Source organism: Gordionus sp. m RMFG-2023, chromosome 3, assembly GCF_954871325.1.
Source record: "Gordionus sp. m RMFG-2023 chromosome 3, tfGorSpeb1-WG-v2, whole genome shotgun sequence".
NCBI lineage: Eukaryota > Metazoa > Nematomorpha > Gordioida > Chordodea > Parachordodidae > Gordionus > Gordionus sp. m RMFG-2023.
Genome location: NC_088777.1, coordinates 38,076,924 through 38,221,102, shown reverse-complemented (window position 1 = coordinate 38,221,102; position 144,179 = coordinate 38,076,924). Strand labels below are relative to the sequence as shown.

The window sequence follows — 144,179 nt, the reverse complement described above, 5'->3', positions numbered from 1 at the left end:
CCCTCATGCCCGAAAATAGCGATGGGTAGATCTTAATCGAACTTTCCCCACCCCATAGTTTGGGGAACCTGAGTATTCCGCCCCGAACTCTTTACATATATTTAAAAAAAATGACAAGATATTATAATAAAAAAAATGTGATAAAATAAAATATTATTATGAAAAGAATTAATGACTAAAGAATAATTATTAATCAAGGACTAAAAAGTATACTACTAAGGTAGCAGTTTATTTTCATTTTTATTAACCAAACCATACAGAATTTTAAGAATTATAAATGAGCAGAGCTCGTTGTTTTTGAGTAAAATTCCCCCAATCTAAAATGGTTAGATTTTAACCTTTTCAATAATTTTTTTTCAATTAAGATAGATTAAAGAAATGATATTTCTATTATTTTTAAATATTAAAATTTAGACTCTGTGCTTGCGGTTATTGAAACAAGGGATTTAGAGACAAATTTTTACTGAAGTCTTTGACGTAGGTAAAGTCATTGGGATTTCCGATATTTGCAGCCATTTTTCCCTAATTATTTGATTAAATAAAGGGACTTACCCCCGAAGCTTTGATAAAGTAATGATAATGATGAACAAATATTTTGTTACTTAGGATAGAAAATTTAATTATTAAGGATTTGTCTTGAATTAAGACCAGACAGATGTTAATAATTCGTCTCGTCATGAGAAGTGAATACAACTGTAAACCCAATCCTGGGAAGACATTGGATGAGGTTTTAGGGTAATAGTCATAGGCGTACGCAACGGGGGGGGGGCAGGGGGACAACCCCCCCCCCCCCAAGCCAAAAATGCAGATGCCGGATATATTTTTTAAAAATATTATTGTTTATATTAATTTATATTTGTTAATATTTATTCGTATCTCATAATAAATATATATTTTATTACATTTATTATCACATTCATACGTTATTTTATCAATTAATTTCGATTTCAAGTTTTCCAGCTTAATATTTACTTATTATTTTCAAATTTTTAGTGGCGTAATATTTATCTACCATTTTCAAATTTCTATTCCAATAATAATTATTTCTGAAACTTCTGGTCCAACAGGGAAAAAGAAATTGCAACCTTGTCCAACAAGATAGAGCCTCTTCCATCAAGCACTAACAGCAATTAAGGAGTTAAAAGAGCCAATTATTTGCTATTACTGAAATATCACAATGGCCTGAAAGAAATATTTCTTCAGAAGCAAGAAAATTATTGGATTCAATGCTTATTCCAAATTTTATTTCTCATTAGAATGTATTATTTAATTATACAACTATTTTAAGTATTACTTTTCAAAAACATGACATTGATTTTATTAAGATGAGAATAGCCGAGAGCATTTTATCAGAACTCAAGGAAATTAGGGCTAATGTTGTTAAAGAATTTCATATTTTATTGTTGAGTCATAAGCAGATATATTACGTGTTTAATATTTGTCTCCCTCGACTTGTAGCAAGGCAAGCTCATCATTAAAACATTAATATAGGGTCAGTAGAAGAGTATATCTTAGATGCAGATACATTTATAACCCAAATAAATGAATTTTTAAATCATCATGCAGCACTTACATCCAAATATTTCCACAAAAGCCTTCCCAACCTTTCTCAGATGGTGATAGAAAAAAAAATATTTGTTAGATTTTTATTATGAAGATGTTAAAGTATCTTATGATGCCTTACTAGCTGAATAACTATGTTTATAAGATTAACTATAGTTGATATAGTCCCAAAAAATGCTATGGATGCTCTGCATTATTTTAAACACATTTTAAATTACCAATGTATTAAAAGGGTTTATAAACTCTTCCCATTGGTAAACTAATAAGAGAACACACTCTTTTTTAAGAAGAATAACAGAGGCCTGCAGAAGTACCATTTGCAGGGCACGGCCCAGATTTTTTTAAAATATTTTTAACGGCCCGCCCTGGGCTTTTTTTAAAAATTTTCAGGCCCGGCCCAGCTTTTTTAAAAAAAAATTTTAGGCCTGGCTCGGCTTTTTTTTAAAAATTTTTAAGCTCGGCCCGGCTTTTTTTAAAATAAAATTTTCAGGCCCAGCCCAGATTTTTTTAAAATAAATTATATTTATTTTTGATTTTTATAGCTATAACGATTTCAAATATAAGCTGTTTTAAAAAATATAGCCCGGCCTGGGTGTTTTTTTAAAAAAATTCAGGTCCGGCCCGGGTGTTTTTTTAAAAAAATTTCGGGCCCGGCCCGGATATATTTAAAAAAATTAAAATACTTTCCGGCCCAGAGGCCGGGCCTGCTGGTCGAAAAACATAACAAGAAGTACAACATTGAAAGTAGATTGAAAGGTTTGGATCTTTTGAATATTTATAGGCATTTGACGACAAGCAAGGATGAGATAATTGAAAAATTAGATCAATCCCAACGAAGATTGGATTTTACATTAATATATACAAAATACAATTATTTCTAAGAAACTTCTTGTGTAAAGGCTCAAATAATTCAAATTTCTATTTTGGGTCATTTAAGTGATTATTTACATATAATTTATTTATAATTCACATTAATTTAAAATTGTGTATTAGGAATAGTTATTAGTCCTAATAAATTTATCCTTGATATTTTTAAAAAACAATAATATTTCTTAAAAAATTTTATTCCCCCCCCCCCTTAGACCAAATTCCTGCGTACGCACCTGGTATTAGTAGATCGATATTTTAAAATTATCACTGAAAAGATCATCTGGTTCTAGGATGGAAGCATGAATCAAATTATTTTAACAATTGTAATATATTATACCTTTATATCACACTAAATAAAATGGTTTAGTTTACAGTATTATATTACTTTTTTTAATATATCATTCTGATTACACACGTTATGTTATCTAATATTTTTACTTAGTCTAAGTTTAATGTAATTCCTCAATGATCGTCTATAGGACCGGCCTGAAGATAGACGTTTCAAAAACAGCGTTTTATTTTTTATACAAAGATAATTTTTATTTTATCTAAACCGAATATTTATAAAATACACAAAATTCAATATTGGACGCCAATCACTACCCTTATACATATGTTTCATGTCATCATACCTAAATGAATGAACCAAAACCCAAGCACGGAAAGGTTCTTTTTGCAACCGCAGGTTATGATCACACGATTCGATTTTGGAACATTGATGAAGCTAATTGCTACCATATATTACAGCACCCAGATTCGGTTTGTTAGTCACTATAATTATTTGATCTATTAATGATTTAGCAAGTGAATGACCTAGATTTTTCAAGTGATAGAAAATATTTAGCAGCTGCAGGTTGAAGCTATAATTCTTTGCTTAATGATTAAGTATTTAGGTTACAGACATATAAGAATATATGATAATGAAAGCACTAACACCAATCCAGTTGTTAATTTTGAAGGACATTCAAAAAATATTTTCAAAATAGGGTTTAACCTCAATAATAATTGGTTATATTCGATAGGCGAAGAAGGAAGCCTGTACATTATCGATTATAGGTTTCATAATAAATAATATTTTAATAATTTTGCTATATTAAGAGTCAATACAAAAATTCAAAGATCAAAGCAAATTCCAAATGCACAGCTAAACTGTGGATTCTTACATCCAAATCAGGTATTCTTATTAATATATGATTATTTTATTTATTTGTATTTAAGATATACCTATTAAGCGGTTCTAAAGAGGGAAAACTCTATATTTGGGATTTACGAGCTGATGAACTACATTCATTTGTAAAAAATTTATGGCAAACTTTTGCCAATAAACCTTAAAATATGATTTTTAATTAATTAATTTTTTTAAAATTTATTCATTTAAATATTTTTCATGATGCAATAATTGACTAATTAATTTACACTTGGATTTTTTAAAAAACAATAAATCACATTTAGATCCCTGAGCCTATTTTACCAATCCTTAGTATTTCAATTGATAATATAGGAACTAATATAGCTGTATCTAATGATCAAGTAAATATTAATTTTTTCATAATTATCCCACAATTATTAGTTTTGATAATTTGTTATTTTGTTGCCATATTTTTGTCAAACTTAACATTTTTATATTTATCATTTTGCAAAAGTAAAAATCATTTTAATGGATTTGGTTTCTCCAAAATTAATTTTTTATAACCATTTGTCATTAATGTATTTGATTATATGCTTAATAAATCAAATGTATTAAACCTTGATACATTTTTTATGCATGAAAATTACAAAAGATTTTGGCATTTTTAGGTAAAATTTGATTTAAAAATTTCTCTTGTTCAAAATAAATCTTCAAAGATTTAGGCTAATTTTAAAAAATTTTTTATATCTCAATTATAATGTAAAGTATTTCTTCATTATTAATCGTAATATTTTAATAATATTGTAATTTTGTTGGTTGAAGTAATTTTGCAATTAGAAATGTCATTGTATTCTTTTTCAAAATTAAATTTGAACCCAAACAAGCTGAGGTTTTTAAATTTTTTTAAACCTAACCCTACACTTTTGCTAAAAGGGATTATGTTCGGTATGGCCTATAGATAAAACCATTCTAACCCAATCTGAGGTGGATCGCACTTTAACGGCTATCGTAAAACAAACTGCCACTACAATTAAGCAAGAAGCAGACAAAATGGATGCAATTACTAAGAAATTTATTGACACATCGCAGAAGAGTTTTAAAAATTAAAGAACTTATATATAGTTTTTATAAGCTATGTCCAAAATCTTTTTTTAAAAAAAATTCGAAAATGTTAAAACTTTAATGAATAAATTTTTGAAAATTTATAGAATTATATTTTGGACATGTTTATATTTTTATATTAAAAAGCTTATTTCTTCATTTTGGATAAAGCTTCGAAAGTTTATGAGTTGAATCTTTTTGAAATTTCAGATACAACCTTAGCCACATAGTATCTTTCTCAAAATCATAGTTACATCCTACTTATTTAGATTAAATAAAGGGGCACCATGTTTTTTTTTAAAAAAGTCTCTATTATTCTGAAAAAGGAGAAACCTGTATAATAAAATTATTTAAAATGTAAATATAACACATTATTCTATTATACCCAGACACACAGACACAGTTAGGACTAGGAATTTAATTGAGCTGCGTGTAATTTTTTATATGATAAATATTCTAAAATTTAAAATAAAAATTTGGAGTGACTTTTTGAACATATAAAAATTAAAATAATATGTTGGGGAAAAAAATAAGAAACATAATACAGATAATAAATTGATTTGCTCATCCATATATAGATTTGAACTATCATTATATTAATGATACTACATTTATTTGTGTTGGTTGATAAGACGGTCTCGTTAACGATGCTGATTCCTCACCTAAATTAGCCTTCGTTTACCCACCCGTTTATATGCCCTTGCACAAGTCTACTCAATTCAAAGCTCACAATAAACGATACATATTGAAAACGGAGCTTAGTCCAGATTCTCAGTTTAATATATTTTTTAAAGTGTTATATTTTAAACACAAGTTGGGCAAATCATAATTTTTTGAGGAATTTCTATTTGACGAAACAAATAATTATATATTATTAAAAAAAATTTTTTTTATCTCAATGGAAAATAATATAACCCTGAAAAATAAAGCGATCTAAAAGAATATTGTTCATTAATTAATTTTTTAAATCTTCAACTATTTATTATATGAATAGGTGTAAGTTTAAATTAAAATTTTTTAGAAATTATTAAAATCATAAATCTATATTTTTTTAACAAAAAATATTTATTTTAACAAATATTTATTTTAATATCATTTAATATGCTTTCTCAGAATCCTTACCATAATATATATATTTTTAAAATTAAATTTATAGAAAAATATTATCGAAAAATATTCGATACTTCTCTAATTGAAATTTACGAATACGAATAACAAAAAAATCTCTACGAATAATAAATTTAAATTATTCACAAATTTGAATATATATTCGAATTATTTAATCCTGCATTCATAGTAAGCACAAATTCGCTGCAAAGTATACAAAATATATATTAATATATAATAATTTTTTTATGAATTTTTGAATAATTAACCGCGAATTGACGCTAACTGCGAATGCAGGTAATTTTCAAATTATATGCAAATTTTTAGTTTTTTTCCTTGGAATTTACTTGATATTTTTTTTATTGTAGTGGTTACTTCTTTTTTAAATTTCCTAATACTAAATTCTAATAAATATTTATGAATGAAAAGATAAGGTTCAGAAGGAGAAAATAAAATAAGACACTTCTATATCTTGTGAGCTTATATTTTTATAGGCAAAAATAGGAGTACCAAAATGGCGCATGTCTCTAAAATTATGAATAATTAGGAAAACTTTAGGCTTAAAGAATTTTTATAAATTTATTTTAAAAATAGTTATTTTTTTTGTATTTGCATCTTACATGTGATTATGAATTATAAAATGCTTGAAGTTTATCTTTTTTACTGTATACTCTACAAAATAGCAGAAAAAATTTAGTTTGAAAAAAATCGAATTTTTCGCATTACATTTGCACCTTTCTTTATTCAATACTTACTCTATAAATTTTAGACAATTTTAGAAAAATTAAATATATTAACTAAGTCACATATTAAACTAAATAAAATACAAGCTTTCGTCAGCCAAGGCAAACAATACATATGCTTAGCTAAAAGTTACATTAAATTTGTAGCTATAACGAAATATTATGTTGCAAAACACGTAATGATTAATTACGCTAATTGGTTGCAACATATGGCTATGGTTCTTTTTCAATGTCCACACATTATAAAAGTTCTAAAAATTGATTAACTTTAAAATATTGAAAATTTTAATAATGAATTTTATTTTTTAAGATTACTGGCCACTTGTTCAGACGAGGGAGATTCCGTAGTTTGGAACGTCAAGGAAAACAAAATATTGCAGAAATTTAGTAACCCTAGCCGCAAATGGGTATGGGACGCTGCTTTTACCAAAGATAGCCAATACCTTATGACGGGTAATTTTAACCTTTTTAAAAAAATAGTTAAAATTAAGAAAGAAAAGAAAATCAAAAGAATAATAAAGAGACTTGGTTTACAGGTCAATTCAATTATAAACATATTAGGGGATAAATCAATAGATTTCTTAGTCATTATTTTGTGATGATATTTAAATCACTCTCATTGACCTAATCAACTTACAAATTATAATGCACAATAAATTTACGATCTTGACACAAATGTAAATCAATTTAAATCAAATATTTTTTATTCAAAAAGACTTATCCTTATTTTCTTTCCTTCACTTTTTGTATCAGGTTTTTTTTATATTTTAATATTTCAATTTTTTAAAATTTTAATAACAATATTATTGCAAATTTTATGATGAGTTTCACACTAATTTTTTTCTAAGCAGTATTCGTCTACTTTTATATTCAAATTGATAAATCTAGAACTAATGTGGATTCTGGAACCAGAACCTTTAGAATTAATAAATTCAAAATCGGAGCCCGAACCTAAAACACAAGTCTCAATCTAGTATTCTTAAATTATTTTCTTTATCGTTAACTCGGCAATTGAAAGTCGGGCCAGCAGCTTACTATCTCATATATTGCTAAATAATTCCGTTATAGTTTACTAAATTTTTAAAGTAAACTTCTCGCTATTGTTAACTAAATTTTGTTAACTATGTTTATCCTATAATGTGTTATTAAGTTAACTAATATTTTTAATGCAATAAATACAGCAGTAGTGTCACTAAGGGGGAGGGGCTGCTGACTCGAGCAACCTGAAAAATTTAAAGAGAAATTTTGAATTTTTTTATATCCCAAAAATGTCATTTTGTAAATAATTTAAAATTATTTTTGAGCCCCTGGATTGTAAAAGCTAGTGACTCCCCTGCAATATATATGTTACAGACAAATGCGCATAATCAGGAAAAACGTGTAATATCTTATAGCATTCCTGAAATGTATATGAATATGGTAAGTATTTTACTACACGCTAGAATACATTTCCGGCAAATTTTTTAAATTTAAATAGGCCCTAGTTATTTTTAATATATACACTAAAATTACACGCATCGACTAAAATATTAAATCAAGCAATATATAAATACACTTATTGTTTGATTACGCACATTGCCGGTAACAGTAATATGGTGTCTTATTTTATCTAAAAACTATTTTTATTTTTGCCGATTTGAAGTTAAAATGACAATTTATCTATATTAAAAAATCTTTATTTTTATAAATAAGCGCCTATAATTTAACTTATAAATGATTTTATTCGTTTATAATTGGATAAAATAAAAGTAGTTTTAAAAAACAAAAGTTAACGGATTTTATCTCAAATATTTGGATTTAATTGATCTAATTTATACATTTGTATATTATTTAATGATAAAATTTATAATAAATTTTTTAAAAAAGTATTAAAAATTAAAATTAAAAAATAATCAAACGAATATTTTTTTGGCTATATAAACTATAACGTGTATAGAATATATATTTATATAGTTAACTAAATTTTCTGCCTCTCCATGGAAATTAAATAATGAGGTATAACTGTATTTGCATCGTTTATATATTTTTTAAATACTAAATATCTTAGTAGAATTTAAAACATATAAGACATTATTTGTCTCTTAAGTTTTATGGAGATGAAAAATGATTCTCAGATTAAGCATCCAGCAAATAATAACGCTCTATAAAAAATATTTTTTTATTTGTTTAGATTTCGTATATATTTAATCTTTTTTCTTAAAATGTAGCGTCTTCAGATTGTAAAGCTCGTTTGTGGGAAATAAAGACAGGAAATTTGAAGCGGGAATTTTCCGGTCATCAAAAAGCGATCATATGTTTAGCTATGAAGGATTAAAAGAAATATTTTGATATGCAATAAATTTAAAAAAATACAGGGGCGCCTGCTAATCCATTGTGTCAAAAAAGACTAAAAATTTATTTCTAGAGGGGGAATTAAATTTACCTTCCTTGCGCCCCTGTATATATAATGTGATATCTATTTTTGTCGACTTATTTTATGTACTAATATATGTGTAATCGGTTTTTAATATAAACATATAACTTATGTATGTATATGTCTAAACATTGATATTTGATGTGTAGAATTGAACATAGATATAATTAATTGTATTTATATAGGCTAGGTCTTAATTCGAAAGCCTTTCAATGTTAATTTTCAAAATTTGGTCAAATCTGACATTAAAACACTCAAATGCTACAATTATGTTTTAGCTATTATAGTAATGATCTCATAACAAATGATTACATATAATTTTCAAAATTGGTTAAATTTTTCTAATAAATTATATAACATTTGTTACATTAAAGAAAAGTTATTGCAAAAAGAGGGAATTTTATTAATATTAATAGATCAGGCACTGCTCCCTCCAAATGGGCTTCCGGGCCGAGCTAAAAATAAATACAAACCTGTGCCGGACCACCCATATCAAGACTTAGAAAATCTTATGATAGATAATTTAACAGTCAATTTTTTCTTAATATAATCCAAAACCATTTATAAAATACAGCCAAAATTATTTAAAATGACGAAATAAAAAAAAATCTGGATCATAAATGATCAAAATTTATAAAACCGGGGCCGGGCATAAAAATAATAAACCAGTACCGGGCCAATTTTTTTTTTTGAAAATGGGGAAAATTTTTTTAATCTAGACTGGGTCTAAAAAATTGACTTCTGTAGATCTCTCTTTGATATAATTTTAATAGAGTAATTATTTTTAGGGAGTAATATTCTATGCTTAAAAATAAATGAAGAATTAATAACTAGTATATTTTCGAATAGAGAAAATGGAGAGGTATTAAATTTATAAATGAATGGGAGAAAGTAGGAAGGAAAATGTTTTCAAACCTTCTACACGCTAATTAAATTCACAAAGCGAATGTTCGAAGCATTGCTCAACCTTTTCTCTCAAAATATCTTTTTATCGCAAATTTGGAGAATATGGCTGAAAATGGCACGTTAAAGGCCCCGTAAACTAGAGGATTGAAGCAAGAATTAAAAACAGCAAAAATGAATAGTATCCTTTGAATGATAGGGTTCACCTAAAATATATTTTAAAATTATTTTTCCAAATAGAAATTAAAATAACTTAATTTTATAATATACAAATTTATTATATAGTAATTATTCTAAAATTAGATGATATTATTCACTAAAAATTCGATCGTATCGGTTAAGATTTTTTAAAGAATTATTTAACTTAAAAATAAGTAATGTAATAAAAAAAATATATGCTAAGCCGGATTATTTAACCGTTTGAGCCGTTTCTTTTGAAAAATAGTACCAAAAACTCATCACATAATAAGGAGTCCAGCAGAATAAGAAAATGGCTATGATTATAGACGTCATTTTCAGCGTTTTAAGACTAGTATTGAGTTTTACGTTGAGTCGCTTTAACTTGAATGTCGAGGTCTTGAAGGATTCGAGGAATTTATTGCTAGTATTAAAACCTTTATGGTAACTTTTTCCACCCCAAGAGTACTTTGGGCGATATTTTATTTTCGGTTCCTGGCTGTTTGTCAAAGCTTGATGTTCAAATATAATCGGTTTGAACGAACTTTTTTTTAAGTAAACCTTATTGGAATAACTGTTTAAATTACTCATATTTCCTTTGCCTCCATAAACATTAAACGCGTAGGAGTTCTCATTCAATTTTTTGGACGGTTTTTTGTTGTAATGCGGCGTTAAGTACTGAGAATAATGGGTGCGTTCTATGTACTTGGGATCCTTAAAAGATATGCTTTTATATTTTTTATTCTGTTGGTGTGGTAATATATCATTCTCGGCAGTTTGTATTATTTGTTTTTGGAAGGATTGAAGATCGTGAGTGGCTTTGATTTTTTTATCTTATATATTTAAATTTTTTTAGTTTAATATGTTTATATTGCGGATAATATCGTAAAATGGAAAAATTTAAATTGTGTTGTGAGATTGAAACGTAATTTAGACTATCAAAAATGCTAGTAATCTTAAAGTTTGGATAATGAAATTTTTTCTACATTTAAGGAAAATTTTTTGGCATTATAAATATAATTATATATTTAAATTTCTTTTACATTTACTATATCGTTGCCTGAAATTAGGAGATTCTATCTTCACTTTTTGTAGTGTTGTAAACATGAACGAGTTCGTGAACGAAGTTCGTTTTTTTGAAAAAAGGTGATAAACGGCGTTCCTTTTTTTTTGACGAACTTTGAACGTGAACGCGTTCCTTTTCTTTGATGAACGCGTTCAATTTTACCTTCGTTCAATTTTAAAAACACTTTTTATTTTTATTTATTTGAAAAATTAATATTTAATCCAATTTTTTAACAAAAAAGTCTTATATTTTTTAATCAGCTGTTTTTACTTTTTCCTCTTTCATATTGCAATTAACGTACCATAACGTGCTACTGCTAGAGAAGATAAGATTAAAGTTTATTAATTTGAATATTTTATATTTTAATTTAATAGATTAGCATTTGCATGGATATAAATATTTCATCATCAGATTCTGAAAATCAAAATTCAATATTAGATGAATTAGAATTACCATGGCCCAAATATCAAAAATATTTCACTGTTTTAAAATCAAAAGGTAATTCAATAGTTACCAAATGTAAAATGTGTCCAAAAAGTATTATATCAGTGTCAACATCTTCAAGCTCCAATTTAAAAAGACATCTGATTGTAACATTAATTATTTTATATTATATAATAGTATAACTATATAGCCAGTTAATAATTTATTTTAATTGTTCTAAGTAAAAATAATTACATAATATATATATATATAGTTAATTATAATAAGGCATTTTAATATAAGTATTTAAGAAAAATTTTATAAATTTATTTTTTTATCGCTCTATTATATTGTATTTATAATTATATTATCAAAATAAAACTAATATTTTTTTATCATGGCTAATATATTGTGTTGAAAAATATAAGGCATTTATTTATATTAAATTAAATTTAAAAAAAAATTTATCATAAAATTTTGAACGCTGAACGCGTTCCTTTTTTTGAATTTGAACGTAAACGTGAACGCGTTCGATTTTTGTCAATGAACGTTGAACGCGTTCGATTTTTTTAAAAATGTTTACAGCACTAACTTTTTGTAATTTTATAGGAGAGCAATTTTAAAAATTTAAGATGGTATAACTTTAAATTGGTCATGATTTAACTTATTTTACAAATATTTTGATTTTTTTTTATGTAAATAGATTGATAAAGTTATTTTCGTAAAAGTCATTTTTGACAAAAAGTGGATAACCTAATTCTCAGGCGTATTAAACCGTTGGTATTTCCTTGATTATACTAAGTTAATATTTCTTAAAATCGTTTAAAATTTAAAATATATAATATCCGAGCAAATTTATTATCGTTCAAAAAATCACCTTAAAGAAAATAATTGAAATAAAATTGATGCTAAATTCCATTTTTTACTTTAATGCCCAACCACAGGCAGAGTATGAGAAAGTAACATTTCTAAATAAAATATGTTATTCACATGAAATTTACTATTTACCATTGGCAGGATTGTAATTGCGATTTATATTTTTGAGGAAAACGGACGACCCTCTTCTTTTTACCTTCCATACAATGATTGTGTAACACGTTATAACTATGAATAGTGGAATTATATACATTATGCTGGCGGAAAACAAGTTGTAAGCCAATTCATGGTTGGTCGATGGGTAACTATTGAATGTGACGCATTGTTGGAACCATCTTTGTTCAGGATGATTCTCCACGTGAAATATGAAACACTGTAGAATAAAAAATGTTGAATAAAATGATTATTACAACAGTTATGATCGAGGTTGTAAATAATTTCTTTTCAAATGCTAAATTCTCATTGTATGCCTCGAAAATATATCTTATTTGAGAACTAAGAATAAGGGGACACATCTCTTAATAAGAATAATCAATTAAATTGTATTAATGGGTAGTTATGCATCACGATTTGAGCTGATTTTTAAAAGCGGTTAACTCAATATTTCACCCAGAAAAATATTGCCTAGCACGAGATTTCGGTAATAGATATACAAACTGCCACCTATGAGCAAAATCGGGTTGCGTAATATTTTTCTGGATTAAAATACTGAGTTAGCCATTTTTAAGAATCGGCTCAAATGGAGCGATTTTGCAATCTCTCATTCTTATTAAAATTATTTTTAATATAATAATATTTATAATTAAATCTTTTCTATACTCCTTTATTCCCCTAAAATTGTGTCAATATTAATGTCGTGAAAAATAAATTTTAAAATTATAATGAGATTTCACATCTCAATCTCAATATGGAAAAATTTATTTCTTAATAAAATCAAACATTAAAAGTATATTTTAAATTTTATAAACATCGATTATTCTCAAGGTGCAAGATTTGGAGATATAACACTTATCAAGGTTATGCTCCTTTTTAAATTTTAAACCCTTTTTGAATATCTGGGAGAATAAAGACCCCCCCCCCCCCAAAACAACTGATTTTTATAAAATTTAATCAAAAGCTACAAATACTTTAAAATATAAATTACTATATAAATAGTAATCTTTTAATATTAATAAAAATTTGCCTTTCCAAAAGTGGATTACGATAACATTTTCCGAAATTTAATTTCACCAGTCAAATAACTAAAATTAAATTTGATCTTATTATCAAATCTAAACTAAATAAAATAAATTTTTAGGTTAATAACAAGTATATTTTCGTGTTGATAAAGAAAATGAAAAGTTATAGAAAAATTAGACCAATGTCACGAAATTATAAAAAAAAAATATTGTTGATAAAAATTCAAATATATATTTATTTATAAATTAAAGATGCCCAATTATATAATTACAATCTTTGCCCAGAAACTGGAAGTTTTGTCAACAATATTTTTCATTTTCGTGATTTTGGCTTTTTCTATATTTTTTTGGTTGAAAACGTTTTCTATATTTCTAGATTTTGAGGTATAAACCATCTGGTTAAAAAATCGATTGTGAAATATTTTTATATTGATCAAATATCTATCATAATGTCGATATAGTGAATAAAAATATAGGAAGTGAATATATAAAATTTTATTTATAATATCAATATTATATTCGCTTCACATATAATATTCATCGACTGACCCTATATTAATATTAGAAAGATGGGTTTGCCTTGCTGCGAGTCGAGGTAGACAAAATTCAGACAATGAGATATAATTTATGAAATTCATCATCTACATTTGCCCTTTTCTTAAGTTCAATGTAATGCTTTCAGCTATTCTCATTGTCTCAATCAAATCGATGTCATTTTTTAAAATTTTATACTTAAGTTTTACAGTGAAAAAGTGTCAAATGATTTCCTAAATTTTAAAATGGTAGATAAATATGCCAAAATTTTAAATCAATAATTCATAGAAAAGATTAGTAGCCTATTATTTCGGCTGTGAATGATAAATAAATGTAAATTGTAATATATAAGGAATAGTAATATATTTGGAAAATATTTTATCTCGCATCTGCGTTTTTTGACCCTGGGGGATTAGTTTTCTGACCACCACCCCCTATCTTTACACCAATGCTGCCAGTATTTAATCCGGGTCTGTAGTTCTTTAAAGATAATTCAATTCGTCAAACCCTATTTTCTACTTTCTTAATAATAAAAATGGTAACAACACTCTTTGAGACTAGACTAAGCTAATTTTGCTTAAACTAAGTTGGATTTTATTGAAAAAGATATCATAGCATAGGGGATAAGGTGTGTCTATATTAAATTAAGTGAAATGAGGAAAAAGTGCATGTTTGCCTTTTTAAGACTCTTTTATACGTAGAGAAATGAGCTTTGATAATGTTCACTTTTTAAAATTTTGTCTCATACGTTTATTTATAAAAACAAATTTTATTGTATAAAAGATTTTACAGCCTCACATTATATAAATAGTGTAAAGGATTGCCATGATTAACAAAAATACATTAATAATAATTAAAAAAAAGGTCCACGAATTTAAAATAATTTAATCGTCCAAATTTTATATTCATTTCAGTAAAAGTTAATGTTACAATCATTCACTGTGGCAACATCTACTACCGTATTTTAAGGCCATAAAAAAATATATTTATTTTAGTTTATCTTACCTTTTACCAATGATTTTTGGGAAAGGTTATTTTTGCGACAATGGTAATCGTTAGGAATGAATCTTATCTAAACATTTATTATTCTTAATTTAAAAAAAAACATATAAATATCGTATTAGAGAGAAAAATTTCCAAATTTTCAAGCTTTCTCACTTATCAGATTCGTACTGTATTTGAGTGAAGTCTTGAAATCCATTTTTAATACAATATTATTGATGTAAATCGCTTATTATAAATATAAATCATAAAATAATTTTTAACTTATTAGCATCCTCATGGTTTCAAAAAATGCATATTTACCAGAGATACATAGGTACCGAGTATCTGTGTCTAGCAAAAGTTCACAATAGATTTTTTTAAAATTTAACTCAGAGCATTCCCATTCTACCTTTACCTTTCTTTTCCCAAATTTCCGGGTGATATTTAACTCGAGGGGGCCTTTTCTTGACTTTACCATCCTTATTTACTCACCTATATAATATAAACTTCTAACAAAATTTTTTAATTTATTGATTTTATTTAAAAAAAATATTTTTGCAAATTGTATATAATTTTTTATTATGCAATTTTTTTTTAATCAATCTTCACAATTATTATGATCTAATTTACAAAAAAAAATTTTAATATAAATATTTACACTTTGTTTAATTTTATTTATTAAATATATTATACATTTATAATAATTTTCAATAATTTTTAAATTATTATTATTATAAAAAAAAATTATGTTTTTTTGAAAGAGAAGATTTGTTCAAATTGAATGAGTTCTCCTCTAGTAAATCATTCATTCTTTGGGGAAAAATGTGTCATAAGTTTTTTTGAGGAGGGAGGGGGGGGGGGGGTCAGAGATAATTTGGGGCATCATTACAACTTTTAAAATGTGAATATTTAAGATTTTATAATGAATAATAATTTCCTTCAAAAAAGTTAGTTGAATCCAATTGCAAAAATAGAAAAAAATGTACAAAAAAGACCTAAAAGTTCGCAGGGAAAAAAATAGTCCAATTGGACAGGGGTCAAAAACGAGACCCTATCTCTTAAACAAAAAATCCAATTCGAAATCCTAAAGGGGAACTACAAGTGTTTCTTCGAAATTCTCTCTTTTCCCTCCTAGTCCACACGCATGGTGTTCTTATTTTATAAAAATACAAAATAAAAATAAATATTACTGAATTATATTATTATTATAAAAATATTAAATATTTAAAACATAATTGTTTAATTATAACGAAAAATATTTTTTTGCGGTTAAAATCTAAATATAGTTGCGATGCAAAATATAAATAAAATTAACAAAACAGTTTTTAATATATAATAAATAACTATATTTGATAAACTAGGAGGGAAATGGGAGTGTTTCGAAGAAACATTTGTAGTTCCTTTTTAGGATTTCAAATTGGACTTTTTGTTCAAGAGATAGGGGCTCGTTTTTGACCCCTGTCCTTAACGAAATTCTTCTACCCAATTGATTTAAGAACTTTAGGGATTGGGGACCGGGGTTTCCAAGGACGCTAAAAATTAGGGGAATAAATATAAAAGAATTAGGGAGGGATCTATATTTATTAAACTTATTGGTTTCTTGTAGTTCCAAGGGGTCGGTATTTCCGTTAGCCGGAAGGAAGGTAACACAAGAGACGTCCCAGACAAGTCTTTTGCCGCCGTGCCAAAACGTTAAAGACATGCCGTCGGGGCACTTACCGTCCGCATTTAGGAAACCTAATGGCTCCAAACTATTGGGGAAACCGGCCGAAATCAAGGCTTTGCCGATTAACCTATTAAGGTTGTCATGCTTCAGGAAACGGCCACTGACTTTGAGGCACGAGAAACAATGTCTAGAGAAAGGATCAACCTGTTTGTGACAGGCAGCACAGGTGTCCACAGAAGGGATAAGGCAACCAAGCCTATGGCCAATGGCAGTTTGAAACTTATCGTCTGTGAGTAACGTTTCCTTTTTACCACTCGGAATCGCGTCTAGCCATTCATGGCCGTTAGAGTTTTTTTTTGCGTTTCTGAGCAGTTGAAGGTTAGTTAGATCGGGATACATACAAAGTTTTTCAAACGAGCATTGAAGCATAGGGACCAGGAAGCTCTTTAGGTGACAGGAAATTGGCTGCTCGGAGCCTTGCGTGATTAGAGTAAGCCACTCTTGTTTAGCTGAAGATAGAAGGGGATCGTCCAACTCGATAAGCGAGGAAATAGAATCGGTAAAGGATATTCGAGATGAAAGAAAGCACGCAATTGCCATAAGGAAGGGGGGTGAAAATCCCAGTCCACCCCGGTAAACGAGCATAGAGGCGAGGGACCAATTGAAATCGGAAAAATTTAAGCCTAAAAGGGATTCGATAAAATGTTTAAATTTTAATTCGAAGACCTTAAGGAGAGTATTGTACTGGAAAACGGGGGAAGATTTAAATAAATGTAAGAATTTCGGTAGAAAAAGACATTTTTTGGTGAGAAAGAAGAACTGATGCTTGGAGAGATGAGGAAGATTCTTGAGTGAATTGGAAAGGGACTGGATCAATTCGTCAAAAGTTTTTTGACAAAAGGAAGTTGAAAAACAGATAGGGGAACCTAAAAGACAGAGTTCCTCGTGCGGAATAATTGTAAAATCTAAGGGAGGAATAAAATCCTTATTGTTGAGGGAGGAAATTTCACACTTTTTCCTATTTAGGGAAAGACCAATTTTCGAAGCTTCCATTTCAACGTACTCTATGGCCGACATAACATTGGATAAAGAACCGCCAAAAGAGCCATCGTCGAGATACCATAAATTAATGTCTAATTTGAAATCAGACTTTAAATTTTTGATAAAATCATGAATCCCTATAGTAAAGAGCAGGGGACCTATCACCTTGCTGAATCCCCTCTTCGGAGGATATGAAAAATTTCCCGAATTTGAGTAACGAAGGGAATCCACAGTAATTAAGGAAATTCCAGTATTTTGGGAAATGGTGTAAAAAAGATGGTAAGAATGCCCTCCTATGGATGGTGTTGAAGGTATTTCTGAAGTCTAACTTGCAGAAAACCTTATCGGTCTCTGTATTTATAAAAATACGCGCAACATGTGAGGCCACTTCACACCCACCTCTCACTCCAAATCATAACTGTGAAGGAAATAAGAAGGAACTGGCCTTAGGCCGAATCCTATTTACAATAGCCTTGGCGACTAAACGACGAAAGAATGACCCTATGGCTATGGGTCTAATGCCACCATCCGGTTTGGTTAAAGAAACAAGACGTGAGCCAAAAATAATAGGACGAATACAAAGAGGAACTTCGCATACGGGGATATTATTGCAAAGTTCAGTTAAAGCTTTCAGCAAAGGGTCAATAAAACCACTATCAGAGCATTGAATTAAATCCACAAAGAAACCAGGTCTGAAGCCGTCCAACCCACCTGTCGTCCCTTTTTTAAAGGACTTTAAGCACTTAAGTACTTCATCACAGGTAAAAGGAATAGGGGAAGAGGCATGCGGGTGAATGTTAAAAGGGGACTAGTGGATGTTTTTCAAGAAGTTGTTTAAATATAGTAACGTTGATAGGTGAAATAGTATCATCGGAAGACAATATTCGGGCAGCACCGCTAATATCTCCAAGATCTAATTTTCAGAGATCAATTTACAACGGAAGGAGTTGGGATTTAAAGAGTTAGATGGATAAAATTCATCGATAATCGTATTTCCAAAATTGGACACTTTTTCCTTAATTGAGGCAGATAAGTTATTTATTTTATTTTTGGGTTTAACTAGGACTCGAAAACAAAAATTAACCAGGTCTAACCATAAGGGTAGTGAGGAGAAATCTGAATTCAAATTATTTATAAGTGACGTGAGGAACCTTGAGATAGACTCTCGAGCGGCTATAGGGATCCTAGAGAGAACTGGGGGCTTATGCGAATTAAGGAATAAATCAACAGAGCTTGAGGAACAAGGTGGACTGGGGTCATACGAGTGAGGAGCGTTAATAAAAGGATCTGGGCCGTAGGAGAGGGGAAATTTTCCAGAATTGTGGCAAGCGTGTTCTATTATATAATTAATTTTCTACATTTATTATAATATGAATTAATGTCAAAATAATTTTCATATCTTATATATTATCAATAATATTAAATTATAAAATAAAATTCTCTAACAAATATATTTCTATTTTTTTTCAAAAACCAAAAAAAGACGAATCGATTTACTGTAACAATATTAATTAAAATAAAAATATACAAAAAATATTTAAAAAAAAAAATAATTAAAAGATATATATAATCCTATAAGTTTGGTTAAAAGACTGGTGGAGGAGGGGTTATATCGATTTTAGGAAGAGGGGAAAAATGATAAAGGATAATCTTAAAAATAAAAAAACTCCAAAACGGTGTACTTACTATATATGAATGGTTAGTAAAATTTTAATTGTAAAGAAATGGCATAGTTGCCATTAGTTAAAAAAAATGAAAGTGCACAGACTTAGCCAGAATTTTCCAAAGGGGAGGGGAAAATTAGGTTAAATTTTATTAGAGGGTTTCAAACTTTTGTACATTATTTTTAAAAAAATAATTTTGGTTATATTGTAAAAATTTTTTGTGAAAAGTTTAATTATTGTCATTATTATAGACCGGGCTCGTGGCCCAAAAAATATTAATGTTATATTATCTTCCTAAGATTTAAAAAATATGAGATGGGAAATATTTATAAATTATCCATGTTTATTTCAGGTTTTTTAATAAATGGAGTATAATTGATAAAAATCATTAAATTATAGTGCTGTAAACATTTCTAAAAAAATCGAACGCGTTCAACGTTCACTGACAAAAATCGAACGCGTTCAACGTTCATTGACAAAAATCGAACGCGTTCACTTTCCAAAAAAAAGGAACGCGTTTACGTCGGTAAAAATTTTATGATAATTTTTTTTTTAAATATAATTTAATATAAATAAATGTCTTATATTTTTTAACACAATATATTAGCCATGTTAAAAAATAATATAGTTTTATTTTGATAATATAATTATAAATACAATATAATATAGCCAATAAAGATATTTTTATTTATAAAAAATTTTTCTTATTAAATTTTAATAACAATTGTTTTTCAAAATTTTTATCTGATAGACAAGAACACTTGGCAGTTAATACGGCATAGCTATACTAAAAACGCGCTCTACAGGGGCAGATGAGGGGATTGCGGTATTATACTTAATAAGCAGTTCTTTTAATATGGGGAATTTATTAAAAACATTTATTGTTTTGTCCTTTGCTTCAAAAAATTGAGATAAGTTATTCTCCTCTAATTCATCCTTTACTTACTCGTCAAAAAAAAAGAATATATCGAAATTAACAGTTCTTGCATTATCATTTTTAGAGTTTTCAATGTATCTTTTCAATAACGCTATAAATTTATTTTTTATAGGTTTGTTCTGTGGAAGTTTTATCCATGGCCATTGAAGCTTGAATATTGACTGTATAATTGCAGAAAGAACATATTGATCTTCATATATATGTTCAAATCTTTAAAAAAAATAAAATATATGTAATTAATTTGATGATAGGTTTAATACTTTTATTAATCCCATTGAATAATGCGTCTATCAATAATTGACCATAATTTAGGCCACTAATTTTTTGATTTTGGTCAAATAACCTTAAATGCATTTTTTTTCAAATTTAATTATTTAACTAGTTATATTATATAAAATAAAATAATTAATATAATCAAATGTCATTTTAAATAGGAACTTGAAGATTTTGAAACTGATATAATACTTTTTGGGCACATTTTACATTTGGTAAGTATTGAATTAGTTTCATTAATATAGGATGTTACTGTAAAATATTTATCATATTTGGGCCATGGTAATGTTAATTCATCTAATTTTGAATTTTCAGAATCAGATAATGGTGATGAAATTATAATATACATGCTTATGCTAATCTATTAAATTAAAATATAAACAATAATACTTAAATTAATAAACTATAATAATGGTGTGTTAAAAAAAATTGAAATGTGAAAAGGAAAAACAGTTGATAAAATATAATACTTTTTTCTTAAAAAATTCGGATTTATTAAATTTTTCAAATAAATAAAAATAAAAGGTGTTTTTAAAATTTAACGGACGTTAAATTCGAAAGCGTTCATCTTAAAAAAGGGACGCGTTCACGTTCATCGTCAAAAATGAAAGGAACGCGGTTAACCATATTTTTCAAAAAAACGAACTTCGTTCACGAACGCGTTCATTTACAATACTATTAAATTATGAAAATTAATACTTAATATTTACATATATTATATAATAATAGTATAAAATAAAATAAATGTTTTAGGTTTGAAATAACAACTCTATAAGCTTATTTAAAAAATGAAGGAACAGGGGCCAGGCCTAGATCTAATTTTTGCCACCAGACCACGAGCAAGATCGGGCTGAAAAAATCGATTTCAAGTTTAATACAAGAATTTGTTGGTTGAAGGACATTGTAAATAAAACAAATAATGAATTTAGATGATTTCGTAGAAATTCAATATAAACATTTTTTTTATAAATATAATTAATAAGCATACAATCCCTGTGTGTTTATTTTAATAATTATAGCCCTGACTATACTACTTAAACATACATAATCTAACAACTTTTTGCCAAAAGTAATACACAATGATTTTTATATTTTCTTCTTTTTTTTAATTATAAAAATAATTATTTCTATACTTTTTCATCCTTCATCCCCCATTTTCATGTTTTAAGACATACTATTAAATCTCCAAATCAACCTAAAAAAATGCTTGAATATCCTCAATCTTACATTTTCATCACTCCCCTTAGATGCAAGCCTCGCTCTCATCAAAATTAGGTGGCTTCAGTTTACTTTCACCAATATCACTCAGTATATAAACTTTCATTTAATTATTTGCAAAATTTAATGAAACCCTTGAAAATCATCAATAGAACTTTGAGAACCACAAATATTCCTTCCTCACTGGAGTCCTTTGACCTCAATCCTGATGAAAATCAAACCAGAACCGATCCTTGCTTGGGATGACACTTTTATGGAACCTTTTGCGAGATCATTTTCTACCAACTTAATCACGAGTTAAAAACCAATAAATACAGCCATCCACCAAATAATCTATTGTTCATGGTAGTAGCGTTTTTAAATTGCTATATTTCGCACATTTTTTAAAACAGCTAAATCAAGTTTTAGCCAAAATATTATTAGCTTAAAGATTTCTTTCTGAAGGAATATACGTCAGCGCATTGGGATTCAGATTATAAAATTTAAAATTTGTTTTCTGAGTAACCTGATGTAAAGACTTAGACCCTTTTCCCTTTTCTAGTTTAGAATATGGCTCATTCATACATATTCATTTTTTTTATTTTCTTAATTCCAGCTTGCTTCACGTAGAAATATTATTGTGCATTATTTACTGTCATGTGAATTTTAGAATTAAAATTGTACAAAAATTGTTTAAATTCGTATTTGAAGTAATTTTAACTGTTTTATTATTAAATTAATATTGTGTTATATAAAAGTTTTAAATTTCACTGTATAATATTGTTATCTTGCACAAATATAAAGAATAATTTTTAGAAAATGTTTTAATTAATACTTCATACATTCATTTAAACTAACTCGTAACTCCCCCGGGGTAAACATCAGGGGTTGAAATGGCAAATAAAAGAGCATTAAATTGCATAAAAAATTATTAAAATTTAAAAACGATAAAAATAAAAATGATAGGAATTGTTTATGTGTAATATAACCATAGAAAAACGCATAAAGCGTACTAAATGTCCCGAATGGGCACATTCAAGTTGTGCTAGCAATGTTCCATTTTATATGTGTCCATATTGTGAAGATTAAATTTTTTGAAATATTTATCACTTGTAAATAATATATTTTCATTATAACAATGAAATTATTATATTTTATGTGTTAAATATTATATCTGCTCTCACGACAAAGGTCTTGCCAATAACTCTAGGTCGTCGATAAAAAGTACAAATTATACTTACTCCTTAATAGCGCCAATACTATAAAAGGAAGGATGCTCGGGTTTTTTTAATATTTTTTAGTTTAAATGATTAGGATATCTAAAGATATAATTTGTTTAACTTAAAATTAACTTAAAATTTTATCGCAGAAGAGTAAAACACCTGCCGTAAATCCGATCTCCCCTATAATAAAGTAGAAATAAAATAAAATATTTTTTAAAGAACGCGTTTTGAATCGTTCCAAAATATGGAACGGGACGGGGATAGTAGATATTTTTTGGCCGGAACACGCAAAAATGGCTTAGTACCGGGCCCCTGGTTTTAATAAATAAATTATATTTTAATATTATAAAATTGCAATTAATAATCATTATAAGTATAGTTATAAATATGATCTACATCGGATCTAATTTTTCAATCCCGGTCCAAAATTTTTTAAAAATTCTGGCTTGGGCCGATCTACGAATTTTTTTTATTTGTCCTTAAAAGCCCGATCCGAAATAAATTACAGGGAATTCGTCTGCCCTGCCTGGCCCGATTGCATAAAAATTTTTTTCAATAGAGCTTTACTATTTTACCCTAAAAAACATAATTGAGTTTTTGATAATTCTACAATCGAGTGTTGTTAATCGGCTCGATTACGTTGATTTTAAATTAAGATTTTAGCCATTATAATATCAAACATCGTGCTTTCGCTGATAGATGTCCAAAACTTTCTGCCATCTATGAGCAAAATCACAATCTTATATATTTTGGGTAAATATTACTTTAAAAATCGAGCCAATTAATAAAACACTACTATAAACATATAAAAAATAATGCGCCTTGTTTCTTGTAAATAAAAATTTTTTCAATTTTATTTAAAATTTTAAACTGCCTCATCCCAAACCGATTTAAAAAAATAGTTCCTTAGTTCGGGCCCGGTTTACTTTTGCAGATCTCTAGTATATAATATAATTTTTGAATTATCTCATTATATTTCAATTTGTAAAAAAAAAAAATTGAGGAAAATAAGTGGTTTATAAAATAATCAAGAATAATTAATCTTTTCTTCAAAATAACAATTATTTTTAATTTATATAAATTTTAATTATGTAGAATTTAAATTTTTTATTTCACTAATTTTAATTTATATAAAATTTAATACAATTTTGCATTTAAAAAAGATGCGACTATAATTTAAGACAAAAATTATAATCATAGTAAGTAATGACTGGATAAAATGTAGCAAATGTCGCAAAGGAGCACATTCAAGTTATACTAGGAATGATCCATTTTATATGTTTCCATATTGTGAAGATTAAGTTTTTTGAAATATATCACTTGTAAATAATATGTGTTCATTAGAACGTTAAAAATGTTGTGTTTTATGTGTTAAATTTTATATGTGACATCTTATCCCAAGGGTTTTGCCATCTTATTCCAAGAATTTTGCCATCTTACCTAGGGTCATCGGTAGTGTTGTTAAACGGCTCGATTTGAGCCGATTTTTAAAAACGGCTAACTCAATATTTTATCCACAAAAATATTAAGCAAGCTTGAAGATTTCGCCCATAGATGACACAAAGGTTTAGACATCTATTAGCGAAATCTCGATACTTGGACAATTGTTTTCTTGTTAAAATATTGATTTAGCCTTTATAAAAATCGGCTTAAAACAACCCGTTTAACAACAATAGTCATCGGTAAATAGTAAGAAACGCGACTTATACTTACAGCTTAATAGCGTCACAATGATATAATTAGTTTTATCATCAAAAACAAAATTAAAATTTTATCGCAGAAGAGCAAAACACCTGCCACTCTAATCTTCCCTATAATAAAGTTGAAATAAAATTAAATATTTTTCAAAGTTGAAACGTTCCAAAATGTAGAATGGGACGGGAAAGGTAGATTCCTTTTGGGCCGGAACACGCTAAAATGTCTTTGTTCCGGGTCCCTGGTTTTAATAAATAAATTATATATTAATATTAAAAAAATGTTGAAATTAATAATCATTCAGTGATCTACATCGGGCTTAATATTTTAAGCCCCGTATGAAATTTTTAAAAAATTTCTAGCTTGTTCCAATTTATTTTTATTTGTTAAAATTATTTGTCGGTCGTGCCTTGCCCTAATTCATTTAAATATAAAATTAATTATTTTTTCAAATATAGTTTTATATTTTTACACTAAACATAATTGAGTTTTTGATCATTTTATATTAGAGGTAGGCGCGGGCGGTGAAATTACGCGTGATCCATCGTGTCACGGTGGGTCACGGCGTGAGTGTGAATAAATTTTATTCCAAGGCGTGACTGGCCGTGATGGGCCTTCCCAAAATTTTCCCCGGGCGTGATCGGGCGTGAACATAAATTTCCCGAGAATCACGGAAATTTTAATTTTTAAAATTGTTTTTTTATAAATATAAATTTGCAATTTTATAAAAATTAATTTCCAATTTTTTAATTATATTATATATTTTCTTATTTAATTTAGTTCTTTTTTAAAAAAGAATAATTTATGAAAACTAAAAATCTTCCGCATCTTATAAACAACATCCGGTATCATTTTTTCAGTCCTATTTTCTTTTTATCTTTAGGTGTTTTTTATCGCGAGACTTTATGCTAAATTTTGCTTAAATTTTTACAGAAAAATCAGTTATATTTTATTTGTAAATCTTCAATCTTTAAATGCAACAGAAAGTGAAGGATTTTAAATCTAGGCCACGAGATAAATGCTGGTGTTACATATGGATAACAAAATATAAAATTTGTGAACCGGAAAACTCTCATGAATACTATAGATCCAAAAATATACCATAAAATAAAATTTAAGATTAAAAGCATGATCAATAATAATTACTTGTCCATAATCACTGATATTTGACGGATGACTATAAAAATCTAAGTTTTTTAACCATTACAGGACATATTATCATTAAGTATTTTAAATTAAAAACATTTGTTTTGGCCACAAGGGCATGGATGAAAAAAAAGTCAAAATTAAAAGTGCAGTCAATTCAATTTTAGGAGAATATACAGAAGTAGAAAATAACTTAAATAAATGTATAGTTGTGAGGGATAACGGAGCAAATCTTATAAGTGCATTCAAAGATGACGAAACGCTAGCATGTATATGCCATATACTAAATAATATTATGCATTATATTTTTGACAATTGTTTAACTGAAATAGCCTTAAATATAAATGGTGCAAAAAAATAGTACAAAATTTCAAACAATCTACAGCTAATATCAAATTAAGCCACACCCTTAAACAGGATGTAATAGCGAGAATAACGAGATGGAACTCTGTTTATATCATGATGCAGAGTTTTTTAAAATCATATTCTGAAATACAGGTGTACTTGTTTAGCAAGCAAAAATTAAATAGATTAGCCACAATTGATATCAGTATCATACGCTAGTTAGATAAATTTTTATCAATATTTAAAGAATGCTCGGATCTGAGAGCAGATTCTCGTCCCACAATAAATAAAGTTTTTTTATGGAAACAAAAATTAATAAAATTTTGTTAACCTTCTAAACGTGATACAATAATAATCAAAACCTTAAAATACAGAACAAGATTTATTAAGATTATTATGCAGCCACTACATAAGGTAGGCTTAATTCTAGATCCAAATTTCAAAAGACTTAAGTTTTTAATAAATGAAGAAAATGATATATATAAAAAAAAATGCTAAATGATATAAAATTAGATGATATACATAAGTCGATGCCAACTATCATTTATAACTTTCCTAACTTATCCTAAACTCATAAAAAACCGTATATTCTAAATGGTCAATACCAACTAGAGATCTGCAAAGTTAGGGCCCGGCCCGAGCCCGGCCCGAATAATATTTTTAAAAAAATTTCGGGCCGGGTCGGGTCGGATTTTGGAAATTTTATTAAATATATCTAAATTTATCAATTTTATATTGAATTTTTTATGTAAAATAAAAAATTTTTGATTTAATTTTTTGAAACTAAACTCTATATAACATATGTCTTTTATTTTAAGTAATTATAAAAATTAATTTCTATATTTAAATAAATTCGGGCCTGGCGGGGCCGATTAATTTATTTAAAATAAATTTCGGGTTAGAGCCGGGCTGGCTGGCAAAACTTTTTAAAAAAAATTTGGGTTAGGGCCCGGCCGGCAAAACTTTTTTAAAATCCTACACTCATAAAAGACCGTATATTCTAAAAAATTTTTTAGAGAATTTCTAGATGATTCTGATGAAGCATCAACATCACCGATGAAAGCTCTGAGGATGAACTTAAAAGATTCATATAAGATAAATAACGACAATATTTTGAAATTTTGGAAGCGGGAATATTCATTTCCTTTTTTGAGAAAATTATCGAGTAAAATTTTGTCAGCTGCAAGTTCGGCTTCTAGTGAAAAGTTATTTTCTGTAGCCAATCTCTTATTAGAGGAAAGGCGTACACAATTGAAATTAAAAAAGATGGACATTCTTCTTTTTCTAAATAAATTTCGATTTATAGATTATATTTATTTGTTGTTATTAATATGGATTATGAAATTAGATAAATAATAGAATGAATTCAAAAAAGTGTAAAATTATATAGTTTTGAAAAATTTAAAAACACCGTGAATTTTCAGGCGTGACGGGCGTGAATCAAAATATTGCTTGTCGTGAGCGGGCGGGTCGGGTCGAAAATTTTTTAATGGTAAGCGTGAATGGACGTGAATTTTTTTTATAGCCACCGTGAGCGGGCCGATCGTGAATGAAAAATTAGGCCCGCGCCCACCTCTATTTTATATACTAATTTTGTTAGATACTCGATTACTCCGATTTTAAATTAAATTACAGCCATTAAAATATTGCGCAAGCCTCGAGCTTCATTAATGAAGGTCCAAATCTTTCTGCCATCTATGAGCACAATTTCCAGGCTTGCCTAATTTGGATAAATATTGGGTTAACCGATAATTATATTATCAAATAAAAGACATTTATTTAAAAAAAAATTTATCATTAAATTTTGAACGAACGTGAACACGTTCCTTTTTTTGAAAGTGAACATGAACGCGTTCGATTTTTTTAGAAATGTTTACAGCACTACAAATAAAAAATAACGACGCCTTGTTTCTTGTAAAAATTTTAAAATATTTGTCAATTTTATTTAAAAATTTAAACCTTTCCAACTATGCGCGTACGCTGGAATTTGGTGTGGTGGGGATTAAAATTTTTTAAAATAAAATCATTGTTATTTAAAAATATCATAATTTTTTTTAGGACTAATAACTATTTCTAATACAGAATTTAAATTAATGTGAATTATAAAAAATAAATATATAAACCGGCATATAGAAAACTATAAAATAAATGTGAATTAAAAAAATATTAAACGGATATAACCGGCAGCATATGAAAAACTATAATATAAATGTGAATTATAAAATGTTAAGTAAATATAACCAGCATATAAATCAGAAATCACTATAAAATAAATGACCCAAAATAGAAATTTAAATTTGAGCCTTTAAAATTTATATATAAAGTATAAATTATACACAAGTTTCTTAAGAATAATTGTATTTTGTATGTAATAACTTAAAAAGTATTCATGAAAAAATATAATTAAAATATTAATTCGCACATAAAATAATTAAGAAGCATATTATAAATTTATATGTAAAATCCAATCTTCATTGAGATTGGGTTTATTGTTCAATTATCTCATCTGTGCTTGGCGTCAAATGCCTACAAATATTCAAAAGGGCCAAACCATTTAATATATTGTCAGAAGTTGTACTCCTTAGGTATGTTTTTATTCTTCTTAAAGAAGGGAATGTTCTCTCATTAGTTGCAGTACTAATGTGAAGTGTTGCTAATATATATAATTTATTATACATTGGGAAAATAATCTTAAAGATGTTTGAAATGATGCAAAGCATCCATAGCATTTTTTGGGACTATATCAACCATAGTTCTTTTATATACTATAGTTGGCATTCATATAAGATACTTTAACATCTACATGAAAAAAATCTGATAAATATTTTATTTTTTTTCTATTACTATCTGGAAAAGGTTGGTAAGGCTTTTGTGGAAGTAATATCTGCAGACTGCTAAGTGCTGCCTGATGAATTAAAACCCGTTCTATTTGGGTTATAAATGTATTTAAGAGAGGGATAAAGACATTTATTTTATAATACTCTTCTACTGACCCTATATTAATGTTAGGACGATAAGCTTGCCTCGCTGCAAGCCGAGGGAGCAAATGTTAATCTCATATAGCTCTGCTTTTGACTCAAAAATAACATATAAAATATGAAATTCTTCAATAACATTAGCCCTAATTTCCCTGAGTTCTAATAATATGCTCTCCGCTATTCTCATCTTTTCAATCAAGTCAATGTTATGTTTTTAAAAATACATAATATATATACTAATGAGAAAAAAAAGAAAGTATTGAAACCAATGATATGCTTGCTTCTGAGGATATATCTCCTTCAGGTGTGATTTTTCAGTAAGAGCATAATAATCAACTCTTCTAACTCTATAAAAGCTGTTTTGATGGCAAAGACTCCATCTCGTTGGACAAGCTTTTTGCAATGTCTTTCTCCTTGTTGGACAAGGAGTTTCAGAAATAATTCTGTTTACAGAATCTCCTAATGCTTGAAATTTTACAAGACCACGAAAATTACCTTCATTATAATTATTATTGAAATTCAAGCTTCCTGAATCCAAATGACCATGTAATTCTGGGCCCTGCAATCCACAATATAGTATAGCCTCAATAGTTATCTTGATCTCATTCTGCCACAACCATCTAGTAAAATAGCTGTTTTGAAATTTTAACTTTCAATTAGCACATAAAGTTTGTGTGAAATTTGAGGGGTAGAATATAAATCTATTATTAAATAAAATATTAATCTTAGGTATCTTTATTACCTTTTCAAGAAGCTTATGTTTTACTTCTAGGCTAATTATGAAATGTTATAAAATTATTTGTACTTTTTTGCTTTTTTGTAAGATGACTAGGATTTTCATCATCATCAGTATGTTTAAAAAATTTCTTATGTCCATAATTATTATTTGACTAGATAGATAAATATTACGCCAAGAAAAACTTGAAATTGAAATTAATTGATAAAATAACTTAGATGAATGTAATAAATAAATGTAATTAAATATATTTAAAACGAAAGAGAATGGATTAAATATTATAAAATACAACTTAATATAAACAATAATATTTTTGAAAAATTTATCCGGCATCTGCATTTTTTGGCTTTGGGGGGGGGGGGGGGGGTATTTGATGTTCCCAACCCAATTTGTTAAGAACTCGAAGTAATTAATTTTTTTCAAAATAACAATTATTTTTAATTTGTGCTTTTAATTATGTAGAATTTAAAAAAAAATTTATTTCAATAATTTTAATTTATATAAAATTTTATATATTTTTTTATATTTCATAATTTGCATTTAAAAAAGATTAGACTATATAAGACAATAATTATCTAAAATTTATCGATTTTTTGATATAGATAGGTAAAATGCATGGTAATAAGACTAAAATACATTCAAATTTAAAAAATCTCGCCTATGTCTTTCAATACAAAGAAGAAATGGTTTCTGATACAACAATATCGTCTCTATAACGTATACTTTAACAACTCACTCTAACGTTCATCAAAGAAATTTTTTTTAATTTTATAATTAAAATATTCCTTACGAAATGTTAAATTTTTAAAAATTCAAAAAAAATAAAATAAATATTAGTCCGATAAAAAATTAATATTTCGTATTTCGTATTTAATAATATAATAATGTGATATAACATGAGTTAAAATTTAATGTTTTTATGAATTATGACTGTAAGAAACATGAAAATATTTAAACCTTCTAATATAAGAGAGAAATACAAAATTATAAATATAGTTTTAAAAAACATTATTTATAAATGGTTAAATGAATACTAGAAATGGTATATATATTATAATTTATGAATTTGAAATACATTTTTAAATAAAGATAAATGACTTGTTCTAAAAAGTTTCAAAATATAACTTTTCATGGTGATAAATTTCCCTCTTATATCTAAGTTCCTCATAAATCATTTATAATATAAAGTAAAGGCCTTATTTAAGTTACTAAATTAATGATGGTAAGGTTATAGTGATTCAGAGCCGAAGCTTAAATTTTTTGTATGGAGGGGAAAGGGGCACTTTATTATTTTTTGCCTCGATCATATTTTTAGTATTATTTTTTCCTTATGCGTTAATCAGTGGCGTATACAAGAGAGATTAAAATCATGATTATGTAAAATTTTTCCTTTTTATAATTCACATCTAGAGTAAAATGTACTTTCATTTCTTATTGATAACACCCCCTCTTCTAATTCTATAAAATCATCTCATTCTATTTTAAAAATTGTGTGAAAATTTAAAAAAAAATGTTTTAATTCAAACTTAGTTACATATCTCAATAAAAGATCAGACGTCACTTTTACGCCTTGGTCGAAGAGGTCAATCTTTGGTTTAGAATTATACCTGTATAGATGCATTTGCAAAATCGAACGCACAATTCGTATCCATTGCGACCGCCGAATCTTCAAATTAACAAATATTCCCAATAGAAAGCGTATTTTTAGAGCACTTCGGCGAAGAAACGATCTTTTTTTTAATAACTGAAGGGGAGATACCAAGGAAAATTTATACCTTAGTTAAAGAATACTCTCGAGATATGGATCCAATTTTATTTCCATCCTCGGTTCTATGCCAGACATTATTTACAATGCCTATTTTTAACCACCCCCCCCCCCTCCCGTTTTTTGATATTTTAGTTCATTTTTAATATATATATTTTAAACATTTATTTTTAAAATTTTTTCTCTCCCTACTATAAAAGTTTTAATATATTTTTTTAATATGTATTTTTTTTTAAATCTTGTGTTTGAAATTTTAAAGGAATAAAAAAATTTTAAAGAATAAAAAAAAAATTTTAAGAAAAAAATAGAATTATATTTTTAAAAAAATGTAAAACGGGACTTTTTCAAAGATGCTATCTATTTCCTAAAGAGCACTTATTGTTAGTAATACTTTACTAAACAATCGCTCAACCATAGATAGCACTTGAGAGTAAAAAAATGTAATTTTATCTTATTTTGGTATCATATTTTTCAAAGATAAATTTTTGACTAACTTTTAATGGCACCGCTAATAAATTATAAAAGTATCAAAGTTACATTGTTAGAGATCGAGTCTCATATTTTAAAATGGGATAAAAGTTGATTTTTTTTAATAAGAGAGTAATTTTAAAATTTTACTAATTGCTCTTTTATTTATACTGTTTACCAAACGGTCTGAAGCTTTAAACTTAACATGTATTTTTAAGAATTTTATATTAGCTACTTTAGAATTAGTACTATCAAAATTGGCAAAGTGTCATATGAAATTTAGATTTATATCAAGTTTTTGAAAATATAACTGGATTCAAAATATAATGAGTTATCTTCTACATCTATTATCTCCTAATGATCTGCATCGGGCCTAATTTTTCAAGCCCGCCTCGGCCCAAAATTTTTTTAAAAATGTTTTGCCAGTCCAGTCCAAATTTATTTAAATTTAGAAATTAATTTTTATAATTCAAAATAAAAGATATATGTTATTTGGCGTCTGGTTTCTATAAATAAAATAAAATATTTTTATTTTACATAAAAAATTGAACATAAAGTTGATAAATTTGGATATATTTAAAAAAATTTCCAAGGCCCCACCCGACCCGGTCCAAATTTTTTAAACAAATATTAGGCCCGGCCCGGCCCGGCCCACTGAACCGGATTTTTTTAAAAAAAGGTCCAGCCCGTCGGGCCGATTTGCAAATCTTTATTATCTAAATAATAAATCGAAAAAAACAAACAATATTCTTAAAGATCGTAAAATTCAAATATAATTTAATCAGAGAAAAAGAAAAGAAACCTCAATGTATTTAACGTAATTAATCATTGAATAGAAATTTAAAATATGATATTTGAGACCCAGCTCATCCTAAATCCGTTATAGTTCCTAATTCGCTTACAAAGGTATAATTTAACTAAAAGTAATTTTAAAAACACTATTAATTAATGTCGCAAAGGTGATGAAGTTCTAGTCTATATTAAATATCGAATTATTTATACAAGTTTCAGAGATAATGTTTTCTAAAATAATGCGTGAGTGATATCATTATTTTTGGCTTGAAATCCGGTTAATTTTTGTGATTGAAAAAATGGATGAATTATAAGTAAGGCACTAATATTAACGCAACCCAGATATTTAAAACTTTTATATTCACCGTTCGATACAATTTTCAGAATAAATGCAGTAGCATTTTAATCGTAAGGTTGACCAAAATTCTGTTGCTAATAATTTCTTCCTTTATTAGCAACTATACTTGAGAACTTTTAACTAGGTCAAATGCTTATCAATTTATTTAATTAAATAATCATTTATTACATGAAATTTTTATATTTCATGATATATTTTTATTTTATATTTTATAAATAAATTCATAATAAGTTATTATAATTAAATTAACCCTTTAAAGTCCAACTTTTTTTAATGAGTAAAAAAAAAATTTCAAAATAAAATCTTTATTTATATACTCCCTAGATGGGAAATTTCTAGTTTAGATTTTATTTTACAATATATTTATAAAAAGATAATGATTCCATTTGGCATCTATGGGCGGTAATAGGAAAAAAAACCCCTGGAAAAAAACCTCCGGAAAAAACCCCCGGAAAAAAACCCCCGGAAAATAAACCATCAGGAAATAAAGCCCCGGAAAAAACCCCCCAGGAAATAAAACCCCCGGAAAAAAACCTCCAGGAAAAAAAAACCCTTGGGATTATTTTTATACACTCTCATATTTAAGTATAATCTAGCAATAATTTATATTGAATTGGTATTTAGTCAATTGCAATTTATAATTTGTTAAAAATATTATTGTTCAGCAACTAGTTAAATGAACAGATATTAATCACCGTATATAAAGACAAAAAAAAATTTTTAATTTACAAAAATATTTTATTCATAAAATTTATATATGACCGCGGTTAAGAGTATCATTGGTATGATTATTAATATGTTTAATAATTTATATTTATTTTTTCAATTAGGGGATCACATCGTAATTAGAGGATGTTTTTACCATTTGTGTCAAAGTACCCATAGAAAAATTCAGAAGCTGGGTCATGAAAACGAATACAGGACCGATGATACTCTAAGTTTTTTCTGTGGTATGATAAACGGCTTAGCATTCGTTCCGTTATGTGATATGGGCAATGCAATGACATTCCTGAGATCGGTTACTCCGAACAATGGTAAGGATATTCTTGATTATTTCGATAAAAATTATGTCAATGGAGTATCAAGGGAGGTCATAAGAAGCAATTCTAAATTCCAAACACGTCGAATTGAGCCTCAATTTCCTCCAGAAACCTGGAACGCGAATCAGAGCTCTCTCTCTCAGATGAAGAAAGAAACAAATAACCAATGCGAAGGTTGGAATCATCGTTTTTCTAATCTGGTTGAGAATAAACACCCATCAATCTGGGTACTCATTAAAAAATGAAATGCGAGGTGGCTGCCGATGAAACCAAACTTGAAAAATGGCGCGTAGGTAGTTGGACATCGAAATCAAAATCGCAGAGTTCTAACAGCCAGATTCAGCTAAAGAAACTTTGCGAAGAATACCGTGATGGGGTGCGAAGCCTTCCAGATTTTATAAAAGCGATTTCCTTCAATATTCGATGTCAACTTATATAATATTACTAAAATTATAAAATTTGTATATACATAATCATGATTTACCAATAAAATAAACATTTCTTATTATGTCAAATTTAGTCTATTTAATATCATATTTAAAGATGGTATTGTATTTTTTACTATAGCAAAAATTTTTTACAATTCATAGTTATTTTACTGAGGCATTTTTTCCCAGTACCAATTTAAACATCAGTTTTTCTTATTTAAGAATTTTTTTATGAAGAGTAGGCCAAATAAAAATATACCTATATTATTAGGTCTTAAGTAAATTCTATAAAAATGGAAAAAAATTATGGGGGTTTTTTTTTCCTGGGGATTTATTTTCCGGGGGTTTTTTTTCCTGGGGGTTTATTTTTCGGGGGGTTTATTTTCCGGGGGTTTATTTTCCGGGGGTTTTTTTTCCGGGATTTTTTTCCAGGGGTTTTTTTTCCGGGATTCCTATGGGCGCTAAACATAAAAATAATATTTTTAAATTTTATAATAAATATTGTCAGATTCTATGTGTAATTCACTAGTAATAGAAGGTATATCATAAAAACTAAAGAAATAAAATGTAATTTGGCCAAAATTAGATAATAAAAATGAGGAAAAATTAAAACGTAGTAAAATACAAGCAAAAGCCTATATTCGCATGAAAATTAATAAAAGATTGAATATTATATAATTATATTGTCCTCGGTCTAGAATTGGAGTGCTCCACTCGATATTTTCAAAATTTTTGAGTTAGAAGTGGATAATAACTTATTTATTCCCAAAATATATAAAAATAAAAACTAGATTAAAAAATATTAATTTTTGTCAAATTTATAGCTCTGTCAAAAATGATCAATAAGCTCTTCCTATATTTGATTTTAAACTTTAATGTTGATTTTCTTATTTTAAACATTTGCGCGAGTGAAGCATTCCAATTCTAGGCCGACGCTATATTATATCATTAAGCATTCTTAGTGGTCATAAAATAATACGCAAGTTATGATGTTAAATTAGCTCACAGGACAGGACTTTAAAGAGTGATAAAAAATGAATATAAAGTGTGGGGTGAAAGATTACTATCTTCAAAATATACTATTTTTCTTACAGGTAAAATATTTTAAATATAAAACTTGGAGTAAACTGGCCAATGTAGCAATGACCCAAGAGCCCGTTATCATGCCTTTGATGAATTTGTTTTGATCGAATTTCAGAGGGTTGCAGATGGTATAGCATCTATCTATACTTATTACTATTAGAATCAGCGAAGATAAGTACAAGCCGAAGATGCGGAAAAATGCAAATATTTTGCAGGCCACGTTGCCGGCTCTCCAAGAAATGGTTACGCTCCAGCCTATTTCAAGAGGGACCATCAAGAAGATAACTAAAAGATCGGCTAGACAGAGATGAAGTATTAACAATCGCACCCTGGAATGTAGATTGAAACGAGAATGATTCTTTTGGATGTAGGAATGTTTTGGTTGACGATGAGCCATAATATTGCTCCTTTTAGCCCTCTTAAGGTTAAGACCCTCCATATTATGAATATTTATATTACCATAATCATTGATGGGTTGTGACTTAGGTGAAACGGGTTTATAAATATCTTCTTTTAAATTAGACAATTTATTTAATGAATAATTACGGGATCCAGGGGAAGTTTTATGCCCGCAATATGAAATTAAAGGTGTGTCGTGAATGATCAGAGAACTTTTATTTGACGGACTCGCCACATGTTTCATAATAGAAGAATGGTTAAAACTTCTGAGATTCTCTTTTTGCGCAGATCCTTCTCCCCATTTAGCATGTTTACGGGAATCGAACTTCGTTTTATTACCCCTAGATGTAGGAAATAAACTTTTAAGGACGACCAGGTTCGCTGTTGCACCTAAGACGAATATGAATGAATATGCTATTATAGACATTTTCCGAGCCGATTTCAGATTTGGATTTTTATCTAGTATGCTTCGAATTTGTAGAAATATATTATCCATATCGCTCATGACCGAAAGGCTAGAGTTCAGAGAATGATATGAATCGTCATTGGTCACAAAATTAATGTCCGCAAACGATTTGTCTTCGAGAGTGAGGAAAGTAATGTTGCTTTCATACGATGTGAGGTTCGATTTGGGAACCTCCCTTTTGTTGACAAGAAATTTCGAATTCTGCGAGATATTATTTAAATTTAACCAATCATTCGTGATTTCTGACATCGAAGAGAATTTGTTTTTGTAATTTTTATCTGTTTTATAAATAGTAGCTACTGATATAGCCATGATACTGTCATTCATTACACTATTTAGAAGTATTATGTTATAAATAATTATCAAAACTCCAGCGAGTTGCTCGATTAGAAATTTCCGCATTTTATCATAATATCTTTATCACCCCTTCTTCATTATATAGATGAAACAGTAAGGTATAAATTGGTTAAGGGAGAAATTATATTACATCTTTAAACAAATTATTTGATTATTTGTTTTTTAAATCAAAGTTTATTTTATTATTTATATCAAAATGATTTTTCTGAAACTTATATCGATAATTTTTTTTTAATCAAAATATAGTTCAAAATAAATATAATATAAATGTAAAAATATCCAAAATAGAGTGATCAATAAAAATCTGAATCAATTTTTTTCCCCCTACTTATAAAAAGCATAAGTATTCAATTTCATAACAAAATTTTAACATTTTTTTTAATAAAAAGGAAATATGTAAAGGAAAAAAATTGATAGTAAAAAAAAAAGAAAAATATTTTTAAAAAAATCTCTTAACACAAATGATTAGAATAACGAATAAATATCAATATTTTTTCAAAAATAAGAATTTTAAAAATTTTGAAAATGTTTATTATCAATTATTTACATAATGTTTTCATTATTTAATATTTTCTTTAAAATTTAAAAATTATTTGTATAACAATTTAATTAAATTTTTATTATAATAATAGTACTTAAAATAAATCCACTTTACATAATATAAACGAATTATAATTATAGATCTTAATTGATAATTAATTATATTGCTAATTTTCACTTTTATGCAGGAAATTAAAATTAAAAACTTATATATATGTTTTCCAATGAGACCCAAATCAAAGTATCCCATTTTTGATATATTCCTAAAAAAATGAATCATATCCAACCTAGTCTTTTTTGAAGCTTGGTTCAAACCAGGTTCAGTGTATTTTATATTAAAATTTAAAAATTTAGATAGTAGGGAGATTTAAATAGTAATATTTAAAAAGTTATTCTTATCCAAATTTTCGATCAAATTCCAAAGGTATATACTATAAATAAATGGAAAACAGATTAATTTTAACATTTATTAGTATTTAATATATTTACAAAAATTATTAAGCGAAAAATAATAATGTTTATAAGTAAAAAATTAACATAGTTTATTTTATTAAAATCGCTTCAGAATTAGAGTGATGTATTACTTGATGTTGCACTATATTTCAAAATGAGAAAGATGCCATTAAAGTTTTAGATTCTAAAGATATTATACCCAAATATATCAGGCGCGTACACAGGAATTTGGTCAGAGAGGGGGGGGGATTTTAAAATTTTTTAAGAAATATTATTGTTTTTTAAAAATTTCAAGCATAAATTTATTAGGACATAATAACTATTTCTAATACACAATTTTAAATTAATGTGAATTATAAAAAAATTATATGTAAAGAATCACAATGACCCAAAATAGTAATTTGAATTTTTTGAGCCTTTACACAAAAAGTTTCTTAGGAATAATTGCATTTTGTATGTTATATATTTACAATGTAAAATCCAATCTTCGTTGTGATTGAGCTAATTTTTCAATTATCTCATCCTTGCTTGTCGTCAAATGCCTATGAATATTCAAAAGATCCAAACCTTTCAATCTACTTTCAGATGTTGTACTTCTTATGTTTTTCAGAGACCTGCAGGCCCTGCCCCCGGGCCGGACAGTATTTTAATTTTTTTTAAATATACCCGGGCCCGAAATTTAAAAAAAAACAACCAAGCCGGGCCTGAATTATTTTAAAAAAACACCCAATCCGGGCTGTATTTTTTAAAACAGCCTATATTTGAAATCGTTATTATTAGCTATAAAAATCAAAAATAAATATAATTTATTTTTAAAAAATCCTTACCAGGCCTGAAAATTTTTTAAAAAAAACCCCGGGCCGTAAAAAATTTTTAAAAAAAATCCGGGCCTTGCCCTGCAAATGGTACTTCTGCAGGCCTCTGTTATTCTTATTAAAAAAGAGAATGTTCTCTCATTAGTTTACTAATAGGAAGAGTTTATAAACCCTTTTAATACATTGGAAATTTAATCTAAAATGTGTTTGAAATAAAGCAGAGCATCCATAGCATTTTTTGGGACTATATCAACCATAGCTAATCTTATAAACATAGTTATTCAGCTAGTAAGGCATCATAAGATACTTTAACATCTTCTAAATAAAAATCTAACAAATTTTTTTTTTCTATCACCATCTGAAAAAGGTTGGGAAGGCTTTTGTGGAAGTAATATTTTTAGATTAGTAAGTGCTGTATGATGAATTAAAAATTTATTTATTTGGGCTATTAATGTATCTGTATTTAAGATATACTCTTCTACTGATCCTATATTAATGTTTTAACGATGAGCTTGCCTTGCTACAAGTCGAGGGAGACAAATATTAAACACGTATAGCTCTGCTTTTGACTCAACAATAAAATATAAAATATGAAATTCTTCATCAACATTAGCCCCAATTTCCTTGAGTTCTGATAAAATACTTTCCGCTATTCTCATCTTCTTAATCAAGTCAATGTCATGTTTTTGAAAAGTAATACTTAAAATAGTTGTATAATTAAATAATACATTCTAATGAGAAATAAAATTTGGAATAAGCATTGAATCCAATAATTTTCTTGCTTCTGAGGAAATATTTCTTTCAGGCCATTGTGATATTTCAGTAATAGCAAATAATTGGCTCTTCTAACTCCTTAAAAGCGGTTACTGCTTGATGGCAGAGACTCTATCTCATTGGACAAGGTTGCAATTTCTTTTTCCCTGTTGGACAAGAAGTTTCAGAAATAATTATTATTTGACTAGAAATTTGAAAATGGTAGATAAATATTACACCACTAAAAATTTGAAAATAATAAGTAAATATTACGCCGGAAAACTTGAAATCGAAATTAATTGATAAAATAACTTAGTAGATAAATGTGATAATAAATGTAATTAAATATATATTTAATATGAGATACGAATAAATATTAACAAATATAAATTAATATAAACAATAATATTTTTGAAAAATATATCCGGCATCTGCATTTTTTGGCTTTGGGGGCGGGGGGGGGGATTTGCCCGCGTACGCCAATGAAATATATACTACCTAAGCGAATATTTATTAATTAGAAACTCTTTAGCACTATAATAATATTTTTTAATTTGATTTTAGTTATAGTTATTAATTTGTAGTCTGTTAATTTTTTGACATATAAATTCATTGATTAATAGTGTAATTCCCAAAATCATTCTATTGACGAAATAAAAATTTAAAAATTGAACAAATCACTTTTTTTATGCTTCAAATTATTTTTAACCTATCCAAAAAAAATTAAAAATTTTTTGTTTTATTTCATAGCTCCATAAAAATCATTTCATACATTTCTTTACAAATATTAATATTTTGCATATGAAACTCATTTTTTTTGGCCAGGCCAGCATGTTAACTAACCATATGCCATATTTTAACTGCTCATACTATTTTGTTTAAAAAGTTTCTCACTAATATTTTTTATATAGGTGTAGCATATATTCCTAAAATTATCTAAGCCATATCTGAACTGTTATTTTTAACTGAGCTCGAACATGAACTGGTATTTGTTTAAGTTCAGATCCAGGCTTGAATTAATCATGTTTACTTTATCAAACCCCTGCAGGCACGGCCCTAAGCTTGGCCCGGATATACGGGCATCATTTTAATTTTTTAAATAAACCCGGCTGGACCTAAAAAATTTTTAAAAAAAAATCCCTGGCAGGGCAATATATTTTAAAACCAAATATTTTAAATCTCCCTTATTATCTATAATAATTAAAAATAAATATATATTTTAAAAAAATTCTGCAGATCTCTGCTATTTATACATATTATAAACCTATAAAAAATATTTTAAATATTATTTAAGAAAGGATATAATAGTCATTTCTCATTTATAATTTTATTTTACATTATGATTAATATGGCCAATTAACACCACATTAGTCAGTGTCCTCATATCTATAAGTGCTAAATAAGGTATTCAAATTCTGATTTCTGAGAATATTGCATACAGTTTAAGAATTCCGTCTATGTAAAGTTTTTTAAATTTAAATGTAAGATTTTCATTCAACAGGTCACAAAATAGTTGCATGGTATAAAACTAAATATATTTGGAAGAATTTACGGAACAAAATAAAATCCAAGAGATAGGAAGTTAGAGAGGGTGGCAAGTCTACCCTAGTGTTGTCAAAAAGCCGGATTCGAGTCGAATTTTAAAAATGACCATGATTAAGATTTTAGCCAATATAATATTATATAAGCCTCGGGATTAGGCAAATAGAGATCTAAACCCTTCTGCCATCTGTAAGCAAAATCACCAGGCTTATAAAATATTACTTGGCGAGCCATCTTAATCGGATCCTTTTAAAAAATAGACCAGAATCGGTCTTTTTAACAACCCTAGTCTACCCTATTGGCACTCATCCCGGTATTCCCTATAAATCGAAATTAATAAATATTAGAGTAGGTTAAAAATTTTATGGCAAAGATATCCGATTCACTCTATATACATGTTGTGTTGGAATATGATTCAGGTTTTCTAATAATTTTCTAAAGATATATTAAAAATTCAGATCTGCTTAATCCCTACGACATATTTTAATACCATTTACAATTTGTTAAATATCATTAAACTTATTTGAGTATTTAAAATGATAAAGCTGAAATTATATATTACAAACATATAATATTTGGTGTTGGGAGTTAATTTTACCATAAGTTGTTTTATTTTTTTTAGGCTAATTTTATTTATTTTATTTAACCTTGGAGTTTTAAATGTTTTTTTTTACCCTTTAAACATATTTTTTATTAGTAATAGTCAACCTGCATTTTTTAGGCAAAATAAATCAATCAATCTTTGATATTTAGTAGAGATCTGCAGAGGTACCATTTGCACGGCCTGGTCGATTTTTCCGGCCGGCTTTTATATTTTCAAGCCCGGCTCAAATTCCCAAAAATAAATTTCAGGCCGACCCGGATTTTTTAAAATTATATTATATTTAATTTTTATAGCTACTAATGACGATTTAAAATATTTGGTTTTAAATATATGAACCAGCCCAGGTATTTCAAAATTTAAAAAATTAAAATCCGGGTTTAGTGCCGGACCTGCAGGTCTCTGATATTTATATTCGGGTAAGGTTGATATAATTGATAAAAATATTTAAAAAAATATAAATTTGAACTCTTGTATTTATCTTAAACTGAAAGTATTATCTTTATGGGATACCCACGCTCGCCTTAAACGTGTGTGGGTGGGCTAAAAGATTTTAAAACATTGGGTGGGCGAGCAGATAACTTTGAAGTGTTTTATAGGCGGAATGGGACTGGCTTATATATATTAAAAATTAATTCTTCATTATTAAAATAAATGAAGAATCAATCAATCAAATCATTTTTGCAGGCCAGACAGGGTGTCCATTTTATACAAATGGGTGGCTCCAGTGTTCTTAACTTAACTTAATATATATTTTACATATTTACGATCTCGCAGGCTGCGCCCTAACTCATCTCTTTTCTTTTAGAATTCTAAATAGCTGTCTGAATAAGGGATATAAACCCGAACCCTGAACCTGTTTTTGGTTAATCCAGACCCAACCCCGAACCCTTTTTAAAAGTTTAGGGTTCAAGGTATCCAAAAAACAATTAATAAATTCTATAAATAAAAAAAATTCATGAAAAATAAATTCAAAGAGACTTTTTCGTGGAATCATTTTTAATTTCCTTGGCATTTTTTAAAATATTGAGTTTTTTTATTTTCATTTTATAGTTAAAATTTTATTATAAATGATAATTTAATATGCTATAGATAAGAATTAGATTGCTTGTCTTGTTTCTATATCAATTTTAGAAAGTAAAATATTGGGGCAAAAACATAAGATTAATACATTAAAGTAAAATATAATAGAATTTTTCTAGATATTAAAATTCAATAATTTCCTTGAAATATACAATTGTCAGACTTGCGCGGAAATCTTAGAGGATATTTTGGAACTATTATGATTATTCGATTTAATAAAACATTTAAAATTAAAATATTTAGTAATTTATAATTTTTTTGCTAGTAAATTATGTTTGACATGTAGAGTAAAATATATAAAAAATGAAAAATTGTTATATTAATAACCCTCAATCCGACCTAAACCCTAATCCTTTTTAAAATATCTATATCTCAATCAAAAACTTAGACCTGAAATCTTTTTGTTGATGAATGGTTCATATCCCTGGTTTGCATAGAATATGATTTTTAGAGTAAAATAAAATACTTCACGCATTATGGTTTTAGAATTTAGAAGAAAAAATAAGATAACGTAGCCTTAATTTTTTCCTAAATTTTTAATTATAATTTTATAAATTAAGGATAGAAGAAACGGGATGATTTGAAGGTGGAGGAAGAGATGTGGCTCCTAAATTAATGAATATTAATGAAAGTTCTCCTTTTCACAAATTCTTAAATAAATCTCAAATTTTTTTTAAGGTTGTAATAATTTAAAATGGGTGGTTTATAAATTAAGGATAGAACTTCTTGCTGTTCAATTGATTTAGTCTTTCCAGATCTCTAAATTTTTTTCTGCATTAATCTTTGTCAGGTATCCTCTCTGGATTTAAGTCTTAAAATTGTTATTGTAACCTCCATTTTTATCTGCATAAAATAAATAAGAAATAAAGAGTTTTTATCACTAGATTCAGCAATTTATATAATTTTTTTTTTAAAATTTGTTATTTCAATTATTTGGTTATAAATGAAGCTCATAAAGTTACATTGTTATCTATGGGCTCAAATATAATAATGGGTTTAAATTTTTACTTACAACCAAAAGACATATTTTTCAATGTATTTAAAATAAAAAGATATAATGGAAAAAATAAAGGCAATATATTTGTTTTACATCAATTTATATAAATACTAAAGATAAAATGTGGAAAAAGCATATAAAGTATGAAATGAAACCAAAGATCAATATAATTTTGAAAATAATCTCTAGTGAAAAAGATAAAAATGGTTTTAAAAAAAGGAAATTTGAAATTTAGTCAAAAAAATTAGTGTTTATTATTAAAATTAATTATTACTAATGAATTATTAATTAAATTATAGTCTAAAACATGATTATGGTATTATAGAATTTTTTAGGAAAAATTGATGAAAATCTAATATAATGATATTGTAATCAGGGACTTGGAACTAAGACATTTTTAAGTTCCTGCTCTATTCCCGTCCAGGGTAAAAATTGTATTCTGTCCACGATCCGCCTACATGCCATAACATTCCGCAACACATTCCTAAAAAAAATTTTAAAATTTTTATTCATTAATCCTTTTAATAAAGATGAGTTCTTATTATATCTAAGTATTAATTAAGACATTCTCTAAAAGTATTATATCATATATTCGCTGGGGTGTTAATATAAATTCGAGTGTCGAAAAGCATCTCGGGACATTGACTTGATAACAAAATTGTCCATTAAATTTTAAAACTTTAATGACGTAATATTAATTTTATAAACAGTTACATTGTGGTTTAATTATCAAATGTTAATTTGGTTAATTATCAATTGAATGATTTTTTTTATTAATATGTAAATTTTATTTGTTTCAAATCAGTATAAATAGTGACATCGAAATGAATATTCAAGAAAGGAAAAATGTAAATTATACTCCTAGTTTTTGTAAAATTAAAACTATTTTTTCATAAAATTTACATTTTTTTTACAAAAAAATTAAAGTTTTGTGTTAATAAAATGTGTTAAATTATTAAATTTAGAGTTAATTTTAATTTAACGATCCAACTCTTGACTTAATATAATATATCACTAAATAATGGCTAAAAATAATGTTGTGTGAATGTGATGCAAACTGGAATCAATGAAAGAATATTCATTAATGAACCATTATATATATCATATTTATAATTAAGTAATAAAATTAAAAAAATTTTATATTATTTTTCCGAAATCCCCGAACTTCCTGAACATTTTCACAATCACCGTTCCCATTTCTTTAGGGTTCCATAATTTTTTTATAATCAACAGTTTTTTATTTCAAGATTTAAAAATAATAATATTACGATCAATTGGTTCTTATTCAACATATAATGTATATCAAGCGGTATTTTTTTTATCTTATAGGATGGGGGTTGAAATTATATTTTAAATTTTACAATTGATATATTTAAATATTATGTAAAATACATAGCTCATTGAGATGGGAAAATTTTGATAAATTTAAAAATGATTCCATCTCTTTTAAGGAAATTGTATTCACCAGCGCTGTAGTAACTAAAGTATTTATTTATTTATTTATTTTTTTTAGGGGGGGGGGGGGTCCCTATAGAGCCAGGTTATTTACTATTTCAATCGGAAATTGAATATTTCGATCATTTCTTGTCATTTTTTAAATGAACTTGAAATAGTATTTTTACTGATAAATTTCAGTTAAATTTTAAATCTTTTAAATTGAAAGATTAAATTTAAGAATTTTAAATGATTTCTTTCTCAGTTACCGGCAAAATTTGTGGGCTAAATTTTTCCACTCCATCTTATCGTTATCATCCATCGCCTTTATTAAAACTTAATGTTATATCAATCACCAACCGAATTTTAATTAATATATGGAACGAAAGTATACAAGTAAACACTCCTTATTTATTGGTTATTAACAGCAAATTTAAATTTTATCGCCCCCCCCCCGTTAGATTCGATATAACTCCTCCAACTTTACAACAAATTAGGGAACCATGAATGGTTGAAGGCCGTTCCCAGTCTCAACCTTGTCAATCTCTTATCTGATGAATAATTGAATAGCCGTAGTTTTACGATTAGGATGCGACATTCAATCTCATAATTGTATATATATCTATAATTTAGTCATCCCTAAGGGAAGACATGGCTCAACTGTGTAATTAGCTAAGATCGATACCACCGCCATCCTCGATTAATCTAATGATAAGTCGGAGTCTAAAAGCAGTTCACATTCCAAATATTCTTAAACCTATCAATCTAATATCAGAGGATAGTTTGGGACCTGAAGGATTTCCTACAATCTTTTGGGATTCAGAAAAATCTCTTACTTGGAACTTCATTTGTGTCTCCTCATTCCCATCAGACAAAAACTTGAACCTCTTGCTAACAGCCGAAACAAGGAAAATAAAAAAAAATAAACTAACTGCCCACAAAAATCATTTTTTCAATAAATAAACATTTTCTCAAATATCTAAATTTTTAAAACTTCTGAGTATTAAAATAAAGATATATACAAATGAACCTAGAGAATTTATCTATCTATGTCAAAAAATTAAATATAATTATAGCTTCTTCTTGGGAACTCAACTAAATTTGGCCATGATATTTTATCTCTTTATAATTAGAAAATGTTAAATGATATTGTTGTAGATGTAAGGGTGAGCATAGTGCATTAGCTCGTATAAAACCAAAGATCAAAGGATATATGCGAGCTTGTGTTTTAAAACATCCTCATATAATACATTCATTTTTTATCATTTTTATTTACGCGAGGAAGGAATTTTAAACAATCTCGCATAAAAACAAAGATCAAAGGGTTTATGATAGCTTGTGTTTATAAAAATTCTCTATAAAACTTTTACTTTCATTATATTTTTAAAAATTTATATTGTTTGTAAACAAAGTCGTACAATTTGAGGAATAATATGGAATTAATTTTTTTAATCAGAAATGAGAAAAATTTATATATTTGAAATCACCATTTAATTTGCATTTTAATGATGTTTATTTCGAATTAAATTTTGTTTTAAAAAAAAATTATTTTAAAAGGGACGAGTAGTCCTTTACCTTTTAGTGGGCAAGCCGCACATAACTTTATTCACAACACTCCGAAGATTGTCATAACCCTATAGGCTGAGATAAAAGGAGATGGACAAGGTAAAAGCCTACACTCGAGAATTGATAAAAGAAAGAAAGATTTAATTGCGGGTTGGGAATGTTAGTAGTAGGATGAAATTATAAATCTTCTTATTGTGTTGACCAAAACATATATAAAATTGAGTAATTAATAACCTTTGTCCATCTCATCCTTAGGTTTACATAAAGTTAATGTAGTTCTATTGAAAATGAATCTTATTTCTGATATAAAAAAAATCCAAATTATTGCAAATATTTTTTTTTAATAAATAAGAAATATGGTTAATCAAACTTTTTCCAAAAGTAAATATAATATATCGATATACACATCATTAAAATGCAAATTGAATGATGATTTTAAATATATAAATACTTCTCATTTCTGATAAAAAATATAATAAATTTTAAATTATTACTCACAATATATATTTTTATAAAAATAAGAAATATGGTTTTATCAATTTTTTTCCAAAACTAAAACTAAATATAAATCATTAGTGGACCTCAATTGGTAACCAATAGGGCTGTACACAATATCAAGGAAATGAGATGCGCTGTTAGTCTCATTCTCAACTCACAAAATTCTAATTTGTGCAAGTAAACTCCTCCGATCAAAATTCCCACAATTTCAGAATTACCTCTAAAGAGGAGCTAACACATCTAGGTTCCCCAGTAGGCGGATTCACGCAATCAGTACCTTACTCCACTCTACTCTTGATGTCCTTATGCTTGGTAATCTCCTTGACTTGCTGCCCTCGCATAAATCATTCTTCCTCCTTAAAAACATTTTTAACATTCCACGCATACTTTATGCTCGCCTCAATGTTTATTTTTGAATATCCGATTCCTCTCATTATTTATGAAAAGGAATATAAAATCTAACCGATTATGTTTTGAAACAAATTCAATGAAACAGTATGGCTCAAGCTTCATTATCCATCAAAGTGGTGCTTTCGGGATTAGATCTCCCACCGATCTATCTCTCACTACCTTTGTTTCGGGCAGTCTATTTAAACACAATTACGTCCCACACATCACAAAATAGTTTTCCTTAGATGATGCTATTCTGCTAGGGAGGACACGTGTCGATGATAGCCCATCCCCCGAATCCAATAGACAGAAAGATTGGGATAAGCAAGTTGTATCATGCTGCGTTGAATCCCTATTATCTATCATCCTCCTAATAGACCGCTCTCTCTTTACTTTTTTACTTAATGGATATGGGCATGAATTTTTGACCAAATTTTTTTAACTCCAACTAACCAACAATGAGCTAACCCACGCAATAGGAATCTGACTAAATTGTGCAAAAACCTTTCAACTCTTCTAGCTGCAGAATCCCCATAGACAGCAAAAAAAGACACAGCTTACATTGCAGATCATGCAAAGAACGAATCCTCATGTACACCCAAGCAATTCCTTGATCCAGCGAGCATTGAAATGCGTTCAAATACCCGTTATACTTAAATCACCAAGAATTTTCAGATCCGATGGAAAGAGGCATGATGAAATCACCCTGATCACATGGAAATGGGGCCAATTTCTGGTTTTTACTATTCTTGTATGGATCTATTGGCTTTATCTCAAACTCCAAACCTACTTGAGCAAAATGAACAACATAAAATTTCCAAATATTCGGAAATAGAAGATCACATCTTTATCCTAATAATCTCCACTACCTAAACCTCTTTTGGTAAGCGTATTATCCTTCTTCGAGGATTTAGGATCTCACATCTGCAAGCATACTGGTGATCCGCTAGAAGGCCTTTTTTCAAACAAAACGGTCTATAGCTACCCTTAAAGTGAATTATCAAAGTTTCAATAACAGTCTTCTCTCTATGGATCTTTGCTAGATTCACTTTTTATTCCCTATTCTTATCATTTTACACTATATTTCACCTTTAATGATTTAATTTGGATTTTTTTTATATATAAATTAAGTGTTGACTTATATTAATATGAATAATAAAAATAATATATCAATATACACATCATTCAAATGCTAATTGAATGTTGATTTCAAATATATAAGTGTTTCTCATTTCTGATATATATAAATATATATGAAAAATTAATTACAAATTATTGCTCAAATATATAATTTATTTATATAAGAATTATGGTTTATCAATTTTTTTCTAAAACTAATATAAAAAAAAATTAATTCCATTATTGCTCAAATATATTTTTTAAATAAGAAACATGGTGTATCAATATTTTTCCAAGTGACATATCGATTACACATCATTAAAATGCTAATTGAATGGTGATTACAAATAAATAAATATTTCTCATTGATGAAAAAAGATTGATTACAAATTAGTACTCAAAATGGCACAAGTTTTTTTTTTTACAAACAATACAATTTATTTAAAAATAAATAAAAGAATGTTTAATAACACAAACTCGCATAAAACCTTTAATCTCTTTATGCGAGGTTGTTTAAAATTTCCTCCTCGCATAAATAAAAATAATATGTTTTACGCGATTTTACGCGAGCGTAGGTAGAACCTTATAGATAGGGTAAATAGATTTGAATATTTAGCTGCTTGGTATATAAAATCCGGCCCAAATAATTTTCAGGCTGAGCAATGCGGGCTAAAAAATATTTTTAACCAGAAAGGACAACTTATACACGAAAAATTTACGGGGGGGGAGGGGACTTGAACAAAATTCTATTTCTAATTGGCCTGGCGGAAAAACCTTTAATATCTTTATGTATCCATTTGGTCTGGGCCGATCTCTAATCTAAATAATTTATGCCTTTCTCTTCCTTATTTCAATTTAAATTAAATTTGTATGTTTTTTTAAATTCATTAACCTTATGGTGGGTGGTAACAGAAATTTATTTATATTAGGGACAGTGTTGTCCTAAATCCTTCTTGCAATCTGAACAAAAACTAATATGAGCAAAAATTATCTATCCAAAAGAAATTCTTAAATCAAGTTGGTGGTCCTAAAAATAATGCTATATAAAAAAGATAACGTGACAACTAGATTTTTTGGTTATTTTTTTGATAACTAAAAAAGTAATTTATTGTTTTATATTTTTTTAAATTATAATGAATTTTATCTATAAATTAAATTTTATCAATAAATTTAATTTTATCTATAAAATGTTTGTTATCGTCGAAAATGGTTATTTCGATGCCAAAATGTCATAGTAGGATTCAAAGTTTAATAAGGTAATTATTATTTTGGATGTTTTAAAATTACAATTTATACATAAAATTTTGATTGGGATAAAAAAGGGTGCCATATTTAACTTAAGATATCCGAAAATTTTGTAAAATTGTTAACTGTAGTAAATTTAAAAAGGAATAAATGATTAGGCTAATTAACCGAATGAAAGAATAAATTGAGTTAAAATAAAATCTGATAATCCTAATATATATAACCACTGGCCCCTTCAATTTTTATTGAAAAAAAAATTTCGAAAAAAGTTGACGACAAATATATATTCTTGATAAAATGATAATAAATAAAATAGAGGAAACTAGGGTAAAAAGATTGGTATTTAGCATTTTTACCATAAAATTTTCAAACATAAACAAAAACTTAACAAAATATTCATCTTCATCTACAAAATAAAAAAAAAGAGTAGATCTCTACCTATGATACTTTAGGAACTGTGATGAATTATGTGAAGTGTGCCATTTTTGACATTTTACCCCATACTCATGATAAAGTGGCTTGAGCATAGGGTAAAGTGTTTAAAATAAAATTGTGCATATTATTTTGTTTAATTGAAGAAAATATTGCAATTTTGACATCTATATCGCTTCTAGTATAAATAAATCAATACAATGCCGGAATACAAAAAATTATATAGATTGTGCATTTTGAGTGTGCCTATTTCAGCAGGGACCCGAACCGTTATTTATAACGGTTCAGTATGTAAAAAATTATAATGGTTACGTTTTGGTTACGATTCTAAAGAAAAAATTTATAAAGGTTCGTTCGGTTCAGCTAATTATAAAGGTTTATTATGGTTAGAAAATTTTTTTTATTGAAGCAACACCATCTTCTAATTTATTTTTATTATAAGCATCTATGAATTATATACAAAAAAAATAAATGAGATTAAAAATAACTTATTTTTAAATATATTATTTAGTATAAGTAATATATTTTCTAATATAAATGGATTCCTTTTTGTTCGTTGTGACGATAACACAAATTTTAGCCCCCAAAAGGCCCTTTCTACAGAAACTTGTGTTGCGGGAACCGCCAGTACTATAAGAGCAAGTTTATATTATTCCGGATATTCAAATTATTTCCATTTCTAAAATATAAAAACTGAACCGGTTTAACCGTTTTTTATAAAGTTTTTTTTTACTCCTTCAAAAAATAATTATATCGGTTCGGTTACGGTTATGGTTCAGATATTTATAACGGTTTATAATGGTTTAACGGTTCGTTACGGTTCACTCCGGGTCCCTGTATTTTAGACACATCGTACATTTCAATTATCTTCCCCTTTGCGACTATCTTAAAATTTTATTCCAAACAATGCACAAACTATTAAGGTTCCTTTTCCTTCAAAAGTATCTTTCTATAAGGTGTAATATTTAAAAATTATCTTTTACAGCTTAAATCAGACGGAACAACCGTTTTACCCATAAAAACTTTACCCCAAGGTTATATTATTGTACAAATCGTTTTTGCCTGACTTCTAGTTATGCTAAACTTACGTTAAATTTTATTTTATAGCTATGGATTTAAGGAACAGGTATACAAATTTTTTAATTCTGAGTCATAATATATTTTGTTAAAAGCAAAATAAACTAGACAGTGATTTTTTATAATTTTTGGGTTAAAAACGGTGTTTTGGAAAAATATGTTAAACCAGGAAAGTTTTTCAAAAAATGAACATAGGTAAGAAATTAAATATAAAAATACATCTTCATGCCACATCTAAGGCTTTTATGCTAATGGGGTCTGGCATAATATCGTTAGTTATGTTATCGTCACCCCCTTACCATTTACTATGATCAGAGATCCGCAAAGGTAGCTTTCTTTAAATTGAATTATTTTGAAAAATTTCTGGCGCTATCTTGTTCCTTATTTTAAAAGGAAATCGAAAATATGGAAAGCGCATGAATATTAAATTTTTTAGCATGCAATTTTTGAAATAGTTAATTTGATATAATTTAAATATTTTTAAAAAAATCGACCAAATCTGGCCTGGGCGTATACTCATTTTTTAGACCCCACCCGGATTTTTAATATCTTACCATTTTATTTCCCAAACCCCAGATCGGCAAGCCCTTTATTATTTATAAAAAAAATTGATAATATGAACTGACTAATTTTAAAAAAAAATGTTACCTGTTAAAACAAGGGTTAACTTTAGTTTAAATAGAAGGAGGAAGAAGAATAATAATAAAGGGAAATTAATTTTATAACACGTAATTGGAACAAGGTTTTAAATTGTAATGCTTATATAAATACAAATCCCTTTGTTTAGAAAATAATAATGATTATACATGAAAAAATTATTCTTATATTTATCTTATTCTTATTATTACAATGATAGGTTTAATCTAATTTCCCAATAATTTCTCCCAATAAATAATTTGTCGCTTTTTATTCAATATTTATTTTTTTAATTGAATGGTTGAAAAGACTTTTTTTTTAAATTATAATATATTAAAATTTCCATTGTGATTCTCCAGAAAAACAATTATATAAAAAATAAAATGTAGGCACATCTATTTTTCTTTCCATCGCTCTTTCTACTTCTTTCTATTTCTTCTTAAAGATATATAGATTCAGTGGCTTATTTAATGGGTCAATTTGGAAAATAAGACGGTGTCCGAAGCAAAAAATTTCAAAAAAAATATAAAATATATACTGATTTTTCAGTTTTAAAAATCTGCTAAACTCTTTCACATTCATTTTATTTTAAAATCTATTAATTTAAGTATTTCGCTTATTACAACATTGATTCCCTGGTGTATAAAGTAAGTTCAAAATACATTTTAATACTGGGCTACTCATTTATTTATGCTTATCTTCTCTTAAGTTCTGATTTTCGAATCAAGTCCTTTTGATACTATTAAAAAATGTCCACCAAAATCAAATTTCATAACTCTATATGCAACCCTTCAAAAGTTTTAAGTACTCAACCTTGTATAGAATATATTAAGTTTTAAATAGATGACTAGAAAGATTCCTATATTTTTGTTAACAAATTATCAAGCAGAATATTAATAAAAATATGTGCTACTTTAACCAGAATTTTGTTGTAAGGTATTTCAATAAAACTATAATCATTAGCAACACATCCATATAGCAGATGTAAGGAAGTCCACAAATATTTAAAATACAACACATTAGTATCATTTGAATGCTCATAGTCATTCGGACTCCATAAAAAAATTTTCGCTATTCATATCGTTTCAAGAGGTTTATAACGTGTGGATTATAGCTAATCGTACTATTATTGGCAAGAAATTATAAATATTTTAAGGGCGGAATAAGCAGGACACGCTTCATTTTTATTTTATAATATGCATATTATATATATAGTGCTGTAAACATTTCAAAAAAAGGGAGCGCGTTCACTTTCGCAAAATTTTATGATAAATTTTTTTTTTTAAATTTAATTTAATAATTTTTTAACACAATATATTAGCATGTTAAAAAATAATTTAGTTTTATTTAGATAATATAATTATAAATATAATATAATATAACGAATAAAAAGATATTTTTATTTATAAAAAATTTTTCTTATTAAATGCTTGGCAGTTAATACGGCACTAGCTATACTAAAAGCGCGCTCTACAGGGGCGGATGGGGGATTGTGGTATTATACTTAATAAACAACTTTTTAAGGGAAATTTATTAAAAACATTGATTGTTTTGTTCTTTATTTTAAAAAATTGAGGCAAGTTATTCTCCTCCAATCGATCCTCTATTTCATCGTTTTATGTTTTATATTTTTTATAAAAATATCAAATTTATCATTTATAGCATTTTAATTAGTGATCTGCATCGGGCCTAATTTTTCAAACCTGGCCCGGCCGAAATTTTTTTTAAAAATGTTTTGCCGGCCCGGCCCGAACCCAAAATTTTTTAAAAAAGTTTTGCCGGCCCGGCCCGAACCCAAAATTTATTTTTAAAAAATTTAACGGCCCGGCCAGGCCTAAATTTGTTTAAATACAGAAATTACTTTTTATAATTACTTAAAATAAAAGACATATGTTATATAGCGTTTAGTTTAAATAAATTAAATCAAAAATTTTTATTTTACATAAAAAATTCAATATAAAATTGATAAATTTAGATATATTTAATAAAATTTCCAAGGTCCAACCCGACCCGGCCCGAAATTTCTTTAAAAATATTAGGCCCGGCCCGAACCATATTATTTTAAATAGAATTAGGCCTGAGCCCAGCCCGAAACCCATTCCGGCCGGACTCGGGCCGGGTACGGGCCGGGCCTAACTTTGCAGATCTCTAATTTTAATATTGTAAATAAAAATATAAAATCCTAGGTAGTAGATCCAAAGAAATCATTTTTATAATAAAATTTTTATAAATCATATAAAAGTTAATTATTTCTACAATATATAAATTTACACTTCAAATTGTGTTCAACAATTAAAATATAAAATCCTTGATTAAAATAATAGTTATTTATTAGATTATAATTTTAAAAAATGGCATTAAAAATAAATTCTAAATGATATCAACCATTTTCTATTTATGTATATAAAATATAAATGATTAAAATGACATCATTGCTGGTTACTTAGTTACAGGCGTGTACGCACCGGGGGGGGGGGCAAATCACCCCCCCTCCCAAGCCAAAAAATGCAGATGCCGTATATTTTTCAAAAATTTTATTGTTTATATTAATTTATATTTGTTAATATTTATTCCTATCTCATATTAAATATATATTTAATTTCATTAATTTATCACATTCATCACAGTTATTTTATCAATTAATTTCGATTTCAAGTTTTCCTTGCCGTAATATTTACCTACTATTTTAAATTTTCTAGTGGCGTAATATTTATCTACCATTTTCATTTCTAGTCAAATAATAATTATTTATGAAACTCCTTGTTCATCAGGGAGAAAGAAATTGCAAGCTTGCCCAACGAAATTGAGTCTCCGCCATCAAGCAGTGACATCTTTTATGGAGTTAGAAGAGGCGATTATTAATGCTTTACTGAAATATCACAATGGTCTGAAGGAAATATTTCCTCAGATCTTAATGTTAATTTATATTTTTTCTATCAACTTTTCTGTCTTCTTAATGTTAAATAAATCGATGGAGACTATATATCTCTAATGTTAAATTTTAAGAAATTTTTTTGTACATCACGGGATTCGAACCTATGGCTTAACGTTTTAAAGGCAAACGTTCTTCCACTCAGCCAGCTTCTATATTAAATTTTGTAATATAATCTTTCTTATATATGTTACTATTTTGCTATTAACATTTATTTTTCAATTAATTTATATAATTTAGATCTTATTGTGTTTATATTCAAAGTAAAATTTATTAATTTATATAAAATTATTTTTATATTACAATTTAGATTTAACAAATAAATTTAAATTATTTATCACCCCAAAATATGGCAGTAAAATTTTCTTATCTCAACCACAAAATGCGATCTCTGCAAATATAAAATACCTATTTATCAATATCTTCCTATGCCAGAAAATTAACCTCCCTTACTAATCCTAAGTACTTACATTTTAGATTTAACAAATAAATTTAAATTATATTCAGCCAATTAAAAAATAAACATTTATCTCATATTACCACCCCAATAAATGCCAGTATAAAATTTTTATTTCAACAACAATATTTGAACTCTGGAAATGACATGCAATACCAATTTATCGATATCTACCTTACATTTTTGATTATAATTTCATACATTTTACGCTAAATTTAATAAAATAATTAATAATCACTAAAATTTGTCATTTATTTTATATAAAAAAATGTATTTAAAAAAAAATTCCATATAATAGTTCAAGATTTTATTATTCCCGACATTCTTGATGGGTTATCAACTAGTATTATAATAAATAACTCCAGTAATACAAAATTATGCTAGTGGTGTATTTTTTTAAAACTTGGTGGGGAGGGGGCTACGATTTAAAGAAATTTGATATATTTAAAATCGATTTCTTTATTATGAATATGAATTTTATTTACACAATATTTTTAAAATAGCATAACTTATTTAATACTAACTATATTTATACAAATTAAATTATATGAATATAAAAAATTTCCATATATCTTTCATTTACTCGTTTTCTTTGGGCTTGTATTTTTCTTTAAAAAGATTTCATATATGCCATTTAGATATCGAAGGACAAATAATATTTATGAATATATAAGTATCCACACAATTAAGGAATTTTTTAAACCTTTCATTAAGAATATCTTCATCGATGTTTTGTCGAAGGCAATCATATTCATTTAATTTGAATTTTTGGATTCTTTTAGTTCGTTTTTGTCAAATCGTATATCTATGTTCATATATATACCTTATTTCTCTTTGAATAAAATACATATCGGAAAGAATTTCTAAAATAAAAAAATATTTTATTAAAACTTATTCAAGTCCTTTTACCCTCGTTTTAAAAGCTATCCATTATACGGGACTGCATGATGCTTTCTAGAGAGATTATAAATTGCTCTATTTTACTTGGATTTTTTAAAGTATATTTTTAAATTAAAGTGGAATTTCTGAATCGAGTGACATCTAAATATTTACCTATATACAACATCGACATGAGAGATGGGAATAAAAGCGGGGTAAGGGGAGGCATCTAAAGGAGGGTAGGACAAAGTTAAAAAAAACCAGGAATCGAACTCTTCAAAATTTTTGCCTGGGTTCGGTTCAGATTCGGTTTAAGATATAAAAAAATAGATGGGTTCGGGTTCGATTCCGGTAAATATTTTTGAACCCGGGTTTGGTTCCGGGTTCAGCTCGGGTTTAGAATTTTTGAATTGATAAAAAAAAATTATATATTTAAATCATAATTAAAAAACTAGGCATAAACTTGGTATAAAAAATAAATTTTTAATTTTATTTATAGGCAAAATATAGTTTAAATACAAAATATAGTCATGTATCAATTTTAAAGATTTTATTTAGACGTATTTCTTTTAATACGTAATATCCAATATAATAATTTTTACTTTGACTTGTTCACTTTCATTTTCCTCTAATTAATAATCTTTGAGAATAAATTAAAAATAAAAATAAAAATAAAAATAAATGGCGCAAATGAATTCAATTGTTTAAAATTTATTAACACTCCAATAGGAATATTTGAGAGTAAATTTAAAAAAAAATTTTTTTTAATGGCGTAAATGAATTAAGTTGTTTAAAATATATTAACACTTTTTTAATTGAAAATTTAAAAATATTATAAAATCTCAATTAAATTATTAATATTTGTATATAAAATTATACAAATATCTTAATATATGATTTTAAACAATACATTGAACCCGGTTGAACCCGGGTTCAGATAAACTTTCTGGGTTCGATACTGGGTTTTGAAATTTATAAACGGGATCCAGATTCGATTCGGGTCCATATTATTTTCCCTAAAACCCGGGTTTTCTTCTCCAGGTTCGGGTTCTGTTAGAATCCCTGAAAAAAACACTATTTTAGATTAAAATTAAAAATAACGGATAAAATTTTTTTAATTTATTAATAATAAATACTATTTCTTATTCATTTACAGATAAGATTTTAGTATAGTTTAAAGTTATACACGCTCGTGGATAATATTTAAAATAGGGTTAATAACAATTAGTTGATTTCACCAACTAATGATTATTTATCTCAGCCTAAATAATCATGAGGTCTGAAAGAGTTTAATTAGAATTGTTGAGATTATAAATGATGACTCATTATAAGATTTTTAAAATTATTATCACGAGATTATTAAAAAGAGTGTAGGGTAGATTTTAGAAGGGGTATCCTCCAATAAATTTTTTGCCATGTAGACTCTCATAATATTTTATTATTTTCAATATGTTCCTAATGATTTATTTTTTTTTATATATCAGCCAATCAATAAAAATAATGATTAATTGGCAAAAGGACACCAAAGAACTTGATCCCAATTTATTATTTCTTAAATAGTGGATTACATATCCTATGAAAACGGGCTAAAAATAAAAAATGGAAGGGGGGCTTAGCTCCCATAACTATTCTCTCAATAAACCTTTGATTATGATTCTAATTACAAATTATATTAGTAACAGATGCTCGTCCATAAGAATCGGAGAGTAATTTAGCTCAAAAAAGAAGGGAAGGAGAGACTAATTGCATTCGCTTCAAGAACGTTGAATGCTGCAGGGAAGAATTATAGGCTGAAAGAGGAGCCCTTGCCATTATATTTGGGATAACCAAAATCAATGAATTTATATATGGAAAAAGGTTCACGCTGCAAATAGACCATGCGACATTAATGAACTTATTTCACTCAAGTAAAGACACTGATAACATCTACTACCAGAATACAGATATGGGCGTTATTGTGGTTACCATTAAGAACTAGAATTTAAAAGTAATAGATAAATAGCATATGCAGATTTTTATCTCGATTACTAATGATACAGTTACAAAATAAAAAATTTAGATTTAATACAAGTGGGAGAAACAGCATCATTGAATGCCAACAAATTAAAAAAAACAACTCAAGATAAGTTACTCATTAAAGTGTACTGATGTACCATGGTTAGATGGTCAGTAAACCATGAGCACTGTCTAAAAGAATATATCTAAAGAAGAGAAGAAATTAATCTTTTGGTTGATAGTATTCGATACTAGCAGTCGCTGGCCAATATTCCCAATAAATAGTATAAATACCTAATAAAGTATTAATGAATATCTTTGCCAGATTAGGAATTCCAAAGATAATAGTGGTCACTACACAGTAGTAAATAATTTAAAGATTTCTGTGAAAGAAATGGAATTCAATTAGTGCATGGAAGTCCCTATCATCCACAAACGCATTGTATAACGGAACGGTTAGTTAGAAAATTTTACATAGCATGAATTAAAAAACGGTGGATGAATTATAAACCAGTTTAGCAACTTTCATATATAGTTATCGAAATACACCTGGGAAAGTGAACCAGGTCCAGCAGAAATGTTATTAAAGATTAAACATAGATGATTACTAGAACAAATATTAGAAAGGAACAAGAAGGAAAGGTTAGATTAATACACTTAATATTTCGAAACAAATGGAAAAATATGTGTCGCGCATGTATAATAATGAAGAAGAAAAAATGGGAAAAAGCATATAAAAAAGTAACCACTACGTATGAATTAACTACACAGGGGAAAACGATAATACGTCTTAATTATTAATTTATTTTTTACTTAAAAGGTATATAAACAAAATGGAAATTTTTATAGCATCCACCGCCATGTTATATATTTTTCCAATAAATTTTATCATGACAACATTTACGAATTTGATTTACAGCCTACAAGTTTTACTATTCAATTAAAAATATGATAAATTACTTTAAGAATTATAGTAATTGAAGTGAGACATAAATTCTCAGTTCCGTATAATGTTAATCACCACTTCTTATAATATATTTCCTTCACTGAGTGAGGATAGTAGCATATTAGCAGAAATAATTCGCATAAAATTTAAGCTTAATTGACCTTGTATCAATCTGCCACAAAATCTGTTGGTAAAAAAAAGAAGGTTAATTACCCATTTGGAAAACATGGATCAACCACATGCAGATGCCTATTCAAATGTTTGTATAGATAAAACTGATACTTTGTACAGATAAAACTGATACTTTGTATAAATTAAACTGATACTTTCTTAATGAAAAACTAATATAATCAATTTAATATTTAGTGAAATATAATTATTTTATAGAATGTCATGTGGGGAATAATTCATGATCTCAGCATAAAGCTTTCACAGATTTTCCAGCATTCAAAGGCAAGGTGAAAGTTGCGTTTCCAGATACGATCCGCTTCCTTATTTTAAACTTAAATAAACTAGATTTTTTGAAGGGGCTTTATGAGGACTTCTTTCTCTTCAACAAGATGTGTTTATATGCTGGATTACACTAAATAATATTGGTTTTCAAATAAAATAAGTATAGTGTAAATATTTTTAAAAGTTAATTTAAAAATTATGACTTAATTTATTCTTTTTTTTACGAGAGGGGGATGGGGTATAGGATTTGCTTAAAATGATATTTACAAAACATAATCTGCTAAGGGACCCCTTGGCTGCACCTGTGTATTTCATGTAAAATATTCCATAAAAAATAAATTCTGCATTGTATTTGTAAAGGGGGCATTTAATTTGTAGATTAATTGCATCAAATTAAATTATATCTAAGTAACCCCGCCACCGCCCCCACCACCCCTTCCCTCCCCCTTCCTCCCATTTTACCAAAAGATTTTAAAAAGAATAAATATTGATATTATTAAATAAAAAAAATATCATTCTTGAAATCTTTTTACTTTTACAAGTATTTTTTTGATATTAAATATATAAAACCTGAGGTAAACTGGCCAATATAGATATGAGCCAAGCGCCCGTTATCATGCCTTTGACAAAAAAATTTTGATTGAATTTCATGGGGTTACAGATGGTATAGCATCGATCTATACTGATGACTATCAGAATCAATGAGGATAAATACAGGCCAAATATACGAAAAAAGGCGAATATTTTGCAGGCCATGTTGCCAGCTCTCCAAGAAATGGTGGCGCTCCAGCCTATTTCAAGTGGAGCAACCAGAAAAATGACCAAAAGATCGGCCAGGCATAGATGAAGTATCAGCAAACGCACCCTAGATTGTAAGTTAAAACGATAGTGATTCTTTTGAATGGAGGTTATATTGGGACGAAGGTAGGTCATAGAATTAGTGGTTTTTGACCTTTTAAGATTAATCCTTCTTGTATTATAATTAGGTTTATCTTTAGGTTCGAATTTAAAATAAGAGGGGTCATATTTCTCTACCCCAAAGTTAGAGAAACTAATAACATATGGACTATTGAGCATAGCAGGGGGTTTAGTTACACAATGCGGTGAAGAAATGATAGCAATATCGCGAAAAATTGCTAAATCTAACTTTGGGTGACTTGACGCATGTTTTAATGGAAAACTATGGGTTCGGAAATAATTATGTTTACGTCGAGACCTTTCTACTTGTTCAATTTGTTTGGCACGTTTGTTGGAGAATATAGTTTTATTATTCAGAAAAGTCGGAAATAGACTTTTAAGTACGATCAAGTTCGCCAGTGCGCCTAAGATAAACAGGATTGAGTATGCTATTATAGAAATCTTCCTGGCCAATTTTAATTTCGGATTTTTGTCCATTATGTTGCGAATTAGTAAGAATATGTTGTCCCAGTTGATTGTATCGTTTGTGTGCCATAAACTTAAGTCCAGAGGCTTAGATGAATCATTGTTAATAACAAAATTTAAGCCCATGAATAATTTATCCTCGTAAGTGAATATGGTGACGTTACTTTTAGAATACGATGTAAGATTAGAGTTATGCACTTCCCTTTTATTAATAAAAAATTTCAATTTTTGGGATATATTATTAATATTTAAATTCAATGAACGTTTTGTTGTTTTGACATTGAGAATAACAGGTTTTTGAAATTGGCCCTTTTGTTAATAATTTTTATTGATATCGCCAAGCCAAGATACTATTATTCACTAATAAACTATTTAAATATTTTAGAAAAAATTTTCAAAATTATCTAGATTTGTTTAAGAAGTAAACTTTGCATTACAATATATTTATTTTTACTTTCTTTTTGGTAAAATAGGAAAAAATGTAATCATTCCAAAATTACTATATTTTTTTTTAAAAAAAAAATTATTTTATCGTTCAAAACAAAAAAAAGTTTAATAAATTAAGAGAATTTACGCATAATTTTAATTTTTTTATAGAAATTTTTCTAACCAACTAATATTTTTTAATTTTTATAAAAAAATAATAATTATAGGATTGCTTTTAATCTCTAATTTTTTAAATATTTTATATAATTTATGAAAGGATTTTGTATAATTCCGATACTTTTTAATTGTTACAATATGTTTTAATTATTATATTATTTGGATTGGATTAAATATATAATTAAGTTTTCATTTATCGTAAGGGCGAAATATAGTGATGTCGTACAAGCAATGCGTAAGTTATCGCTAAATGATGGCATAGCTGTATAATTGAACATTATATATCCAAAATGTTTATTAAATTAAACAAAATTATGTTTTTATATATATAATTAGCTTCAATTTATAAATATTATTATAATTTGAACAATAAACAAATTCTATACGTATCATTATTAAAAAATAAAAATGCATTTCAATTTATTATAGCTTAAAAAACGAATGGTTCAGGAAACCCCTTGAAGTGTTTTGCCTAACCCCACTATTGGGGCTTGTTGGACAAAATTTTCACTTTACAAAAATTAAATTGCAAAATTATGATTTTATAAGGTCCCTTTATTGAGTATAGTTTTAGGTATCTATTCATAAATTATTTTTTATAATATCTAAAAAAACAGGGTAGCTATAACCGATTTTGCAAAAATCGGTTCGATTGGCCCCAGTCTCCCCTAATTTAAACAGTGTGATACGGTACGACTATTTTTTCGCTTGTTGTAAAGGAGTCATACACGGATGGGGGGGGGGGAAGGGGGGTTACGATGCAATTGCATCTTTGAAATTTTAAGTAGAAATAACTCAGAAATGATTTGAATACTATAAAATATTTGCAGGGTACAAATGCTGTTTGATCCATTTGTAACCCTGAATCCTTTGATTGTAAATATTAATTATATTTTATTTATATTTGGATTTTTATATTATTATATGTTTGATTTTTATTTTTAATAGATATTGTTTTTTTATATACCTTTTATAATGTCATGTTACACGATATTTTACTTAATAAATTAAAATACTTAATTTATTTGTTTTGAATCAAATATAATCTGTTTATAAAATTAACCCTTTAAAGCCCAACTTTTTTTGTAACGACTAAAAAAAAACTTTTTAATAAATTCTTTATTTATATTCTCCTTAGATATAAAATTTTTGATTCAAATTTTATTTTATAATGTATTTAATATTTATATATGAAGTAATACCAATTAGCAATACCAGACACAAATATAATATTATTAAGAATAAAAAATTGACAAATTTAATCCACTTGTAATATGTATATAAAAACTAAAAGAAATAAAATGTTATAATTTGGCCAAAATCGGAACATAAAAATGGCAAAAAGTTAAAAGAAATAAAAATTTTGTAATTTGGCCAAAATCGGAACATGAAAATGGCAAAAAATTAAAACATATTGAAATACAAGCAAAAACATATGTTAGCCTGACTATTACTTAGGTATGTATTCTTTTTAAAGAAGAAAATGTTTTTCATTGGTAGAAGCACTAATGGGTAGCTTCCAAAATAAATAATTTTAATATATTAGGAAAATATTTTAAAATGTTGAAATTATGCAAAACATCTATTATTTTAGAATCTTAATATCGTAGTTTGCATTTAGTTAGTAATGCATCATGAGGTTTAATATCTTCACAATAAAAAACTTCCAATATTTAATTTTTTTTTCTCTGAATCTATTTGAAATAGATTCATAAGTGCGGTAATAATATTAGTAGATTTATAAGTACTGAGCCTGATGAATCAAGAATTTCCTTAATTTGAATAATAAAATTATTTAAGAGAAGGTTAAAGAAATTTATTTCATAGTATTCTTCGACTGAACCCTATATTAATATTAAAATGATAGGTTTGCTTTACTGCGAGTCGAGGTAGGCAAATATTAAATTCATAGACTCTGCTTTTGATTCAACAATGACCTATCATTTATGAAATTGTCGCCCCCATTTACTTAAGTTTGAATATAATTCTTTCAGCTATTCTCATGTCTCATTAAAATAGATGTTTCAAATATTTTACATTAAATACTTGTATAATTAAAAAATTTCTTAATACATTCTTATGTAACTAAAGAAATTTGGTTGTAGTATTGTCAATAATCTGTCTGCTTCTGAAGAAATGTCTTTTTCAGTCCATTGAGTTATTTCAATAAAAGAATTTATAATAGGCTCTTCTAACACCATAAAAGCCTTTACATTTTATGGTGAAAGATTCATATGGGCAAGATTTTGTAACATTTTTCTCCATGTTGGTCAAGGAACTTTAGATATAATTCTGTTTATTATATTTAGCGTCTTGGGATATCTAAATATCTCATATATGCTAGATATTTTGCCTAATCTAAATAAGAAATTTTAAAAAATAAACAAAAAAAGATTTATTATTTATTCTAAGGTATTCTTGGACTGACTACCTAAGCAATTTGATATCAATGGTACAGAACATGAATCAGAATATGTCAAGTTCAATGAGCAGCACAGTGCACTAGTCGTTATACATTTCCTTTTTATAAAGCCTTGATTGATTTGAGTTAAAAAAATTATGTGCAATTAAATAAAAATATTTAAAAAATAATAATATTTAAAAATAAGACAAATTGTCATGTGATAAAACGTAACATTATCAAGAGTCGCGTTATCACGTGTCGTGTTACGCGTCTTATCACGAATCGTGTTATTTATCGTTGCATTATTAGAGGTCGCCTTATCAAATGGAGTGATAAAGTGTTATTGTGATAAAGTGAAGTATGATAAACTGACTCTAGGCTTTAAAATCATTTTAATTATTAATATCTTAATTTGTAATAAAAATAATATATGTTGTGCAATTATGCTTGTTATATCTTATTTTAATTATTTATTTTGATAGGGTACGAAAATAAATTACGAATATTTTAGATAAAATATCCTACTTTTTAGAGGAACGATTTGTATAGTTACCTTTTCCATTTCTACATATGATTCAAAAATAATTTGTTACGAAATTAACAATTGGTCATTATATTACATTTTTAGATTCTTGCAAAAATATGTCATATCAAATATTATATTTGCATTTTTATATGTTTTCCAAGATTTTTGAAAAACGGGTGTTTTAAAAAGTTTGTTATAAAAAACTATAAAAGAATTATCTATAAATATGATTATATCATAATATTTTAACAAATCATCTTGAATAATTATTTCATTTAAAATAAAATTTTATTATTTTTTTAATAAAAAAATGAGGCTTGTTTTTAGCTAGCAAATTCATCTAGGTTTTAATTTTTTTATAATGGTTAAATATCATAGCCACAGGCGCGTAACCAATGGGGGATCGCAAATTTGACTGTTTTCATAAATATCATTTAAAGCTAATAGAAATTTTACCCCCCCCCCCCCCCCAGTCAAAATTTTGGAATATCAATCAGAGTTTATCTTTGTTGCTAGTTGCATTAATAAATTATTTTCCTATAGCTCACTACTTTGTAGAAATTTGCAAAAACAAATTTGGTTCAGGTTATTGATATGGAGGAAAATATATATGAACAAGTAAATACAATAAGATTGAATGTAGTTGAATATTTTTATAATACTTATCTAGGCGTTGAATCAAATATTGAATCTTATGATATAACACTAATTAAACCTAGTCTAGCACCTAGGAAATTATTGAGATGTAATATAAATGTTGACTCAACTGAAGAATATTATAAAATATCCATTTTCAGCTTATTCTTAGATACTTATTTTATCGCAAATAAAAGTACGGTTTTTAAATAAAAAAAAAACAAGTCTTTAGCAATCTTCAGATTATATTACCTAAACACCCTTCTTCGGTTTCTGATGCCACTATTGGTAAACTTAAATATTTGGCAAAATTTTATTCCTTATGATATTGATACTGAAATAAATTTAATCAGTGAATTCGAATTGTGGTATACTACGTTTTGTTATTTTACCTGAGCATGCTATTGATGCGCTTAATTTGTGTATCAGTTTCCAAATATTTTGAAGTTGTTTTATTTTGCCTATTATAACATGTACGAATGAAAGGACCTTTTTCAACTTGAGAAGGTTGAAAACATTTTTACAAAATACTACTTCCAAATCTCGGCGGTTAGCTCTATTAAATATCCACAGAGATTTGGTTCCAACGACAAACGAAATTCCTGATGAATTGGCAAATTTCCTATGAAAATTAAAAATCACATTTATAGTATTTAATAAATTTTTTGTATAATTTTGTATTTAATAAGAAGTAATAACTTGTTTTTTTAATTATTTTTTACTCAATATTTTATATACAGTACAATTAGTATTTACAATAAAATAATTTTATTCTACCTATATTGTATGAGAATTTAATTTAAGGCTTGTTTAAAGCAAATTTAATAAAAATGACACTAGAATTTATTTCAATTTTATATTTAAATTTTTTTTATTAAATATAATAGACATAATAAAAAATAGGGTTATAACCTTTATTTCTTCTTAAGGCTGTGTCCAAAATCTAAAAATAAATAAATAAATTTTCAAGAAAAAATAACATAAGCTATTTTTAATGTAAAAATAAAATAGTGTCCTATTTCATTTTTCTTTATTTATAAAAATTTATTTTTTTAAAAAAATAATAAAAATAATAAATTCGAATAAAAATTTATTTATTTGTGAAAGTATAAATTTTTTTAGTAAGTACAATTTTTATATAATACTGTTAATTTTTATAAATTTACTAACCAAAACGATTATAGCCTTTTATATTATAAATATATTTTTTAGTGTCAGAAAATAATTTTATGGAGGAAACATAAGACTGCACAGGAATCTCTTGTGCTAAAATGATTTAAAATTTAGAGATATAGGAAAATTTGGGAGGAAATAGGAAAAACATATAACTTGAATTATGATCAAGTGAAGAAGAAATTTTTAGCTGTAAAGGCTAAATTTAATAAATTATATGCTCTCATCCAACAAAAATCTGGTAAATATAAAAATTATATATATAAATTATAAAATAATTAATATAAAAAGTAAGAATTTGAACAATATTTATGGTTAAAAGAAAATGTTGATATTATCAAATTTTATGAGTCAAGTTTTAAATTATCACAGACAGAGGTAAAATATTAAAAGACAAAAATATGAAATAATTTTTATAGATTTAAATAAAATAAAGCTTAATGATAGACATCATATGATGGGGTTTTATCAATCTTATTTAAATCAAACTGATGCCATGTCAATAGAAATAGAAGATATTTTTAAAATTAAAAACTATTTTGTGAAAATTTAGCTTCATTTATATAAATTATCCTTATTATTGTATTATATTATTTCTATTACAATTTTATTATATAACTCAAATATAATAATTTATATATATATTTAAGGAAAAATTTAAATAAAGTATTATTGGTTTTCCAATTGTTTATTAAATGTTGATGCAATTATTTACAACATATATGTATTTATTAAGTATATAAATAATATTTAATATAACCATTATCAAATAATAGGTTCATGTAAAGTTTAATAACTGAAAGGTAATATAAAATAATAAATAGAATTAATTATTTATCTTTTAATAAATAACTAATAATTGAATCATATCAAGCATTTTGAATATTTTTATTATAATCTTAATAAAACTTGAATGTGTCCAAAATGTTTTGTCATTAATTTGCAAAAATTTTAAAATTATAAGGACAAAACATTTTGGACCTCAAATATCCAAAGCGCGAATAAGTAAATAAAAACTAAAAATATTAATATAATTATTATTGAATTATGAATAATTTAATAGAATAGCTCAAACATATGACCTGGCCGGACGCCGAAAAAAATATGGCCAAAAGCTAGCAACGCCCACCAAAAAATTCCCCCTCCCCCTAGAGAACAATCTTGGATACACCACTGCCAACTCATACAAATTTATCATATAATTATTGGCGCCCGCCTTTTAGCTTTATCAAAGCCTGACGGTGTCATCCGTCTAATAATAATTTTTTTAGAAGGTTAATTGCTAAGATTATCATGGAGCAATCAGTATATTTAACTCCTACCAACTGGGATTCAGTATCAAAAAATGGCTGTGAAATAGCTTCATATGCCCGAAGGATATATTAAGACCCCCCCCCCCCCCACCCTCCCCCCCCACCAAATTCTATTTTCTGCAAGCTTGATCTTAGAACGCTTTTAATATTTTAAATTGACACGAATTTTTTATTTTTATTAAATCTTTCCTAATTTTTCTAAATTTATTGAATTTTATATGTGTTCTCTACTCCTTTTCGGTCCAAAACCTATAATAAAAGGGTATCCAACAAGGTAATCCTTTTTTGTTTGGGCATCCATAATTTAGCAAAACAAAAACAAAATATAGTTTTTACTATCATCTTAAGGGTATTTATATAGTGGTACCTTATGCGAGCCATCTTCTTATGTTCTTAACAAAATTATTTACTTTGACGTTGTGACAACTCCCCGCTCGACTTTCTCTCAATAAGTCCAAAACCTGGATTTGCTTTTTAAACAGCGAATCCGCCGATTTAGTTGGCTACAAAATAGCGCAATACGATAGTTTAACATAATAAGATTCTCTTATAGTTAATACCTCGATGTCAGATGAAGATTTTAATAAAAAAATTATAACTTTTTCAAAATTTCTGCAATATTTTAAGCTACCCGCACATCAAAGTTTAATTTTAATTTATAAATGGTTATACATTATAAAATTTTTCACATTTTTTAGACCCTTCTCTTTTTTTTAATAATACTGTTTTTACTGATTAATGGCAGTTAAATTTTAAATTTTTTTAAAATTAATTTAACTTGGCTTCTTCCGAAGTGCCTGCAAAATCTGGTGGGCTAGATCTTTTCCCACTCCATCATATATCATTATCTTCTTTTATTTCCTCGTTTATTTCATCAACTGATATTTTATTAGACTATGCAATTAATACATGAAAGTATTCCGGTAAGCACCCTATATTCATTAGTTATTAACCGTAAAGAAATTTCCAACCCTTATAACTTTCTTTGAATACCATTAAATCCCTTAGATTAGTTACAACTCCTTCAGTCCGATAACAGATTAGGGAGTCACGAATGGCTTAAAATAAACAAATAGTCATCGGTTTACAACTAGGATATGGCATTGTCCAACCACACAATTGTATTGATTGCAATACTTTGGTAACCTATAAGGTGGCCATGTAGTTAACTGTTTATATATAGTTAAGGCCAATAGGAATATCATAGCACAATTAGTCTAATAATGAATTGAAGCCTAAAAGATGTTCATATCCGAAACATTCTTGAGCCTCCCAATCCATCAGAGAATAGTCATCTGAAACCAGATGAATTGTCTAAATTCTCTTGGGAGTCAAATAAATCTCTTATTTGGGACTTCCTTTGTGCCTTCTCCTTCCCCAAACAAAAATTCGAATTCTAATAAAGAAAAAATTTAAAATAACAAACTAAGTTCAATAAACAGACATTTTTCTCTCTCAGCATACAAAATTTTTAAAACTTTTATGTTCCAAAATCAAAACTTACTAATAAACTATGAGCATTTCTTTTTCTATGGCAAAAGATGCAAATTAATATGTCTAAATTAGAAGTCTGCAAATCCCGGTCCGGCCCGTTTTTTAAAAATAATTTCATCTTGGGCTGAATCTGGCCTAATGTATTTTTTAAATAAATGGGGCCGGGTTGGATCAGTCCTAAATTTAATATGGTATTCAATTTTGTGAAATAAATTAAGATATTTTAAAATTATTTAAAGAAAATATTTTTATTTATAGAATATTAATTTTGCAAGAAAATATTTTTATCTGTAGAATATTATTTTCACAATAAAAATATTAATTTTTTCTAGATTTAAATAAATTTCGGCAGGTATGCAAATAATATTTATTTCGGATGAGGCTATTCGGGATAAAGAAATTTTTTTCGTTAGGGTTCGGGTGCTAAACAATTTTATTAATAAAAATTTTGGGCCAAGCTTGAAAAATTAGGCCCGGTGTAAGTTTAAATATAATTATGGCTCCTTTTGGGGAACTAACCTAAAATATTGTTGGCTGATATTTTAATCGTTTATAAGGTTTTATATTATTGTATGTTTGATTTATATATGTTTTTAAAGTAGATATTATAATTTTATATAGTTTTTATAGTGTTATATGTTACAAGATATTTTCATATAAAATTTTTATAATCTTCATCATTTAAACATAATAATACCAAACATCAGTGAATATTATATTGTTAAATGAAGCAGACTGGAAAGAAATATAAACGAATATATGAATAGGCCATTATAAATATTATAATTGGGCAGACTTTTTACCAAAAATGGACATATATTTTTTTTATTTTTCGGAATGTTCCAAATTTAGTTTTAGAATTACCTCCATTTCTCTTAGCGTTTCTAATTTCCCTAAGTTCTAGAATGCCTGGAACGTTCTATTATACATATATAAACATATATATTTTAAATGATATAATATTTTCCTTTAAGTTGCATTTACTTAATGCATTAAGTGGATCATATAAACATTATCTTTTGAAAAAAATAAGGTAACTATTCGATTTGATTAACTGTAAATAGTCACATTTCAAATTTTTTCTTGAAAAAGATATATTTTTACACTATATCTTTCGTGTATTCTCTGCATTAATTTAGATGTTTTTCTTTTTCCCATCTTTATATATTAAAATGAATATTCAATATTATTTTATATTTTGACATGCCAACCTTAATGCTGTATGGAAATTATACGATTCAATTTTAGGCATCTTGTCCATAATTATGTTACATAATCATCTTATTTTTTTACATGTTAAAGTAAATATCAATTCATAGGCGTAGCCAGGATTTTCCTAAGGGGGGGGGGGGGTTAAAAATTACTGCCCCCCCCCAGATCTCCTTTTAAGCGGGCCTTCGACCCGTTTATCTTCTGCCTTCGGCCGGGTTACCTTAGTCTATATATAGTCATAAAATATTTTTACAAGATAAGAGGTTAATTTTAATATAAAAATAAGCCTGGAACAAATATGAAATATATTTTTATTAGTTATATAAAATATAATAAATTACTTGTATACATATTAATATAAAAGCATGGTAATAATTTATTCCAAACAAGTATATGAAATTTATTTAGAAAAAGTAAGTAGGCATATAGTTGATATTCCTCTATTATATAGAATTAGTTACAAAATACTTGGCAAAATTCAACTTTTACTGACATATTTGACAGTTAGAGAATATATTACAGTTAATATTTTAACAAATTTTACTAATCAATGCTCTTGATAATAACGATAGCAACAATTTGCATTCAATTATTTAACGCCAACTATTTATTTTAAATAAAATATTAAAAATTAATCTTTATATTATTTATCCCACAATGTCTTTAAAAGATATTTTATGATGTCATTATCAATATTTTATAGTTTTCTGTAAAATACCTAATTCGCTATATTGGTAAAAATTACTTGATTGTCATATGATAATTGATAAAATTAGATATATTGTAAATCTACGACATATAATATTCCACTGTTTGTATTATCCTTTAATTTTTTTATTTAATTTATGATTTAATTTTATCAATAGTTTTATAATTATATTTTACTTTTATTAAGATAAATAAATTGAAATTACTCACTTTATAAAAATTTATATTTGATATATTATATTATTTAGTAATTTTATGGATCTATTATTAATAATTATAATACATTTTACTTTTGTCTTAAGACTTATCTTATATTACATTTCTTAAAAAGCATTTTTCGTTCACTTATTTTTATATATAAATGCTTTTTTCCAAAATTGTATAAATTATAATAAATATTTTTATAAAATAATAGTAACTTTTACATTCTTTCTTTCAAATTATTGTTTAAGTTATATGCATACATTTTTTGGGGTCAGGGAGTGAGGGTGGACTAAGTGGGATATTTTTTATTAGCTTAAAATAATATTCACAAAAAGTGATAAATTTCTGAAGGGGGGATCCCCCCCCCTGGCTACGCCTATGTATCAATTTATTTTTTACCGCAATATTTTTATCATTTGGGCAGGGTACAATGTTGATATGAAACTATTAATATTTGGGTAATTTAGATTATTTTTTAAATATAAATATATTATTAAATGTTTATCTTGCTTTATGGTAATAGTTATAGAAATGGTATATCATACGTTTATTAGTTAGTATAAAAAAATCGAAACCATTAGAAATTTTTGGAATATGTTATGGAGGAATAAACCAGGGATCCAACCCGAAACAAATATCGGTTTGGTTCAGGTTCAGATAAAAATAACGATTCAAGGTTCCGGTTCCGTTCGAAACTCTAAAAACCGGTTTGAACACTTTAATATTCAAACCTACATTCAAATTATGTATAAGGAAGAATTATTTTTATTTCATAATTTAAATAAAAAACACATACATAAAATCTTCATTTATATTTGCAGATTATAAAATAAAATAATATTTAATTTATATAAGAATAAATATCAATGAATAATTTTAATATGAACAATTACTTAAAAAATATTTTATTAAGCCGCACATTTAATATATTTTCAAAATTCATTTCACTCAAATTACATCTATAAGGAGTTAATATAAATTTAGTTGTCGAAAAACATCTTTTCACACTAACTTGGGTAGCCGGCACTGACTGTGTCATTTATAATACTATATGTAAATAATTTATATATTGGATTAAAATTTTCTCTAGGCATTATAATTTAAATGTTGTAAAATGGCAATATACTAAAGTTTATAAATAATTTTGACTGACACTTATCAATTAAATGTGATTGATAATACTTTTTAAAACAATTTGAATATAATTAAAAATATTTCCATATACTAGTAATTTTATAAGCATAAAATTATGAGAACCGGTTCATAGGCATTTTAGCAATTCGTTCAGGTTCGGCTAGAAATTTTTTAGCGGTTTAGGCTCGATAAAAAATACTGGTTTTTAGGCTTTATGGCTCGGTTCATGTTCGGTTTGGATCCTTGAATAAACTAAAGTTTTATGGCATTTATTGAATGAATTATATATCACTCCATTTTTATTCTTATTTGAGTTATACACAATTTCTTTTATAATATTTGAGTGTATAGAAAGTAGTGTTAATCTAGGAAGAGATGAATACGCAATACTATATAATATCAATGTCCTTAAAGCGTATCCAGATTAAGGTAAGTATCTCTAGGATGAGCCCCATTCAAAAAAACCATATAAACAGAATTTTTTTACTATTCAATATTAATAAAAAATTAAATCACAATCCTCTACGTTGCATCTTAAATAAGTTTAAAGCCGGCAATTTGATGATCCAAAAGCTTAATCGCCTTTCAAGTAAGATGATTAAAACTATCATGATTTAAATTCATTGGTAAACACTATTGGGTAATAACCTAATCTCGGCTAATTCAGCTCAATCTTCAGGCGCTAGTCAGATAAAATCGTTAACATTAAGGCGTTTTAATTTATATAAGTTTCTTCCAAATTTGTGCTGCTATCATTTTAAGAAAAACCAAGGCCAATGGTAGTCCTCGGCTAAAAACTTAGTTTAACTAAAAAAGGGCTTAAAAGGCTAAAAATAAAGTAACTAAACCAAAGTTGAAATGAACAAAAAAATTAATTTAGTTGATATTATTATAATTTTTGTAATATAGCATTTTTATTTTTAATAAGTCCCTTTTTCTTTAGAATTTAATAATAAACGTAATTATATATTTTTTAATATAAATAAAATAAAATATATCATGAATATAAAAAATCATATTTTTGATTAAAAAATACTAAGATGGAAGAGTTAGAACATCATCGACTTTAAAGTCTAATGCGAGGATGGAATATATAACTCTTACAAAACGTTATCTATCATATTTTTATTTTGCTAATGATTCAAGTATCCTATATCTTGTATCTTTTTTATATTTTAAATAAGATATTTGTATCAGTAGATTATGGTTTTATAAATAATCTGCATCTAAATTTATTTATTTAAGAACATAATCAACTTTAGATATTTAGGATAGATCAGAGCCCTGCTAAAGTTTTTGATAGTTTAGAGAGAATTTGAATTTAGAAGCCATTTAAAACCATATTTACCTAGGCCATAATAAAGGAAAATCTATTTTCAAGAAGTAAAAAGCAAGAATAAAAAAATATTTTGGCATAAAAAGAAAATAGTCCTAAGGAATTATAAAAAGGAGATAAAAATTAATGTTAAAGAATTAAAATTTGGCAGCTCTTAAAAATTATAACTAAGTTTGTGATGCCCCGCCCTCTCATGGTTTTCTTATATTAAATTAATTAATAAACGAAATACCATATATGATTAGATATTAAGTCCGTCTTTATTAAAATCAAGAAATATTAGAGGAAGGAGCCGTATTAACTAATAATAAGATAATCAATTGGTTAAAAATTCAATTTATTTTACCATATAAAAAGAACATAATGTAACATATTACATATCAATATTTAAAAGCTATCAAATATTCCTTGGCTGTCAAATTTTGATATGAATAGTCGCATATGACATTAACTGTCAAATAAAAAGTTTTAAAATCATCTGATTTTAGCAAAACGAATTAAAACATGAGTATACGTAAACACATTATTATATTTTTTTATAATAAACATAGGCTCACTCACGCAATCATGCATTGTTGCATCAACATTAAGTTTAATTTTAATAGCATCAATGCAAATTTTCAAGGAAATTCTTACCTCATCTAAATTAGCAACAATATTTGGTGGATTTTTAGGCTCAAATTTATTTGTTTTAGTTTTAACTGCTATAAGTAATGGCGAGACGATACTTTTTGGCAATTCATTTCAAACTAATTTGTTTCCAGAAGGTTCAAATATCATTATATTCTATCTTATAATAAATATTTTTTAGTGGTGATATGCTTAATAATCTCGGCATTTTTTTCATCATTGGTTCACAGAGTTTGCTTTACCGTTTGGTAAAATATTAGAAATTTTATCAAATTATAATTTTAATCACAAGCATTATATTTTCCTTGGTTGCCTTATATTATATCAATAGAATATCTGACATCACACACAATTACCATCAATACAATAATATTCAACAACAAACCAAAACACAATCCAAACCAAATCATAATTCAAGCCTGGCTCATAGTTATAAATAAAATATATAATTAATACCTACAATACAATATAGTATGTTTGACTTAATTTTTTTTCAAGTCAGGCTTCAATTTCATTTGCCTATTTTTTTCTTAAACTTGGTATATAAACAGAAGTACCTATATAATCTTTTCAGTCTATACTTACACAGCTGATACTAACATGCTATTAGCTGATACCCCTAAAAATAATATAGTATTTTATACATATTTAAAAAGAAAGATATAATTCATCAAATATTTTAATTTATTTATCTTTTTTTATCTTGGATATAAGATATCTTCAAGGAGTTTAAAAAAGATATTAAATAACTAACTTGATCCTATATACATATATCACGATATTACCCAACCCTGGCCATATCGCCGGAGTACAAAATTTAAAGCTTATTTAAGTGAAAAACAAAAAATTTTAATCACTTAAATCAGAAATGCACGAATATCATAACTTTTTATATCTATTTAGGTGGACAGTAAGATAATTTATTGTAAAAAATAATGTTAATATAAAAAAAAACTCATACATTAAATTAATTTTTAATCTTTATTTTGATTTATAACATTAACATGGAAAAGTTTTATATAAATAATTAATGATAAATTATTAAAACAATAAAAAGAATTAGAATTAGAAATTTGCATTTAAATTTTAAGTGATTTCTACATTTTATTATTAATGATTCTCCCAATGGTATCGAGACATCTCTGTATAGTATTAAGCGGCTCGATTTAACTGATTTTAAATTGAGATTTTTGCCAAAATTTTGTTAAACGACTCGATTTTTAAGAACAGATAACTCAATATTTTAGCTAAAAAATTATGCCACCCTCAATATTTTGTATATAGATGTTCAAACCTTTCTGCTAAGATCGCTAGGCTTGCGTAATATTTTTAGGCTAAAATATTGGGCTAACCGTTTTTAATAATTGGGTTGTTTAACAACACTAGCCAAAATAATATTATGCAGATTTTGAAATTTGGTTAACCGTTGTTCAAACTGTTCTTCTATCTATGACCAAAATCTCGAGACTACTAGTTTTTTTTGGTTAAAAAATTGGGCATGCCGTTTTTAAAAATCAAGCCACATATAAATATATTATGAAATTTAATCAAACATTGTTGATATTATAATTTATATGTTGTTAAGTTACTTTTGAAAAGTAACCGTTATCTTTATATTTCAAAAGTAATTAATTGCATTGCAAATTATTAATTATCATGTTTAATATGTAATATTTTTATCATCAAAATAATCATGATTAAATTTTTTTTAATCAAATTAATTTAAATGAAAATTCATCTTAAATAAAGAAATAAGCATTAAAAAATATACCATAAGATGAAATTTATCTACGTCAAATAAGAAATCACAATCGAATTTTATTTAGAGTGTTAAATTTTTTAATGCTAATGGTTATATTTTTCTATACATCATGGAAATTCATCAATTAATATATTTTTATTTTTGAGATATTTCGATAACTTTAATTTTATTATCTCTGTCAATCAATTCTAATCAGGGACATAGAACGGAATGTTCTGGCATGTTCCGGGAACGAAATTTGGGGAAAATTATGAAACTAGGATGGAACGGAGGGTGAAACTCGGAAAAGTTTCCGGAACCTTCACGGAAATTAATGAAAAATTTTAATTTATTAATAATTGTACAAATTTATATCATAAATATAATGTTTATGATGGTTTATTCATAAAAATTGATATTTTTCTTTAATGCAAGTTTGCTTCACATAATTATTTAGTATTTAAAAACATTTTTTTAATTCAAGTAAAAATAATTTTAATAGGTAGTTCTGTTTTATGCTAGTGTTGAAAAATGTTTTTTACAAATCAAGCTTATTTTAATACCATATCATACATATAAATTATAATCGTTATGGAATATCTCTTGCATAAAATTTAGGTTTAAAATTAAAAATTTAGATATTTTTTTATAAGAACGCTTTCTGGAACGTATCAAAACACGGAACTGGAGCGGAGCATATTTGTTGGCCTTCTGGAACATTCCGGAACGTTTCTAAATAATTTTTCCCAAATTTCAAATATTTGAAAACCACCATCTATTAAAAAAAAATCGTCTTAGCTATCTTAATGGATTCTTTTACCCATCTATTATAATATTTTTTTATAGTAGTTTGCCTTTATATTTACAAAATCAATAATGTCTTCTTTTAACGAATGTGTAGCCATTTTTGAAACTAAAATACTGCCCTTATTTAATGTTGTTCCATCTTCTTTGACTCTTTTTTTTCTCTCGTTCTTCCCTTTTGTCCAATAAATAAAGATATATCAATTGGAGAATTTCTATATTACTCATATACAAAAAAAAAGATAAAATATTTATTTTTCAAAAAAATTTGGCTTTATAAGTTTTTGTTCATCAATCTATTTTCAAATTTGTATTATAAAGACGTGCTTATTTTTCTCAAAAATAGTTTCCCTAGTTTAAACAAACGTATTATATATTTAATAAATAGTAATTTTAAATTAAATCGTTAATTGCAGCTAGTTACTTTAACAACACTATCAATTATGTACTCAGAATGTTTTAAAATATTTTAATCCTCAATTCAATATTGAGAATTTAATAATGGCTTATTAAATTAATTTCACAGGAAAACATTAATTTTAATATATCCAATTAATGACATTACCTTGATTATTTTCTGATAAAAAATTATTTCTAACCTTGAGTCTAGATTAGAGCCGGTCCTCCATAAGAGACATTAATATATGATTTGATTTTAATCATATATAAATTTATGTTATATTCTAATAGATACACCAAAGGTATTGCATAATGCAACAAAATCAGTTAAACATTCAACATCACTTTCTAAAACTCCTGTACCTAAAGTTGAACCCAAAAAAATAAACACATTTAAAAACTCTACTGAACCAACAAAGAACAAGGTCATCAATGGATTGGTTTCGGGTAAATTGCCAAGATCTCAAGAAAAAAAATCCAAATAGATTTTATATATACTTTAACAAATCCTTGCGTATAATGGTTTTGGGTTAATTTTATATTTATAAATAACTTTTATGAAGATTTTATAATGAATATTCTTAAATTTCATTTGTATAATTTTACATCTGTAAAAATGAATAATATACCAAATTTACTAAAAATAACTTAATAGAAATGATTGTTTTAAACCATTTCCTTTGAAAGTAATCATACATTATTTAAAAAAATATACATAGTACTTTAACCGTTTCGGATTCCTGGAAGTTTTAAAAAGAGGGTTTAAGATTTGAAATAGTGACCTGCAAGTGGCAAACTTTTCAGGCCCAGTGAGTTAAAATTTAGCTTTTGTACGGCCCGGCTCATTTCCATTTTACTAAGATATCCTGACCCGGTTTTTTTAAATACAAGGCTTGACTTGAAACATATGTAGTTAAACACCAAAATAAACATCTAATATTGGGAAGTGATTCAAAAATTTTTTTGCCCGGCCCAAATAAATTTTTTTAAAATGTTATACGGTTGGCCGGGCATCGCAAGCCTCTAGTTTAAAGTTTTGTTTCCAAACTATTAATTTTTAGGCTATTAGTTACCTTTTTTTTCGATTTATTTCCTAAATTATTTATTTCAATTTACTCTGACACCTATGAGATTTTCTTATACCAACTGATTTTAAAATTTTAAAAGAAAAAAAATGTAATTTTTCTTTAACTCAGATAATAATTAAATTGCTGATTTAGAGTTTGAGCATATTTCACGCTAGAAAAAAAATAAAGGCAAATTTTGACTCACGCTCGAAAAATTTACGAACCAAAATTATAATTAATTGACATCAATATTATACCTATTTTTATAGTAAAGTTATATAGTTAAGAAATATTTATATCTAAAAGAAATGTATACTATTTTCGATTTATTGAAAATAAAAATTAAAAATATAGTCATACTAATTTATTTTCTCATATCATTCCACCCACTTTTTGTTAGTTTTATTTAAAATTTAAAATATAGCATGAGTAAAAAAATAATAAAAAGATACAAGGAGGAAACCTACAAAAATCCTAACTAGATGGCTCAGATAATCAATATAAGTTGAAATTGATGCAACTAGGGATGTAACAGCAAATTTCACCAGGAAAATTAAAAATTTCTCCGATAGTTTCCCCAATTTTTATGTGTTTTTTTTAAATTAAATAATCATGATATTTAGCTAAAATATTTTTTCCTTATGGTTGATAAATTATAATTATGTTTCATTTTTGTATATATACGTTCATTCCATTTTCGATAATATAAAAGCGAACACAAGTAATATTCATCTAAAGTAAAATTAATTAATAATAAGTATTCATTAAATTTACATATGATGATATTTATGTTAAATAGAAACAAGTAATATTCATCTAAAGTAAAATTTTTAATTATTAGAAATAATTTAAGGCTAGTGATAACTGAGGAAAGGATATGGATTAGGATTATAGGTTTGAGATGTATGTGGGATAGAGTTAATGGTTAATTAAAATTTGGAAATATGAACTAGTTAGGATTATTTCATTTTTTTTGATGACAAATATGACAGTTCATGTGATTATAGACAGATCAGTATAAATTTTAATGAGGTAACGGCAATTTTCTTGAGTTGAACCTAAATTTCTTATTTTTTATTATAAAATAATCTTCAAAATTAATTATTATTTATCTCATTTGCAATTGTGGATATTAAAATTGTACAAAAAACTCGTCTTAATTAATTGCCTAGCCTAGAAGATATATTTGTAGTTAATATAGATTAGATTTATATATAATAGTAATTTTATAGATGATCATTAGTATAAAATATATTAAGTTGAATTAATTATTTTAAGAAAGCAATACTATGGAAACAAAACATTTTGTTAGTGTATCCTGAAAAGCAAGGTAAACTAGATATTGAATTTGCAACAGCCGTCTTTATGTCAATTGCCCATTTTCCATAACTCACTGTGTGTATTGGATGAAATTATTTCTATCTTTAAAACCTGCATTTGTATTACCTTTAAGATATTTACTCAGTAAAAATATGTTGAACAATGAATATGAAATGATTAAAAATATAGTAGTCGAAGGATTGATAAAAATTTGATCCTCATTATCGATGGTGGACTAAAAGGGAAATATATAAATTTCATTATATAAATCAATCGAAACAGGGACCAATATGCATACGGGGGGGGGGGGGATATATCTAATAAATTTATGAAAGAAGTTGAGGAAATATGAAACACAAAATTTAACACTTAATAACTGGATGCAAGTAAGAAATCACAAGCACTTGTAAGAAATAAATATCGAATGCATCGTCTGTGTAAAGACTTAATTTGCTTTCAAATGATAACTAAAATATTGTTCAAATTTTAATAGCAAACGCCAAAAGTATTATAAAATATATAAAATCCAACATGTTACCTACATTTAAGGAAAAGCAACTATATAGAAATAAAAATAGGATTGCTTTCTTGTTGCCTAGCCCAAATCGCTGGGCTGGTAGAGTAGTGATGTTTAATAGCGTGTTAAATAATAAAAATATTTTTCTGGATTTTTACTGATAATTCGGAATTAAACAGGATAAAAAAATTGGCAAGGTCAGGAAATTGGTTTAGGAAAAAATTTCCTATGGGGAAAGTATCTTTTGTGAATGAGCTCACTTCTAGATGTTGAAGCTCATAGGAATAATTTCATCTTCAAACGAAGATAACGAATAAAATAGTCAAAATTGTATTATATTTGTTTAAATATATGTTAATAGCCTATATGTTTTAATTAAACATGAAAGAAATTCAATATTGACCTGTAAAATATTTTTTAGAAGGAAATTTCCCGTTTTCCCCCAAATTTTCCCTAATAGTTTTCCAGAAAATTTACATCCCTAAACGACAAACAACATGTTGAAGAGAAGCCACTTTTTTTGATGAAAATTAAAGAATTAAAACGGTTAAAAAGAATTCCCAGATAACTTTAATTGTTTTCAAGATTTATTACATAAAACATTATGTTATAAGTTGATTTTTACATTTTTTTTAAGAACACATAAACTCATCAATTTATTATAAAGGTTAATCCAACTCCCATTGCTGACTCGCGGTTTGGGTTAGAATTGAATATTTAAAACTGTTGAGTCTTAATTAATACATAAATTTAATAGTTAAAAAGTTTTGCTTTATTATACATTTAAATTATATATGACCCTCAGTCAGATACTATTTTATATAATATCCGATACAGGATTATATAGTAGAGATTAAATATCGGGCTAGAAATAACTCTTTTTAGAAATAATTTATTATATTTTCTAATACCTATTATGACAAGTTAGTGACAAAAAATATACAATAATTAGGAATTATTTTAAATATGACAAACTAAAAGCCGAATTCAAATATGGGTAGCTTTTATAATTTGGATTGTTAAGGTTGCTCGAGTTTTGTGGCATCGAACTTGTATTTCTCGTTATAAATGGGTTATTCTGTAGGGCTGGCCCAGAATTGTTAAAATCTCTCATTCGATTTGGAGGAAAATTTTGGAACGGCGCTAGATAAAAGGGATCTACATGGTAAAACGAAATGTCTCTTTCCGGTGGTATGTATTTATAAGTGAAATCGTAGTCATAGTTTGAGTCATATTCCGTTCTATGATTATTATATTTAATGTATATTAAATGATCTATCTCCAAATTTTTGAGAATATCGATTTAAAATAAATAGCTAAAAATTAAATGATATCTTAGCTTTGATAAATTTCCCTAATTTGTAGTCGATTTATTTACATTTTCACAGTAAAACTTGTCAAATTCGGGCTCGTGATAATTCGGGCAACTTCCTAATTTGACTAAAATTTTTAGTACAAATCAAATTCTTATTAACTACTATAATATTAGCTTGATAAATTGTGCAACTGTCTAAGTTGAGCAAAAATCTTAGTTCCAACGTTATCCAAATTCTACAAGTTTGACTAGAAATTAGAAATGTGTTTTTCCGTCAATGTGTTATTTTTTCAACTTTAATTCATTTTTTGAGGGCATTTTTTAAAAATCTGATTTTACCAAAAATGAATTCCATAATGTTCGGAATACCTAACCTTTTAACTTAATATTATATATTAGTATTTCCATAGATTTTTTATATAAATTATAAATGACTCAAAGGTTAATGGCAAAATTGTCTACAATTCATAAGATAGGTATTCTAAACATGCAGGAATACTTTTCTTATAATAACAGCTTTAAATTAATGATCAAAAGTTGAAAAAAATACTGCCGGAATAAACATATTGCCGCTAACTTATAAATCGATTTTGTAATGATATTAATAGCCATAGATTTTTTTTGTTCCTGGTTATTTACAAAAATTCTTAAGCTATAGATTTTATTTATACTTAGATTTTAGAACATGGTAAGTTTATAATATTCTTTTGTTTCCTTCATTCCTTATTTTTTTTCTTCCATAAGATGATCATTCAATGGTCGTTAATATAATTATGTTTATAAGAGTATTTTGTAAGTCGTTTCTCAACCAATGGAAAATGTATATCAAAGACCTGCAGAGATCAAAATTTTAGGCCCAGTCAGGATTTTTTAAAAATTCAATTTTTAAGCCCTGTCCGGAAATTTTTTCGAACCCAGTCCCATTCTTAAATTTTTTTGATCATTTTGGCCCAGCCTAGAATTTTTAAAATGTTGTTACCTTAAATATTTTGGCTATATTTTGTAAATTGTGGAAAAAACGGTCATTAAATGATTATTAAAGGCTCCACTCTCCACTATATGATTTTCCAACTAATAAATTAAATTTTTTTTAAATCGACTTGGCCCGGGATTTCAAAAAATTATTTTTCGACCCGGCCCAAGTTTGTATTTTTTTTTTCTGGACAGGTCTTTACTAATGAATTAAACATAAATCAATAAAAAAAATTTTTACTCAGATTTGGAACATATGGTATCCGTCTTAACACCTTTGTTTTTCCCTTTTACCTATTATTAGAAATAAATGGATTAGTTATGAGATATATACTTACAATGTACATAAGGTGCAATTATGTTTAAATTATAAAAACAGCAAGGGAAAAAAATCTCGCTTGATAAAAACTCAAAAAATAATGAAAACCCATCCTGAACTAATATTAAATTATGATATACTTTTTCTATTTTAAAATATTTATATGCCGGAATAAATATATAATTATAATGCGCAGCGCAAACTATAATTGGTTAGGTAAAATATGTTAATTACGCCATCAAGATATGTTCACATAATTTATCATGCAATCTATTAAAATATTTTACCCTTTAAAAAATATTGAAAAACTCCTATTATAAAAAGGTGACGATATGCAGCATCGTAAATAAATTTAAGCAACCCTTGCTTGAGTAAACTAAGTAGCTCCGGAAAAATTTTAGCTTTAAAGAATTATCTATCATTTTAATGCAAATAACTGTTTCTATTTATAAAAATAGCATCACCCCATCACTATTAGGATTCTTTGGTTGAGCTCGTACAAAATCTGGGGGATAACTCATAGGCAGATTCACGGAACGTCTTGGCAAAGATATAATCTGACTAGCTTCAAGTTCCGTTATCTCATTTTGAGATGTTCTCTCTTAAAAATATTGTTTTTAAGGTAGTGCATTTAATAAATTATAATGTTAAATAAATAATTAATAACATAAAAATTTTAAATAAAAGGAAACCAGATTAAGATTAAAGTTTGAAAAAATAATATATTTCGTAAAATAATATCATTGCGATACTTCAAATTCTTATTATTTTTATAATCATATAATATAAGTCTTAACTATAAAAAAATATTTTAGTATAAGCGCTATGAAAGATCATCATATTCGTAGGCCCTACTAATAGTTTTTTTAAAATCATCTTTCCCCTTTCATTCCTCAATGATTAGTAGGGAAAAAATGATAAATATGTTGTAATATTCATGAATACTAAAAATGTCATATTCAGATTAGAAGAATTATTACGATATACAAGATATTGTTTAGACTATGTAAATGAGTGATTTCGAAGATGTTAATTTTAAAAGAAAAAAATATATATAGATATTGTTGATAGAATTTCACTTTTTTTAATTTTTGTAAAGGAACTTTTTGACTTTTAATTTTTTACTATAATCTTTTTATAATGATAATTTTATATGTTTTACTTTATAATTTGTTATTAATGGAGATGAATGAAGGAAAACATAAATTAAGTTTAACATTTTTGTTTCAATCTTCTTACCCTCATTATTCAATCTATTTTGTTTTATCTGGATTCAACTATGTTTTTTATCTTATACAATGGTGTTCAAACTTTCAATTTTACAAATGCCAAGTAACCTGCGGTTTTAGAAGACAATTACTGATATATTAATAAGATGAATCGTGAATGAAATTTTATTTAAACAAATAGATTTGTAAAATACGGATACCGGACATATATAACTCATTATAAACTGGAGTGGACTTTTAAATTACATTTAAATCCATAATTTAAAAAAAAACTGCCCTTTTAGACAAGATCATGAAAGATAAATATGTATATCAAGAAAAGACGGAACTAGATTTAAGACCAAAAATATAAAGACAAGATATAAAAATAGAGATAATAGATAAAAATAAGGGACAGGATGTAGTACAAAATGATAGGCAGGATCCTGGACGAACGGGGCTAGATAAGTAACAAAAATAGAAAAAAATGTCAGTTACATAATTAACCAATGCATCAGGTCCACCTATCCAAGACACCCTAACGTTAGAAATCTTAACAATTGCTGTAGACACATGGCCGAGTTTGTTTGCCCCAACAATTGGATAGCCGCAAAGAACAAGATGTATACACGTGAAATCCCCATTTGAACTAAAATTGCCTTAACACAAGATTTGAATTTGAAGTGGCAAAGTATTTCTGCAAAAAAGAAATTCGAGATATCCTAAATGCCGAAAGGAATGCCCATTTGGATGGTTGGTTTAAAAATAAAAGTGGTTGTAAGATATGTATAAGTGTAAAAGTGAAGTTATTATAAGCAAATTTAGAGAACGTAAAGGAAGAGTAGGTGAAACAAGGAATAAATATTAATAATTTAGGCCCTTAAGTTGTCAATGATGATAATACCGAATAAGGTTAAAGCGAGGAGTAAAATGAGTTCCCAAGTGGATAAAAAGAACGGTTGGGAGAGGGGGGAGGTAGGTACACATGGATTATTAAAAAACATGGGCATTCCGGGTTTCGACACAAGTCTAATAAATCTTATAAATTGAACAAAACAGTGTCAACATAATTCAATCTTAGAAATAAAATTATATAAAGATTTAGTATTATGAGTAATGAAGACAGTAAGATCAGTAAAAGATAACCAAAAGTAAAACAAAAAAAACAAAAAAAAACAATGATTAACAATGTATAATATGCATGAAAGATTATACTAAAAGAAGGAAAGGATGAGTATAACTTAAATGTACCAAGTGTGAAGAATGAGCTTATGCTAAGTTAATGATGATTGTTCATTTGTATTTAGGTACATCAGGAACTCTTAAAAATATTAACACCCCCCCACCTCCCCCCCCCCACACATTCAAATTATTTACTTTTAACTCGCTCTTACCAAATAAAAAAGAGGAAATCAAAACCAAAATTAGCAAAAAAAGACAATCAAAATACTAAAACAAGGAAATCAAAATTAGAAAAAAGGCAAATCCAAATACTACCAAACCCATCTCCTCCATCACTAACCCCTCTTCAATTTATTCAAACGTCTTCATAACTTAACTATCTACCCTCTTTCAATTTCATGTAGAAGCCCTTAATGCACGTAACATATTACCGAATTTTATACTATTATAATTTATGTATTGATTTATATTAGGATACAAATAAAGTTCAAAATACAACTATAACATTGTCAAAATCAGATTTAGCTCATCCTTTTTTAAAGAATTCACTTCTATACATCTTATTATAAAAATTTGCTTAAGGCTGAGTTTGAGGCTTATGCTTAAATTTAAATTAACTAGTTTTTAAATTTAATCAGATCTGATAAAAATTTATTTAAGTGTAAAATTGTCATCAATTTGAGATTTTAAATAATTAATCTTTTAAAAAAATGTATCTAAAGCTGAGTTATATTCATATTATTTTAATTGTAAAATTGATGTTTTACTTTACTATTTTCTTAATTATTAAGATTTTAAATTTATCAATTCTAAACCTTTTTTTAAAAATTACTGAGATTTTAAATTTTACAGTTCTAATGCATTTTATCAAACCTCAGCCTATATTTCAATATTGTATCATTCATATTAGTAATAATAATAAAAATGTAGCCAGAGTTATTGGTGTTTTTATATAAAGCAACGTAGATCAAAAAGTATAATAGATAGTGATTAGTTTTGTTATATATATATATATTAATGCTTGGGGTAATAAAATCACGGTAATTCATCCCCGATATACTCTAATTTTAGCCAAGAAAATTAAAGTGGAGATTAATAATTAGAAGGAAGAATTGGCGGGATTTTAACTGACTATTTAATGAGAAGATATAGTTAGCTATAATAAAACCCACAATTTTATTTGGTCCCTAACTCTGGGTAATAAAGAAAAAAAAATAGATAATCTTGAGACGATGGAAATCAGGATTTTTATGAATATCAGGTTAGTAGGGAACATATATATAGGAAATGAGTCTATAAGATGGGAGTAAATTTGGCATACAGTTTAGTTGAAGAAATTTTGGTCTCACTAAAATGAAAAGAGGAACTACAGAAGGTTTGATGATGGTAACTCTATTAAAATTAGAAGATTTTGATAGAAATGGTTTAGTAAAAGACAAAAAAATAATTAAATTAAAAAAATAAATATATAAACTAAATAAAATGATAAAATTATTAATTGTTCGATCATAAATATTCGAAATTTTTTTAAAAAAAGGAATATAAATAATAATAGGTCACAATTTATATAGATGTACTTTTGATAGATTTTTCACTACCATTATTTTTCTTGTATTTGATCATAAAGATGAGTAAGAGCAATAGTATCAATATGAATAAAACGGCGCAAATTATTAACGTTGTCGGTTGAGCGAATACTTGTGGGAAAATATGGTAACATAAATTTTACTTCTGAGTATAATAAAATACAGTAGTTCTTTGAATGTCAAAATTAAAATATAAAATAGAATATTTAATCTAGTGTTTTTAAAAAGCCCGATTCGTGTAAATTTATAAAAAAGGCCAGATTAAAATTATACCCAAAATATTATTATGTTAGCTTGGAGATTTTGCTCATAGATGACAGCAAGGTTTGACATCTATTTACATCTCGAGACTTACATAATTATATTTTGGCTAAAATCAGGGCCGTTTTTAAAAATTGACCCAAATTGGGCTTTTTAACAATACTAATCTAAATAGCGCCTAAATTTATAATTACTTAAACACCTTTCATTTATTTATTTACTTTTATATCGGAAATTTAATTATAAGATTAATTTTCTTCTAAAAATTTATACTTTAAATGTACATCTCCTTTTCATAATCTTATTACTTTTCTTGATTCGTACATCTCCTTTTCATAATCTTATTACTTTTCTTGATTCCTAAACTTCAACTTAAGTTATAGCTACTGACTGAAATCACAATAAAATTTACCCTTTAACAATTTATAACATAAATCCTCTTTCTTCTATGCTAACATTATATTAGTAGCGAAACATGTCAAACTGGCAAAAAATAAATTAAGAATTAGCATACCCTAATTATTAGAGTTATAAGTCAAGCAAAATAAGGGCTATTATAAATAGTATTTATTTTTCCTTTCATATAAAATTTTAATTTTTTTTCTAAATAAAAAAGTGGAGGAAATATTTCAATTTTAGTTTCATTTAGATGGCTTATACTTTTAATACATATTTCGTCCTAGAGCCCTGTAAATTCAATCATTTTCTACCCCACCCCAGCATTGATTTTTGAACCTGGCCCGATATTTATTCTTGGGCTCGAGCCCGTATTACCATTTTTTTGATAAAACAAAATAAAATATAATTTTTTTTAGATTTTTTTTTAAATATTTTTAAAAACCAAGTCAGGCCCAAAATATTCAAAAATATTTATAGCCTCCCTAGGAAATTTATTCCCAAATCGTAAAAAAATATTACTATTGCTGCATTCAGTTTGGGAATCGCTTTGTTTATACATTGATTTACAGGTGCAGACGTCTTCGCATTTAGCGTTGGATATCATTCTGCAATCATTATCTCGAATGCAAGGTTGACTTAATAATGGAACTTTGTTAAAAATATATAAAAACAAATAGAGAGAATAGTTTATAGACTCTTTAATTATTTCAATATGATCGTTTTCATAAGAACGTATATGTGGCGCTAGTGATGCAAAATGCTCCCATTTGAGCCAATTTTTAAAAAAGGCTAGAGTATATCCGAAAAAATTTATGCAAGATGGCATATGGACATCTATTAGCCAAATCTTGAGGCTCAAGCAGCAATATTTTTCTAGCTAAGATATTGAATTTTAGCCATTTTTAAAAATCTGTCCAAATGGAGCGATTTTGCATCACTATGCGGTGTAGATAAATTTGTGTACTATCTGGCCGAGCTGACTATTGACAAAATTTCTTCCGCCAAAAAACCGCTGATTTAAATTGGTATATCATAGCTGCATCAGCAATGCATTTAAATAAATTAAACCATATTATTTTTTACCATTTAATCATAACTTTTTACGTTATATTCGGCTCGAGAACAATATAAAATCCAATTATTTTAAATAATGGTTTATAATGCAAATTTTTATAATCATAATTTTTTGTCAGCTTTATATTGTCTCTATTATTCTTACAAAATAGACAAGGTTAATTTATTGAATAAGTTTAAATGTTTTAGCGTTATACTCTTGAAAACAATAAACAATCTTTAGCCTGGGATTTTTAAATTCAGATTATAATGAAATTTGTTTACGAAAAAGCTTAGAGAAAACATATTAAAAATTTCATAGTAAGTTTCTAATTTATTCTTAATTTTTTTTCTGTGCAATTATTTCTATTTGAATAAATGATTCATAAGGTAGGTTGTGAAACTTGTTTCAAACTTAGAATTTTAAGGATAAATAACTTTAAACTTAAGAAAACTTTACAAAATTAAAACAAGTATTTAGACACATTTTTTATTATTCATTAAAAAAAAGGTTTATCATATATTTTTCGATATTTTAAAAGTTTTCGAATTAAATTTTTGATGCTTTTAACACGGTCAATAAAATGTTTTGAATTACCCAAATTAAAATAAATCTATATCAGCTTTCTAACTCTTATCCTATCTTCAATAGCTGTACACTCTTACTTAAATTGTAAACTATCGTCAGTGCAATAAATTTGGATATAATAATTTATATTTTTTGTTTAAAAATATAAATATTATAAAATAAAGTTATTGAATATTATTTATTAGCTAGTAAAAAATAATGCATCAATATTTAATTCTAACAAATATATCTGGCATACATTGAAGATCTTACTCCTATTTAAAATAATATACATCATTATTAATAATTCTTAAAAAAAAAGGAGCGCTGATAAAAACACCGTAGTCAATTAAAGTCTCGAAGCACGGATTTAGATGTAATGCAGACTATATATTCTAAATTTGGTGCTAGCTTTTAATAATTATAGAAATTATTAAACTGTTCAATATTTTACAATAAACTTATATTAATCATAAAATCATAATTATACATTTCTCCTCATCACACTACTATGTTCACTTCCTACTTGTTCTAATTTTAAGTCGAAACTTAATAAACACTTCTTATGGTAATCTTAAAACATATAATTTTTGGATAAAATATTCCAATATAGAAAAAGCATACTCCATATATAATTTCTATTTAATATTAATAATATTAAATAGAAATTTGAGTAATAAATATTATGAGTCTTTATATTTTTCAAATATTATACCCTTGGAATCAAATTGATCAACAACAGAATTTGGTAACTTATTGGGAGTTGTATGTAGAATTGAATCAAAAATATAATGAAAAATCATGTTAGGAAAAAATCTCACGTTTTAAACTAAGGTATATGGTCCTATTTCTTATTAAGTTATTCTCATCCATTAACCCACAGATGTAAGGTCCAAAAGCTTTTTCGCCGAATTCAGATTGTATGATTTTTATCTCTATAAATGGTCCTTTAAAACACAAAATAAAAGATAATATAAAAAATATAATGTAAGAATAATAATTGAATCATTAAATTATTTTATTGAATACCTCCAATGTATATTTATTAATGCTAATCATTAATGATCACTCACCCTATTTATATTTTTTACAGACATAAGTTTTTTAAAAAAAGTATTTATTTTTTTGACATCCTAAATATATAAAAAGCAAAATATTAACAAGATTTTGCTAACAATAGGAATTAGTAATTATTTAATATACAACAAAGGCTTTAGAAATGTTTGATTATCGCACTGTTCGCATGCGAATATACACGTGTCTTTATAGAAAAGATTTTATGGGATGTTCTATAAAGCAAAAATATTATAATTTTTTATTAAATCTTTCTTATTTTTTAAATTTTTTTAAGCCTCTTGGCAACTCTTCAAGAAAAGAACTGGATGAATAATCATATTAATTTAAACATAGAGCAATGTTATAATACTTTATTCAGCGATGAATCAGTTTTATATTATTTAGGGTAGTGTTAGGAATACGATCTGGAATCATACCAGATGCCTTCTATCCTGATTATCTTCAAAGAAATTATCTAATATGTTAAAAAGGGCTAGAGTTTTACACATAACATGAATTAACTTATAATATAATAACCTTGATAAATAAGCTTTAATGTGATCAAAAACCAAGGATTTTCTCAAGAATTTATTTTTAGAATCTATTCGAAATTCCATATATAAAAGTGGATGTCAAAGAATAATTGATTCCACGACTCAATGAATTGAAATATAAGGAAGATACAAGCCGCTTATTATGAATATTTTTAAAAATCGAATATTTCGAATTGTATTATTACAGTTAGATATTATATTTAAAATTTGATAATTATTTATTATCTATATTATTTTAAATTAATAGTTTATTAAAATGAAATAAAAATCGTATGATAATCAATTTTTTTTTAAATAAGAAAATGGCTAAAAAAAATGATGGTGTGATTGAGCATTAATAACGTCGCATAGTTGCAAATATTTAGAGGTTTTGTTCAATGACATTAATACTAACCTAGATTGAAAATTAATTGATTAAAAGTGTACAAGCATTGAAGTTAGTTGTAGTCAGAGTTGGACAGGTCTCCAGAAAAAGAATCTAGATACAGATACAGATTCTTTATAAAAAAATGAATCTTAGATACAGATACTAGTATCTTTTTCAAAATATCAAAAAGATACAAGATAAAAGATACTTGTATCTTTTACTAAATTAGAGTATCTTAAATACAAGATACTTTTAAATTATAAATACCAATTAAATTAGAATAGTTTATAAAATACAGTTTTTATTATTTATTTGTGAAGAACATAGCATACACATATAAGAATGAATATTTGCAATAATTAATAAAATATTTATTAATAAATTAATTATAATAACCAGGGATTTTAATATTGGTTTTTGCCCATTAATAGCTTAAACAGGGAAGGGAGAGTAGTATATTTAATGGGAGTTGAAAATTTGCAAATAAGAAAAAAAAATTAAATCAAATGATTTATTAGAAATTGCAGGTTATTTTCTGTGTTGTTTTAAATATAGCTTATATTCGGAGTATATGGCTAAATGGCATCTCTAAAAAAATATACTAGTTTTATTTTATTCATTATCTTTAATAAGTATTTATCATTATTTATTTGTGATTTTATGTATTATTTAAATTAGTTTATTTACTAATATGATTTATTAATTCTTGCGTTTGTAATATCATATATATAAATATCATTTAAATCTCTTTTCAATTTTTTTTTATATATTTCTTGCAAAATCATTAATTATATATAAAAAATATCATAATAATGTACAACTTTATATTATAATTATTAAATACATAATTATTATTAAAAAAATATACATAAAAATGGATTTCGATATTATTTATAAAAATAAATGATTTTATATATAATTTTTTTAAAAATTTTACAACATTTTATTTTTGTTAAAGAAGCCATTTTATATCGGATCAAATTTTATAATATTGGCGGATAACCGATATTTTAAAATGGGTGAAACCAGCCCGATCCGATCCGATAAAAAAATCGGCACATCCCTAATATATTTTATATATAATTATTTTAGCAAATTCTTATTAGAGAAAATATTTAAGCTACAATTGATATATAAAAATATTAGATAATTTTAAAAGGCTCTTAATTAAATAATTATAATAAGGTAGAATTTAACTTTATTAGTTACTTTTATTTATTTATGATATAAGTAAAATTACATTACAGTATTTATTTACAAAATTTAATCAATTTAAAATGCATTAAAGAAAATTATTATGTTTAATAATTAATTAATCAATATTCTGCCATATTGTTATTTTTTTGCGCATTCTGTTTATAAAGGTGTGCGAGATTCTCTTCAGAATCTGTTTTTAGTGAAGCTGGTGATATTGACAGTTATTATTGCCGCAAGCTGACCTCTGATAAATTGGAAATATTGGTATTTCTAAAAAGAAATCTTTGTTATATTAATGTTAAATATTATTTTAAATATTTATTTCAAATTTCATAATATAATTGTTTATTACTTATTATGTATATAGATTAATGTTATTATTTATTATAAAAAGTGATTTAATAATAAAAATATTTTATATACTTTTAGAATTGCAATTGAAATGAAAATAAACTATAACTCATCATTATAATATATTTAAATGACATAAGTTATGGTATAGCTAAATTATAGATGTTATACTAATAAATTATATTAAAAATTAAAAGCATTGGTATCTTTAGAGAATACAAAGTTAGATATGATATCGGATCGGTAATCGGCCGATATCAATTTAATATCGGGAATATCGAATCGGCCTCCAAAAAGTGGTATCGACACACCCCTAAAAAATATATATCCAAAATGATTTTAATTTGTAATCAACCATCTTCTATAAAAAATTTTATTAACAATTATCTAAGAGGGAGTTAAGTATAGGTATTATTATGTTGATAATTATAAAATAAAAATATAATATACTTTAATATGTTTAACAAAGTTTTTAAAGGAGTTTGTTGAACCTTTAATAACTTTTTTACTTCTGCAATTTTGACATTCAGCTTGTACCTTGTTCTTTTTCACATGAATTTTATAAAATTTTCCATCTAGAATTTTAAGATTCGGATTTGATTCAGGAGAACCCACCTCCATAATTTCATCTTCACTACTATGATTGTTAAACATTTTACAAATTAAAAAATATTACATATAAAATATATCCTTTATTTAGTTTTGGTGTTGTTATTTTTAATTTATCTATCTTTGTGACCTATAACATTTCCAACTAATTTTGGTTATCAATATATTTAAAATATAGCGGGAAAAATAAAGAAAATAATACAAGATTTCACGAAGAAAATAAAGTTACATTGTGTGATATGTAAATGTTTTAAACAAGATTATTAAAAAGAATCTGTATCTGTATCTTTTTAAAGAAAATGAAAAAGATACAAGATTCTTTTCAAAATAAAGGATCTTAGATACAGATACTAGTATCTTATTAAAAATGTCGATACTGAGTATAAGATACAAAAGGATCTTGTATCTTAGATACAAGTATTCGCGGTACTGCCCAACTCTGGTTGTAGTCAATGTCATTGGCTATAACAGATGCCATATTTCGTTATATGCTTCCCAATGGAGGACTTTAATGTATGTACATTTTCCAAATAAATCGTTTTTGATTTTAAAATTTATTCCTAGCTCTTTTTAGTTCACATAGTGTTATTTTTTTAAAAACACATAGAGATATATTTTTCTTCCTTTTTATTCAAATCCATTTTCTATTTAATTATTAATAAATATTAAAAATCTGCAAGACCGATCCGGAACAAGCCGAAGATATAATTTAAAAAATACGGGCCGAGTTTATTTATGGGATGTGCTTAAAAATTAAAAAAATTGAAAATCTTAGCTAAACCAATTTAAAAATAATAAATTTAATATTATAATATTAATCAATCTAGTGTTGTTAAACGGCGTGATTTTTAAAAAGGGCTAACCCAATATTTTAGCCAAAAAATGTTATGCAAGTCGAGATTTCGTTAATAGATGTACAAACATTTCTACCATATGTGAGCAAGGCTTGCGTAATATTTTTGGCAAAGATATTAATATCCATTTACTACTCATATTTTCGATTTCCCTTGGAAGCAATTAAAATATAGCCAAAATTATTTAAAATTACAAAATTTTAATAATTCTAACCCGGGATCAAAATTAACAACCCGGGCAGGGCCAAATATATTTTTAGGAAAAATCTTGGTCTGGATCGAGCTTTAAAATAAAAAAAAATTCAAATCCGGGCTGGCTTAAAATTTTGACCTCATCAGATCCAAATAAATTATATTATTATACTTTCCATTGTCTTGGATATTAAATTCAAAGCGGTCTCGTCTTCTACGCCTGCTCGGAGGAGGGCGATATATCTAGATTTTAACTCCGATGCATATTGACAACTCATAATCAATTTGTTATCCGAATAATTAACTGGAACATCCCTATTTACGAATTCGACAGGTTTACCACCATTAATAGAGTATTTTGTAACCTTGAAAATCAGCGCATTCTCATCTTCCTTAATATTATCTTCTACCATTACAGGATCTGACGTAGTTTTAAAAACAAATAGATTTTGTTCATTTTGATATTATTTGATTTTTTACGGCATTCATGTTTTTCTAAATTACAATACAAAAATCGAACTTTTCATACTTTTGCTCTAGAGTAATTATTTTATTATTAAAATGGAATATAAAAAAAATAATCTAAAAAAGCATTAAACAACTTAAAACATAGTAAATAATTTTAATTCATGATTAATTAATTTAACTTATTAACTGAAATACGCAACAATCAATCGTCATATCACATATGTTGATATTTGAAACATATAATCAATTTTTAATGAAAACCCTACATCAGATTTATTTTTTCAGGTCCAGCCTAATCCAACAAATAAAATTTTATATCCCGTTGATCCAATCCGAGTTTTTTTTTCTTCGAAAATCCCAGTCCGATCGGAGACTAAATTTAGAAGTCGATCCTAATCCAATATAGGATATGATTTTCTTCATGTTCGACTATTTGAAAGCGAAAAAATTATAAGCGTAGAAGGGAAATTAATTTTTTTGGTGTTATTCATGATAAAGAATAAGTATGAAATGAAAACATTAGGAATTAGTTAATGGCTTTTGCACATTCACTTATTTATTACGTATTTTACTATAATATATTGCATAAATTAATCTTAGTTGCTTATTCACAAATCCTATTCTAAAAATAACAAAACTAGTTCGTTGTTTTATGATTTTCAAGCTTAAGTAAATTAGGGTATATCAAAGGGATGCCGTATTTATTTTTTAAACACGGCCCTGACTCTAGCCTAACTCATATATAAACTTTTAATTAGCCCTAAACCATATATCTCTACTTAATTCCACCCCTTACCTCAGTTGTTTATTTTAATTTAAAATATATTTAATCAAATTAAAATATTTACTTCAGGTGAGGATTCCTTGAGTTTAGATATTATCAAATGTTCCCTGGACTAATTTAAATTTTGAAAAAAAATCCAATCCCCGAGAGAATGTTTATCCTAATAACCGAAAGAAAGAAAGAAAAGGGATGAGAAAAATAGAAAATAACGGAGCATTAAAAAATAATTTATTTTCATTAATACATGGTTTCGTAAATTAAATTAACTCAATCAACTAAATATTTAATTAATTTAAAAAAAAAATTACTTATAAATTTATATTCATTTTACGATTCTTATAAATTATCGTCTTTTAGCCTTCAATTTTTTAAAAATATATAATTATATATTATTGTTTAATCTCAACTAACGACATATATACTAACTTTCAACTTCATACAATTTTTTAAACTAAATTTTAATTTGATTGCAAATTTTCCCCCATGTAGATCAAGATAATTCATAATGAAAAAGAAATAAAATTAAGATGACCACAAGCATGAAACTACTATAAACAAATTAGTTATATTTTTCAACTGTGGTATAAGGCAAAGTGAGACTATTGACAAAGATTAATTCTTTATAAGATAGAAATAATTAAACTATTTCCCAGTCATTGAATATCGGTTGGTGTTTAGTTTTTCAGATAATAGTAACGGTGCGGAATTCAAGCTTTACTTGTAAAAAAAATAACATAGGATGATTTGACTGCTTTAAAACAGTCGGTTCAAACCTTTTCGCATACAAACAAATTTATTGGAAAGCACATTTTTTTAACACCAAAACCTCTAAAACTGCTAACGACTTTTTTATTGTGCATATAGATGGTAGATGTTCTAAATTATATCAAATATACAAAGTATTTTCCTGCATGCAATTAAAATATTTTCAAGATTCTCTTCTATAAATAATATTTATAAGGAGAAAAAATAAATAAATGGTTTAGGACACCCTTTTAAACTAACTTGGGTAGCTAATACCGTCAAATAATAATTCATGAATATATCATAAAATAGATATTCATCATATAGACTAACTTCAGCTATTCTAACGCAGATGGAAGACTGCCCTCAAATTTTTAAATTCATAAAAATATTTTAACCTAAAATATTAATTAATATTGAAATTAAGAATTTAAACTTTTTAAGGTTCAAATAATTAACTTATTTATAGGTAGGTATTAATTAAGATAGTTTTTGAACTGGATATTATAATACTTGTAATTTTTTTTAATACTTTATTCTTTATTTTATATTTTATTTTAATTAATATTAATATTAATATATCTGTTTTACTTTGGAAACCATTAAGAAGTTATTCTTTCTTTTACTTTTAAAAAGATCAAAGATTTTTTTATATCTAGAATAAAGAAATAAAATAAATTAGGAAAACGATAGCGTACCAAATGCAATGGAAATCCATTTTTAGAGTCTAAACTAAAGAGTGCAGCTTAGTAAGCTGCAAAGTAATTATGGAATTAAGATGTAGATATAATACTGCCTTCCATTTTTTCAAATTTATTTTACAAAATATTATAATAAATATCACATGAATTAAACATTTAAATGGATAATAAATTCAATCTTCGTAGACCGAAAAATAGTTGGATCGTTCAACGACTTCATGCTTATTCCTTTTTATAATTTTTTCACTTTTATCCCCCTTAAAACTTTTGTTGGTTCTATCGTCGGAAAATGATTTACCTGTTGGTACGTACGTAAATTCATGTTTGTTGAAGTAATTATTGCACCTTAGAACAAATGATTCGTAACAACCCTTAATGGAGAATGATGGCCATTGGCATTTGATAAATCTTTTAACGAATATAGCTCTAAAATTAGCGTTAAACACTAAATAAATTGCCAAATGTAACCAGTGATCAGTGTGAATGAACAGATTATGTATGTGAATCAAGGTGGAATCCGTAATCACTCCACGAATTCCTAGAGCCGAAAATATGTAGAAAGGAATATTGCAGGCCAAATAGAGAATGACTAGGGTTATGACCATCTTAGCAGCCTGCTTATTTCTTAGATGTCTATGTTTTTCAGCTGCAGATATGTTATAAGGAGCAGTGTAGTCAACGGAGGCTTCCCTGATTTTTTGCAGGCTTGATTTTGAAATAGAGAAGTTTTTCTTGTGAAATGGAAAATTGTAATCCGAAAATTTTCGGGCAAAGGAATTACTCGCAAAGAACGTCGATCGCCGTGTTTGTTTGTTTTTAGCCAATTTATCGTCGGAATTATTATAATTTAAATCTCTTGGAAAGAAATGACTAGTTGATTCATGTTCGAACGCTATCATGGGTGATTTAGAAAAAAACATAACATTCTTTGAGGATGGAATCAAATTTTTCTTCTGTGAATTCTTCGTATTTTTTATATCATTATTATTATGTATCCAATTTTGAATATTTGTTGCATAATCGTCGCTGGGAGTTCCTTGTTTAGAAGTTGTCTCAACGATTGAGTTGGAAAGGGTAGTTGTTTTGCTGTGTTCGTTTGAGAAGGAACTAGCCAAACTGTTATTTAGGTAAAAATTAGGAGATAACATTCGATTATTTACCATTTCGGGACTAATAATATTAGGATTTTCTTCTTTAATTGAAACATTTTGGTTTGAGCCGGGTAAACATTTCAAGTAGTTTAACAGTGGTATACAAATATTTTTTCCGTTATTTTCAGATTTCTCAAATATTTTTGTAATACTTTTGGCTTTCTTGGTTTTCTTAAATCTATTAGATTTGTTGCTTAAGAATTGAATGTTTGAAGCTATCACTGTAGGGGGCGCATTTGCATAAGATGACATCCCATTCTTATTGAGAGATTTCCAAAGTCTGCAGGCCATGTTTGTGTATAAAAGAATAGTGACTAGTATGGGTATGGCGCACCCTACCGTGACCTGAAAATACAACAATATTTTGGACTCCAAAAGTCCCAAAGGGCACCCCGTTGCTTGGTTGCTATGATTTTCCCGAATTTGAGTGAGAAAATTTAGGGTATCCTTAGAACTGCTGGCATTTATGGAATTGGTCAAGTTCTTAATTCTGGCTGCCAGGGTAACGTTCAATCCTTCTCCTTTAATCTGGCTGTTTAGCTGATGAATGATGGTTTCTAGAGTGGAATGAACCTGTGTTAACTTGCCATCATAGGATTGTTGGATAACAATATTTTTCAGAATTTGTAGCCTGCGAGTCATTATTACGACGATAGGAACCGATACCATGCCGGAGACTATCCATATAATTATTATGATAGGCCAAACGTAAATCTGAGTAAGCCGACGGCTGAAGGGTTTCATAACAGCATAATATCTGTCCAAAGCTATCCCCATTATCGAATATCCTGTTACTAGGCCAGATATAGTATTGGTAAAGTTTAGGAATATCATTTGTCGGCAGTACGTGATTTCATTTGAGTGTTCTAAAAAATAATGAATCAGGTATGCCGGGAGCGTCACCATGCCTTATTATATAATGAATGAACAAAATAAATAAACAATATTTATATTATTTAAATATTTTATAAATTTTAATGTTAAAAATAAAATTTCTACATGGTTGTTAAAGTGACTTACATGAATATTCATAAGATCTCTAAAATTTGTTCATCCATAACAAAAAAAATATTGAAACTTAAAAATATTTTGCTTTCTACTTTTAACACTGTGATTAACTTTACATACAGTATACAAAGAAGGGCCTCTCCAAACAGTCCATTATAGATTCCTAGGCAAGGATATTCTTATAATTAAATATCTTACCATTATATATAAAGCCTATCAGAATAAACTCAGAAATTATGATATATATAAAACTTAAACATTGGTCGTTTTTTTAAATTTTACATAACCTATTTTATTATTCTCATTATATTTTCTTTAAACTTGCAGTTGCAAGCCTTGAAGATAGGTTATTTTTTTTACAGAATAAGGGCTAATATTTATATTTTTATGAGATAGGCTATTTTTTAAAAAACCTTGATTAAGGCTCAAACCAAAAACAAATTTATTTATTCAAAAGTAAAATAAATATAAACCAATAACAAAAGAGAAATAGAAACATAAACATAAACCAAAAACAAATTTCTAACTTAAATAAATTATTTAAATGAATTAAAATTTTATAATTTAATTTTTATTTCTAATAGAGTTTTTTGAGTTCTATGTTTATTCTTATTCATTATTCGGATATTTATTGTTTCTAATCCGAGGTTTTAAGTCCAAATAACATAAAAGATAGAGCGATTTAGTTAATTGGGTTAAGTGATTTTTTAAAAATTATTGTTTTAAAATATTTCGGCAATTATATTCTACTAATCTACAATGCTAGAATATTTTTATGTTTATTTTAACTTTGTATTTGTATTACTATTTGTATTTATTATATATATATATATCTTTTCGTTTTCTATATTAGTTTTTATTATATATATATGAATTTTTTCTTGAATTTTGTATTATATGATTTTAGAACCTTTTCAGTGATTCTTGGAATGCAACTAATAATTTATTCATATTATAATAATTTGGGAACCTTAAATATTTATCTAAATTTATAATCAAACGTAAGAAAAATCAGACTGTATTTAATTATTTATTAATACAATATCATACACGTTTTCAGTTTAGTTTTCACATAAACTTTGATATTTCTTGAGACATATAATATAACAAATCTATGTAATCAATAATTTTTTGCATAGTGTTCCAATTTAATATTCTAACCATTCGACCAACCATTAGAATATTTTATGTTAAAAATATCAGTCAAAATTTTAGTATAATTTTATGTTATATAATAAAGATTACAACTACAATTTTTATTTTTCCAATCATAAGATATTAAAATTTTCTCAATAATTCGTTTTAATTTAACATAATTTTAATGTAGTTTAAATGTGAGGTTTTAATCGATTAATCATGCACTTCTGCCATGATGAGGGGGGAGGGGGTATGAGCAAGATTGCCATTAAAATGAAGTGGATAAGGAGTTGTGAATGATTGCTATTAGAATAAAGTAAGGTAGGGTGTAAAGTAGTGTTGTTAAACGGCTCGTTTTGAGCCGATTTTTAAAAACGGCTAACTCAATCCAGAAAAATATTACGCAGTCCTGAAGATTTTGCTCATAGAAGGAACAAAAGTTTAGACATATATTATCGAAGTCTCGAGGCCTAGGCAATATTTTTCTGGCCAAAATATTAAGTTAGCCGTTTTGAAAAATCGGCTCAAAACGAGCCGTTTAACAACACTAGTGTAAAGTGATGATGAGGGTGGGGTAGTAAAAAAGTATTTATGTTTTTTTTTTGTTAATATATAATTATTTATTTTTACAAATTTGGATTATGGTTGGGGGAGGGGGGTTATCATTCTAAACTTTAAAAGTATCATTTTCAACTTAAAATGTATCATTTAAAAAACTAAACCCTTTAAAATATTTACATTTTACGAATATATTTTAAATACCGAAAATAAGTTGAAAATGATGCTTTACGAAATGCTTTTGCTTATATAAATTTTATCTTTTGGGCCTTTAATAGTACTAGAGCTTCATCATAGCCTGACGTTCCCTGGTCGACAGCCTTTGGCCTGGGATAGGGAATGCCTTCGGCCGGAGTTGTCTATCGGAAAGAGGTATGAGGAGGAGAAATTTGCCAGGGAGGCTTTCAGCCAGTGGGGTATTAGACGGAATGGGTTTATACATCTGCCAAAAAAAGCACGCCCAGCACATTTCATATAACGTACCAAATATTTTTATCTATAGGTTGGGCAGTATCGCGAAATTATCTTTTATTTTTCAAAAAGATCTTGTATTTAAGATGCAAATTATTTTAAAGTATATATATCTTAATCAACTTTGCATTTAAAAAGATACAGTTACGTTAAAAAAAAACGAATATTAGTACAATTAAATAGTATATTTTAGCAATTTGTTAAGCAATCACCATATTTTATTAAAATCTTCATACATCCACGTTTGAATTTTTTTTTTTATTATTGGTGAACTGATATTGAATATTGTTATTCCACTCAGCAAATATAATCTTGTCACCCTTATTTCTTGATATGTTTTTGGTAATTATGTGGTATAAGTGAATGATCCATAACTGACCCAAATAAGGTGAATAGACTGTTATAGGTGATTATAGCCAAATAAAATATGAATAGCACTAGATATCAGGAAAAAAACATTTCTTACCTTTCAGATTTTAAGTACCTAGGAACCAGGATGATGTCGTTAGTCATCACAATATTGGATACTAAGTCGAGACGATTCCGGGTTCACTATAATAATGATGATGTGGTAAATAATGAGGATCCCGAGCATCGCTTGCTTAATACAAACAAGGACTTATGGGGACTTTATTGACTCTAGAATGACAAAAATAATTGAAGATAAAAGGAAGGAAAAAATCAGACAAAGATAGTAAGCTCTTAGGATAATGGGTTTCAGGGATTGAGATATGCCTCCGGAATAGGACACGCTATACAGACATAACATTATCTTCCAAGGATATACTTACCTAACATAAGAATTACTTTTTTCCATTTCTTAAATATCTAACCAGGCATCAGGTACATTATTATTAATATTGGTTACAATTCTTAACACTATCTTGCCGGTAACGGAACTAATAGATCCTCTCTTTCTTACTCCTCTCTTCTTTATTATGCTAGCTGACCACATAGTGGTGCCGTTCACTATATTAAAACGGATATACATCATGTATAGGATCTATATACTAGTGAATATACTTGGTGCACGCTACAACTCCTGGTTAGTGATGAAATTGCACCATTAGCAATTTCTGGCGTGATAATGAATGAATGAATGAATTTTTGGTGAACTTATTGTCGTCTGCTTTAAAGAATAAATGAATAATTTATGAGAATATCATAAAGGCTAAATCTAATAAAAGTTTACAGCTTTCTTTAGAGATCCTGCCAAATTTTGAACTGTTGTTAGGTCCATTTTTATCCAGATTGCCTTACAGTAGTAAAACTGCTAAGCACCTGGTTCTCTTCGTACATGATATGTTCTTTTAATCTAAATTGAGAACTCCCAGGTCACAAAAGTCTTTCGATTTTTGCTGGAGCTAGATAACTTAAAATTATGTTAATAAAGGCTAAAGTGATTAACGCAAGTAGCTATGTAAAATCTAACAACTCTATTACTAGAATCTAAATTAATGTCGTGGTATAATAGGTGGCTATAATGCGAAAGGAGCGTTGCTACTCCAGATTTCTCCTAGTCATATTGGCGACATTGTCGACTAATGAAATTAAGTTGTTTCACAAAATATCTTCAGAAATCACGCGTAATTTATGAAGATATAATAAGGTAGTAATTATTTCCTCTGCTCTGCCACTTCTAGTTTAGCTATGTCCAAAGATATATAAATAGGAAAACCTCAAAATTATCATTTTTATGCCCACGAGGGACCCCAATACTGAGGTTACAAAGATAATCAACGCAGCTTTCCTTGACAACGTAACGGAGTTATCAATAAGGATAGCAAATATTAATTTTAATTATTATTGCATATTTTAATTATTTGCAAATCTCAATACCTGAAATTTAATGTATCATATCCAAACGTTGTATAGTATAGATCAAGATAATATCCATTGAATGTTAATTTTGTTTATCAATCAGAGACCTTCATGGGCCGGGCCGGGCCCTAATATCATATTTTCTTGCAGGTCTGGGCCGGGCCTGGGTTTAAAAAAAAATTTTTTAATGGGCTTGGGCCTAAAATTATTAAATTTAAATTTAGATTATTTAAAAAAGTTGCTAATTTAATAAAATATTGCCTTTTTTTTCTTCTAATAATAATAAATTTAAGTATTGTAAACATAATGATTACCTAAATATATTTAAATATTGTTAATTTTCATTAAATAAAAAAATGTTAAATTTTTATATATGGGCTTGGGCCGGGATTGGGAAATTTTTGTGAAACTTATTATGGGCTTGGGAGTTTTTTTTAACAATTTTTTTACTGGGGGCCTGGGTCGGGCTTGGTCAAAAAATTAAAGCCCATGAAGGTTTCTGTTATCAATATGTATCAATCCTTTAGGCAGTATATTTTACTGGCTGTTTCATAACCTTTTTAGGCAGTTTATAATCGTTTAGAAAAGTATGTCTTTAAAATATTTATCTCAAACAACAGTTTAAGTATTCTATTTTTTATATTGTATCAAGAGTGCTAGCGCACCATTCATTTGCTATATGAAGTCTTGCGGGGAACGAGAGTCCAGTTAGTAAATTTTAATAAAAGAAACACCTAAAGACAGGGACCTCTACCATGGGAGAGGGCATGATGCAAGATAGTCATCGAAATTGGAGGGGGGTAGGTAGTTATGAAGATCCTATCGTCATTTGAATAAAATCAGATGTTGCTAAATTTGATTGGGAATAGAGGTTGGTAAACTTAAAAGGGAATAGTATGCAAAATTTTAGAGAAATGGGAGTAAAATCGAAAGATAGTGATTTTCGAGATTAATTTTAATAACTAATATTTTAGTTTACCTAATTTTTTATCGATTAAATTTAACCATAGATATTTACCTTTAAATGATGTTGATTGTTCTTCATTCCTTTCAGTTAAATAAAATGTGTTCGTGCTAGACACTTCTATATCCAACTAAACCAATGCTAACATTACCTCGCCCTCTTAATTTTTACTAACTTCCCTTCCCTCCTTCTCTCCCTAAATATTTTTCCCTCCTACCCCCCAAATATTTCTCCCCCCCCCCCCCAACACCTATCTAAAAAAGTAGCAATCTAATACAAAACTAGAAAAAAGTTACCTACTCTTATCCCCATTCTACCTTTATTTTATAATGATTATCTTGCGTCATAACCCCCTCCCCCCTTTTAATAAGTGCGACTAAAACTATAGTCAAAAAATTATAAAAATTAATTACACATATATACTATTATTGTTTGTTCTATCATAATTTTAAAAAAAATCAAATTTATGGAAAGCCTTTATTTTTTTAAATTTTTTGAAAAGGAATGCTACTTATTTCTCTATTGGCAGGGGTATCCGTGACCCTACCCTACCACTCGTCAGGCCATGATTATGGGCCAGATCGATTTGCTTCCATTTCCATTTTTGATAAGGTGTCTGAGTTCAAAATTGAGAAATCTTTTGATGCGCCGAGTTTAGGTGTAATTGATTATTTTTTAATATCACGTTAAAATTATATAGATGAATTCAGAGACCAATTTTTTAATAAACCTAGGCCAGGCCAAAATTTTTTTTTAAAAAAATACCAGGGACAGGCCGAATATTTTAAAACCAAATAATCATCATTATTAATTATAAAAATTATATATAAATATAATATATTTTAGAAAGGGGCCAGGCCTGAAAACATATGAGATGAATAATAATAAAAAATGGCAACACTTGAATAATTTTTTTTATATATCTAAGAGGAGGTCCATGTCCATACACTCATCCCCAAACCCAAATTAATAGGGCTTCGGGCTGGGCAATATTTTAAAACTTTCTTCAGTCGGGTGGGTCGGCGGGCTTTTAATTAAAAAAATTTTGGGACCTCACAATTTTATTCTAAAAAAGTCATAATTTTCCTAGATTAATTCTTGAATTTTTTTTAATTGGATGAAATATATTGAATTAAAAGTAAGGGAAAGTTAAGGGTTTAATTAAGAGTTTGAAGAGATATGGTTTAAGTTTGAGATATGGGTTATGGTTAGATTATTAAAAATAGGTTTTAATAAAATTTTATCATTTCTTAATAACGTGAAATCTGACAGGTCATGTAATTAAAAATAATTTCCTTGAGAGTTGAATCATATTCTATAGTGTTGTTAAACGGCTCGATTTGAGCCGATTTTTAAAAACGGCTAACTCAATATTTTAGCCAGAAAAATATTGCCTAAACCTCGAGGCTTTTCTAATAGATGTATAAACATTTGTGCCATCTATGACCGAAATCTACAGTCTTGCGTAATATTTTTCTGGCTAAAATATTAAGTTAGCCCTTTTTAAAAATCAGCTCAAATCAAGCCGTTTAACAACACTAATTCTAAAACAAAATAGATATAAATAATATGTCTGGGCGTCTTACAGTCCATGCTGAAAAAATGTATTAAAAAAAAGAAAATAAATTTTGTTATATCAGGGCCAGGCTGAAATATTCGACCTCTTCTGATTAAAATATTAAATATATAGAAAAATTTTTGTAAAAATAAATGGAAAAAATGGTTGATGTTAAAACAGATAAATATTGTAGATAATACTCATTTTTTATTATGTATGATAATGAGTTGATTTTTTTAAGAAATAAATTGACTTAGAAATTCTATTTTTAAATGAAAAGAATGAGGAAAAAAAAATGTTTTTATAATCCTTAATTATAACTAAAGAATCGAAACATAAAATGTACTGGATATAATTACATTTTATAATGTACTATATGCATATGAATAAATTCTTCTATCATAATACTATAAACTAATTTTAAAAAATTTTTTAAATTTTATATTAAATTTCGTTTCCTCTAAAAAAATATTCTATTTAAATAGGGTATATGATTAGATTGTTCTATAAAATTTTCAATAAATTATTATTTTTTAAATTTATTTGAATTTTAAATATTAAAATAATTTTATTTTTTTGAATAATAAATTTTGTTATTTAAAGAAAAATGGGCCAATTAAAAAATTTATTTATTAATTAAATTAAAATAATAATAAATGGTATTGGAAGCCAAAACGTAATCTAAGAGATAAAAGCCGATAAAATTTGCACCCTATTAATAATTACAGGTATAAATGGCTTATTATTCTATATCTTGTATTACGTCAATAGTATGGTTGGGTAAGAGCTAAATGTCAAATAATTTAGCTCAATCTAGAGATGCGTGCCGGAGAAAATCCGTTAACGGCGTTTTAATTTATATTACTTTATTGAACTGTTATATTTTTAAAATCCCTAAGCCAAAGTAATAGTTTTCGGTTAAAAATTGCCTTAAACGGCTAAAAATATATTAATTATGCAACTATAGTTAAAAGGAACGTGTCTAATGCATGCCTGAGTAATATTTCAGCTAATGCGTGTAATTTTAGTATATATGAATCAAAAATAACTCAAAAGTTTCTGACAAATTTGTGTGAAATTTTAAAGGACCAGGTATTTTACACATACTGGAAAATATTTTCGACAAAATCAAATCATCAAATTAATAAAACGTGCTCAGCAGGTTATTTTTTATTTTCCAACTTTAAATCATTTATTCAAGGAAATCCTTTAATGTGGAGGATGTGATTTTTCCAGAAATTTATTCCAGAATGTTTACCTACCCTATAAATATAGGGCAATTTTATAAGATATTGAACATATTCCATGATTACGCACATTGCAGGTAACATATTTAATAAAACCTATCCAGTTTGGGCACCGCTGGGACCAAGATTTTTTTGCCAGCTTATATCAAGAAGTTTTTTTTGTATATAGTAGTTAATAAGAATTTGATTTGACTCAAAATTTTGATAAAATTAAGGAGTTGCCCGAATTATCAAGAGCTTAAATTATACAAATTTACTATTCAGCAATATTATATATTATGCTTCTCAAAATAAAAAATACAAAAAAAATATTCAGAACTTAATATTTTAAATTTTTCACCCGGGTGGGGTTTCGGATTAGTCTAATTGTTCCAAAATAATTTTTATATACTATATATATATATATTATATGATAAAATTATATCTTTTCAGTTGTAATATTCCTTTTAAATTCACTGTATGAAACGCTTTTAATTTTTTTATTATAATTATTATATATATAATTTCGGGATACTTTCAAGGAACAATAAATCGATTTATAAAAAATTTATTAATGCATCAAAAATTTTTTTTGTAATAGGTATCATTTTCTAAAGTATAGATTTTTTATATAAAATAAAAAACCAAATTCTTAAACACAAATTATGAGAATATTTCAGGCTAAGATTCAAATATTTTTTTTTGTTGTTTATAGAGATAATAAAACCCACTTTAATTGGATTTATGATCAATAATAATAATAATATGTATGGCAAATTAAATAAGAAACCAATGTGCTCCCACATAAAAGTTCTTTTTGGTAATCGGAAGAAAACCTAAAGTTAATAAAAAACTTGAGAAAAACTCATGCCAATAAGAACACAAGACAAAATTGCCCTTCTACTCCCCTTATTCCCAAAAAACCTTTAAAAAAATTGGTCCATCAGTAACTTATAACTTAAGACGGCAAAGCGGCCATCATAAGTATTTTTTAGATTTCACTGAAATTTGGTATTGGTTAAGGTCTGATGCGAGTTTAGGGTTAGTTTATATGAGATGGTTAGGGTGAAATATAAAAAAATCTTTTCAACTATCCTTGGCATAGGCTGTAAAGGTCCAGCTAGGGTTATAGGTACAGGTTAAGGCTTGGATATAGGAATTGCTATGTTTAATTCGAAATTCATGGAAACCCCGTCTCTATAATTTTATTGAGACTTGGTTTGGACTGCGTTAACTAAGAACTAGTATTATATACCTGATCTTACCGAAGTGAAGTATTAGGTCTGATGTAGACTCGGATTAGTCTATAATGGAAAAATTAGAGAGCACAAAATGGAATTTTTTTGGACGAACTTATCTCATAATGTGATAGTGGTCCAGTACATGTTGTTAGGATCCACCAAAAAAATGAAGGTTTAAATATAAATAAATTATTTTTTTGAGAATGCTAAAATACTAGAGGCTTTAAAATATTAATGTATTTATAATATGCTCAAATTAAGTAAATGAAATTATATTTAGGGATTTTTAGAAAGTTTAGGAATTTTTGTAAAAAAAAAATTAAAATGAAAAAAAACTGAAAGATTTAATAAAAATCAATATTTAAGATTGATAAATATTCATTAAAATTATTTGCATTTTTTAAAATAAAATTATGCAATTAAGGAATTCCTCGGACTAACCACCAATATTCTCTCTAATTTTATAAATGTCGCAAAATTTGCCTTTGCAGGACCATATTGAATTATTTTTTTAAAATATATGGATATTTTTTTATTATCTAAAGGAAATCTCAATTTTTCCATTAAGAGAAAGGAATAAATAATTTGAAAACAAAAAATAGAATAATATCATGCTTTATTAATTTTCTTATAATATTTTAATGTCAGGAGGAGATAAAAAAAAATAAAAATTCCGGGAAGGATTCCATATAAAAATTAATTTTGAAACTTTCCGAAACAAAAATAAAGTTATCATTACATAAACAGTAGACAGTTAAAATTACTTGTAAATTAGTATGATGTATAGTTAGCCTACCATTCTCCTTATTTAACAAAAAAATCAATAATCATCATAATATTTTATAAATTTCGATAAAAATTCAATACCAAAAAAGTTATTTATATATATTTATTATCACCTAAGCCTAAACCGTATATTAAAATTAGTTTTTATATTTAACACCAATTGATAAGAATCATCACAGCAGAAACGATTAATTAATTATATGATGTCTATGACATATATATTTTCCTAGTTTCTCTTGCCCATAATTATTTCCTCTTCAAAAATTTATTAAATCAATTAGAAAGGGTAAGAGAAAAAAAGAAATGAAAGTGGATATAAAGAAGGAAAGGAAGTAAATATAAGGAAATAAAATAAAAGGAATAAAAACAAATGAAGAAAAGATAAAAGAAAATAAATCATTAAAAAATTACTTTAATATATTTTTAACTTTCAGATTTATCATAATTCCAATATTCAACGAATAATTTGTTCTATTCGAAAAATTTATTTAATTTGAATCAAATTATTCGAATAATTGAAATATTGAGTATTTATTTAGAGTGATTATAAATGCTTTTTTTAACAAAATTTAATCATTTGTCATTCACATCGATAAACTGTCATGTGATTAACAAAGTAGTACATAACTACTTTTGAAAAGTTTTTCCCAATTTGCTATCAAAAAATCTCATGCCTCATAAATAAGGTATAATAAAAAAAAAATTTTATTGCCTTAAAAATTTGCTTGGCATTATAATTTAATTTAAATTATGCATTTCAATTTCGTTAATAACTTAACTCGCATTTTTTTTTATCGTCGAGTTATAATATTTTTTCTGCGTGTGATAAATTTTTTTTAATCGATTCGTTTAAAGAATACGAATAATTCACTATTAATTCGTATTCATTTTTGAATGGGCGTAATGGTACTAGACGATTCGTAAGTCTATTAGTTCAAAATCAAGTAGATTACTTTTTGTCTTTGTTTAATGTCAAATTGGTTTCAGAAAAAAAAATGGACATGATCTGCTTATTTTTATCAGAACACAGATAACGGCTAAATAAGATAAAAGGTTTAATGGGTCTTATTACTGTTCTTTCATAAACAAGTTAGTAAATAATTGGTCATTTTTTTTATTTAGTTTTGGATTTATTAGATGTGATTGTCAACTAGGTTTGACTAACTATTCGATAGTTTCTTGTCCTTTTTTTTAATATAATATAATATATTTATAAAATATTGTATTAGATTATTGCAGGGGAACTAATTCAGGGTTGTGAAGACGGCCTGTTTTAAATCATTAATTAAAAAAATTAAAACCAAAAATTCAGGTTAGTGTCATAAGATATGGCATATACAATACCTGTTTTTTATATTAAATTTTTTTTAACTGTTAGAAAAATATTTTTACATATGGAAAGATCTTAAAATGGCGCCTATTTTTATTTAAAAAATGGTAAAATTTTTATAGTTTTTAAATGTGAATAAAAAATGATGATCAAATATTATAACTTTAAGGAGCGTAACCATGGGGGGGGGGTGGAATTCTCCCATCGCAAATTTGCATGTTCTCCTCCCCCCGCCTCCCTCTTCCTCAAAAGATGTATACAATAATATATCACGGCAAGGAAGAATTTGAAAGATAAATTAGTGAAAGTTAACTTTTTTAAATAACGACTATAATTCAATTTTAGAAAAATAATATTTTTAATTATTTATATAATAGTCTAATATAGCTAAAGGCCTACAATAAGTTGACCTAAAGATATTCAGAATTTATGTGGAAACCCCACCTAATATTCCCTCTTCCCTCATAGTAAAATTTTGGTAACGAGTAATTTCATATTGTTAAAAATTAATTATTTTTCAAAATGTGTTACAAAGAATTTTCCTCACATGGTCAGTTATTCATATATTTCTAAAGTATACTATTCTGTAATATTTCATAACATTTCGTGGGGCCAGGCCATTATTCTAAAAAAATATAGGAAATGCATGCTTAGAGCAACAAAAATTTGAGATTTTTTGGAAAATTGCATTTTGGCCAGTTACTACGTTCAAGTTGGTGATCTAAAACTTAACAAGATAACCCGTGTTGCCCTGTTGTACTCCTTTGCAATATTGCATTATGGACGAAAGAAATTTAGCAAATTTTGTAAAAATCCTTATAAAATTCAATTGATTTAAAAGTCAAGCAATATGGCAATGATCCTTTCTGGATCTTTAGACTCCACTCCCAACATGTCTATAAATATTAAACTAGGATCATCATGAACCCAATACAGTTTCACTTTGAACCCCAATTCTGGTTTAAGAATGTTCAACTTTATTTGGTGGAAATATTAAGAATAGAAACTTAATCGAGAGCGATTTCTTAAAAGGGGTCCCGACATGCCCCGGTTTAAATACCCTGGGTTCGATATGTCCACAAATCAATCTCTGTTCTCAAAATTTGAAATCATGCAATCAAATTTTTGAAACCCTGATTTCACATAATCACAATGATAGAACCTGTGAATGCAAAACGCAAAGCTGCTGCCCAGAGGGCTTAACACTAAGCTGAATTGTAGTATTGTTAAATTTATGAGTCGGGTTAGCTTGGCCGAAAACCCAGCAAGGTTTGAGCCAAAAAACTACCTTAAACCCAAGTCAACCCATTTGGCGATAGATCAGATCCGACGAAATGGGCCTCATGAGCCGACCCACCGGGTGCCCGATGGGTCGACAAAATATATAGAAAATAAAACTAGTATGTTTTAATCCGGGTTTAGAGTTTTTAATATTAGAAAGATGGTCTAAAATCTTTGGTTCTAGCAATAAATTGGCACCGCCATTATATTTTATTTCACGAGGAAATAAAGAAATTTAAAAGTTTTTGACATTAAAGAAAATTCTAAAACGATTGGGTCTAGTAATAAATAGGCACTGCCATTATATTTTACTCCACGAAGAAAAAATATATGATTTTTTTTTTAAATAAGGCTTTAAGCCTAGTTAAAAGTTTTTGATTCTAGAAAGAAGTTCTAAAACCATTGAGTTTAGTAGTAAATTGGCACTGCTTTTTTATTTTACTCCAAGAGGAAAAAAAAATTATGAAAATTTTTTAAAATTTTGTTTTAAGCTTAGTTACAAGATTTCGATATTAAAAAGAATTTCTAAGACGATTGGGTCTTGTTATAAATTGACACTGATACTAAATTTTAGTCCACTATGAGAAAAAATTATATTTTTAAATCTTTTTAAGCCTAGTTAAAATTTTTTGATACCATAAATAATTTCTAAAACCTTTGCGTAAATTGGCACTTCCATTATATACTTCACGAGGAAAAAATAAATATGAAAATTTTATAAAAATTTGTTTTAAGTCTAGTTAAAAGTTTTTGATATTAAAAAGTGTTAACCATTGGGTCTAGTAATAAATTGGCACTGCCATTATGTTGTACTCCTCGAGGAAAAAAAATTATGAAATTGTTTAATAATTTGTTTTAAGCCTAATTAAAAGTTTTTGTTACTAAGTAGATGTTCTAAAACCTTTGTGTTCTATATAAATTTCTAGTGCCATAATTTTTTAAACCACACATAAAATGTAGAAATATTAAAGCATTATATATTTATATTTTGAGCCTAGTAAAAGATTCATGATATTGGAAAGAAGTTCTAAAACCATTGGCGCTGATTTAAATTGGCACTCCTATTTTATTCCATTCCACAAGGAAAATTAAATTATAAAAAATATTTTAAACTTTGTTAAGAAGCAAGTTCGAAGTTTTTAATACTAGGAAGATTCCCTAAAACCTCTGGATTCATAAAGAAATCCACGAGGTATATAAAATTTGAAAATATTTTACAAACTTTTAGAAAAATTTTGATATTAGAAAATTTCTAAAGCCCTGGTGCTATTATAAATTAATATTGCTATTATTTTTTATTCTTCTTTTTTTGTTTAACTTTAGTTTAGATTTTTTGGTATTAGAAATGAGTGGTATGTCATTTGAAACATTTTAGGGATTAGTTATGGAAAAGAAAAGACTGGGGAAGTTGATCAGTGGATCCCGTTATAAAATTTAAAACACTAGTATATATAAATTTATCCTAAAATTGATAATAAATTGTCCATCTATATGCTAAAAATATTTTTAAATATTTAACTATTATTAATTTTTTAAATCAAATTTGGTAAATTGTAAGACAAATAATTTTTAGCAAATTTTGAACTATCTTAATTTGTGATTTCTACAAGCATTTAGGAGGAGTTTTACAAACATTTATGTTGTCTAGATATTATTTAAATCATGATTAGAAAAGAGTATATTAGGGGAGATTACTAAACTCTAAGATACTTTTTACCACTATAATTTAAATTTATATTTTTTCTTTGGTAACTGTGTGGATAACTTATCCGAAATTACTAAGTTATAATAAAAAATTGCAAAGAACCAATGTGTATAAAATTTTAGAAATTTTTTTGATTTTTATATATTGTTAAAATTTTATTGTTAATTCAATAATAAATTTAAATATTTTGCTTAATTATAAGGCTGGTCTGGCTTATGAAACCGTATTAGATTTGACTAACTTTATATTGGGAATTAAACTTGAACATTTTACAACATTTTAGCTTGTATATAAATATAGATCGACAAATATTTATTTTAAATCTTGTTCAATTTTTTTTATCTAAAATGCATCCCACAACTGCTAAAAGCATAATATTTGTGCTTGATAATATTATCACAGATCCATGCCTATAGAGTAAAAAGGTTACGGATGATCAGGTGGTGTTTATGCAGATCCCAAGATTCAAAAAAACCAACTCATGAACTATTCTACAAAATCAAAATTAATTTTGCTCACATATACTTTACCTAAAAATGTCAAGCTATTAGAAGATTTAAACAAAGATATCGAAAGAATTTTAAGTAATAACGTTTTAAAATGACTGGGGACTGCATAGTCCCACCTCTGAAACGAAGGGTTAAAAATAGATAATTTAGTTCTATAAAATTTTTAACTCCTAATTAGTAGCATTTCTTAAGATTTAAATGTTTTTTAAATTTTGTCTGATAAAATTCTTAAGCACGAATATTATGCTTTTGGCAGTTGTGGGATGTAGTGTTGTTAAACGGCTTGTTTTGAGCCGATTTTTCAAAACGGCTAACTCAATATTTTAGCCAGAAAAATATTGCCTAAATCTTGAGATCGGTAATTGTTTAGACTTTGTAACTTCTATGAATAAAATCTTCAGTCTTGCTTAATATTTTTCTGGATGAAATATTGAGTTAGCCGTTTTAAAAATCAGCTCCGAACGAGCCGTTTAACAACACTAGTAGGATATATATTAGATGATAAAAATTGATAAATATTAGTCTATCTATATTTATATACAAGCTATAATGTTTATAGTCAAACGATCAAGCTGAAAACCTTTAAGGCTCAAAAAATAAATATATTTTTTATATTTCAACATTTTACGCATGTAGTTAAAAAGTAATGGCATAAATTTCCTACTAAAATATTGAGTTAGCCTTTAAAAAAAGACTCAATTTGGACAAATACGAGAAACAATTAGGGTTTTTTTATTATTGATTTTCTTTGAAAAAGAACTTGCAAATCTGACTAGAAGAAACATGCGCTAAAGTTCAAAATTAATAATATTTATTCGCTTAAAAATTATATCATTCTTTTAATTTATTTAAATTCTTTGGGAAACTATATTTGCAATAAGTCTGATTTTATATGTATAATAATGTTATTATCGGTGCAGTGCAATATTTGTATTATTTAGATTTTAATGTGCTATATGTAACAATTTTATATCTGAAATCAATGATTTTAACCATGCTATTCTTAAAATAAAAAAATAAAAAATACCAGTTGTATTAAAATCTATTGAACATAATATTTAAACTTTAAATATATTTGTTCACAGCAGAATATTTATTCAAAAATTTCAAAGAAAAACAATAGGCCATAAAATATTATTAAAAATATCAGATTTTATTTTTTTTCTTGGGAAATATTATTATTTATTAAAAATATATTTTCTAGTATTTTAAATTTAATATTTATATATTTCTTCACACTCCTCTCCCACCCCACCAGGGTTGCCAGATGTCACGATTTAGCCGAGATTCTCACGATTTCATACCTTTTACTTACCCACGTTTTTTCACACATCACGCTTTTCTCACGTTTTTTGAGTAAATTAAAATAATCACACTTAGTCTCACACTTTTTCTCACGTTTTTAAATTTTTTCAATATATTTTTAAAAACAAATATAAAATTTTAAATTAATTTTATATTAAAATATTTAAAAAAATTGTAGAATTTGTTAATAGTCCAACTAACCAATCATATTCATTGATCAATTACCCACAACAGAAATTCTATTTTTAGAAAGTTTATCAAGTATAATTATAATATGAATTTAAATAACTATACATTTCTTTTATGGATTTTATAAATCTTATATTAAAACTCGTAAAATTTTAAAATAAATTAGGGGCAAATATTAGATCTATAAAAACAATCATCCATTTTCAATACTAACGGATGCATAGAATAAAGGTAATATAAAAAAATTTCCCTTATTACTTAGATACTTCAACGAAAAGAATGGAATAAATGTTTAATTACTTAAAATTTTTTCGTCTGACAGTGAAACCCCTAAAGAATATCTAGATGCTTGCTAGAAAATTTAAAATTCGCTGAACTTGATATTGCTAATATAACGGACTATTGTGCAGATAACGCATCCTAACACGCTGGCTTACGTTATTCCCAGCGATTAAGCGGATGCTTAAGTATTATCAACTCCTTAAAGAATATTTTTTATCATTATCAGACCCCACAAATTTTGAAAATAATTTTTGGATATGATTTTGCAGAGGCATATTTAGGTGTTGTCCTTAACGTTGGCACTTTAGTCAATAACACAAATTTACAATTGCAATCTGAAGATGTATTAGCAATATATATACATGATCTTATCCTAAAACTAAAGAATTCATTAAATTTAAAAATTTAACAAAATTTTATCGGAGCATTTCTAAAAATATTTTACAACATAATGATGTAAAAAAGGCAATAAATTTCAAAAATGAATCAAAGATATTTATAAAAAATATTATGGAATATGTAGAAAAACGTTTATTATAGATAATATATGGAAATATCTTAGCCCTATGTGACATTAAAATAATGTCCAGAATTTGAACAATTACAAAAATTTATTAGTAATTATAAAATACCAAACATAGATACAGAAATTATCTTTGAGGAATATTCACAATTTTATTCCTATTATGAAGAAAAATTATCAAAAAACTATCACATGAATACCCCAAAAAAATGGATGGATTTTCATTCTAATAAAAACTCACCATTTATAGAGAAAATATGCAATTTTATATTTTCTATTCCGCATTCAAATGCTTCATCAGAGAGAATATTCAGTCTAATGACTACTGCTTGGCGAAAAGAACGTCATCATTGGAAGCTGAACTTATGGTTAAACAAAATATAACTATTCATGCAAAGAGTTTTCAGCCTATCTCCACAGTGCCTATGGGAAATCTTTATTGCCTCTTTTAAAATCATCCATAAAATATAATAATTAATATTATGCTATATTTATAAACATGAGAAAATTATATATCATAATGGTTATTAGTAAATGAATAAAGAATTTTTATTGTCTTTAAAACCTTGTTATTAGTAAATCAATAAAGAATTATTATTGTCTTTAAAACCTTATTATATTAAATATAACATATTAAATTAGATGAGTATGCTACATCAATTACCCCGGCCCAAGGCCGGGCAAAAGCGGGCCGAAGGCCCGCAAATTGGGGGGTTGGGGGGGGGGGTAGTCCCCCATTAATTATTATAAAAGAAAACTCACGTTTTCAAGTGAAGAATATCTGGCAACCCTGCACCCCACTCTTATTTTTTCATTTTACTATTTTCGGTAATATTGTGAGCAATTATTTTTGCTATTTTTATCTTTAGATTTTTTTTAATTAAAAATAAATAAACATTTAGGAATAGGAATGATTAAAAATTTTTAAAAAAATATAGAAAAATAAAATTAAATACGATAAAAATAGTTTTTAAAAGAAAGTTAAGGAAAAGATTTTGATATCTTGTTTTGGTAGACTGTTATACTCCCTATTTTTTTTTACTTTCCAGAATACTCCAAAATAAATTATCTAAAAGCATTAGAGAAATAAGTTCAATCTTTTAAAAATAACGATAAATCTCCCAAAAGATGTCCGTTTATTTTAATTTGTCCTCTTAAAAATAATTTTAACATTTTTTTTATTTTATATATCTCCATCATATACTTTTCTGAATTTGTTGATTGATTATAAACAATCAATCGCTCAAAAATACGATGCATTTTTTATTTCCCTATGTCATTTCTTTAAATGTATGAAGCCTTAAAATCGTACTTTCTTTCAATTAACAATCCACCAATTATCAGAAAATTCTAGAAATGATTTTTAAAAAGCATATCCGTGGTTTGCCCATTCCTTGATGTATATATTTCATAAATTAAATCAGTTTTGAAATGTTAAAATAAAATTTGTTTTTGACCGAAAGAAAAATGTAATATTTTTCCGTTAAAAGTGAAGGCGATATTTGAAACAAATATAAAATGGATAAAAAATAATTGCAAATTATATAAGCTTTAATTTTCCTACTCCAGCTATTGCTAATGCAGAAAGAATTTTTTTTATAATCAATAGTCAATGGATAAATGTGGGGAATAGTGGAATTTAAATCTATAAAAACAATTATATGCATGCAATATCATTTTAAATGGTTTTGTCCAGATTTCTTAAATTTATTTAGAGAAAAGGCCAAATATATTACGAAAAATATCTGTAAGTGAAAATTATGGAACAAAAAAATTATCATTTACAAGATTTAATACAATTTTTAAATGACTGCTTAATCATCAATTTAATTTTAAATTCATTTTAATTTCTTATTTATAATACATAAAAAAAATATATCCTCTTTTCCACTAAGCAGGATCTGGTAACCCATACGAGACCTTTTTTAGAGAAAAGCCAAGATTAAAAAATTTAAAAATAAAATCACTGGTTAAACTTTATTTCAAATTTATATAAAAATTATTTATTAAATCCATAAGTTAAAATATTTAATAAAAAGATATAAAGCTAAAAAATATGTGATTAAGCTGAGTAGTGTGTTAGTTATTTGCATCGTATATAATTTTTCAAGCCCAGCCTGAATCTTTTTTAAAAAATAGACCCAATCCAGACAGAACCAAAATTATTTTTCAAAAATAGACCCATGCTCTTCCCGGGTAGGCGCATGGACGGGATTTGCAGATCTCAATAGTATATAACATATAATATGAAATTAATTATCCAACCTAAGGCCAACAAATCTTGCTAGGGATGTCGGCTCTATTTTTATCAAAATCATCATATGTTCAAAAATAATTGATATAGCCGTAACACTTGCCTTAATTTATACCTTTAATCTGGGGGTAGATTAATTAATTTATTATGTTTTCTATAGGATAATTTATATTATTATTCCATTATTTTCATGGGCTATGCCTTATTGATACAATATATATCAGTTGCATAAATAATTCATATAAAAATGACAAATTATGATATTATAAATAAATGTGTGAAATTATTTTTTGATCTATTGCCATATAGAATTAATTCAAATCGGTGATAGTTGCCGAGGAATATTTTTTATATTATTATATAAATATATATTTCTTCGTGCAACTAGACCCAAATGTTCTAGAACATCTTCCTAGTATCAAAGACCTTTAACGAAGTTAAAACAAATTTCTAAAAAATTTTCATAATTTACTTTTCCTCGTGGTGTAAAATATAATGGTATTATTAATTAATTACTAAACTCAAAGGTTTTAGAATATCTTTCTTATCAAAAACTTTTAACTAGGCTTAAACAATTTTTTTTTAATATTTCATAATATCATTTTAATTGTGTAAAAACGGCAGTGTTAATTTATTACAAGATCCAAAGGTTTTAGAACATCCTTCTAATATTAAAAACTTTTAACTAGGCTTAAAACAAAGTTCCAAAAAATTTTCAGAATATTTTTTTCCTCGTGGAATAAAATATAATGGCAGTGTCAATTTATTATTACTAAATCCTAAGATTTTAGTACAACTCTTTTATATCAAAAGACTAGACTTAAAACAATTTTTAAAAAATTTTCATAATTTTTTTTCCTAGTGGATTAAAATATAAGGGCAATATCAATTTATATACCCAAAGGTTTTAGAACATCCTAGTATCAAAAACTGGATTAAAACATATTTTTTTAAATTTTCATAATTTCTTTTTCCTCTTGGTGTAATGGCAGTGTTAATTTATTACTAGACCCAAAGATTTTAGAACATCTTTCTAGTATAAAAATCTAGGCTTAAAACAAATTTTTTTTTAAATTTTCATAATTTCTTTTTCCTCCTGGTGTATAATATAATGGCAATATCAATTTATTACTAAACCCAAAGGTTTTAGAAAAACATTTTAGTATAAAAAACTTTTAACTAGACTTAAGACAAATTTTTAAAAATTTTCATAATTTTTTTTTCTCGTGGAGCAAAATATAAGGACCGTGCCAATTTATTACTATATCCAAAGATTTTAGAGCATCTTCTAATATCAAAAACTCTAAATCCCATTAAAACAAAAACCTACTAATTTAATTTTCTATATATTTTGTTGACTTGGGTCTTGGTCGATTTTTCGACCCTGGTTAGGGGTTAGGCAGATTTATATGACTTCGGCTAGGGTTCGGGGTCGAAAAAAAACCAACCATTTAAAACACTATTGCAGTGAAAATGTATAGTTATTGTATTTAGTCGTAGTTCTATTCCAATTATGGGTATTGTTACACTTTTTCCCAAATATGACAAAAAATGTGATAAACCTTTTCTTATATAAGAGATTGAAAATATGCCGTGAAAAAACGTTATTATTGTTCTATAATATACTTTTTTTCTTGGCGAAGGCATGTTATTCTCCTTTTATTTTTTGTAAATTCTTTAAAGCGGACACTCTAAATTAATATTCTATATGCAGAATGTGTTACTACTAGTGTTGTTAAATGGTTCGTTTTGTGCCGATTTTTAAAAACGGCTAAGTCAATATTTTGGCCAGAAAAATTTTGCAAGCCTCGAGATTTCGATAATATATGTATAGACCTTTGTTCTTTCTATGAGCAAAATCTTCAGGCTTGAGTAATATTTCTCTGAATGAATTGAGTTGTCCGTTTTTAAAAATCAGCTCAAAACGAGCCGTTTAACAACACTAGTTACTACTTACCTTCTTTTATAGCAGCAGTGCTTATTATATTCGATATATAATATGAATATAGAATTTATTAAAATCAATATTTTTATTTTATTCTTATTGTAATAAAAACAAATTTAAAAATTAAAATTAATTTTAATTAAAAAAAATTGTATATTCATATTTTATTATTATACTGTAATTACAAATATTGTGATTGTGATATATTATGACTTAAAAAAGATTAAAATCATTTTAATTGTAAAAAATTTCTTTATATTAATTGATTTTTTAAATAGCAGGAATAAGTCTATTATATTTACTATACAATCTGAACCAATTTCCTTTATTTAAGAAACTATGAGCCCCCATACCCATTTCTTTCCTTCCTACCTTTCTATAAAAAATAACCCTTCTGACATTTCTTGTTAGAATTTTTTAAAATTTTTTTTAGCTCAACTACATCTTTTTTAAATTTTATAAAATAATTGAAAAACGACTTTATAAAAATATTAATTATTAATAAGATATAAAAAAAATACATATAAATGTTATGTTTCTAATGTTTAACAACAAAATAAACATTCTTGACAGAATATATAAAATTTTAGTGAAAGATTTATACTAAGAGATAAATTATTAATTTTTTTTTAAAAAAATCAAATTTGTACACATGCTTGTTTTAACGATTGATATATTTTTTTAAATTAAAATTTTATTTTTTTTAACGTTTTTATTATATAATTTTTTTTAGTAACATAGTATAATGTACTTTATCAAACACATTGTGACTTTTTTAAAAAACAAAGTGAGCTCAACCAAGCTAACTAAGTTGAAACCAAGAATTATGTGTTTGAAAAAAGATATTATGTGACTAAAAAGGCGATACATTAATTAGAGTTCTTCGTAAATCCTTAAATACTCATAGCATTCAGAGCTCTGCAAGTCTGCCTAAAGTTTCTCAGTTTAAATAAAATAGAAATCGTGCTCGATCTTAATTTCCATTTTAAAAAGGACCGAGAGCCTGAAATATATTTTAACAAAATTCTTAAAATATTAAAATAAAATACTAAATATAATCTCGTTATTTTTTTATTGTATATTTCTTTTCATTTAATATATATTTTTCAATTAGAATTTATCGGTCTTAGCCAGGGTGGGCTTGATCTAAAATTGATAAAATTTAGGAAAGAAAAGATATCGCATTTGCAGGACTCCAGTTCACCTCTTTTCTAAAAATCTATTAATCTTTCTTCATTTTTTTTTTAATTAATACTAAATCCTATTTTTCAATATTTTTCCATTTAACTTCGAACTGGGATTTTTGGATAGAATAATTTAATGATTAAAATAAATAAAACTATTTCCTAGTCTCGCAACAGGAAAAGTAGTATAAGATAAGATCAGTGAAATCTGTCATTATTAAATGAATAAATAACAAAATAATTTATAAAAGTTTAGAAAATGGTAGTTTTTTCAAAATATAAATCGATTTGATTATGTTTAAAATGGATTGCTTTGCAACTAACATAACCACATATAATCTGTTTCTCTTTCACCTATAGAAACAGATAATAAATTGTTTATTTACGTAATACTTTCATTTAGTGAAGTAAAAAAATTTATTTCAAATATAATCTATCATCATTAATCCTCAAAGAATTTGAAGAAGTGAAAGTGAAAATATGATTGGAATGGAAAGGAATATTAATTTTATTTTTGAAGGAGAAGCTAAATAAAACTATAATCAAAATTTTCGATTATATCAAATTATAATAGTATAGATTTTTATTTTTATTCTTGGGTAGGAGGAGTGGGGGTCATACTTTAAAATATCTTGTAATGTTCATTTACTTAGGTAATAAAATGATGTATAGCGTTTGTTGATTTTAACGTGTTTTTATTAAAATATTAGGTGACGTCTTAAATTATCCTTACGTTCGAAAAAATTGCTGTTTCAATTACCATCTGTGGCCTAATCGGTGACAGATATCACCACATAAATCTGGGTTCGATTCCAGGAAGGCAATGGTTTTTTTTAAAAATGGATCATATTGATTTTTAATAAAATTATGTTTTTGTTTACCTTGCTATAAGAAGAATGAACAACGTTATATTTAATTACCCTAGCTACTTATGATAAAAAAAATACCAAATGGTTACTGTTGTATTATGAAAGTTATAACTTTACTTTTAAAATCATATTATTAAATGGTAAAAATTTACCATGTACTAAAGAATATGATTTTAAGGTCTAATCCAAATATACTATATAAATTTTCCCTGAACCTGATTAAAAATTTTAAATTTTTTGCTCTCTATCAAATTCTATAATGTGTGGGTACGTCAAACCTTTCAAAAAATAAAATATTTTATAACCTATACATACACTTGAAAAGATTAGTAGAGTGTTTCATGTAAGTAATCCTTATTAAAGAAGTGAATCGTGAATGATCTTGAATCGTGATTGTTCAGTAAATCGTTGTGATTGAGTGGTAAATTATGAATCACTATCAGTGATAAAAGATTAGAGCTCCTTGATTGAAATTAAAAATCTTTTATAAGTACCTAAATTATTTGAGCCCCAAATTTAAAATTTTGCTAAGACGTTAAAATATTTATTCAATCTGCAGAGTTGTTAAAATTTACTTATGATAATTAACTAGTTACAGTTACTAGTTAAAGTTACCAGTTACATTATTAATAAGATAAATAGTTATAGTTACAGTTATATTTCAAAAGTAACTAGTTACATTATAAATCATTTAAATACGCATCATTTTTTTATTAAATATAAATAAATAAAACCCGAGAATATAATATATTTACACCCACAATATCACATATTTGCACTAATTTGCTTAAAATAAGTAGTTATAAGTAACTAGTTACTGATATAATATTAAATATATAAAAAAGGCGCACATACAGAATCAGATATTTAAACAAAATTTTAAAATTAATAAAAAAAAAATCTTAAATTAATTTATTATAACATAAAATAATAACTATTTGAATATATTTATTAAAATATATAGGGTGGGGCTTAAATGAATATTGTAAAATAATTTGTGATTAAATATTTTAAATTAAATTTTTTAAAAATATTTAGTTTCTACTTTCTAGTCTAAAGTGATAATATGGATGAATTATTTATAAATCAATATTTTATACTTTCATAAAACGATCTATTTTTGATAAATAAAATATAAATATAACAAGAATAGTCCTCTTAGGGAACTCACAACAAGCAATTTATATTTTTTTTTATATTATCCGCGTCAGAATTTATAAGAGACTATGACGGAAGCATATGTGCGTTCATTGCAAAAACTTCTAAAATAATGATATTTTAAATATTATAAGATAAATTAATATACTTTTAACACGAGACTCGATTTGGCCATACTTTGATGATATCCAACCGTATTTGGGCATCTTTCAGGTTCTTATACTTTGCACTTTTCTCAAGTTTTTTATCAAATTTAAAAATTTTCACTTTATCTCAGATTTTCATAAAATATTTTTCAGGATATATAACAATTTTTTTTTCTAATAAAGTACATTTTTATCTAAAATTATATTTTTTTTTATCTAAAATTGCATTTATATCTAAAAAAAATTAAATACTTTTAATATTTTGAACAAAAGTAAATTTTAGTAACTAAATATAGCACATCCACCACATTTATTGATAAACATTTAACACTTGAAGTAGTGTTGTTAAAAGGCTCTATTTGAGTCTATTTTAAAAACGGCTTACTCATTATTTTATCCAGAGAGATATTACGCAAGATATACGATTTTGCTCATAAGTATAACAAACTTTTGGAAATCTATTAACAAAATTTCTAGGCTTAGGCAATATTTTTCTGGCTAAAATATTGAGTTAGCCGTTTTTAAAAATCGGCTCGAGCGGTTTAATAACACTACCTTCAAGTTTCAAAAAATTTAAAAAGACATTTTTAAAAAAAATACTATAATTCTTTACCTTTTAAATATTACCCCAAGTAATTTTATTTTTAAATATCTAGGCTATTAATTTTCAAAAGTATTATATTCATGAAAAAATTTTTGTACGGTTTTTTGTTTTTCTCTATATTTTTTTCATTCATTTTTACCATTTTTTCCCCACAGTTAGTTTGACCTATTTCTACAGGTTTTTCTTTTCTTATTAGAAAAAAATCATGTGTTTTTAGCAACCCCTTTAAATTTATTATCTGAAGTAAAGGATGTCAAGCACAAAATACTTAGGGGGACTTTTCCATATTAACTTTCATTTTTTTTCTTAAAATATTTTATTTTTTTAACATATTTGCTATAAAATATTTTATTCTTTGCGAGATTTAAGATTTATGATGCCAAAAATAACACATTACCAATGATCATGATGAAGAATATGGTCAACATGGTAGTTAAGAGACCAGAATTATCGATTTTCGATGCTAATCATGATCACTGCTGTTAAAAAATTTTGTTTTTATAAAAACAAATGAGTTCTACTCTACATGTTTTAGAATATCCTTTGTTAATTATTATTGGGTTGGGTTTCTTCATCTAGAATCAAGCAATGTTAAACAAAATAATTTTTTTTAAATATATTTCTGAATAGTGGGTTCAAGTTGTATTATATATATTATATGGGCTAATCCCTCGTTCATATTATAATTATACATTTTTTGACAATGCATTATTATGATTTAATTCATTATATAAATTTTTATTAATGATCAATTTAACACGTATTGATATCGATTTTTGATTAATCAAATTAACAACTTATTTGTAAAAAAAATACCCATTATTTTTTTGTATTTTTTTTAAACAATCAAATTCCAATCAAAACACCTGAGAATGAGTTAAGATGTTTTGAAAAAGAAACAATTAAATAGAAATTTTGGTTTGATTGAAATAATAAAAAAAATTAATGTCAACATCACAATTGATGCTTTTTTCTGGAATAACAATTTTGTTCCAAATTTCACGGCTTATATAAATATGAATTAGTTTCAAATGTTCCATTGGAAATAAAATGATCACTGGAACGAGTGATTATGAATCCAAATCATATGGGAGGGGTGAGGGGGGCTTGGACGCAAGAACACAAAGGTTTCTGTCCCATTTTCTCATAAGTGATAATATAGTTATCGTGCCTAATTAAATATGGATCGACTTTAAACAACTTGCATGGTTAAAAAAAAAATATTGTTTGAAAATTAATTTTTAAAAATATTTATAATAATTTTTTTGATTTTTGTATTCTTTCAACTGTTATAGCAAAATATATGATCTTGATTCATGTTTGACCATATACAGAAACTCTTATAAAATTTTATTTACCACTCATTCTGAATTTTTTTATTTGTATAGTAATTTAGTTTAATGTTCATTTAATAAGCTTGTTAAATATCAAAGCTTAATATTTTGAATGTATGGAGATAAATATTTATAAAATGGGAGTTTGATTTAATTACCTCTGATTTATTACTTAGATAAATAAAATCACTTTGTTATTAAAGAGTTGAAGGAGATTGTTCATTATTTAGACAAAATACTTTAAAGATATTAGAAATTTCTTAAGTTTTAGCTATATTTTAAGTTTTTATCCCTTAATTGAAAAGATTATAAATATTTTATACGATTGCTTTTCAAAGCAATTGTTTTTCGACAAACGAATTGAAGAGTCATTGTAGATTGCGTAAAACCTTTGTTAACTTTTTTCTTCTTTATTTATCATAATGAGAAAATATTACCACTTTTCTTAAACTTTTATCTATATTCGTATTTAAAATTTCGTTTTTAAATCAAATATATTTGTATAAAATACTAAATCCTTGTTTTTATTTCTTAAGTCTCTTTTAGATTAGATGATATTGATAATAGATTTTAAAGATATAATTTTAAAGGTCATCACTAAAAGTAAATCTAATATAAGAAATATGATCTACACTCTAAGTACAAAAGATGTTTCTATATAAAAAAAAATATTCACTGAAATAGTTTTAAAGAATATAATTAGTGAATCTCTGATTAGAAAAATTTGTAAAAAAGAAAGATAGTCATGTAGAATCTATATATTTCCATTAATTAATATTCGTGATTTTGAAAGAATTTTATATTTCATATAAAAGAATATTTAAAAAAAAATCAAATATGTATAATAAATTATATATAAATTTTAATTAAATTTTATTTTTGGTTTTTGGATAGATAAAAAAAATATATAATCCTTTTATAAAAATAGAAAGAAAAACCAATAATAAAAATAATATAATACTTTTATAATATGTAATTGTTATAGGAACGCATTTTTCGCTTAGAAGATATGAAAGATAAGATAATTATTCGCGCGACCAAACTGAAAACCCTATAATAAAAAAAACTTTGAGAATTATATCCAGATCGAAACATAAACTGGGTTTATGGGGCTTTTTAAAATAAATCCCGTTAATGATTTAAAAAATCTAATTTTAAAATTGAGTCGGTTCTAGAGTATACCAGTTATAAAATATAATTTCGAAGTCAAATTTAAACATTTTTAAACCCAGAATTTATGAAATATCCCAAGCTTGAATCGAAAACCTTGAAACTTTTTTTTATTTAATTACATACATTGTTGAATTTATGAAAAGCTTATCATTAGTATAACACTTAATTGTTTTTTTTGGTAATTTAAGTTGTCAGTATAATCCTTAATTGATTGATCGTGAGATTATGTCATGCCTGTTATTTTTACACAATAATGTTGATAAATAAGATTTACTTGAATTAATATCTATCTTGCGATGTTTCATAGAAGACGAGTTTTCTGGAAAAAATGCTAATTATTTGATGATTATTCTTGAGTGAAATAGTAAAATTTCTAGAGTTGTTAGAGTAAATTTTATTCTTACATATTTGCGAGGAAAATTAATGAGAAGAGGTTTAACAGTTGGGGAACAGTAAAATTTCGATTGGGTATAAACTTGTAAATATCCAAGGGTCTCTGGAGCAGAGGGGTGGTATGTTTGTCGGAGATTAAAGGGGATAGAGGTTGTTAATATAAAACTAAAACTGTCTTTACAGATAAAATATGCCTCTTGAGCAGAAATCCGAAGTTATAAGATTAATTTTCAGGTTACCCCCCCCCCCCTCCCCCAAAGAAAATATGCATCGAGAATAAATAGGGATGAAAATATGAATGATATATTTTGGATTAATTGAAAAATAATCATATTAACAAAATTACGATAAAATGTTGAGGTCTAGGGACATAAAGTTAAATAATAGTTGGGGAAAAAGCCTATTACAATGGTCTTAATACGTAATATGAAGGCTTTGATCGTAGAAAGGAAAATTAATAATGGAAGGGGCTGGAAGAGAAAAAGGAGGGATTTAACGAGGAATGATTATTGGTAGTGTTAAATATATAGCAATTGTGAAAAACAAATAAGAATGTGAGTGAGAATATTACAAAAATTTTTAACACATTCTCATATTTTAAACAAGTAAGAATTCATTGTAAAATCAGAATGATCCTTGTTATACAATAATATCCATTTTCTACAAATTTATTTTTTTTAAATAAAAACCTCCCTTTTATGTGTTCAGTTCAATCTCTTAAAAAAATATCTGTTGATTTCAAAAAAATTTGATGTATATACTATACTTATATTATCATGATTAAAATTTTAGTAAGATTAATTTTCATGTTATTATCATTAGTGGCGAACCTGAATTAATCTATTATTTATTATATAAAAACAGATTTGAGTTATGAGTTTACCTAATCGAATTTTTTAAAATTTTTTTTATAAAGTTCATTAGCAATTTAAGAAAAAGGAAAAAGAGGAGAGTAGTGTTGTTAAAAAGCCCGATTTGGGTTTATTTTTCAAAATGGCCCGATTAAGATTTTAACTAAAATAATATTATGTAAGCATCGAGGTTTGGCAATAAACAAAGAAAATAATATTTTCTTAAATTGATCACTCAATAGGGTCAAAAATTTGTGGTTGTTTCTTATAGAGAAAATTCTGCAAATTCTTTAGGAGATTAGATTAATATTTTTTAGAATGACAAAATTATGGTCATATTGACGAAATAGGAGTGTGTTCAACTTAACAGCTTCTTCCTGTTATATTCCATATATAGTAAATTTAGAAAAAGGAAGATGATATCCTCTTTGTTCGAATCTAAATGATGGATTAATATGATTATTAATCATTTTTCTGATATATTTTTACGTATTTATTTAAAAATAAAAATTAAATGTGAGGTAAAAAAACAGATTGTTTTAACAACTAGGTACCATAATTCCTATTATTCAGAATAATTTCTAATATAAATCTTTATTTTGGAGTATTTGTTTTGTTTTAAGTGATAAAACTCAGGAAGATTTCTTTAAAGGGCTTAATTGTAAGTCCGTAGAGCGAAGAAGAGCCAGTCAAAGTGACCAAGATTGACCTTGTTGACCTATTGTTGAAGAACAGTGTCTTGATATTTGGGGTAAAAATTTATGCCAAGAAAATATTAATATTATTCGCCCCTCCCCCCTTTAGTGTGATTCAAGAATGCAGCTGAAACTATGAATTTTGGGAGAACTCGTTCACCCTATCGGGTGATATACGATGAATAGGGGCTCTTAATTATGCCCATGATGACCCAAACTACCAACTTCGGTACCATTGATAATGAGAATAGGAATAAATATAGGAGTAGGAGAAGAAAATTGAATAAATATGCATAGTAAAATATATTATAAGTATTTTGTAAAAATATAATATATAATATTCTAATAAGCAAACAGTTACACTCTCCAAATGAATTTAAATTTTGCTGTCAATAAATTTTTGCATATTTTAGTTTGAAAGATTCTTGGTTCATTTTTGATATTAGTGCTCATGAAAGTGCATCGGTTTTCCTTCATCAGAATTATCTCTAGAAATGCTGATTCGCAAACGAACTAAGAAAGAATTATTCATATATGAAAGTAAAGATACATCTTTGTTCCATAACCCTAAGAATGTTCAACTCTTTTGAATTGAAGAATCAAAATTGATTTGTGAACTAGTTAAACGAAAGGAAGGCGGACCACAATCTGTGAAATTACTATAGAAAAATAAAATAAATTTACCCTAACACAACAATATCTTTAAGGACTAATGACACCAGTAACAGTGGCAAGAACCAAAACGAGTTTTTAAAAGTTAATATTAAGAGGTCAATCATAATCGGTATAAGATATAATGATTTCTCGGTGTTATCTATTCAATCTGAAATATGTTATATAACTTAAATTTAAAGATAATTGTCCATGATTTAACAATAAAGAAAATGCATGGATGTTTTTAAAAATGGTTATAAATTAAATTTTAATAAAATATACAATTTAGGAGGGGCTATGATGTGGCTAAAATTTTTTTGCCTAAGTGCTGTAGATAACCTTATGACGGAATTTCTTAGTTACCTTATCAGCAGTTCTGAAAAAAATTTCTTTGGAAGATTTTTTTCAAACTCCGGGGTTCTATCTTTATGTATCAAAATAAGTAGGTTTAAAAATATTTAAATGATTAAATTTATTTAATAAAACTACATAAATAATAATTGTAAATTTTTTGTCATGTAAAAAAATTTTTTAAAGTTAAATCTCAAATTTAAAAATAAATCTTTTTACAACTGCCTAAAACAATCTTTTCCATTCTTATAAACATCAAAAAATAAAAAGTTTTTTTTCCAATTTTCTAAAATCCCACTTTAGCCTTTTCACAAAGATCTTATAATAAGGTTTAGCCAAAAGGGTAAAGTAATTTTTAAAATCATTCTCCTGTAAAATTGATCACAAAGGTTAGAACCTTATTATAATCCGGGAGCCACATTATTTAAAAATGAATAAAAAAAATATTAACATATCTATCAAAATTATTAAATTATTCTCAAATCTAGCAATTTTTAGAAAATCATAATTCTAATGTATATTTTTAAAAAAAATTGTCCTGTAAATAGTTGGATAAATATTTATAACAGTTGAATAAACAAAAAAATATCTAATTTATATCATCCAATTAAACATTTTCTTCTAAAATATTATAGTTATATCGTGTTAAAAAAAGAACAATCTTTCAAATTAACGGTTTTTTAAAAAAGTAAAGGTATATTTTATGTAGAAATATTTTCACTTTTTAATATTTAGATTATTCTTCTATCATAAAAATGAAAATCCAAATCTTAGCAAATAAGGATTGCAAGGAAGGAAAATTTTATTTTTTTCTTAGTTATAGATATATAATACCAATATATAAAATTAAAATTTTGAGAAGGCGGGTTGAAAATTGACTTTTTTTGGTTGATGTGATATGGAAATCACCAAATATAAGTATAAAAATAACTTATAATCATTTAATATTTATAAAAACTTTGCCTCTGCAGATGACTGAGCAAACGCATGCCGAATCTCATAAAAAACAGGGTTTGTACAAATCGTAATAAAAAATATTTTTGTGAAGGAAAAGAATTAAAAAATTTACGAAATTTCGGTTGCACTGGATTGCCTATCCACACTTTCTGGGTGGGCTTCCTGTGGTCAATTTTTTCGTGCATCAATTACTTATAAAATTGAAAATATATTAAGAAGGCGGTATAATTTTTTTTTTTAAATGAGCGTTTATCACATTATGGTACAATCTTTTACGTATATATAAAAAACTTTTAAATATTCATTTCCCCTCAGTCATTTCCGAATTAAATCAAGGTTAAGAAGTGGGGCCTGATTCATTAAAATAAAAAAAACGACCAAATGATTAGCATCTTATAGCAAATCTAGTTTAATTGTTTTAAAAAAAAATATTTCTTATTTATTATTCTTATCAATAATATTTTAAAAAACGAATTTTCTATCCTAATTTTTTATTTCATTCCTCTAGTTTTTAAATAACTTGTGGAAATTTGAAAGGCGGAGATTTAGTTTAGGTATTGATGCTTAAAAAGAAGAGAAATCACTACTATATTGATAGAACAGTTACACATTGTTAATGACAGTTATGAGGAAAATCAAGAAATAAGATGAGGAATAGATATAATCCTACTCTCGTTAAAATAATAGTAAATTTTTTTTAAAGAACTTCAAATTATCTCAAATGAACTAGTTTTCTCAAAATTTCTGGGGTCACATGACAGGGAAGGTACAGGGTGCTGTGCAATCTTAAAGAAATAGTAAAATAAACGAAGTTATTTTTCGAATGGCCATGATTCAAGAGGAACCTTATGTCATTCATCAAAATGCACAAAATTGGTTGTCAGATAATTAAATAAAGGTATTAGAATGATCTTTATTAAGTTTCAGCATTAGAGTCAGAAAAATGCGGAGAATCATGAAGAGAAGTTACGAAAATAAAGGCAGATTTATAGATATACTATATTTAACAGATACACTATAAAATAATATCAGAAATTTACTTGACTTTAACAATGAATTCTATTTTAATTAAAATAATTGATGTTATTCAAACTTAAATTTATGTGGGGGTTGTTTTTATTATCACGCTTCACATTTTAATGTTACGATAATTCTGCTAGAAAAATATATGAATCGGTTATGCATAGTTTCTATATTATGTTACGGACAATATGCAGAATCAGATGTATTGTCTGATCCCGGATTATCTTAAATTTATAGGATGTACTGGGATATTTTCGGCCAAATTTAATCTTCAAATATAAAAACGCGTTCAACGAATCATTTCTTTCCAACCTTAAATCATTTGTTAGCGTTTTTTAAATGTAAAAATCTGCGGAATGTATTCCTATAAATTTCAGAAAATTTTATAAGATTATTATTACTCATATTACCTGATTACGCACATTGCCTGCATTATTTATTTTATATCTAAATATTTCATGTTTTTTATTAAATTTCAATAATTAATTGTTATGAGAAATTAAAGCTATCTTTAGGAAAGGTTATATTAGATTATAAATTGATAGTCAGACAAATCAGAAATCGAAATCTCAATATTTTATTGAAATTTTGTTAATAAAATAAAAGTACTAGCTACAACATGGACGCCTTAAAGTTTATTCTTTTTTATATAAATATGTAAAATTTTTCTACCTTAACTTACCGATTTACAAATAGTTGATTAAATTGTGGATCAGCACTTTTTAAAGTGACTTAGATTAATTAAATATGTAATATCACAAGAGGGCGCAGGGACTTGAGCCCACTTAAAAATTTGAAAAGAGCCCTCAAAATTTTGAATTTTTTATTATACCACTAAAAAAAAGAAAGAGAATGAAAAGGTAATTTTAGATAAAAAAGAAGGTATTTTTGTAAATAATTTAAATTTTATTTGAGTCCCTGAGATTTGTTAAATAGCATAACTTTAATAATATATTTGTAAAAAGGGTATATTATAAATAATCTTATAAGATATGAATGCATGGGCTGGTAGAACGGCTTATTGCATTAGCACCTGAGCTAAGGCTGAATTCCGGGATTAGGTAAAATTAATCTATTGAATAAATTTAATAATTATTATATAACTCTTATTTATATGTATACCTATATTAATTATTATATAACTCTTATTTATATGCACCTATAAATATTAATTATTTAGTATTATTAATGAACTAAATTTAAAATGAAATAATCGAATTAAGGATAAGGTATAAAATGCCGTGATTTAGAAATGCGTGCAGTTTAGTTTCTCACATATATTAATTTATTATAATTAATTTATTTGATTGTTACCTGTGCTTAATCAATAATATAATAAAATATATCACTCTCAGTAGCAGCTAACATGTATTTGATTTAATTTATGCACTTGAATGATTAACAAAGTTAATTGAATTACCTGCTATTAAAAGAAAGATTATATGGATGAATAAACTTATTAATAATATAATACATTTACCAATGTTTAATTCGATAAAAAAAATATTTAAAAAAAAATTCCAGAATTTCTGTCAGATTTTCAATACGTATATATTTTTAAAAAAATATTCACTTGCTTCGGGCTTGTTTAATTCAAGTATCTTCCTTTTTTATTCCTTTTACTCTTTATCACCAAAATAAAACTTCCCTCCTCTCGTTGTTAGGATTTAAATTCAAATTATAAATTGATGTGAAATACATTTAAAAAATATGATACAAAGCATATGACATGTGTGATCACTATAATTATCTTTCTAATTTATTTATACTAAAATTTTATAAAATTTTTAAAAAAAATTTATTAGTACGCTTTTTAAGTAAAATTTAGAGAATAATAAATATAATTAGAATCATTAAAAAAAAAAATTTTATAATTATTATAACTAATAAAATGAAGGAAAAAATATATTATGGAACGTGAAAGGAACGAGAACAGTGTCCCGGGAATGTTTCTGGGAACAGTACTATAATGTTCCGAAAAATAATAAAAAATTTAATTTTTATACCATAAATTATATGTGATGAGAAAAGTTTTCCAACACTCAAATTATTATTAACACCATACCATCGCTTTATAGAAATGATAAAATTTTTTAGATAACTAGATATAGTAAAAATGGCCGAATATATAATAAGGTAATTTGATATTTTTTGGCAACTTGTTTCGAAACATGGAACAGAACATATTTTTTTGTTAAGAATCCTGAGTATATACATTTCATTAAATTTTAAAAATGTATAATTTTGATATGAAAAAAAAAAATTTAAATCCTATATCTTGTTAATATTTTTAATTTAATAAAAATAAAATAGATATTGTTTTTAGAACTTACAAATTAATAGGATTGGTTGCCTTGTTTATAATCAGGATTTTTTTCCCAGATAGGCTAATTTATATCAGGCAAATAGGTAAGGCATCTTATTGTTATTAAAAAAAATAAAGAACGATCGAAAGACAAAAATAACCTTATATTGTATAACAGTTGGAGAATCTTGTAATTGAGCGTTTATAAAATTATTTGAAATAACAAATGATAAAAAATTATAGAAATCTGGGCCCGGCTTGAAAATTAAATTTTTTAAAAATCCAGGCAGGGTCTAAAATTTTTACTTCTACATGTCTATGATAAAGTAAATAAATATATGCACCTTTTTTTATCAAATAATTTTTATTATTATAATTTTCAAAAAAAAAAATTTTAATTTTATTTACTACATTACATATAATAAAACACATTATTACTTCCTGTTATAATAACAAACTTTTTTCCTTTTATTATTTACAGTCTTTTATGTTGACAGTTTTTTCGGTATTAAACTGTCTTTTAGAGTGAGTTCTTTTATAAGAAGAATATTTTAATTTTTTTCTTCCAAAAAAATAAAATTATTAATTTGGCAAAATCTCCAATTTACATAAATTTCTCATATATTTTATGATAATTTGGTTAGTTTAATTTTTTTAAACTTGTCTAAATTGATCGCAATAGCAGGAACCACTGAATATTGGACAAAAAAACTTAGGGGTTTATTTAATGCCTCTGCAAATTATTTCATAATTTAAAAAAAAAAAAGAAATATGAAAATAATTTAAATCTGAACCTGTTAATAAATATGCGCAAGATAAGGAAAGCACGTAAAAATTGGTGGAATTTCTCAATTTGCTACAGCTAGTTATGACAGTTATGTTGATGATGTTGGCAGCTGTGACTATTACAATGACCAATGAATACAATGCTATCCACCAAATTCTTGCCCCTTCTTTTGCCTGACTCTCATTTGTCGGGTTAGAGCGCTTAGATCTAATAGATTTATTATTTCTCCTGAATCTTCGCACATCTATATATTTGTATGCCCAATTATTGTAGATATTATCCCTAAATTCAAGGTCCTTGAGATTAGCGAATGGATGATCTTTATGCCTTATACTTGATTGAAGGTCAATATAATTTTCGAATGTCGTAAGATTCTTATCGTTAGAAATCATGCTGTTTCTTACATCCCTAACAGGAAATAGAGGGAAAAGTTGTATAAGATCATTAGATGCAGATTTATTTTCGTGATGCATGTGTAACCATGGAGGGTAATGGGAGAAGTTAGGTAAAGAAGGTTGATGGTAAGGGGAAATTGTGTAAACGGTATTGTCCATTATTTTGATAATTACAATAAATTCTCGTTTAACAATTAATCATGAGATTAATGTAAAAAGAAATTCACACCACAAATTTTGCGTCAATATTTAAATCATCCGATTTGTTCTTATACCACCCTATAATATTTTAAAAATATGAATTATTTTTGTATATAGTTGTCCAAAATAAATAATCATTTTAAACTATTTGTATAAATTATAAATTATAATAATATTAATAATTATTTTTAAATAATAAAAAATAAATATCGTTGCGCAAGAGACAAAATGTCAAAAATTTTCTATCCAAGCTGCTGGTTTTTTTGGTTTAAAAATAAATGTTGATAAAACTAAGTTAATGACATCATTATACTCCCCTTCAAATATGAATCTAACGATACAAGGGAGAAAAATAGTAGAAGTTCAACAATTGAAATATCTAGGAGTGATACTGGATAAAAAAGGAAATACTAAACTAGACTTAATAGCCAAATTAAATAAAGGCAGAATGAAATATAGATCTTTAATGAAAATATGGAGTTCTAATCAAATATCAATTCCTTTAAAGATTCGATTATTTAAAATCTAATATTTCCCTCTCTATTTTATGGTATAGAAATCTGGAAAGATACTAAACAAGAAAGTAAAAAGATGCAAACTTTCTTTAACAAATGTCTTAGGTATATAACCAAAACATTTTATTCTTATAATACTACCAACTATAATCTTTGGTCCAGATGCGACACCCTCCCTATATATAGACTGGGTGAATATAGAAAGATCGAAGTATTAGGGCATATTCTCAGACAAGCCCCAAACAATCTAGTTTATCAAGCTCTTTCCTTTGGATGAGTCATCGCTCAAACCTTTCCTATCCTATAAAAATAGTTGGTTTGGGAGATTAAATTGATCATTATCGGAAATAGGTTTATCTTGGGAATTCATACAACGTGCTTCTTCTGATAGGAAAACTTACAAAATTGTACTAAGACTTATCTATGAACACTTGACGAACTGAGAATATACCTGAAAGGCTATTGTGTGGAAAGGAAGTGTAAAGGAAGTCATTTATTCTAAATAAACAAGTCAAGAAGAGTAAGTTAAATTTATTATATTATTTAAAAATACAATTTCATATATTGTTTTGATCTATATCTAAGAGTAGAATTTAATTGATTAGGGTTATAGTAAATAAAGACGGATTAAAGTATTTCAAGTTGTAAGAAAATTATAAATAGGTTAATCATTACACAATGAGAATCGAGGTACAAATAGGTTAAATAGGTATATTTAACTAAATAATTATAAAAACCAAAATATAATTTTTATATCTTCTAACTAATTAATTGGTAACAAATCATAAATTAACTAAATGAAATAAAATAATCCTATTAAATAAGATCCTTACTCAAGGATCAACAATAATAAAATAATTTTTATAATATTAAAAAAACTAATGATTTGTATTGGATGATACAATACCTCTTTTTTTCAGTTCTCGCTTTCTCAAAAATGCTCATAACTATTCCTTATGCTAATATTATTATTGGATTGGGTGAGTTACACTTAATAATTATATCTGGGTTACAACGTTTATTGGTATCCTTGAGGAAAAAAATCGGTATAATTATTATGGAAGATAGGGCCTCTATAATAAATCACGCTTGCTCATTTTGGGCAGGTCCATGACCAACGTGCTAGATAAGATAAGATTGGGATAATGGAATCTATGGGAATTTCGGAATAATTTTAAATAATTTATTTACCGAGGACGATTTTCAATTTATAATTTATTCTAACACGCGTAGATTACATATCCTTCAGACAATTTCCATATTAACTTTTTGACCATTTTTTTAATTTAATAAGAAAAAAATTTATATAAAAGATCATTTAAAATTTAAAATAATTTAAAATTAGAAAAAAGTGTCTGAAAATCGCAGTAGGATTACTCCATAAATGCTTAAATCCACTTCTGGTCAAATATGATTTCTCAAATTTTACCCTCAGTAAGAAATTGAGAGATTCCGTACCTCCATGAATTCCATATTGCAATATGGCTGGCATGCATGCTTACATTTTAATTTTCTTAACAAGATCATTATAGCTTTCTTTTCGCAAACCAATTTTTTCTTTGAAAATGTTTTCCTCGGATGAGCAGACAATTTATTTACAATAAGATGTTGTATTATACTATTTATTTTTTTTAAAAAAACTAAAAAAAAATTTAATTCAAAATAAAAGAAAATCTAAAATTTTATTTTAGGATCAAATTCTTTTTAAATATTAAAATTGGATTCCAAAGTTATAGAGCTCCCAAGTTGAAAAAGCTACGAAGTCACTAGAGGTTGTTTTATAAAGTGAATACATACAAATCTATCAGGTATTAATTCTTCAGATTTTTGAAGATTCGATCTTCTCATTCTTTCCATAACTTAGAGAGAGAAAGAAAGAATTCTTTACATAAAATACCGTTAATGTATTCTGTATCTATTATAATTTTCAAATCAATATTTAAATTAATATTTAAGATTAAAGTTATATTTATATATTTCTTCCAGTTATTAGTGATGTTAAACGGCTCAATTTGAGCAGATTTTTAAAAACAACTAACTCAATATTTTATCCAGAAAAATATTACGCAATTACTCATAGATGACACAAAAGTTTAATTTAAAAGATTCTATAAAAGTTCACATTTTAAATTTAAAAAAAAATATTATTATAACTAAATAACCAAAATAATAATCCTATTTAAAATTAAAGTTGAACAATTTGTTTGGTTTAAAAAAAAGACGAAATCTATTTTTAATTAAAATGACCTCAAACTCGGGTTTCAACGAAAATATATCTCCAAAGAATTCACAATTAAATCATCTTCCGCTTATGCTTAGTAGATGTGCACGCCAATTCAGATAAATTGTTTTGAATTAAACATTTCTCCTCATGATCATTATTTTTTAAAAATTTTGATATATTATCAATTATATCAGATTACTACAAATAGGAGAAAGTGCATTATAAAATAATAGGTGATTGTAAGATCTGTTAAACCGTCGCATTAAAGTTCTCCCTACAAATAAAATTTGGTGAACGTTGTTTAATTCATTCCTATCAAGCAAAATAATATAATTTAGATAAATTGTTAAGATAAAATATCAAGTCCAATTCTTCAGGCAAAATTTATTATTAATACTATAAAATTTAATCTCTTACTTTCCTTTCTTTTTTCCCCACCTTTTAACGATCAAATTTGAAAAATTGATTTAAAATATAAATCGATAAAATAAAATAAAATTTATTCTCTTAAAAAAATTGATTTTGATTTTGACTTTAACTTTAATTTTTTTTACCTGTTAATTCCGGAGTCAGAATTTATTTCCAAAACTTTTGTATAGATAAGTATAAATATGATTCAACTTATAAACATTTATATTTTTAAAATGTTGATATATAATTTTATAATAATATTTAATATCTTTTAAATAAATAAAATAGATCACTATTTTTTTTATATGAAAACAAATTTCCTTATTTTTTTCCCTTATATTTTCTAATTTTTTGAAACATTTTTTATTTTTTATATATTTTTTTAAAAATTTTAAAAAAAAAAATTTTAAAAAAGAAATATATTTTTTTAAAATAGTTTAATTTTTATTATTTTCTTTTTTCTTTTATTTATTAAGACATTGTTAAAAATTATCGATAATATAAGATTAAATGGGAGAAGAGAAAATAAAGAAAGAGTAAATTCCATTAAAACTTATTTGGCTTGCATTATGTTTGATGAACTCCGCAATGATATCCTTTTCACTCCTAGAGATAGCCTTTTATATTTTGCCTTGACCGCTTGGAAATCTTTGTCGTTAGAAGATGTTGTACCCATGGTCTTAAAATACCGATCAATTTTTAAATCTTAAATTAAAAATTTTCTTAAAATATCCTCATCGAATCCTCTTTTAGATTATATTTAAATCATAGGCGTATCCAAAATTTAACTAGGAGGTGGCATGGGTAGATTGGGATTTTTTCAATAAATTATTTTTGAGATATTTAAGATTATCTATTGTAGGCCCTTGGTTATGTCAAATTTTTTAAATAATACTTTAATTTTCTAAAGATTTTGAATTGTAGTCATTATTTTAAATAATTATTAACTTTTGTTTATTTTTTTTTCAAGTGAGTGTTTATAAATATATTATATACCTTTTTGAAAGAGAGGTGGGTGGTGGATTTTATTAGCTTAAAATTATAATTGTGATGCCGGAACAAAAAATTTCCATAGGAAGGAATTCCCTTTGCCCTTCCCCCCCCCTACTACGTCCATGACTAGATTATTACAAAATAGTTGAAAGTATTACCAAGTTGTAACCTAAGTAACCACTTATCAGATAAACAATTAAGAGTTGCCCAAAAACTACAGAATTGGATGTACATCGTTCATCACATACATAAGACGTAAAATGTCGATTGATTCCAAAAAGTATATATATTTAAGATATGATGGCGTGAGATAATTAATTTAATAATTAGCCATAGTCATTACGAGGGCCCGAATATAAACAATCCGAAGCCTGTTAATTTATCAGCTAAAAAATTTTGTCCGGCTGATATTGCCGAAGTAAAAAAATAAATAACTACTCTATACCAATTATTATCGCTTCCCTTGGACATATGTTAAACGGAACTTTAAGTTTTTTTAAAAAAAAAGGAGACAAAATCAAAGCCATTTACATCATAACTCAAAAAAAAAATTCTAAAACAAAAAATAAATTATTATTTTAAAATATTTTTTGCTTGGAAACTTATAGGCCCCACTTTCTTTTTATATTTTATTTTTAATTATCATAATGAAACAAAAGTGTTTCTTTGAAGAAAAGAAAAAGTTTAAAAAGTTTAAAAAATAGTAAAATAAATAAATTTATAAATGAAAGAATAGTGGGGAAAGGGAAATAAAGAGAAGTTTGAAGAAGAAAGGAACGAATAGGAAAAGAAATAAGAAATGGAAATAGACAGTCAAGGACCATAGTATTTCCATATTCTAATTATATTTCCTTATTTCCCAAATTTTACAAAAGCGTCAGTCATCCTATTTAAAAAGGAGTATGAGACAGAACTTGTTTTAAGTTTTAAAGCTGTCATTGAAAATAATAAGTAAACCAATTTCATATTTTAAGAAGTCCTTACATCTCTAAAAAGGGGTACTATGTTGCTAAAAAGATACAAAGCAATTGAAATTTCCCATAGAACTCCGCTCAAATTTATCTACATATGGTGAATAGAACAACTTTGATAAATTTAAGTTAAGAAAAATATCGTAGACATATTATATATACTGGAATTAGAATATAATCAAATTTAAAACTCGTATTTTTTAATTCCACTTAAAATAAACCTTTTTTTCCTAAAAATTCTCCCAAAAAGTTAATTTCAACATGGATAAATTTTAATTAATCTATTTTAAATGTTCAATTTTTGGAACATAACTTGCTTGATAAAATGATATATGGCGAAATATATCCTTGTCCACTTTGCCATGTGACTGTGGCAAAGTAGTGTTTATCAATTATATGTAGATGCACGGTAGGGTGGGAAGTAGTGGATAGGGAAAATGATTTTCAGCTGGACTTTTTCGCGAACAATAAATATCGGGCCACGTTGACCTCTAGCTTAAAAAAATAGAGATGCAGTACCCTGTTATTAGTATTATTAAACGGCCCGATTCAAAAAAATGGACCTATTAATATTTTAGTGAAAATAAAATTATGCAGGCATATGGATTATTTGCCAAATCTCAAGGCTTAAATATAATTTTGGCCAAAATCTTGATCGGGCTTTTTTTAAAAATCGAGGCAAATCTGTTTAGCAGCAATGCCTGTTCTAGATTCAATTCTTGTACATTTTTTTTGCAAAAATTAGTGGGAAAAATATTTATTTAAATGAATAAAATTATTTTAAAAAAAGTTTATCACTTAATTTTATTTCTAAATTTAAAAAGGAATAAATAGAATGAAAATGAAATGAGAAAGATGAATTAATTATTTAATAAAGAACGGAAGGAAACTAAGAATAACTTTGATTAACAATTTATTTTCATTTGAATTAATTTATGAAAATTAATTTTGCAGTTATATTTTAATTACCAATTTCTTCTTTAAATTATTAAATAAAATTTGATTTAAATATTTAATACAAGTTGTGACTTGATTTTATATTTTTATAATTTAAATTAAAGTATTTTTTCCCCCTAATAAATTGTGAATTGGTATAAATTTGAAAAAAAAAATCTTATTTATTTATTAAAAATATCAAAAATAAATTAAATTTTTTTAAAAATTTGAATTGCACACAATTTGTTATTTCATTATTATAGTGAGTAAAAATGTTAAGTGTATCATATTTTTATTTTGATAGATTACTCAAAAATCAATATATAAAAAATAATATAAATTTATTTTATCGAAATTTGATATGCTTGTTCTTATAATAATAAATATAATTTTTTTAACTTACCTTGACCTCATCCTACCCCCCGCCAAATTGTAAATAATAGAATATATATTTTTACAAAGTGTTCGAAGATGGATTGTTTTTGTGATTATATAAATCCTTCCAACTACTCTACAGAAACTGTCTGATTATATTCTATAAAATCATTAAAAAAATCATATTATAATAACAATTTTCGTTATAATATATTTTGTCAGCCAAAGTAAGATTGATTGTATTTTTTTAGAATTATTTTATTTTTCAGGTATTAGCCTTAAAAAATTTTTCTTTAAATTTATTTTTTTTAATTTGAAAATCGATAAAATTAAAAATTATCACTAAAGGAGGACACAAACTAAAATAGGAGTATTAAAGGGTAGGTGGAGGAGGAAGGGGGTAAGGTAGGTCATTATCTCTTCACAAAAATTTCCTGGAAAATGTTTTTTAATATTGTTTTTTTTTCAAAAATGATTCGAATCATCTGTCAAGATATTTAAGGAATTTAATGTTTCTTTCTAACTGTCATTTTTATTTATTTATTTATAAAAATGATATCTTAATTCTTAAATTTTGCTAAACCCCCCGAGCAAAGTTCTAAATACGAAATATAAAATAATATTAATTAAGCTTTAAAAAATTATGGAATATACTTAAATATTTTTTTGAAATAACAAATTCTGAGTCAGGGAAGGTTCTGTGACCCATAATTGTTTTGTTTTTGTATTTCCCAAATTTAATACATTTTACGTTATGATGTTGTTTTGTTATTTATTTATCATTTCATGGCTAGAGATAAAAGACTACTGATGGGCCTAGGAATTTATTGCAAATTTCTATTTCTCAAGCCGATTGTTAAATGTTTCAATTTACCAAATAATATTTATGTATATGTATAAATAAAATCGTGGTATTTTGAATGGTCAACGTGGACATATAGTTAAAGATTTTAATTAGAGAAGCACAATAAACTTAAACTGGAGTTCGATTATCGTTGGAATAACTTTTTATCCCAAGATCAACCTCTTGGACACGAGGTTAGGGTTAGGGTGTACAAGGTTGCCAGATATCGCGTAGGCATTATTTAATAAAAAATATTTTAATTGTTAGCCTCATTGTTAGTGATGAAGAATCGCTCCATTTGACCCGATTTTTTAAAACTGCTAACTCACTCAGTATTTTATTCAGAGAAATATTACTCCTTAAAATTTTACTCATAGATGACACAAAAGTTTGGACATTTATTCACGAAATTTCGAGGTTTAAGCAATATTTTTCTCACTAAAATATTGAGTTAGTCGCTTCTAAAAATCGGCTAAAATGGAGCGATTTTGCTTCAATACTCATTGTCATTTTATACATGTTTGCTGCGTATCATATCGATAACCTCGCGACTATTTTTTTCTAATATTTCGTTTCTTCCAAAAAACGGTAAATGTATATTTTTTTAATTTTAAAAATTAATGAAATATAATAAGTATAAAATGATAAAATTGTGTAAATATAGAATTCTTGTGAGAGTTAAGGGATATATTATTTTTTAAAAAATAAATTATTTTAGACATATACAGATGTTTCAAAAAGCCGAGTTTCTGAGGCTCATTTTTAAAATGAGTGTATATGAAAGAAAGAAAGAAAGAAAGAAAGAAAGAAAGAAAGAAAGAAAGAAAGAAAGAAAGAAAGAAAGAGAAAGAAAGAAAGAAAGGATGCATGATAGTATAAAAAGTGTATATATTGTAATAATTATGTAATAAGAAACAAAAATCTTTTATCTGATTTTAAAATGTAAAATCTTTCCAAATTTGAATCGGATTAAGTGTCTATGCTTTTCCCCCTAAAATGTTTAGATTTAACAAACTATTTTACATTTTTCAGGAAAGGTGACTTAACGTAATTACTATGAAGGAATAACGGTATTACATTTTATAAAAATATTTTTAAATTATATAATATTTTTGTGGTATAATTTGTTGGAAGAAATTTATTCATTTAGCACATTGTTATCAATTTTATTGAATCCTCTAAATCATTTTAAGTTTTTTTTCGTTCCTATATATCGTCGCTTGAGAATTGAATTTATTACATATCCACTTTTTGTCATATAACTATTTTACATAA

General features: G+C 26.3%; 4 protein-coding genes across 5 annotated transcripts; 2 read left to right on the top strand and 2 right to left on the bottom strand.

Annotated features, from left to right (window-relative positions):
* The first annotated feature begins 2,987 nt into the window (after positions 1–2,987).
* Positions 2,988–9,098, top strand: LOC135926148 (target of rapamycin complex subunit lst8-like). Of its 2 annotated transcripts, XR_010571796.1 has the most exons (11): positions 2,988–3,192; positions 3,235–3,286; positions 3,327–3,489; positions 3,532–3,607; positions 3,652–3,726; positions 3,886–3,963; positions 4,496–4,655; positions 5,296–5,437; positions 6,824–6,966; positions 7,818–7,932; positions 8,721–9,098. XR_010571796.1 is itself a non-coding variant. In XM_065461877.1 (10 exons), exons 1-10 carry the CDS (start codon positions 3,070–3,072, stop codon positions 8,825–8,827), a joined length of 1,119 nt encoding a protein of 372 aa, XP_065317949.1. In that variant the 5' UTR covers positions 2,989–3,069; the 3' UTR covers positions 8,828–9,092. The 2 variants fall into 2 exon arrangements, 1 of the variants encoding a protein (XP_065317949.1); XM_065461877.1 differs by lacking the exon at positions 7,818–7,932 and having other exon boundaries at positions 2,989–3,192; positions 8,721–9,092.
* A 65,442-nt stretch (positions 9,099–74,540) lies between these two features.
* On the top strand, positions 74,541–78,299 carry LOC135926462 (protein KRTCAP2 homolog). The gene is made up of 5 exons (XM_065462348.1): positions 74,541–74,601; positions 74,645–74,860; positions 74,905–74,971; positions 75,016–75,152; positions 77,959–78,299. Exons 1-5 carry the CDS (start codon positions 74,598–74,600, stop codon positions 78,150–78,152), a joined length of 618 nt encoding a protein of 205 aa, XP_065318420.1. The 5' UTR covers positions 74,541–74,597; the 3' UTR covers positions 78,153–78,299.
* A 3,220-nt stretch (positions 78,300–81,519) lies between these two features.
* Positions 81,520–96,026, bottom strand: LOC135927127 (uncharacterized). Its single transcript, XM_065463066.1, has 8 exons — positions 95,931–96,026; positions 94,787–95,150; positions 90,256–90,381; positions 88,333–88,461; positions 87,145–87,264; positions 83,642–83,778; positions 83,100–83,152; positions 81,520–81,812 (listed from the first exon to the last, which is right to left on the bottom strand). Exons 2-8 carry the CDS (start codon positions 95,025–95,027, stop codon positions 81,527–81,529), a joined length of 1,092 nt encoding a protein of 363 aa, XP_065319138.1. The 5' UTR covers positions 95,028–95,150; positions 95,931–96,026; the 3' UTR covers positions 81,520–81,526.
* A 1,458-nt stretch (positions 96,027–97,484) lies between these two features.
* On the bottom strand, positions 97,485–139,035 carry LOC135926949 (uncharacterized). Its single transcript, XM_065462882.1, has 3 exons — positions 138,929–139,035; positions 135,047–135,713; positions 97,485–99,370 (listed from the first exon to the last, which is right to left on the bottom strand). Exons 2-3 carry the CDS (start codon positions 135,591–135,593, stop codon positions 97,485–97,487), a joined length of 2,433 nt encoding a protein of 810 aa, XP_065318954.1. The 5' UTR covers positions 135,594–135,713; positions 138,929–139,035.
* Positions 139,036–144,179: the final 5,144 nt, after the last annotated feature.

What these genes read in the sequence shown, in the direction of transcription:
- LOC135926462 (XM_065462348.1), top strand. An exon ending in AACTAATTTGTTTCCAGAAG is followed by an intron (nt 74,861 to 74,904) that starts GTTCAAATATCA and finishes AATATTTTTTAG; the next exon opens with TGGTGATATGCTTAATAATC. An exon ending in AGAGTTTGCTTTACCGTTTG is followed by an intron (nt 74,972 to 75,015) that starts GTAAAATATTAG and finishes TTTAATCACAAG; the next exon opens with CATTATATTTTCCTTGGTTG.
- LOC135926148 (XM_065461877.1), top strand. Translation starts at nt 3,070, where the DNA reads ATGAATGAACCAAAACCCAAGCACGGAAAGGTTCTTTTTGCAACCGCA. An exon ending in AAAATATTTAGCAGCTGCAG is followed by an intron (nt 3,287 to 3,326) that starts GTTGAAGCTATA and finishes TTAAGTATTTAG; the next exon opens with GTTACAGACATATAAGAATA. An exon ending in GAGCTTAGTCCAGATTCTCA is followed by an intron (nt 5,438 to 6,823) that starts GTTTAATATATT and finishes TTATTTTTTAAG; the next exon opens with ATTACTGGCCACTTGTTCAG.
- LOC135927127 (XM_065463066.1), bottom strand. Translation starts at nt 95,027, where the DNA reads ATGGTAGAAGATAATATTAAGGAAGATGAGAATGCGCTGATTTTCAAG. An exon ending in AATATCCAAGACAATGGAAA is followed by an intron (nt 90,382 to 94,786) that starts GTATAATAATAT and finishes TGTGTTTTAAAG; the next exon opens with GACCATTTATAGAGATAAAA. An exon ending in TAGTGAAAAATCTATCAAAA is followed by an intron (nt 83,779 to 87,144) that starts GTACATCTATAT and finishes AATATTTTTAAG; the next exon opens with AGAGAACATCTCAAAATGAG.
- LOC135926949 (XM_065462882.1), bottom strand. Translation starts at nt 135,593, where the DNA reads ATGGACAATACCGTTTACACAATTTCCCCTTACCATCAACCTTCTTTA. An exon ending in TTGCGCATATTTATTAACAG is followed by an intron (nt 99,371 to 135,046) that starts GTTCAGATTTAA and finishes TTATATAATAAG; the next exon opens with GCATGGTGACGCTCCCGGCA.